The sequence below is a fragment of the Vidua macroura genome, chromosome 5 (genome assembly GCF_024509145.1).
Source record: "Vidua macroura isolate BioBank_ID:100142 chromosome 5, ASM2450914v1, whole genome shotgun sequence".
NCBI lineage: Eukaryota > Metazoa > Chordata > Aves > Passeriformes > Viduidae > Vidua > Vidua macroura.
The window spans coordinates 59,261,879-59,404,761 of record NC_071575.1 but is presented as its reverse complement, the minus strand read 5'-3'; the positions used below and the strand labels follow the sequence as shown (position 1 = coordinate 59,404,761).

At 42.5% G+C, this 142,883-nt stretch overlaps 4 protein-coding genes and 1 long non-coding RNA gene across 6 annotated transcripts in view; 3 read left to right on the top strand and 2 right to left on the bottom strand.

Annotated features, from left to right (window-relative positions):
- DLD (dihydrolipoamide dehydrogenase) overlaps nt 1-10,240 on the top strand; it is a 14,262-nt gene extending 4,022 nt beyond the window's left edge. The window contains exons 4-14 of the mRNA XM_053978098.1: nt 1,457-1,525; nt 2,560-2,629; nt 2,985-3,085; nt 3,419-3,562; nt 3,718-3,819; nt 4,899-5,089; nt 6,472-6,642; nt 7,021-7,210; nt 7,588-7,725; nt 9,039-9,128; nt 9,230-10,240. Coding sequence (XP_053834073.1) covers nt 1,457-1,525; nt 2,560-2,629; nt 2,985-3,085; nt 3,419-3,562; nt 3,718-3,819; nt 4,899-5,089; nt 6,472-6,642; nt 7,021-7,210; nt 7,588-7,725; nt 9,039-9,128; nt 9,230-9,295 — 1,332 coding nt within the window. The 3' untranslated portion in view covers nt 9,296-10,240. The remainder of the gene's footprint in view (nt 1-1,456; nt 1,526-2,559; nt 2,630-2,984; nt 3,086-3,418; nt 3,563-3,717; nt 3,820-4,898; nt 5,090-6,471; nt 6,643-7,020; nt 7,211-7,587; nt 7,726-9,038; nt 9,129-9,229) is intronic.
- Nucleotides 10,241-14,910: 4,670 nt separating this feature from the next.
- On the bottom strand, nt 14,911-57,889 carry LAMB1 (laminin subunit beta 1). The gene is made up of 33 exons (XM_053977958.1): nt 57,805-57,889; nt 57,475-57,644; nt 55,055-55,190; nt 53,072-53,145; nt 51,044-51,232; nt 50,873-50,936; nt 49,172-49,374; nt 47,781-47,901; nt 47,430-47,618; nt 46,981-47,160; nt 46,459-46,571; nt 45,556-45,635; nt 42,906-43,041; nt 40,693-40,851; nt 39,834-39,961; nt 39,257-39,380; nt 38,521-38,725; nt 38,218-38,361; nt 37,890-38,121; nt 37,206-37,369; nt 36,525-36,749; nt 35,467-35,684; nt 35,263-35,359; nt 25,368-25,737; nt 23,519-23,703; nt 22,113-22,354; nt 20,448-20,651; nt 19,921-20,065; nt 18,970-19,177; nt 18,662-18,803; nt 17,554-17,730; nt 16,154-16,313; nt 14,911-15,266 (listed from the first exon to the last, which is right to left on the bottom strand). Exons 1-33 carry the CDS (start codon nt 57,839-57,841, stop codon nt 15,130-15,132), a joined length of 5,358 nt encoding a protein of 1,785 aa, XP_053833933.1. The 5' UTR covers nt 57,842-57,889; the 3' UTR covers nt 14,911-15,129.
- Nucleotides 57,890-59,035: 1,146 nt separating this feature from the next.
- On the top strand, nt 59,036-60,128 carry LOC128807503 (uncharacterized). The gene is made up of 2 exons (XR_008437174.1): nt 59,036-59,126; nt 59,600-60,128. It is a non-coding gene; the product is annotated as an uncharacterized LOC128807503 (long non-coding RNA).
- A 2,301-nt stretch (nt 60,129-62,429) lies between these two features.
- LAMB4 (laminin subunit beta 4) lies at nt 62,430-102,609 on the bottom strand. Its single transcript, XM_053977775.1, has 34 exons — nt 102,576-102,609; nt 101,183-101,340; nt 97,923-98,058; nt 96,227-96,300; nt 95,410-95,598; nt 95,198-95,261; nt 94,443-94,657; nt 93,258-93,378; nt 92,366-92,554; nt 91,582-91,761; nt 90,782-90,891; nt 90,246-90,325; nt 89,129-89,279; nt 88,068-88,199; nt 87,198-87,383; nt 85,888-86,009; nt 85,065-85,185; nt 83,963-84,140; nt 82,472-82,615; nt 82,058-82,289; nt 80,299-80,456; nt 78,547-78,771; nt 77,229-77,449; nt 75,961-76,057; nt 75,252-75,627; nt 74,726-74,886; nt 71,297-71,502; nt 70,187-70,390; nt 68,477-68,621; nt 66,463-66,667; nt 65,707-65,845; nt 65,295-65,471; nt 64,094-64,247; nt 62,430-62,739 (listed from the first exon to the last, which is right to left on the bottom strand). The coding sequence occupies exons 1-34, from the start codon at nt 102,607-102,609 to the stop codon at nt 62,600-62,602; spliced, it is 5,424 nt and encodes a 1,807-aa protein (XP_053833750.1). The 3' UTR covers nt 62,430-62,599.
- A 14,585-nt stretch (nt 102,610-117,194) lies between these two features.
- On the top strand, nt 117,195-138,353 carry ERGIC2 (ERGIC and golgi 2). Of its 2 annotated transcripts, none has more exons than XM_053977899.1 (14): nt 117,195-117,348; nt 119,462-119,607; nt 122,376-122,484; nt 123,948-123,994; nt 124,987-125,057; nt 125,611-125,651; nt 126,365-126,466; nt 127,912-128,007; nt 128,758-128,813; nt 129,753-129,851; nt 130,994-131,091; nt 134,496-134,658; nt 135,511-135,590; nt 136,377-138,353. In XM_053977899.1, the coding sequence occupies exons 2-14, from the start codon at nt 119,502-119,504 to the stop codon at nt 136,440-136,442; spliced, it is 1,134 nt and encodes a 377-aa protein (XP_053833874.1). In that variant the 5' UTR covers nt 117,195-117,348; nt 119,462-119,501; the 3' UTR covers nt 136,443-138,353. The 2 variants fall into 2 exon arrangements, with proteins under 2 accessions (XP_053833874.1, XP_053833875.1); XM_053977900.1 differs by lacking the exon at nt 117,195-117,348 and adding an exon at nt 117,547-117,644.
- The last annotated feature ends 4,530 nt before the right edge of the window (nt 138,354-142,883 follow it).

Here is a 142,883-nt window from a genome sequence, read left to right as displayed (position 1 = left end):
AGGGGAAAATGCTTGGACATACTTGTGTATGTCACTATTATTATTGAATAAACATGTAGAATATTTTTGGTGTCCTTGAGGAGTCCAAGGAGATGTTTTAATTGACTGGCAAAAAGATTGTGTAGTTACACCATCCATGGAAGAACCTGATTCTGCTCTACTGAATTACTTAAATTTCAGTTTTAGTGCTATTTCTACTAGCACAAGCTAGTCCTTGTATCAGCACTACAGCATCCCATGTTACTGCCAGTAGCTCTCTGGGTATTGGCTTTCCAAAAGGCTTTGCTTGGCCTTGTCAGTGAAGTTTATGTAAAATGGATGAGGCAGAACATTCTTATTGGGTAAAGTTAGTATCAGTCTGGTGCTGTTTGATCCATGGTGCAGCTTTTAAAGCCCTTGTGTTGTTTCATATGTGCTTAAAACAAGAGGAAGGAGAGGTAGGGTATAAGCATGTCTCCGAGTGTTCCTGTGATTTGATTTGGTGAATTCTGCTCTTCATGTTACCATCACCTAACGTAGCACAAAAACAGCAATTTAAAGAAATTATGACTTTCACCTAGGTAGTTGCCTCTCAGTGGACTGGAACTCTCAAGAGTGTAAACCAAAGTTACAATTATATTGAATATGTGTGTGCCTTCCAAAGAAGGAGATGCCAATTCCTTTGCTTCTACAAAAATGTTTTAGGATACTCTCTCCTTCATTCTCTCTCCCAGTGATCTGTTTTTAAATGAAGTTTGACAGTTGTTTTTGTCCTTTGCACACTTTGATGTTGTCAGCTTAATGAGAAGGAGATGAAATATTTTCTATCCCTGTTGTTATTGACCTTATTCTTGATTGGTTTTGCTGAACTTCATTTTTGCTTTTTCTTTCTTTATAGGCATTGGTACAACTTTATAGCAGTGGGAGGAAATGTTGTTTGTGGCTTGGGGGTTTTGTTCTGTTTTTTCTTTGAAGAAAAGATTGCTTCATGGGATTTTAATCTGTACCAGTTCATTTACCAGTTGTTCTCTTGTTTTTATGAATCTTCACATGATTTACATGTTTTGCTTTTAGCAGTTTTTTCTGTAATTGTTAGGGGGGCATCTTTCACTGGACTGAGTCTTGTATTTATTATTTATTTCGTCGATTTTTGTAGTAGGACTGCAAAAATACATACAAGTAGCACTTATATGAATGGTGCAGTGGCTGTCGTTTGCAGACAGTAAACTGGTGGAGTTTGGTACAGAATTTGGTTACAAAGAGCTATTTTGTGGGTTTTAAGTTAACCAAAAATGAGGGAAGGGAAACATGAGCCATAAAATAAATCTAGGAATTAAATTTATGGGACACTTGTAGAGGTAGAATTACTAGACAAGTAGACAAATGTCTTTGTCATCAGTTCTAAATTGTGAGATAGCCTATAAGGAAATGGTGGCAGAGTATTACTAAAAAATCCTTTTGTTTTTTTTTTCCTCAGACTGTCTGTGTAGAAAAAAATGCAACGTTAGGGGGAACCTGTTTGAATGTTGGATGTATTCCATCCAAGGTAAGTGTGCATGTTTGTCACAGCTTCATTAAAAACAGCTGACATGATGTGCTTCACTTGGAAGGAGATTAATTAGGAAGGAGTTTCTCAAGATGGATATACATGTAAGAATGGCCTGGAGGGTGAGGCTGGTGGTGCTTCTGTGGAGTAATACAGATGTGGGGAGAAAGAGCTGAGTCCAACACATGCACTCTGAAGGAAAGGAGAAGCATGAAGAAATAAATAAGAACTTCATATTTGACACTGCCAATCTAGTTTAAAGTAATTTCAGACCTCGGCCTTTGTAAGAGCAGTGCTGTTGCTGGGGAATCTGCCTCAATAGCACTGTTGTCCTTGCAAAGATACAGATAATTTTATATTTGGGGTGGCTATAACAAAATAATCTATTTTCTTAGTAAGATCCTGCTTTAATTATATTGTTATTTCTAATCAAAATACAATTATCAAGCTTCTGAATTTGAAACTACTAATTTATTGCCATCCATATAAAAACTATTCTGATTTTACCAGTGAATTTGGAAGATCCATGTACCTAAGCTAGCTCCAAGCCATCCAGCTTCAGCTTGGCTGGCTATGCAGTTGTAGAAACTTCAGCACAAAATCTCAAAATTTAACACATATATGTCTACACAGGATAAAATCCTAACAGGCATTTTAGTGTAGATTTTCCTCATCCAATTTTTCTCTATCTTCTCTTTGGCCATCAGTCACAATTATCTTTCTCTTCCTCTACTTCCTCTGTTCCTTTTTTTTTTTTAATCTCTGTGGAGTAATTATCAGTTTCTATGGTGAAATGAGCAAAAAGGATAGGTGTTGATTTAACTGTTTTTTATTTCTATGTAAAGTATGTAACTTTACTGAGTGTTCCAGTAGGAGCTACTGTGTACAATTTCTGTGATTGAAATACACCTTTCCAAATATGTGTGTGTCAAACAATAGTGAGAACATTTTGCAAATAGTATAATTATTTTTCCTTATAATAAATATTCTTGTGAATGTATGTCCAAATTCACGTTTTTGTATGTCTGTTTTAGGCCTTGCTGAACAACTCACATCTGTATCACTTGGCCCATGGAAAAGATTTCGCTAATAGAGGAATTGAAAGTGAGTGAAGAGCTCTCAGTGCCTGTTACATAAGTGGTTTCCACCAAGAAGTAAATTTAATCTTTCAAATCTGATTAGTATGGTTTTCTGGTCAGAAAATTTTCAGAGTTATAAATAATACCCTTTATCTGTCATTTGGAGGCTTAGGAATGTGTCTGCTCTTTGAATTCTGACTAATGGATAGATAAAGTTGAAAAGTGCAATACTGATTTTCAGCATAGCAGTTGTTGAATGTAACCTTTAGCATTTAGTAGGGCCATTCAACACATCTTTCTGTGCCAGCTGTTAACTGTGTTGAGGTGAGCTCCTTTAGCATTAACACACTGCCACACTTGTTGTTTTGCTTTAACTTTAGTTACAGGAATCCGTTTGAATCTAGAGAAGATGATGGAACAGAAGAGTAGTGCAGTGAAGGCCTTAACAGGTGGAATTGCTCATTTATTTAAACAAAACAAGGTTAGTTTGGATTATATACTGAGGTATATCCATTTTTCTGATGTAACTTCTTAGTTTTTACATTTTCAAATTGCCACATAAATTAGAGTGACTGATATGACGAGGGCAGAATTTGGATGCTTCTCTTCCAGAAAACTTTTAAATGCCCAGTGCCTTCATTCTTAATCTGTTTAAAGGAATAGTATACTATTCCTGTTCCTACTAGTATACAGTTACTTTGTGATTTGTACCAGGTAGCGATGCAGAAAGATGTTTAGCATTTGTGAGATTCAGGTGAAATGCAGCCTGACTTACATATTTGAACCTGACTTCACTGTATTCTGATTACTAAAGGTTGTACATGTATCTGGGTTTGGAAAAATAACTGGCAAAAACCAAGTCACTGCAACTAAAGAAGATGGCAGCACACAAGTTATCAATACAAAGAACATACTCATAGCCACAGGCTCAGAAGTTGCTCCCTTCCCTGGAATTACTGTACGTATTTGAACTTAATTGTACTTCCTTTTCAGTGTCTCATAGCCACACAATTTAATGTGTAATCATGGTTTGCACCTGATTGCACGTTCTGTTCTGTATATAATATGTAAAAGAGATTGTAAACCTCCCTCTGTGCATTTCTTTGTCATTAGATTGATGAAGATAACATTGTGTCATCCACTGGTGCGCTGTCACTGAAAAAAGTTCCTGAAAAGATGGTTGTCATTGGTGCAGGAGTCATTGGTGTGGAACTGGTGAGAGGATATTTAAACCACTTGACCTTTAATTTGTAAAGGAAAAAGGTGGTGTTTTTTTGTTGTATTTGATGGTTTTGCTGTGATTTAACAGTTCAGTGAGTTGTAGTGGATCTGTTCAGACTTCATAGCCTGCTAGCTCCATTTTTTACCAGAAAAGCTGGGATAAGTGTTTGTTGGGTCAGTGCTTCTGCAACTGGTTAGATAAGCAAAGAAATTAGAGAGGAGGATCCAGGGCCTTGCATATTATTTTTCTCTTTTGGAGGAGTAGGGATGTGAGGGAATACCAGGTTAGTCAGGATGAATTCTTTTTTTTAGTAGTTAATCATAAGAGATGTTTAATGTGATCTGGTAGTACATATTCTATCAGCCAAAAGCATGGAGACTTTGTAGTTCATCGTGATCTGAGTCCTTTTACCTCACACCTACACGTTTCAAAAAGAATTTATATTTGCTGGTCTTGCAGCTGCTTGAAGCTGTGCCCATCTGCCAAGTAACCTGCTTAACCTGCTGACCATTAAGCTGGGAAAGAGTAAGCAAAGTGAAATTCTGTATTGGGTGGATGTGGGTAACTGTAAGCAAACAGGGTGTACATGGGTTTTGTTGGTGAGGCTGATGATCATGGTTAAGGTTATAAATACAGACAGGACCAGCAGAGGCTCCATTTTGTTGTGTAAAATTTCCTTAATGTGGTATTGTTTTGATTAATTAGTAGTGGTATTAGGGCACCACAAGCAATTCCCTTTGGGTTTTCCTTTCAGATTCTTTGATTCCTCTATACGTATAGTATAAAACATACTTGAGTTATATTTAGTTATCTCGTTAGCTATTTCTTTAAAAGCCTAATTCCTTGGATTTGATCATGGAAGTTTTGAGTCTATAAATAAACAATGATAAATCTTTTCCTGGAAAGGCTGGGAGAAGTTGAACTTGTTTTATTTTATGTCATGTTTGTAGAAACTGATCAGTTTGCTATTACATATTATCCTGCTTTAGAAGAGCTGTTGTAAATATTAGACTAAAAGTATCTGAAGTTTGCTTTTCAAAAACTCTTTTTACCTGTATTGTTGTAACTGCAGGGTTCAGTTTGGCAGCGCCTCGGTGCAGATGTGACAGCTGTTGAGTTCATGGGCCATGTTGGGGGAATGGGAATTGACATGGAGATCTCTAAAAACTTCCAACGTATTCTTCAGAAGCAGGGATTCAAGTTTAAACTGAACACCAAAGTTACTGGTGCTACCAAGAGACCAGATGGAAAAATAGATGTAGCGTAAGTATTTAACATAAAACTAAAGCAATGCAAAATATATTCTTCCTTCCAATCCATCAAACCTATTTAAAAATACAGTCTTGACAGTATTTTTTAAACAGGAATGAAAATTAATTCTTTAGTGCAATTAAATGTTTATCCTTCTTTAACAACTTAGAGAGTTCGTAATTTTAGGTTTTATTAAGTCCTGAGTTGCTTATACAGGAGAGGTTCCATTGACTTGAGTTGAGGGCTTTCTGGCATTAAACCACTGTTATAATGAGATCATAATAAAAGCAGAACTCTAAATCACTATTTTCATGGAAGATATTTGCTTCTGGTATAACTAGCATAAATACCATGATTGTTCATACATTCCATGCCATTAATTCTTGACTACATAGGAAGGTCATCTTGTCTTAGGGTAAGCCTGGCAGAGATATTAGTGTTCTTGAATGGAAATAAATGAAACTACCTGAAGAATTTATTTTGATGGTCTTACTCAAGACCTTTGAAGTTGTATACATGAACAGTTAATATAGAAACATGTAAAGCAAATTTGCTTTGTAAAAGTCCATAAGTATGCACTACTTCTGTTTGTGTTAATGGATTCTCTATTCAGAAACTGTAGTTTAAAAAAATGCTTGATGTTACTTCACAAAAACAAGCTTAAATGTATTTTCTGGGGACTTACTATGGTGACTTTTACTTGCTGTATCACTGTAGCTTGGGACAGTCTGTCATCCATCACTCTAAAGGTCCAGGATTTGGGCTTCTTTGCACGCCATGCCGATTGAATCTCTCATGTAGTCTGTTTCTACTTTTAGGTTATCATTTTGGTTCAGAGTGTTCTTTTGAAACACACTTCCACTTATCCTCACTTCCCATGCTTTGGTTCTTGTGCTCTTAGAGTATGTGAACTGAACTTGTTCTGTGTGCAGTTAAAGACAAGATGCACTTGAGGGATGCATGGGATGCATGGCAGCTGCTAACAGGTGTTTGGTTCCTGGGCAAGAAGAAAGCTTGCTTAGAATACAGGGCCCTACCCCACCCCAAAGTATATATACTATATACAAAGTGTATATACTTTGGGTGGCAAGTACTCAGCAGCAATGACTTTGCTGTACAGATTTGATCCTACCAGATCATGCTATTTGCTATTGAAAATACACCCTGATTTTCTCTCTGACAATTGTTAAGAAATGTAGTAAGAGGTGTTGCCCCTTCCTCCCTCTTCACTGCTGAACTCTTGCAAGGAGGAAGCACAAGGCAGGCGGAATGAAGTGCTTTGGGTGCCAGACCCAGCCAGGAGATCACCATCTTGGGTCGTATTAGTTACTAGCCAGAGAAAGATAAGGCTACAAGTTTACATTTTAGCATTTTTGCTTCTTGTTTTGCTGTAGTGTTGAAGCTGCTGCTGGTGGCAAGGCAGAAGTAATAACTTGTGATGTGCTCCTAGTTTGCATCGGTAGGCGTCCTTTTACAAAAAATCTAGGTCTTGAGGAAATTGGAATAGAACTTGATAAGAGAGGGAGAATTCCAGTCAACAACAGATTCCAAACCAAGATTCCAAAGTAAGTAAGACTAATTTTTTTCTTTTTTTTAATGCAGAACACTTATTTTTAAAGTTTAATTTAATAAAGCACTTCTGTTTTTTAATAACAGAACATATTTTCCTTTTCTGAAAAGAAAACTCAATATATCCTGTCATTTCAGTAGCTAAAAATTTTAGTCACCCTTTGAAGTTTTGTGATTTAAAAGTCACTGTCTGCTTCATGTCACTAAATACCTCTTGAAGTGTGGTCATTCTGTGGAAAATGCTAAAATGAAGTATTTTAATCTGTTTTGATTAAGAGTTTTCAGTAACATGTTTAAACAGACTTATGTAAGATAGCCCAGGTGTGCTAGGATGTTTTTAAACACTGTCTTATTCTGTTTCATTGGTCTGATAGCATCTATGCTATTGGTGATGTAGTTGCTGGACCTATGCTGGCCCACAAAGCTGAGGATGAAGGCATTCTTTGTGTAGAAGGCATGGCTGGGGGAGCAGTTCACATTGACTATAACTGCGTTCCCTCTGTGATCTACACTCACCCTGAAGTGGCCTGGGTGGGCAAGTCAGAAGAACAGCTGAAAGAAGAGGTACTGTTTGTTTTCTTTTCTGACAAAAACTGTTTTTCCACCTTGAGCTTGGTTTCACTCTCTAGTTGTTTATCTAGCTACTTTATCCAAATTTCTGCATTTGACTTTATTGCTTAGGGGGTGTAAGTGAAAGATGCTCTTCTGTATGCCACTCTCCCAAGAACCACAATTTTCTTTAATAACTTGCATTCTGTGACATTAATATTGTTTGTTTGCAAATTAATCTTTTTTTGTACACTCTTACACCATTTATGGTGATAGTTCATGTACATTCCTGTGTCTCCTGTTTTAGTTCTGTATTGCTTCTCCTCATGTATGTAACAGCTGGTTGCATTGTTCTTTTTGGTCATTAACTCAGTAACACATCTGTTTTGCAGGGTGTAGAATACAAAATTGGGAAATTTCCATTTGCTGCGAACAGTAGAGCAAAGACAAATGCTGACACCGATGGCATGGTGAAGATACTTAGTCAAAAGTCGACAGACAGGATGTTGGGTGCTCACATTTTAGGCTCAGTAAGTGTCATCAATTGTGCTTTCTTGGACTTGTAATGTTCTTTTTATTTCGTGTTGTTGCGTAGTTGTTGAGTTAGAAGTGTCGTTTGTAAACAGGAAGGTTTGCGTTCGCCATACTTTTTTTTTTTTTACAGTTCTGTTCTGCACCCTTGCCCTCCTTCCTGCTTTTTAGTTACTTTGGTGTAACTAAAAAAAAAAAAAAAAAACCAACAGCTTTTTTTTTTCCCCCTCTTGAATTGCTATGGTTATTTATTTAGTTTCTTTGACAAGTTTTGTGTGGTGAAGTTTTTGGTGATGGTGTTTGTTGTTGTTTCTTTTTCTTGTTTTGTTTTTATGAATACAGCCAAATACTTGAGAGAACAGCAGGAATTGTTGATTCAACTTTTGGAAGTTGAGGGAGCTGAAAAGACTGTGACTTTTTCATTGGCTTTTTCTTTTTTCCCCTTCTCTCTAACTAAAGACTTCAGCAGAGGTGGTAATCTTATGCTGCAGTCACCAAATCTGGGGTTAGTAATTTATGGAACTTAGAGTAAAAAAAACTTGGGACTTCCCCTGTTTAGGGTTTTGGTGTTTAAAACAAAGTTAGACCCTAATCTTTCTCTGTTTTGTTTCTTAGCTGTAAATATTTTTTTTTTTCAAAATAATGTTTGCAGAAACACTTCCATACATTTTTGTGTACAGCTTTCTTTAAGAGAAACACCAAACTGTTTTCAATAAGATTCTATGCTACTTAATTTCTCTTGCAATTGTAGTAATTTAGAAACCAACATGCCTTAAAGGAAGCACAACTTTATTTGTCTCATAAAAAACCTGATTTTCTTCATTGGGAAAGGACTGGGGGAAAAATCTTACGGTTGTGGATCTGAGTGTTAAAAATGTAAGAGGAGATTTAACTATTTTTGACACCTCAAAGATACAGTCTCTTAGTAAATATGCATAAATACAGCAAAGAAAAATGAGGGTGTAGGTGTAGTAACATGTTTTTTTAAAATCTAGCTATCTATTTAACTTTTCAGGGAAGCATTGAAGTTTTGGTTAAGTTTCCTTTCATGGAAAAATGCCTAGCTTTTGCACAACTCTCAGGTATGGGAGAACAAATACACAAATACTCTCATTAATGTTTAGATTTATGCTAGGTTTGAGCACAATCACCAAATAGATTACATTACTTACATTAGAACACAAAGTGCTGGTTAAAACATAACTTTTCATTTTTTAGCAGAAAATGCGTATTTATAAGCTGTTACTGATTCAGCAGAACCTGGACAACTGTGTAAGAATTTGTGCTAATTGCAAGTACCATTAAATTACAGGGTGCTGGTGAAATGGTGAATGAAGCTGCCCTTGCTATGGAATATGGAGCGTCATGTGAAGATGTAGCCAGAGTTTGCCATGCCCATCCAGTAAGTGTTTTCTAGAGGGGCTGTTGAACACCATTACACAACGTGCTGTTACTCCAGGTAGCTATTAATGACTTGTAACTTTTTGTGTTTGCTCCCTACAGACGGTGTCAGAAGCCTTCAGGGAAGCAAACCTAGCAGCATCCTTTGGCAAAGCTATCAACTTCTAAAATGAAAGAGCAGATCTTTGTACATACATAGTGCATCTCTGAAAATGGACTGTGGGCCCTTATGGAAGGCTGAGTCTGAGGATTTTAGGACTGACTTAAGTGAATATCTTAATTTTAAACATCAGATATTTAAACAAGTAGAGTTTGGAACAAGTGGAATGATTCAGTCTCTCTAAATTAAATACTTTAAATTACATGTTTATTTACACAATGAATGTTGCAGAAAAGCAGCCTGACAGAACTCTTTTCTTTTTGGAAACCAAACATTTTGCTGCTGCATGGGATTATCAGGTGTGCTGGTCAGAACTCTGGATGATTGTCCAGCATACCTTGTATTTTCTTATTTGAAGTAGTGTTACAATAAACCAGTTGAATACGGGCACTTAAAATGCCACTGGCACTTAAAATGCCACTGTCACTTCCGCACAAAAATGTGTTTCCTTCTGAAGGGATTAACTTTGGTATTTAACCTACTTCTTACATATGAGTACCAAAACTCGTTTTGACCTCGTAGTGTTGGGATGTTGGGAGAAGAGGGGCTCATGTAGATCAATTAAAACTATATTCACTTTTTAAAGAGAAAATAACTGTCTGTGTGATTCTCCACGTCAGGTTTTCATATTGAAAACTCTTAAGGGGAAAAACTGAGTGCTGATTGAGAAATGAAAGATTGAAGACAAATTCATTGTAGTGCTACCTAATCCTTTTTGGTTTAAAGCTTCCATTGTCCAGCTCTCTTAAACTTGAAATACTAAAACTAGGTAGTGAAGCAGTGTTTGCTGTTAAATGCTATGGCATGAGGGTTATTCTGCACCTTCCACACATAAGGGCTGCAGTGTCAGCTCTCTACACAATTAAGACGTACTTTCTTCTCTTCTGTTTTCTATTTTGTTCTCTCTTTCTGTCTCTTCTGTAGTAAGAGAGCTTAATAAATACTTGACATGGCTGGAGGGTCTTCTTGGATTTTGTTTGCTGATTGGATCCTTGTAGTGTCTAGGTTGTTGATTATGTGAGCAAACTCACAAAGATGGCATCATTGGAAGATCTTTAACATGTATATGGAGCATGCCCAAATCCAGTAGTTAAAATTAATTTATTTTCCAAGGTGCCATTTCTTCTTTTTTTTGCCAGGCTCTTCTGCCTTGAAGAAAACTTTCATACCTGCTGGTATTGTGCATGTCCTTTTTCATTGTGCCAGTGGAATGAGAAATGCACATTCAGAAGGTGGTGCTACAGCTATTTGGTTTTTTGTATAGACAAGATGGTTATATCTATCTAGCTTGCTTTATAGCTTCTTATTCAAGTACTGATCCATTATCCATAGTGAAGTGATAGAGATGGATGGATGAGATGGATTACCATATCAGTTAATCAGCAAAACACCAGTGATACTCTTCTGCATTGTGATTTATTTTCTTAACTCCTACTTTAAATGTAGATGGGGTTAGACCATACCACCTCATTAAGCTCATCATCTGATTCATGGGAATGCTGGGTTTGTGAATTAATGTGGATCTGCTTTCAGGTGTTAGTAGGAAGCTGCTGAATGGAAAGTAAAGGTGAGACATGGAGCAGAAAAGCTTGATTCTTCCAATAGATCTTGCCATTTCAGAATCACTTCTAGCTTAACAAAGTTAAATGTTAAGTTTTAATCATGTGATTTGCAAGTTCTTCCCAGAAGCCTTGCTCTTTCAGAAGGAGTTTTGTGTCTACTCCCTCCACCTTCTGAATACCTGTAGCAGTCTTACTGCAGCTAATTCTTGAAGTTAATCAGTTACAAAAGTTTGTATCTCATTTTATGTTAAATGAAGTTTGAAAAGCCAGGGAAACTTACAACCAATAATACTTCTAAGTTTGTACTGGACACTAAGAGTTTTCCAGACACTTATAAATAAAAATCAAGACCTTAAAATTATTTTTGTTACTTCTCTTGCTGTCATTCCCATTCTAGTTAAGCGTACAAAAAAGTGTAAAAGTAAAATGAGCTGCTGAGCCACCTGTCAATGTTCTCATGGCAGTTAGGCTTGAGTGCTGCCAAATTAGCACTTACTAGCAGCTGCTGACTGTACTGGCAGTGAACAGTGCACGATACTGCTGTGATGATCAATTCCTTCAAAGGATTTTTTTTGTTGTGCTGTTTGTAACCTCTGGAGATCAAGGGTAATTATTTATTTAGCCATAATGCACTTCAGTTTGCTTAGGCGGTGCTGTATCCTGCTGTAGTTGTCCTGATTTTGATGATGTTAGTCAAGGTTAGGTAAGGTGTCAATCAGAGAACATATGGACAGATAGAATCCTGGGGTCAGAGTGAGCAGTCAGGATGTGCAAACACATTGCAGCTTTGTGTGCTGACTTGTAGCTGATGGATGTTTGAAGCTGTAAATCAGTTTGTGCCATGCTGTACAGCTCTCTGAAGGTGCACTGTAGTACACATAACTTTGAGCTGAAGTTACAGTGAACTGGATGCTACTCTTGCACATCATTTTTGTCTTAGAGCTGTCTGTGTACAGCTCCTTAACTGATTCCCATTATGTGCCCTTCTGAACTTTTATAGTCCTTTCCCAAAAAGGCTTCATCTTCCTGAAATGCTTCTACACTAATGCATGCTGCATGAGGAACCAACAAGAGGAACTTGAGGCTTTGTCCTAGTCCCATAGATTTGACATCTTTGCTATAAGCGAAAGCTGGTGGGATAAGTTCTGTGAGTGGCATGCCTATTGGATGGTCAGGAGGGATAGGCAAAGCAGAAGAAGCAGAATGCTGGCACTGAATGCAATAGAATGTTAGAATGCTGGCAGTGGCACCATTAAGAGCCACTGGGTAAAGAATCAAGGGGCAAAATAATGCAGATGTCATTGTGGGAGCCTACTATAAACTTCTCAGCCAGGATGCTGATGAATTGTTCTTTGAGAACTTTCAGATCAACTTTGAGAACTTTCAGATGCTTTCAGATCAACTCTCCTTGGCATTATAGGGAACTTCAACTTGCCAGAAATTAACTGGGAGCATCACACTTGGGCCAGAAGATTCCTAAAAACCTGGATGACAGCTTTATAGGACAGGTTCTAAAGGAGATGACTTGGAAAAATGCCCTCCTTGGTCTACTGTGTATCAACAGAGTGGAGCTCATAAGTGAAGTTGAGAATGGTGGCCATCCTGGCCACAGCAACTACAAAGGGATGGAGTTTAAAATCCCTGGTGACAGGAGGCAAAGTGCCAGCAAAACCTCAGCCCTGGACGTGAGGAGAGCAGAACTTCAGGCTGCTCAGGGAATTAGTAAGGTACCCTCGGAAAATGCTTTCTGAGGTGCTGAGGTCTGTCAGTGCTGGTCACTTTTTAAACATCACCTCCTAAGGTCACAGGAACGGGCAATTCCCAAGTGTTGGAAGTCAAGCAGGTGAGGCAGAAGGCTAGCTTGGCTGAACAGGAATCTTCTCTTGGAAAAAAGGTAAAAAAGGAAGGTGTATGTCCAGTGGAAGCATGGTCAGGTGCCAGAGGAAGAATAGAGATGCTGCTGGCCACTGTAGGGAGAAAATTCCAGTGGCCAGAGCTCAACTGGAGTTGAAGTTGCCAGAACAGTGGGGTACAATGAAAAGAGTTTTTTCAAATACATTAGTAGCAATGGGCAGTGTAAAAATAATATTGTCCCATTACAGGATGAGGATGGTCATATTACAAATAGGGTCAGGGACAAGGCAGAGGTGTTTAACACAATCTTTGCCAGTCTTCAAGACAGATGATGGAGCAAGGGGGTCTCAGTGCCCTGAGCTGGAGGACTATGAATTGTGCAGGATGTGCTCCAGCTGGATCCCTACAAAATCTATGGGGCTTGATGGGATTCAGCCAGGAATCCTCAAATCCTCAGGGAGCTGCTGATGTCATCAGAAAATGCCTGTTGATTTTTTTTTTTTTTTTTAAGCAATCTTGGGGAATGGAGAGGTCTCAGCTGACTGGAATCCTGGAAACTGCTGAAAGTTGTCCCTGATTTTCAAGAAGGGCAAGGGGGATCCTGGAAACTGGCAGTCAGAGGCCTGTCAGTCTCACTTCCGTGCCTGATAGAGTTGTGGAGAAAATTAATGTGGGAGTTAATGAGATGTCAAAAAACATCTGAAAGACAACTCAGCCATTGGTCACAACCACATGGCTTCATGAGAGGGAAGTCCTGCTTATCAAACTGGATTTATCACCACACAGCTGGTCAGGGAAGCCACTTGATGTATCCTTTTTGGATTTCAGCAAAGCTTTTAATGTTGTCTCTCATAGGATCCTTCTGGACAGAATGTCCAGCACACGGCTGGATCACTGAGTCACAGGTTGGGCACAAAGGGTTACAGTAAATGGGGTGTCACTAGTGGGATTCCACAGAGTTCCATCTTCAGTCCTGTGCTCTTCATTATTATATATCATGACTTGGAGACAGGACAGGAAGGGCTACTAAGCAAGTTTGCAGGTGATACCAAACAGGGAGGAGCTACTGACTTCCTCAAAGGCAGAGAGGCCTTGCACAGAGACCTTGACAAATTATAAAACTGGGTAATCACCAACCATTTAAAGTTCAGCAAGGGAAAGTGCCAGATTCTGCACCTGGATGTATGGACAGACTGGGGAATGAGAAGCTGAAAAGCAACACTGTAGAAAAGGACCTGGGGGTCCTGGTCAATGAAAAGTTGAATATGAGTCAGCAGTGCCCTGGCAGCCAGGAGGGCCACTCTTGTCCTGGGGGTATCAGGCACAGCATCACCAGCTGGGCAAGGGAGGGGATTGTCCTGCTCTGCTCTGCACTGGGGTGGCTTCGTCTCAAGTGCTGGGGGCAGTTTTGGGCACTACAATATAAAAATGATGTTAAACTATTAGAGAGTGCCCAAAGATGATGAAGGACCTTGAGAAGCTGTATAAGGAGTGGCTGAGTCTGTTCAGCCTGAAGGAGACCGAGAGGAGACCTCACTGCGGTTACAACTTCCTCATGAGGGGAAGAGGAGGGACAGACATGGATCTCTCTGGGGACCAGTGCTGAGGGAATGGCCCGAAGTTGTGTCAGGGGAGGTTGATGTTGGGTATTAGAAAAAGGTTCTTCACCCAGAGGGGTGGTCAGGCACTGGAACAGGCTCCCCAGGGAAGTGGTCACAGCACCAAACCTGACAGAGTTCAAGGAGTCTTTGGACAGTGCTCTCGGGAACATGGCGTGACTCTTGGGGTATCCTGTGCAGGGGCAGTTGAACTCAATAGCCCTTGTGGGGCCCTTCCAACTCTGCTTATTTTGTGAGTCCAAGCTTGGATTATGATATAAATTTGGTGCATTCATACTTTCAGTGCTGACCTCTCTGTTTTCACTCTACATATCAAGTGTTTCATAATCAGTGACATGAAAGTAGTCTTAGGCCTAAATGGGTATCATACAGGGGGTACACAATCCTTTTTGAATGCTGTGCCATAACTGACTACACGTGGATGGTATTTCTTCATTCACTGGTAATTTGTTCTGAGTCACCATATTATGTTTTATAGCAATAGTAACCCTTCTTTAGAATTACACAGTTCAAGCCAAGATTTTATTAGATCTCTAACCAGTGTAAGAACAAGACTTGCTAAAGGATTAATTGATGTACCATTGCAGCTACTGAAAATAGGCAGGAATTTAATGAGTCATACTAGGTACATACAGTGATACAAAAGTACTGTTTATTTTCAACATCAAAAAGTTACTTTTCTTTGGTTCTGTGGCTTTAAAGTCAATATAAAACCTGTTCACCTTATCAGGTCTTAGTGTAATGTCAAAAAGAGCTAGTATAATACTTGTAAAGCCCACCCTGAACACAAGCACTTCCTGCTCCTGTTTATAAGCAAGTGCTATAAACAGCAACCTTCTGGCTGATTGTCTGTAAGAGGGAGCGAACTGTCTCTTCCAGCTCCACCAACTGCTTGGCTTTGTCTTCCAGAACTTTTTGATTGTTTTCATATGTATTTTCCAAGTCTGCAGGGAAAGGAAGGCGAAAAAACCAGCTTAATTGGTGATGTTTTAATGCATGTAAATCATTATAGTTATGGAAAAACTACTATTAAAATTTATTTCTATTGTGAAAGATATTCTGACTGGGGAAAAAACCAAAAAACAAACAAAACCCCCACAAATCAACAAAGGCTGTAATGGCATCTTTTTGTTTCCTTAACATAGGGATGTAAAGGAACAAAGAAGTTATTTTCCAAAGGTGAAAATCCAAAAGCATATTTTAAAATTGAAAAGCGTATTTTAAAATAATTGCCATTCTTTGCTCTATGGTGTCTTTTACAGAACAGTGAAATGTTTTGGCTTGTGATGATTAGACTACTCAGCAAGTCACAGTAACTGTGCAGGAGTAGCAAAGAGGGGAAGAATGAATTCCTGGCCTGGCAAAACCAGAAGGAAAATTTAATACTGTCTCTGGTAGCAAGGGGCAGATTGCTGTGTTCTGGCTCAATCAACTTTGTCAACAGTAAATGTTAAATTAATCTGTGAACTGAAACTCCTGTGTCCTGATTTAGCTTTTGTTTTAAGAGCTTTCCAGGGTGGAGTGAGGGGAGTACTGTTTGGAGATGGAGGTCTTGCTGGAACAGACAAGTAGTTTTGTTCCTTCCCTGGGGTGGTTCTGTGGACAGTGAGAGGTGCCACACCAGAAGTCTGTGTCTCACCTGTAAGTTTCAGTTTATTCTATAGAAATCTTTGCTTCAGAAGACTGTATTACGTCCATAAGAATAAGGAAAGCAGATCAAAAAAGTAACAAAAAAGTACCTTTTCCCCTTCTGCTGATGAATAGCTGGTTTAACAGCATGAAATTGCTTCATGTTCTAAGGTGCCAAATTACCTCCTCAGAACAGCCTTACCTTTGAGCAGCTGGAGTTTGCTGTTTGCTTGAGCCAACAAGGCTTTAGCTTCGTCTTGCAACACGCCTGCTTTCCTCCTGGCCTCGGCCGACTCCTCTGTCTTCTTGGCAATGAGCTCTTCCACGGTTCTGTACTTGCCGCTCAGCTCGTTGTTGAGGACCTGTTCCGAATTCAAGCACAAGATGGAGCTCATGCGAAGCCAATACAGCGGGAGGTGGCATTTACTAACCCGGCTGCGAGGAGAGACTACGCTGGGAGCTCACTTAACAAAAGCAGAAACGGTGTCAGGATATTTCCTACTTTCTGTCCAAGACTAAGAGCTGTGGGAAGACTCATCAGTTGCTCTTTTGCAGATCTGTGGCTGTTTTACAGCTTCAATACTGGCACTTGGCAGAGATTTATGGGGTTCAGTTGCAGGGTTCTGTAACTAATGGAAGCCATGGCGTCTAGAACCGCTGGAAAGATACATCTGGCACTGCTCCTGGCTGAGTGGTTGCATCTGGGGAGAAATACCCTTGCTACCCTTTCAGCAACAAGAACTGAACTGGCTGCCCAGTTGGTGTTAGTGAAGGTGCTGGAAAAGTAGTGAGGTTGGTTTCTCAGCTGTGCTTTTTGTTGTGGGGTTAAGATTAAGAAGTCCTATGGCCCAGCTAAATTCAACCATTGAGCAAGATAACAAACCATAGCAGCTCTGGAATTCTCTTGTGTTTACTTGACAGCACCTGAAATACTACTTAGTGCTTGGATATTGTTGAATTGATGGATAATGCAGCTCTCCTGTCACAAAATGGCTCTCTGGAGACTGGTAGGCTAACTACAGACAAGAGATGGGAGCAATGAAACTTCCTTCAGCAGACTGGTCGATTGTTTTGTTAATGAACATTTTTTTGCTATTACAAAAGTGTGTAGCAAACATTGGGAGTAATGCTATATGTTCACAGAGAAAAATCTTGAATCTCTGATATTTAGCAATTACTTCAGTTTTGTTAAGATAATTATTTTTCCTGGTGCTTGAGTCTATATATGCCAAATTCTGGTTTGTTTGTCCTGAACCTATCATTGTCATATAACCATAAATACTCTCAAGTAGAAAAAAAAAAAAAATTCCAGTTCTCCTATGACATATAGTAAAGCTGAGGAACAGAAACCCATCTGTGAAAGGCTGACAGGTTTCCTGCAGCTATTTCAGAACCTGAAAACTTCCCAATACCTCTCTCTCAGGATCTGATACCAAAGTAAAAAGTTGCTATCTTTGGTAAGAGCCTAAATGTTGGAGTATTTTCTACCCCTAGAATATGAACAATAAATGTGATGGATCCCATGTATTCATTGATCTCCCTTTAGCCAAACCTGGAGGAGTTTTGCTGGCTTCTCTTTAGGATTGTTCCTGAGCTTCTCACCTTTTTAACTTCTTCAGCATTTTGTTTTGCACTAATAATTTTGTCTTCTATATTTCCCACATTCCCTGAATTTGTAGTAGCCTTTTGCCTAAGGTCTTCAACACTCTTCTCTAGCTCAAACAGGCGTAAGGTAGCATTGTTCAGCGTTTCTGCAGATGCTGCATTTTCAGATTCAATCTAACATAAAGAAGAATGAGAGTTAGATTTTCAAAATACAATGGATATAATACTAAACTTTCTCCATAAACCCTGCTCAACTAACTCGTGTCCACATATCTGAGTTAAAAACAGTGGTTTAGTTTTACTAAAAATGGCCCATTGCAGTCAGGGTGAAAAAGCTCAGTGCTTGAGAATGGTATATATGAGGCTGCACAAGCATTAAGGAACATGGTCATAAAGTATTTGATTGCATTATACACACAGGAGTTGACTAATCCGTTGACAAAACTTCAGACATTTGACTCCATCATATGATAATGGGCTGGTGAAGCTTCTACACTGGCCAAGCTTCGTAAGTATAGATAGCACAGTGGTCTCATGAGGGCTTTGAGATGAAGTCTGCAAATACTGTATCTGACAAGATTGCAGAACTTGGCACTTCAATCCAGCATTTGTTTATTTTAATCTGGTGCTGCAGTGCTGGATGACACTAAGCACACCAATACACAAACAGAGTGGCTGGCAGGTATGGCTTGCCAGGGATATTGTCAGACCTGCTGGTTTAGAGGGCTACAGTCCTGCTCATTTGACTTCGCTGGTGCAGGATACAGGGTGAGAAAAGCCTTTTGGGGTTTGGTTTGTTTTTTGGTTTTTTTTTTTTTTTTTTTTTTTTTGGTTTTTTTTTTTGGTTTTTTTTTTTGGTTTTTTTTTGTGGTTGTTGTTGTTGTTGTCTGGTTTGGTTTGTTTATGAGAAAATAGACCCCTAGCATCTGTCCCACTCACTCAGAAGTTGATGTGAAGGCAGGAATGATGCAGTTTAGATGCATTTTAACTGCAGCCTTTGCTTTGCAGTACCCAAGACCTTTCCCTACACAGGCTTACATCAGTTTCTAAGCATCAGACTTCGTGCTGTTTCTATTATCTTAAGAAATACTCATAAAGAACTCACCGAAGTCAGCAGGTCTTGAGTTCCTTTAATATCTTCATCAGCTTGTTTGATGGCTTTTTCAGCTGCATTTTGAGCTTTTTCAGCTTCTTCCAGTGCTGCTTTCACCATGTCTGCAGTGACTTTAACATCCGTTGCACCTTTGCTGTGGAGCGAGATTGTTAATGCTAAAGATGCTCTTACTTTGGAACTGGACAAAGAACATATGCTGCAACGGGCTGCTTTTGCCCCTTACTGAAGGAATGAGAATTTACATCAGGGAAAGTTAAACTACATTTCCTGATGCAATGAGATGAAACAGGGCTGCATACCTCGCTCTTTTAGCTTCCTCCAGTAGCATTTCTGCTCTGGCAATGTCTCCAGCGCTCTGCTGCAAAATGACCTCAACATCAGAAAGGCTTTCTACACGCTCACGAATATCTTCTGTCAGAGCCTGCAGCTGCTGGGGAGTGCTTGGCATCTCCATGTTCAGCACTTCATTAGCCACTGCCTCAATGCTATCCAGGTCAGCGCTGTCTTCTAGCAGATGGACACAAATGACAAAGATGTGAGTGAAAGCTTCTCTCTGTCATGCCTCAGCACTCAAATTCTTGTTCAGCTGCTTCCTTAAGAAGGAAAATCATGGGAAAACTTCCTCCCCCAGATTTATGGAAAATCAAGGCGTTAAAACTACTTTCCTAGGCAAAACTTGCCTCTCAGGAGAGGCCCAGCAGGTGTATAGGCCCTGCTGGCACAGCTCTCTTGTAAGCCATTTGAAGATCTTGGTGCTCAGCTGCACCACTCTGCGGAGGACCCGAGCCCACAGGAAACAAAACCAACAGCTGCATGTAGATGTATTTGTGCTCCCAGCATAGTCAGCCCTGAGCAAACAGGCAAGGAACAGGCTGCTGGCAAACAAGGCTCTCATTTAACCTTTACTTGCTCTTTTACAGAGAGAGAAATGCAGTTTCTGACTTGCTTCCCCTTTAATACTACTTTGTCTTTCTAGCCAGAACTTACAGACATACTTGGCAAAGTACAGCAGTACAACAGCTTCAGCTGAAATGCACACAAGAACATGTCACAGTTAGCTCTCACTTTCTTATTATCTTGATTTTCTCTTAGTTTTTCTCAGTTTCCAGATTTCATCATACACACTGTCTGTCTAGGGGAGGTGGGGGAATGATGACAACTGTTGCACTAACTCTTGGAAGACAATACAGATGTAAAGCTACTTTTCACAAACCCAGAATTAAAATATGATTAAAATGTAACATTCTTACGCATTAGGAAGTCTCTAATCTGTTTAATAAGATTTCTCAGATCTTCATTGCTTCTGTCCACTTGTTCTTTTGTAGCATTGGTTTTAAGCAAGACTGCTTGTGCATTTTGTTTTGCTTCATCTGCTCTCTGTTTTGCCTCAGAAACCTAAAGGAAGGAAAATGGAAGGTTTGCTTGCTTATCTTCTTATGCTTTAGGGCTTATTTTAAAACAATTCATCTGGAGTCAGATGTAATAGTAACAAGGAATGCTTTTTCTCATAAAACTCAGAGAACACTTGGGAGCTGGCCCTGATCCATACCACCAGTGCTAGTTTAAACAACTCAGGCTGATGTTTAGTTATCCATGAAGCTTCACTCTAGCAAGCTCCCTTTCTGAAGATATTTACAAGCATGATGAAGTTACACAACCCAAAAGAAGTATTTTCTGCAGAAAACCAGCACATACTTTGTCAATTAGTATCTGTGCTACAACAGACAGATTTTCCTTTTTCTTTTTTACTATCTTAACAATTGATTTGGCCTATTACCATTCTGGAGAGTTGCTCAACTTCTGCTAATGCACTGAGGATGTCTCTGTCAAAATCCATAGCCTTCTGCCAGGCATTGTGAGCTACAGTCACCAGCCCGTCACAGCCGGGGCCTCCACACTTCTTCTTGCCCTCGTCTGTCCGACAGCTCAGCCCCCCGCACTCGGACTCGGCACAGGAGGCTCCCGGAGCAGTGCCACACGTCTGCAGGGACACAAGGGAAGCAGTCACAGCCTGATTTCCATTCATTTGCATGGGCACTGGAGTAGGACACTATTCTACCACAAAATTTCAGAGTAAGCTTTTTTTTCAAGAAGCTAATTTCTATCAGCAACATTGCACTGAGAATTATCCACTCCTTGGTCAATTGTTTGGTAATGAAATAACACAGGAGTTGGTTTAACCAGAGAGAAAATTAGAAAATTCCCCGTTCTTGTGAGGCTCTTTTACCTTTTCACGCCTGTCCCTTCCCCCCTACTCTCTTTTTGCCAAATGATAGTCACTAACTCAGGTTTTGCTGCCAAAAAACCTCCCTGGGAAAACCTAGGGGCTGAGCCAAGTTAGCTGCAGCTGTCTCCTGTGAAGTGTAAATGAGTCCCTCTTACCTGTTTGGCACGTAACCCAGCAGTAGCTAGAAAGCAGAAAGGTGTGTGGGGGTGTGTGTGTGTCTCATGATTACACCTCCAAGCAACTCAGTATTTACTGCCTCGATAAACATCTACCCAAGATTTCAGTTCTTGGGCAGGAATGTAGGGGAACGAACAGTCAGGGCAGGAATGTAGGGGAAGGGAAACTAAACAGAAAGATGTCTCTTTCTTCCCTTCAAAGAAAAAAGGAGGGCTGAGGGGGTGGGAGGGATGACTGGTTGTAAAGGACAAGGGACAATCAGTGTGTGAAGAACTCACTCTCTACCACAGGCCTGGCCTGCCCGGGGTGCCCTGCAGCCTGTCTTCACCCAGGGTTGTTCAGGGATTGTTCACTGAATGCAGCTGGCCAACTTCAAAGAGAAACTGAGGGAACACCCAGCCTCTCCCAAGAGAAAGCCGTCCTTAATCATATTTACAGATGAGCAGGCACCTTCAACAGAGAAAATGCCCTTTTGACTCCAGCTCCCTGTAGATTCTGCTTTGTCTCGAGCAGGAGGATGAGCCTGGGGGGATGCTGAGGCCCATGGGTGTGAGCAGAAGCATAGCCTGGCTGGGCACTGTACAGGCACAGAGTGTACCCGATGGAGCTGCAGAAGGGAAGAGGGGAGCCTAGGGAAAGCAAAGCACTGAACTCGGGATGGGCTGAAGAGGATGGCTCTCAGCCCAGCAGATTTGCCACACTTTTCTACACATGGGAACTCTGTCCCTAGCAAAGAACATTGGATTAGAAGAGGGGTGATGCAAAAACAGGTGCTCTGTTGGGGCTGGGAAGAGTGGGAGGAAGACCAACATGAAAGGCTGGTCTTTGAAAGCCAGTAGTGTCAGAGCCCACCAGTTAACAACCCAGTTCCAGCCCACAAAACCGAGGGGCTGCTCAACCAAGCAAGGTGCATTTTTCATGAACCAACCGCACATCTCACACTGTCACGCCCTACAGCTCCTCCCTGCCCGTTGCTTCATCACAAACCTGACTCTATTTCTGCCATGGGTTTTATCCCAGTGATTCTCAGCTGTGTACCTTCTCAGCCACCTCAGAGAGATCCAGGCTCTGCAGCTTTCCAGCGAGTTCATCCAGAAGGCGCGACTGCTCCTCTTGTTTAGCCTTGAACTGGGCCTCCTTCTCATTGATTAAGTCTTCCACTTCCTGCCGCGTTTGCGCCGACAGCTCCACGGCGCTATCGGGATGAACAGTGGAGGCGTTGACCCTCTCCTCTGCCTCCAGGGACATCTGGAAATACTTGGTGATACTATCCAAGGCTCCTGCAGAAATCAGAGGGAGCTGATGAGAACTCTGTTAAGTAACCCAAAGTAATGTATATTACAGATGTTAGCAGATGACACATGAGGGTTAGTGATATATCACATTAAATGAAATGCTGGCCTTGGCAGCTGTGCCATTGCAAGGTTGACAGAATTTGGCCCTTGTAGAAAAAAAAGTTTGCTCTTTGCTTGGTGGAGAGTGTCAAGCTGGTCTTTGAAGTTAAGTCTTTCTCTGTCCCTAGTGACTGGATTCTGCTTGTCCTAAGGGCAAAAGGAGATACGGCCTTTGAAGGTTTTTGGGGAACAGTCTGTTTTCTAAGTATTCCCTTATCCCATTAGTTCTTATTGCTTGCCCTGGGATGTCTGGCTTATGGAGTCACTGCTTGGAAACTAGTCAGAGCTTTCCTAAGAAACAACTGCTTGATGAAAGATGCTGATTTATGGAACTGTTGATTTTGGACAACTCCTGGAGAGGCCTTGTGTGGGTGTTAGGGACCCTATGGGGGTGGCTATACTCTGTAACTTGGGGAAGGTTTCCTTTGCAGAATGCCAAAAGTCAGGGACTCCCCTGTTCCACATGCTACTCGCCTCAGTCTGAAATCTCCCATGTTCACTGGAAACAGGAAAACCAGGAAATATATAAGAAAAAATATAAATACTTTCTTTGAAGTCAGCTTTCCAAATTTCCAAATAATTTGGTGACATTCCTCTTCCTCCAGCAAATTTTGATTCTTGGCCCATTTCAGTGTGCCAATGGACATGCAAGGCTTCGGTAGCTCAATTCGATCCTTTACCATGAGCTCTTTTTTTTCACCCAGAAATAGCAATTTAACAGACTGAAGGGAGCAAGGGGAATGCAGATCTTGAAATCTGTGGTGCACTTTCTTCTGTTGTGTCTCATCTTCAATGTGTTCAGCATGATACCTTAAGACGATTCTGTGCCCCAAGAATTTGAGCCAGCTTTACAATGTGCAGAGGAAGAAAGACAGGATTGGGGGGCAAAAATTCCTGCTGCATCAGCAACTCTGCTAATGCACAGAAAGAATCTGTCCTGGAAGAACTGTGTTTTATTACAAATTAGAAGATTAATCTGGTACTTAAACCCATGCACTAATTACATCTTTGGCCACCCTGCTGCTTTCTCCCCCTCCCTGTGACACTTACCCCGAACATCAGAGATCTTGATGAACTCTAGCTGCTCTGCGAGTTCTTTCACAACGTGGTCAAGACTTTTGGCATCTGTCTCCAGTGCACTCAGGTCTGTGTCTGTGCTATTGCTCTTTGCTGATAAGGCTGAAAGGTTTTCTTCTATGTCAGCTATCTTAACTGTAACATCTGCTGTCAGCTTTCTGTAAAACAGGCACAGGACTTAACATGGGAAGGAATAAGGGTCACACGCCTCATACTTCACTGGAGCGTGCTGGCTAGAGATGTACCCAGCTTCTCCCATGGCAGGACCTGTCCTCCCTTAGTGGAGCTCCAAGTGATTTGTAACAATATGCCTACCTAGAATACTGTTTTGTTTCCTTTACTATACAAACCTACTTTTTAATCTACAGCACATACATAAACCCAAAGCACCAAATTGTTCAGAAACAGCTGCGTTGTGTAAGATTAACTGGAGGGAGATTCCAGAGGACTGAAGTAATGCTCTTGTATCATGGCAACTGCATAGGTCAGAGTTGACTACTATGATCCATACATAATTTGCTTCCCATCCCACACAGCTCAAATGTAGTTTTGATTACTACGAGCTCATCGGGCAGAATTGAACTTCAGAAAGCAAGGAGGGGGGAGCCTTAGTTTTAACACAATGGATTCTTTAAACTCTTCTGTAGAGATCCCTCCTCACCAGAGTTTTGAAGGAAAACCTCCTGCTCTAAGCATTCACTCAGTGAGCCATGGAGCAGGCTTTAGCTAGTAGGATAACCCTAAAAGGAAAAGCAAGTGACTATTACATGTCAAGGCTGCTGTGGAACTGAAGTGGGCATAGGAAGCTATTCCCATCCATGGTGATCCCATCAAGCCAAGCATTTCCTCATTCTGAAAGAATCGAGGCAGTATTTAAGATCTAAGATCAATTTACAGCTCTCTCAATAGCCCAACAGCCTGCTGCTTTCCAGGACTCCTCCAAAGCCCAGTACTTTCCATACAGCCAGAGAGGAGCAAGAACAGATATACATAACGTATGTCAGGGAAAAGCAGCTCCTCAGCTGCTCTGATCTCCCTCAATACACACAGAGTCCAGAAGCAGCAGCAATCCCCAGCTCTCCAGCAGGAGGGAGGGGAGCTGTAGGACACAAACTATTCCTAATTGAGACATTTGTGCTTTAATCCTCGCCCCTTCGCTTTGTGCAGTTCCCTTCACAATGCACAAGCAAGTTGGAGCAGTTGCAGACAGGGCTAGAAAGCCTCTGTAATCCTACTTAATGTTAGACTGCCCCATCTCCAGACTACCATCTTTTGTATGCTTATCCCTAAAAGAAAATACAAGGCTGCTACTCTGAGAAAAATGGAAACAATCCTTGTTATAAACGTGGTGCTTCCCCCAGCACGTGCTCAGAGTGCAGAAAGAAGCCCAAGTTTCCAACTCATCAGCTACAAGGGAAATCCAGGAATTTAATCTCTCCCCCTCTTCATTCTCTCACATAATAGCAGTGTTTGTCCTTTGCCCTGGGGCAGCACAAGGCAAGCATGAGTGACTCCATCGTAATTAGCTGCCTGGAGAGCAGTGGAAGCAGGACAACCCAGCCCAGCACTGGCAGCTGCACTGTTCCTGCCTGTCCCACCAAGTTTCTGCTCCCTGGTTTCTGCCCAGTGGGATGGGCACTCACTGCCAGTGCTGAGCATGGCAAGGTGCTCCAGCAGCCCAGGAACCACAGCACCCAGCCAGAGGAGCCAGAGTGCCCTCAGCCCAGGATGGGGACATCAGTCACTCAAGTAAATCCCAGCTCACTGGAACTCCCACTTCTTCCCACGACAGACTCATCCATGTAACTATAACTGTACTCACTCTGCTTCCTCGAAGAGATTCCCAATGTTCTTCAGGGGCTCGGCTGCTGGATTTTGAGCGATGATGGTTTTAATTTCAGTGAGTTTCTCCTCCAGTGTGTTGAGCGTCTGCTGGTATGGACCAGTGACTCCAGTGATTTTGAGGGTATTAGCCCTGTCCAAGAACAGCTGGGTCCTATTAGCCAGCTCGCTGATGATCACATCCCAGAGGGCAAAGCACTGGTGGCATGGCACGCAGTCAGGGAAGAAGCCTGAGTAGCCCCGAGAGCACTTGTCACAGTGCAGCCCTTCCACCCCTTCATTGCAGATGCACTGCCCAGTGGCACGGTCACACTGTGGGGTCTGGATGCCACGAGGGTTGCAGTCACATGCTGAGAGGAGAAAAAGGCACATGTGAAGGCCATGGAGAGGGAAATGACTGTGATGTTGGCAGGGTGGGAAAAAAAATTAGTTATAATAAAGTGGTGAAATGAATACAGATGTGGGCAGTGTCTCAATTATAAAAAGTTAATTATGGATGTATCACTTATGTATGGAGCAAGTGTGAGTGAGACAGGGGAGAGAGATGGGGAAATAACTCAAGGTGAGATCAGGATTTGCACATCTTAGAAACAATAGGAACAATAATGGAGCAAGGATGGACACCACTTGTTGCAATGTTCATGTCAGCTAGATAGCAACTGAAAACAAAGATCCTAGTTTCTCTCCTGCAACGAAGAGTGAGTAGAGCAAGGCTCTTGGGACAGGAAAAGAAGTGGCAGGCAGGTGCATAGCAGAGGGTTTAAGAGCAAACCAAGAGAGAAAAAGGAAAATTGAACTAGGAACAGCCATTTACTGTCTCCTCCAGCAGAGGAGTAACACTCAGGTGAGGAATCCTGGAGATCAAAACCCAGCCACCTTCTGCTGCACCTCCCACAAACAGGACACTAAAAGGAGATAACTGATTACACAGCACATGGTTAAGTGGAAGAGCTCTCTTCCATAAGGCGCTGTGGGTGCTAAAAGTGGAATTGGCTTCCAAGAACAGAATAAATCTATGGAGCAAAAGCCCTTGTGAGATCTTCTAGGCAGAGGTACAGGGACTGGCTCAGATCATGCTCCTGCCATGGATAGTGAGAAAATATTCACAACACATACTGAGGAGCTTGGCACTGGGTTGACATTTTGGGTATACAAAAAATCAGAAAAAAATCTGGCAGTGAAAAGTAGAATAGAACAAAGAATGTGGTCATGGGCCGCCCTGTAGTGTTTGAGGTGTTAAGGACCAAGAGCCTACACGCTGTTTGTCACCCTCAATGTCACCCTCAGTGGAAATGAGGACACTTAACAGATTTATAAATTTTTAAAAAATTATTTCACACCGAGCACAGACTTCAGTTAGTATTCCACCTTCATGAAATGCATTTCTTTGGCACTAATGCATCACAGAGAGAAGTTACTCACTTAACTTAGTGAAGCACTGTCACTGCTGAAAGCACGGACACGCTCTGTTCACAATAATGCTATCAGGAGAAGCTGTACATAATGATGCTATCAGGAGAAGCGTTTCCATGCAGCGAGGCTGCCACTTGACCTCCTTAACCACACAGGAGGCGGCAGCAGCAGAGGACATCACCAACATGCAAAGCTTTTAATAAAGAGACGGCAGCAAGCAACAAAAAGAGAGGCTTTGAAAATATGCACATCATCCACCTATCATCATGGCAGAGTGCACTCGAAACAGGTCAAGCACATGTTCCTTAAACAGGAAAAGGACTGGCATACCTGATAAAACCCCTCACTTACGCATCCATTTACCAGGCATTCTCGATGAGGTTAAATGGCTCAAAAGGGCCCATAAATCAATTCACACACCCAAAGCAAATGCCCCCTTGAAAATAGGGCAAAACACAAAGCTGTTTTCAAGACTGCACATTGTTTGCTTCAATGCCAGAACACAGTGGTGGTCTTCAGTTCAAAAATTACACAAAGAGCCCCAGCAGAACAAATCGCTCCTCAACAAAATGACTTTCTTGTACAATGTGAATATGATAGGCAAGAGACAAAAATAACTTCTGCTGCCTGCACAATTGAGCAAAATGGTCTTTTGTTCTTTGAACTATACCCTGACACAAGAGATTGTTTTTACTTTACATTGAAAGTGCTTAAGTAGTCAACTCACCATGGAATATGCTCCCTGCAGGCAAACTGTTGAGTTCCTGTTTGAAGGTCAGTTAACCCTTCTGTCAACTAATAAGGCCCTTGGTATAATGATGAATTGTCCGAATTCCTCTGTATAGAAAGAGGCTAAATGGCATGTGGTTTTTCTCAAAGATCCTGAGGTCTGATCAAGTTACATGAATACTTGCTGCTGGCAAATCAGATCACTATATTTACTTGCAGATTTAAAAGGCTTAATGTGAAAAAAACCCGTAACTCCATATTGGTAATTCTACTCCTGAATACCTGCATGTTCAGGAAATGCAGATGACATGGCTTTAGTAGCATTTACATGGTAGAGTGGATTCCAAAATCTCTGGAACCAGAAAATACTAGGGAAGAAGAGAAAATAATTTAGGTACTAACATACTGTTTGCTAAGCAAAAACCCAAACTCCATAGCTGTCTGTTGGGGGATGATAAAAGCAAAGAAGCATTTAATTTATTCTCAACACAGAACAACAGTTGGAAGAATCCAGTCCTACAAAACTCCCAAACTGAGCTTTGCAGGACCATGAGAAAATTGTACAAGGCAGCTAGAAACATTACTGTGTCTTATTTCTCCGTTTTAAGACTTTTTTATCAAGCCCACAAGCAGGCAATCTTGGCTCTGAATTACTTCAGTCCCCTGAATGAAAGGTATATAGAATGGTTTTCAAAAGTGCTGGTTTCATATTGCTCTTCCTCTTCTCCATTATCTTCTCCCAAGATATTAATCATATACAGGACCATGCCAGATTTCACCCCTAGCCATTTCCAGTGGATGAGTCCTCTACTTTCTGCCCTGGACACCACCACCAGGCATTTTACACCCAGCAAGGATCACGTTCAAGGCCACTGAAGAAAAACACCTTCACTTTATGCCATGGTTGTGGATCAAACCCTCTACTCACTTCATTGTGGCCAGTTCTCAAGAGAAGGAAAGCAAGCCCAGACCAAGATCATGTAAAGCCTTCTTGGTAGTGAGGAGCACCTTGAACACTGCACTCCACCTGCAAATAGCTTAGTGCCAGCTTTCACCTCTGCCTCAGGCAATGCCTGCCTACCAAGAACCGTGTGGCTTCAGTCTCTTTGACTGAAGGGCATGATTTCATCACAAAGGAACAAAAGCATAGTGACAGTGGCAGGATGTTTGTGAAAGGAAAGGAGGCCCTCTGAGCTGACACAGACTGGAAAAGACTGGCACAGGATTAGCAAATAGCTCATGGAAGAACAACTGAGTCACACATCTATCATTCAAGATGGTGGGTGCACTGAAAAATTCCTGTGGCATTCAACTATCACTGCCAATGAACTGGGATGTGAATACCAGAGATGCCTTGATTCCTATCACCCGCTAGAAACAGAGCAAACACCATGTCAGAATGATCCAGCACATCATGCCCAGTGTTTGACCAAAGTACCCACCATCACTTCTAGCTACAGCAGAGTTCTTGTTCCTCCAACACCTCCTTTGTTATGTCCAACTACTCCTATGGTCACTGTGCAATTCAGAAGCAGTCCTGTACCCAACAGGCTAACTCAAACACGACCTTCAAAGTATTGCTTTGCTAGGAGATTTTGGCTCCAACCAGCACATTCCTAAATCTGATGTAAGACCTGAGTAATACAACACATCCAGTGTTAGCATATATCTGGTTAATCTGAACTTTTTCAAGGACAAGAAACACACAGGCACATCTAGGGATGCAGATGTGCCTGCAGATGTTTCAGATGTGGCTTAGTAGCTACCAACAGCTTTATACTCTACTTATATGTGGTATAGAGAAAGACAAAGTCCTGTAAACTCCTTTTATGTGGCTTCCCTATGCTTATATGACAAGAAACTGGAAAAATAGTTCATTTTGCACTGCAAAATCAAACAGATGTTGAGTTTATTTCAAGATACTTGGATGCCTTCACCACTTCAAGTTGGAAACGTCTTCAAGACAAATGGTTGATTACTCTCCCTTCAAGCAGACTGATGGCCCAAAGCCAAGGTGAAGGGCTGAAAGTTAATGCAGACACGCTGCTTGCATTGAAGATCAGCATTAGACAGTGCTCAAATCTGTAAGCAGAGCAGGACATAGCAGTACCTCCCATGGAAAACACAGTGAAGGAAAAGAAGTCTTTTGAAATCATTGGCCCAAGATTTAAGAGTTTTCAAAGGAGCATTTACTAAATTAAACAATAGGTTTCTGTTTTGAAATGTCATTTTGGAACTGGGTGCATTGTTTTCTTTAATTGAGTGTGTAACTCAATCAGCGATTCTTCTGTGGCATACTTCAACGTGAGGGAAACCATATTTTTGGAAAAGTTTTAGCCAAATTCTTCAGTAAGGATCTGTTGATTAGCAGATTATGAGTATAAAGGATTGTAGCTGTATCTGTTTACAAATGCACGTGCATGTATGTGCATGCACACACTGAATATCCATGGGTAATTTTGTATCACCTTCATCAGTGCATTTCTCCTCCTCCTTTTTCCTGATCCTAAAGATAGAAATAACACTCAAACATGTATACCAAATGCAGTCATGTAAAAACATAAGAGGAGAAATCCAAAAGAAGCAAGTAACTAGCTTGAGAGGCTTGCTTTAAGATCAAAAGGATCTGTGAATTGCTTTATCTTTTACCTACTCTGACAGCTCTATCTTTTCCTCTGATTTTAAATATTTAAAACTCACTTCCATTTAAACTACTGTAATTCAATATACAGTATATTTGCACATCACTTAATTTAAACTCAGCTGTGTCAAACACTTGATACTACAGCAGAGGTGATAGAATGGATACTGAATGGGCTGTATGAAGACCAGTATCAGTGCTCAATTCTTTACTGAGGGATGCCAGGAACAAACAAGTGTTGTACATCATCCTACACTGAATAGAAATAATTTTTCCAGAAATATTTTTTTTTACTGCTTGAGACTGAGGGCGGCGAGCATCAAATGTTTAACTCCTCCACAGAAAAAACACAAAGGTTTTGTTCAAACATGTTTTCCTGGCATAATTTCCCAGTGGTAGTGAGGCACTTTGATAAGAAAACCATTCAACAATTTGTAAGGTTGAAAGTTTTGCAGAGCTAGCAAATTTCTTCTGAATAATCAGCTATTGATTCAAGTTACCCTGCAAGCATAGTGCAAACTTCTCAGCATTATGATTTTCAGTAGGGATGTTAAGATAAGATCCCAGCCTAAAATTACTGGAGTTGTGCTACATCTTAACATGTTAGACCATGCCAAAAGGATAGTTTTCTGGAAACAATCAATATACATTGCAATATTTTATGACCCTAGGTCAATTAAAATTATGAAAGTTGAAGTGAAAATGATATTTTCTTTAGCATAGAATTTGTCTGACTTCCTTTAGGCACTTCTCACAGAAGGAAATAAGACATCTCTGAACACCAAAAACATCTCCTATAAAAGCAGCCTATGTGACTAGTTTAAGAACCAGGTGTTAAATTTTAAGACTATAAAACTTTTTCTTAAATGGCAATAGAGTAATTTTTACTGAACACTTTTTCCTGCACCAGCCACATAACAAAGACTAAAAACTGAAAAAAAACAACGTTCTTGTCAATGTATGCAGTATGTATTTGACAAAAAACATGACTTTTTTTTTCATTGTAGTTCAATTAAATTCTGTGATTTTACAGTAAGCCTTGATACTCATGTCCAACACAGGACATGCTTCTTGTGAAGGGGCTATAGCAACACCACCTAACTTCCAATCTCACACAGTACCTCCTACTAACTGCACTCTAGTCTGCTTGCTCAACTTATTACAACAGTAATGACAGTAAAATTGTCATCTCCTTCATATTAGATGAAACATAAACTCTAAGTATCTACTGTGCAAAGGCATTGTTTGAGCTGCATCTGCAGCTACTCCACATCTCAGGCTTCCCAGGAGCCTGGAGCCTTCTGCTGGAGATGTGCTTTGTGGGTTGAAGCTGGTGCAGTACTCAGCATGCCAAGTCCTGCACTTTAGTTGCCAGGCTTTGGAAATGCTCCAAATGCAGAATGCCTGGGAGACCTGAATCTGATGAACTCTGTAGTTTTATTATTTACTACCTTAGGTAGGATTTTTTATGCACACACACACGTTCACACGCAGGCTCATGTGGAGCTGCAGCCAGCTCGAGGCTGAAGCAATGCCGGAAGAGTCCTGCCAAGGGGCTGGCACTGCCTCCAGAGCAGGCAATGCTCACAGCACAGCTCCTGCCCACTGTAATCCTCCCAGGGACCTGCATGAGGCCAAGAGAGAAATGCTGGGCTCTTCCCCATCCTCTCTGCCTCTGCTGTGTTTGTTTTAGGCATTATGTTGAATTCAGTAAGAGAACGTTGTGCTTTTTCAAAGCACAGGGAGTAAGCAGTCTCTGAAGACCCAGCCACAGGCTCTCTGTGGTGTGTAATCCCCAGTGGACATTTGTGGGTGCTGAAGTGCAGCCAGTGCTGTGGGTTCACGATGCTGTCCAAATACAGGCACCCACCTCAGCTGGCCCCAGTGGTGTGGTACCAGTGTGATCTCTGTGCACATGAAGAGAGGAGACATCAGATGCCACTTTCTCTCCACAGCAGGGGACACAGACTGTAGTACCCAGACCAGGTACAAAAACTTGCCTTCCCTGGCTTCTGCTTCACCATGTCTGATCTTACCAAGGTTTCTGAAAGAGACGTCACAGGCAGCAGCTGGCAATGGGGATGCCAGGGAAAAGTGCCCTAGAGCCTGGTATCCCATGGAGTGTACTGAGACCCTGGGCCACATCCACAACTCACTGCTGCAAGTGCCTGAGAACCCATGGAGAGCTGCAGTCCCAGCCTGTCCTAAGTGGGCCATATTGCACATCTCCACACAGCTACGCCCAGAGCTTATTTGCAGACACTTGGGATTTTTTTAGTATTGTAAAGCTTTTCAAAGCAACATGAGCAGTATGGTCCCCATTGCTCAGCAGGAGCTTGTGGTTCTTGATGCCAACAACCTAAAGACCTTCCCTGAAGAGATCACACATCACTGTCCTTGGAGTAATTGATTCACCCAAGGTTGGTGGTTTCCAACCTTGAGCAGAACCCACTTGCCCTAGAGAGTGGAGGATCCCGTGCCGAAGTCCTTGGGAGCAATGGCCATACCTCTGCATCAGCTTGAAGACTGTGTCCACACTCACATGGTTCAGAGTTTTTGCTCTTCCCCATCCAGATTGGTTTCTGTTTTGCTCCTGAATGCAGCACAAAATGTGGCCATACTGGCTGCTTGGGCCAGCAAGAACATGCCAGGTGGCAAGTGCCATGGCAGGAGTCCACATGTTCCCTGCAACTGGAGCAGACATCTTTGTGACAAAGCCTAGTCTCAGTTCCAGCTTCACTGGCTGCAGGCCAGATCTCCACTGTTTTCCAGGGACACTGCTCAGCAGCTCCATAAACAGCATGGTTTTCCAGTTCACTTGCAACCCACTTATCCCTGAGAACTGCTACCTGCCCACGCAGCAGCTGCAGGTCTGCCAGCCTGAACATCACCACTCACTCCCTGGGACTAAATGAGGGCTGAGAAATAAGCTGTCTTCTTGCCAAGGAAAGATAGGAGACAGGCAGGAGGCACTGACCCCAGCACATCGGGGAGAGCCTGCAGCACCACCCGGCTGGATGTGTTCCACAAGCCAGCACACGCTTGGAGCCTGTCCAGAGCATCACGCTGCAGGCTGCCACTGCTCAGCCCTGGGCAGCAGCTCTCTCCACCTGCCACAGAGACCTCCTGTTGGATGTAATCATGAAGGAAAATCTGCCTTTCCACCCAAAGGAGTCACCTCTGTCACTAGGGCACAGAAGGCATGGTGGACTAGAAGGGAGTGTAGATTTCACACGGTAAAAACAGGCTCTGAAGAATATATTATATCTTTACTTCAGAAAAATTAAAACAGGCTTTCACAGGTTCAAAAGACAGCAGAAACTCCAGGAGAGATCAGAAACGATGCTATGCTGCAAAATCCTGCCGCTAAGGTATGCAGACGGATTCCATCAATAAACCCCGATGGAGACAACTGATAGCAAAAGACAATCCCTGCCCTGGAGCCAGCAGGGTCAGCACACCCCTTACCATGTCAGAACACACACAGCCTCTCCAAAGGCATCCTTTCCTCCAAGAAACCCAATATGTACTCAGGAGCTGGGACAACTCCCCAGTCCTTTCATCTGCTGCAGTAACCAAGTAGCTGTGACCTGCCTATCTACCAAGACAATGGGCTCTAAGGTATCTCTATTGTAAGGGATTTATTAAAGACAACAGCAAGCACATTCCTCCCTGCAGGAAAAAAATACCTTAATCTATTGCAAACCCTCCTGGCAAAGGCTCCTATTTGAACAGATCAGGGATACAAGTTTGTTCTGGTCTGGACAATGTTTGAAGTTTGTTTTCCAGCTAACGAACAGACTTGTTTATAATGAAAAGACAGAGGCCATCCAGTTTTCTAAACAACCTACTTCATGCTGCTCTGTTTTGCAGCATGTAGCTATGCATAGTCTCTGCTTTCTCCTCTATTTTTACCTGAAATATAAAAGAAGTCTCCTAGTAAATAAAAATCCTCCAGTCTCTGTAAGACACAAGAGACAGTGGTCTTCAGCTGTCGGAACCCAAGGTGTCCCTCAGACACTCTTGGATGTTCCGGGCCCAGGGCAGAAGCCTCTGAGACCCTGGCAGGCGGCCAGGAACCCCTGTGGTCTTGAGTCTGACCCATGGAACAATTTACCAACCTTGCAGGAAGAACAAGAAATCACAAAAGTTTAGATATTATAATAGAAGTAGTCACAAAGTGAAAGGTAGGATTTTTGAGTGCTGTACAGGGGGGTTTTAGGCCTTGTACAGAGGGGTCTGAGTTTTGTACATGGGGGTCAGAGGTTCTAAGATGGAGGGATTTGGGCGTGCCCTGTCCTCCTTCTTTCTTCTTCCTATTCCCCATGTTCTTGGTGGTGTTGGCACTCACAGATTGGTTTAGAGTAGAAAGTCACTGTTCAACATAGGTAATAGGCATTGGGGAAAAACTATAAACACCTAATACGTAATGTGTGATATAAAAGATGGCACCAGCCCCTCGAGAGACAGGGACAGAGACGGAGACAGGGACAGAGACAGAGACAGAGAAGAAGACGAAGAGAGACGCGGAGGGAGAAGAAATCAGGGACAATGTCAGGGAGTCTGTGTGCCTTGAGATAACATGCAATAAACTGCCTTGAGACCAGACGACTGAAGACTACTGAGTCTTTCTTTGAAGGCACGGGTTGGAGGAGAAACTTTACCACCATCCGGAGTCACCCCAATCTGGGGGAAGGCTCCGGCATTCAGCTACATACAATTGAAAGGCAAAGGAAACTGGTTTCCAGAACACTTCTCAAACTCAAATGCTTGTAATATGTTTTGTTATCATGCTGGCTTACCTGACAGCATTGCAACCTTATCCTTAAGGAAGAGTTGCTTCTAAACAGTTTTGTTTCTAAATAAAGGTCAGACAAGAAAAACACAGACAAGCACAGGCCCAGGCTCCTGCCACATGTCCCATCCTGCAAGGTACCAAAACCCCAGGACAGATCCTACCATGCCTTTTTCCCTCTGTTCCAAGGCTCGAGTGGGCTGGTCCTGGCAGGGGTGTCCCAGTGAACCAGGATGTGATGGTGTGCCCAGCCACACAGACATTTCCAAAAGGAGCAGGTACCAGGCTTGGACTCACCTAAGCACTCCACGCCTGGGTCACCCCAGAAGAGCTCCTGGCACTCCCGGCAGGTCCGGCCTCCGAAACCTGGCATGCAGTGGCACTGCCCCGTGAACTGTCAAAGCCAAAAAGCAAACCCATCAGGAGATGTGAGCCCCTCAGCAGCTGAACCCTGCAGCAGAGCAGGGGCCGAGCCTTGGGCACACGCCCGCGCTCCCTCACCTCGTTGCAGGCAGGGCCGAGGGAGCGCGCGGGGTCGCAGTCGCACTGCTCGCAGCCGGTGCCGCTGGCCAGCCGCCACGTGTGGGGGGCACAGCGGTCACAGGTCTGTCCCACCACGTTCGGGAGGCACCGGCACTGCCCCGTGGCCGCCTCGCAGCGGCAGCTCTCCGAGCCCTCGCAGTCCTCCCGGACAGTGCCCAGGTAGTTGCAGACGCACTCTGTGAGGGAAAGAGCACGGCACCTCCACGTCAACCTGCTCCCCACTACCAGACTGCCCTGACTTCACACCTAGTTTATTCTGAGTCCACAGAGGTGTGGGCAGATGCTGGCATGTCCCAGTGCCAGTGGCCAGGCCTGGCTGACCCAACACTGAATGACACCCAGCGCTGCTCAAAAGCCCTCCTCATGTCCCACGGCTGGCCACCTCTACAGTTTCTGCCCCAGCACACAGAAGGCCACAGGAGTCCCTCATTCAACCAGCCCGATCCTCCCTACTCTTCTCCATTCCTCCCCTCTGTACAACCAAAGCCCACTCTGCCCAGCTCTCCTTAGTCAGCTATGGTGGCAGATCCACTTGAAGTGGTGAACTGGCCAACAGTGAGCTCACCTGCTCAGTGACCCACCTGTCCTGCTGGGCTGTGCCTGATGTCAGAGAAGAGGTGGGTCTGTCTCCCCACCACCCATTTCAGCTTCCTATCACGGCCTTCATTCCCACTGCCCAACCACACCTGCTGGGACCTGGTGTAAACAAAAGCCAAATGCTCCCCCACCACCTTATCTCTGGAGAAGATATAAACAGAGACCAGTATCAAGAGGGTAAGAAGCCCTCCTCCTGCAAAATCCTCCCTCCTTTCAGCAAATGTAAATGCTGCCTCTGTCCTCCCTCTCACATGGGGGCCAGGAGCCCCACCCAGCTGCAGGGCAGCTGCAGGCAACTCCAGCTGGAAGTAATAAGGTTTTTCCTTCACCCCAAATGCTCCCAGGTAAAAAGCACATAGGTGCTCGCTGCTGCCCCTGACAAGGCTGGTGCTGGGGCTGCCGCCGTGTCTCCCACTCACTTCTGCAGTCCTGCTGCAGGGCGCTCCCGTAGTAGCCCTCTCTGCAGAGGTGGCAGTTTTCACCCTCGGTGTGGTACAGGCACTTCACGCACGCTCCGGTCCTCTTGTCGCAGGCCTCTGGGTCAGTGGTGTCGATGTTGTTGTTGCACTGGCACGGCTGGCAGGCGCCACCAACCTCATCGGGGCTCCCAAAGAAGCCAGACGCACATTCATCACATCGACTGCCTGTTTGAACAAACAGGCACAGTGGGAATGGCTATCACAGCTCCCTAGTGCGCAGCCCCGTAATCGGCAAGGCAATAAAGACCATTACTGGGGGGGCATTAACTGGGTTATGTTTAAAGAAACAGAGACAGCACGTGGTGAGACCATGGCAACTTGGTGCAGAGCATGGATAGTACCACCCAGGGCACCAAGGCATGCTGCTCATCCCCTCGGTTCCAGTGCTGTCCTGTCAACCCTTTGCTCAGCACCAGTCATCCCTCACTGCTGCAAATGAGGTTCATGGTCATGCTAGCACCACCCACACAAACCACTCTGCCCTGGCACCTTCCAAGTGAGGCAAACCCCTGCAACAACCCACTGATGCTGGTGCTGTGGTCACATCTAACCCATAGGAACATATCTTCTCCCTGAGAGGTTCAACCCAACCAGCCACCCCTCCATAGTCCCACCAAGTACCTATGTATCCCACGCTACAGACACACACGACTTGCAGTGTGACTGGATCCTGGTAACAGCCACTGGCAAACTGGCGTCCACTCTCGGGGCCATCAGGGCAAGGGCAGGGGCGGCAGTGGTCACCTGATCCCAGGATGGGGTCTCCATAGTAGCCAGCCTGGCACCTGCACAACAGAGTACACAGCATGCAGGGACTACAGGCAAACACACTGCAGCCTTGCTGTAAATAAGCTCAGATTTTCTACCACTGTGAAGAAGCAAAGGGCAGAAACATCCTTAGGGCTTTCCCTTACCACTCACACTCCTAGCAGCTGTGTCCACAGACACAAATTTGCCTGGTTTACACCAGCACAGGAGCAGGAGACCCAAGGCTGGACATCAGCTCTGCCACTGCAAGTCCTCTCAGAAGGCTTGCAATGGCTCACTAAAGGCCTGGGGTCCTGCAGCGTGCTCTTGGTCGCTTATATAGGCACTGCTATGATGTGCAAGGCTGTGGGCAGGAAAGTGGGGATCCCCACTCCCATCAATCTCCAGGATCACAAGTGCTTCTCTCACTCCCTGGGCCCAGGGACTTTTGCTGTTGCTTAACATCTGCCTGAGCACCAGCACCAGAGAGGAACAGCTGCTGCACCCACCCTGCTGTGGGGAAGGAGAGGGGCCAGGGAAAGGGTACACGTGCCATACCTCTCACAGTTGTGTCCGGCTGTGTGGTCCCGGCAGCTCAGGCACTCCCCAGTGTAGGGATTGCAGTCGTCGGCGTGGCCATTGCAGTGGCAGGGCTGGCAGCTGGGGAAGCCCCAGAAGCTGGGCAGGCAGCGGTCGCACTGCCGCCCGTATACCCCAGGGAAGCAGTGGCACTGACCCGTCTCCACGTCGCAGAAGGCGTTGTAAGAGCCTCGGACATGGCACTCGCACGCTGCAGGGAGAGCAGAAGAAGGGCTGAGTTTCCAAGACAAGCCATAAGTTCAGGGCCCCAGCCACAGCACAGCCCAGAGCCAAAAGTTTAACATACGTCGGCATCCACTTGGCCCAAAGCCAAAGGTGCCAGGGGCACATCTGTCGCACTGTCTTCCAACAACGTTGGGACGACACTGGCACTGTCCTCCATTGGGGTCACACACCGAACTCAGGGAGCCTTGAGGGTCACACTGGCATGCTGAGCAGAGAAAAACATTGGAGAAAGTGAGCACTGTGGCACAGGACATGAATTCCCTGCCTCATCCCACATACACGCCTTCCCCATGCAAACTGCTCTGCCTGCAAGCGCCATCCGGCTCCCAGGCAGAGTTTGCCCTACAAGTAGATGGTTACGTACATAATGCAGTCTCATGCAGTAGTGCAGAAATGCTGAATATTATGTTCTTGCAGACATCTGTCATGGGAGTTTTCACAACACTCCTGCTGTTTTCCAAACACCGGTATCTTTGGAAAGTTTCCCAAGCACTGTTCGTGACCACGTCTTCGCCCGAGCCTCCCACTGTGAATATGTCCAGTGATTTGCAGTATGGCATGAGAACAAGCTACAAAAGAATTTTACAATGACAAAGTGTTGCTACTTATAAATAGCCTCCCTATAAAAGCCTCCACCAAAATTGTGAAAATTTAGTATTATCCCAGTTTCTAACCTTTTTTTGGCAAAAAAGCAAACAGACAGAATTTGGAATGACAGTATTTCTCTAGTTTTGGTGGAATACTTTTGGTATTTGACAAATTCTTGCCAAACCTATCCATTCTAAAGAAGAAGATTAACACTGACATTGATTTTCATGACCTACATGACACACATTAGCTCCCCAAAGAAACTATAGGTCTGTGAACTAGCTGTAGTACTGCAAAATACCTCAAAAAAGCCTTTTAGCAGGAAAAAACCTCACATACTTTGAGGAACTTCTGAAGAAACCTATTGCTGCATTACATGGTTCAGCAGAAATCTGACTTCAGCTGTAAGGAACAACGCTGCAAAATACTACTTTGAATTTACACAGACACATGCCAGGGGAGATGCAAACTTCCAGGCTTTTAAGAGCATCCCTGAAATAAATTCTGCTCACAGAGTCAATGAGTGTGTACGGGTTCTCAGTCTCTGTATCCACCGAGGAGTACTGGGGCAGCTCCAGGCGGATGGTGTAATTCAGCCCCTTCTCGAAGCACACGGGCCGCGGGAGAACAACGTATCTGAACAAGGAACAGGAAACAGTCCTTACTTCAAACGTACCGCACCATAAAGCATTTCAGGTGCCCCTAGAGAGCAATCAAGATAACAGAAAGCAGCCAAGACCCGACAGAACAAAAGCTGCGATGTGAGAGAGGCAGTTTGGAGGCTTGTGAAAGTCAGAACTGGAAAAGGTTATCAGCAAGGTAAAGAGTCAAACCAGTGTTCACTCATAGGCTGTGCAAACACCTCCCCTTCCCTTTACTCAGTGAACAAACCATATCAGAATATGAGAATAAACTTAAAAGCTTTGAGTCTACAGGCACACTACTAAATGTGGTTTTAATAACCCACTGGAAATTAATTTTCACCTATGTTCATAGAGGTTACAGCAAACTGAAAACATTACATTATTGCACTTCAATTTTTAAATGTTTTATTTTTTTCTCTCCTTTTGCCCATCCAGTTATACCAACCTGGATCCAGGTGACAGTGAGACCACTTGATTATCATCATCAGGAACTGTGTTGCCACACCGGCTACCTGTAGGAATCTTGCCTGGCCGTGAGACACTGATCACAGCTTTTTCCCACTGATCAGGCAACTAGGGAAAAAAAAGGCTCATCAGTATCAAGTAATAATCATGAACTCCTGGAAGCATCCAAAGCTCAGGCTAGGAAAAGCATGAGCACAGACAGGATGGTCACGGTGCTTCAGGGAGGATGGGGATACAGCTGCAGCATCAATGGGGCATCTACCAGCTGCAGGTGTGGGCTGAGAACAAGGAGCAGGTGGCCAGCAGCCCCATCTGCATCATGGCATCACCAGGGGGTTTGGTGACCTCCTCTCCCCTCACCTCTGGGTCCTGTATCTGAGTATTCACTGCAGTTAGTTACTGCCAACTGGCAAGGAGATGGAGGGATTTTTCTCTTTCCCTTCACTCTGCAAATTATCAAAGCCAACTGCTTGCAAAATTCTTGGCTACAGGCATTCAATGTCCAAGAAGGGCAATTTGCTTCCTAAGGCACACAATGCCCATCTGATCCGGCCAATAACAAATTTATAGTCTAATCTGCCCTCATGGGACTTGTTGCTTTTTAATTTGCTCATTAAACAGGTGCTGAAACAATGCAATAGTGAAACAAACTCTAAAGCAAATAGTACTAGAAATAGTCAACATCATTTTGGATTTTCACACATTTCATACATTTAACTAAGCACCTATCCTTGTCTTTGAGCCCTGATGACTCCCTAAAGTGCCAGGCTCATGTCAGTTGTGCACCAGGACAGCCAGCACCTGCTGGGAGGCAGCAATGACCACACTCACAGACCCACCTGTGGCTCGTAGCGGATCAGAACATCATACTCCATGGAGTAGGGGATGTTGTCAATGTGGAATTCCAGGTACGCCCCCTCAGGGACTCTCACAAATCCTATGCCTGTCCATGATGGTGTGCGGTCTGGCATGGACTGGCGCTCTATTATGTTCACTCCCTACAAAACAGGGAACAGGTATTTCAATACTGATACATTAAATTTGGAAGTCCCATGGGAGTACATGAAGTGCAGGGCTCTGCTGATGGATGACTTCTGGATTGCAGTATCCACTGTTTGCATCCCAGACAACACAAATTCTCTTTTAAATCCATACATGTGCACACCATTGCCCTTTCACTTAACAACATCACAAACGCAAGAGAGATAAAGCAAAACAAGAGTGCACAACTCTTCATTAATTTCTCTGCTATGGTGCAGAATTAAATGTAAAAACTTGCTATGAACAATTCACCAGCTATGACATCTCATTCACCATACAGATTTCCACATTGTAATTGTAGCAGTAGGATTTACTGCAGTGGCACATCACTGTTCCATTAACCACCCAAGCCTGAGTGCTAATTGCTCCCTGACTACACCAAGCTGTTTCAAACCAATACACTGCTCAAAGTAACACTGGAAAAGCATATCATGGCTTTAATGAGCCAGGTGTCACTAAAGAACAGAGATCCTAATCATTGACACATATTTCCTAGCTAAATCAACACATGGTCACCCTTTTCAGTCTGAGGTGTCAGGTTTTTTATGTTTTTTATATAAAGCAAAGAAGAGGAAAAAGGTAACAAAATAGAAACATGGTGCTCAAATTTCCTGTTTCAAATGTATCTGTAGCCACAAATAGTTCTCTCCGTAGAACAACATCCTGTGCATTCCCAAGGAAGCTGCTTCAGTTGAAAGGGATAAAATGCAAGGAAATGTCTACATATATACGTATCACTTCAGGATGTCCCCTCATGTATTCTCACACTCCTTGAATAGAGCCTGGCTGTAAGTTATTAGCCTTTGGCTTTGCACAAAGATCAGAGCTCCCCAGAAAAGATGGCAGGCAGGATGTGAGCAAGGGCATGCAGCTGTACGAGCACAGGGGCTTGGCACTGCCTGTCACTCCCTACAACTCTGTGCCACTGCATTTTGTCTTGTGTTGAGTCCCTGTCTGGGAATTTGGAGAATATAATCAGATTTGTGAGAAAGCTTTTCAATATTGGTGTTTTTAAAAATTGTTTGTTCTCAAGGTTTCAAAAGGCAAACCAGCAGCACATCCCCTTGCTCTGTTTGGTAGGGTGGATTTTTGTGCTGGGCTTCTCCATCCCTGAGCCTTGGAAGGGCCTCAGGTACCACCTCTCCAGTTGGGTGGACACAAATGCACCAAAAACCCTGTGCCAGCTCATGTGCCCTCTGATGTGGTACAACTTCTGCTCTGTGTTGCCTTCTCTTTCTGCAGTTACATGAGAGCAAAAAATCCTCTGCCTTGGCTGAAACTGCAATGTGGCTGCATTTTGCTCAAAATAAATAAATTAGGGCACCAAGTGCCCTGACTGTAGGCAGACAAGGATCTGCTGCTTTAGAGAAATTATTATTTCCATCTCCCTGTCTCCTTGCTGGAGGCAAAAGTGATTGATATAATCACCTAGCTGCTGTTAATGAGTTGAAAGCAAAGCTGTGTGATGAGCAACAGAAAAAGCTAGAGACCCTGTTGTACCATGCTAGCAGGCAAAACAAGCTAGAGGCAACCTCACTTACAAAAACAGTTTTTTGCACAACCAATATTTTTTTAGTCATTAATAAAATATATTACTGATGAACAGAAACTAAAAAAACTGTGGCAATGTGCTTAAACATGTGCTTTGTTCACTCCCAGTGAAGTGCCACCAAAGAGAAGAGCCAGTGTCTGTGTTCCACCTCTCTTGAGATAAGAGGAGAAGTGGATGTGGTGGGGTACAGAGAGGGATGGTAACAGAAAACTAACTGTATAGTCATGATCAAAAAAACAAGTTTAAAAAGAAAAATTACAATTCCTCCCCCCTCAATTACTCCATTATTTATTGATACTAAGATTGAAAAGCTACAGGTTAATGGTTTTCTGATACATTTCAGTTTTGTGTTTTCCACATTTTAATTGCAAAACATGTGCAGTATAAAAGACACTTCCAAGAGCCAACTGGTGAAACGACTTTCCCACAGCTCTCCAGACCACTAAAACTGCTACTCACAGGACCCAAGTTGGCTTCCTCCGCCTCGTAGATGTAATGATCAAGTGAAATGAAGTAATAGCCAGGCTCCACCTGGTTGCACTGACGTCCAAACATGTGGGGCCGGCATTCACATTGGCCAGATTCACTTGAGCAGCTAAAATGGAAGAGCAATGAATTTACAACAGATCTTGGCTATGCTGAGACAGTGATGGAGCGATGACATTTTAAATGACACAGGAGGAGAAAGCACTTCTGAACACAGCAGACAGGAGAGGCTCTTGGGCTCTGCAGCTGGGCCACCGGCACTACTGACATGGCAGCAAAGTCACAGGTACAGACCTGGCTCAACACAACTATCACTCTCCAAAACAACATCCAAGCTCAGGCTGGAAGCAAGCATGGACCAGGAACATTTCCAGTAGGCAGTCTGCAAGTAGTTTCCTCTGTTTGGATGGCAAGAGGGTTTCATGGTATGGATACAGCGATTCCCTGGGACACAGGAGCTCTGGGAGCTTTACTTGCTACCAGACCTAGCCAACAGGCACATCTGCCCTGAAGCTGAGGCCAGCATTTGGCTCCAAGCTTGCAAGCCACACAGGCAGCATATCTGTTTGTATGGTCTCAGGCAGAGCAAGAATATGCATGACCCTACATGCCCCAGGATGCTGAGCTGCTCTCACTTGCTGCAAAGCATCCAGACAGGTCACCATCAGCAGCTACATGGGAGGGAAAACCATCCTTGGGAGCTTTAGAGTAGGACAGACACAACCAGTGACATAGGGCAGTCAGGGCCATCACCAGAAGGCCTGTCCAGAGTGACACACAGATTTCCCCTTCTTTCATAATGAGCCATTGTCTTTACTCAGTACAGCTCTATCCCCCAACTGCCTTTGGCTGTTTTATTGTCCCGAGAGTGTCTGCCCTGCATCATAAAGAACCCTTGAGTACATTGCAATTTTGCACACACCAAATCACACTTCTTGAAAGGAAGATTTTTTTGGTCCACCAAAATGCACTTCTTTCTTTAAATTTGAGTGGGACTTAGAAACATTTTCTAAAGGTAAATGCCTCTGGTTTCCATGAACATTCTCCAGACTCCTCAAGCCTCCAGACAAAGAGTAATTTTTAACTTAAACTGTTTTTGAAGTTGCAGAGATTCACTTAAATGTTCACTTTGAGATGCCAGAAGGGCCTTAGCTGTCCCAGAAGAGGAGCAGGAAAGCTTCCCCTTCGGAGAGCCAATAACTCCACCACCTGGGTTACACCACAGGGATGAATTTTGGGTGAGGCACAGCATCCCACATCCTGAGCAGGGGCCAGAAAGCAGCAATTCAGCAGCTGAGGAGAGGAGCCTGGAGGACAGCAAAGCTCCCCCTTCCCGTTGACGTGAGAGAGCAAAGTCAGGAGCCAGAGCTGGGCTTTGCGGTCCTCCTGTGGCTGAAGGAAAGCACAGCTGCTGCCTGCCCGTGCCAGGATGCTGCACGTCCCCTCCCCACATGGTTTTGCAATCACCGGGCTCAGTGCATGGGAAACAGGCTGGGCCATGGCTGGGCTGTTACCCCAAAGCCCTGGAAGCAGCTGCGCTGGGGGAGCTGTTATGAGCTGTGTGGTGTAACCCATCTGTGTGCAGGGAGCAAGCACGGGGGAGTAAATAATCCCTAACATCCACACTGCTGTCTGCCAAGGGCTAATAATTCACTCGGGAGCAGACAGGAGAGACAGCCCGTGGGACATTCCCACGGCAATCCCTGATGCAGATGGGGTGTCCGTAGGCTGTGTCCTATGGGAGTCACACTAAGACGAGTCCCACACTCCCCCAGTGTGGTCCCATGGGCTTCAGTGGGGAACAGCTCTCTGACCCCCTTGGGAAACTTCTGTGACTTTAGACAAAAGCTGACATTTCAAAGGGTTTGTGGAAGGAAGGGGAGAGGGAAAAAAAAAAGCAAAAGAACATGCTGCTGTTGACAAGCCAGGGGATGGACACACACCTAGCACACAGAGAACTGCTCTGGTCAGAGGAGCAGGCTGGCTACCCAGCACCCCACTGACAGGGCAACTAAGCCACGACTTTCCATGCCGATACTGATGGATGCATATTCAAAACCTACAATTTTCTCTAAAAAATGTCCGTTTCCCCAGTGGGCACTTCCAGGTCCACATCCTACTCCATGCAGCACCACTGGGGCAACAGAGCAGTACTGTGCAGCTAGTGTGCTTCCCTTAGCACCAGTGGGCAGACAGATTGGCCAAAGGGCGATTTGGGAGCAAAGCAAGACCAGCCTGTCCATGTCAGTGTCCATGTCCATGTCATGCCTGATTCCTGCTTTCATCCTGTAAGAGCAAAGCTTTGACATGGACCATACCCTGGGTTACAGTCAAGGCAGAGCTTAATCCACATCTGGTTCTACCCTGGCTGACAAAGGCAGAGCTACACTAAAAACAGTTTTACATGTTCACTTGTACCAGTGGCACAAACAGAGGTTGCTCAGCACAGAAAAGACATGGATGTCCCTGTCACCCTTGCTGCAACCAAGATCTACCACCTTCTGAAGCAGAAAGATGGATATCAAACATCTTCCCACAGAGCACAGTGAGCCCTGCATGCTGGGGTTACAAAAACATGAAGCTGTGTGAACGATTACAGGAGAGCAACTGGGCTGAGACTCACTTGTTGCTCAACGCTCCTCCCTGGTCGCAGTCGCACGGCCGACATCCATCCATGTCATTGCTCAGGCCCCAGTGCTCGGCCTGCAGGAGAAATCACCAGCACTGTAACCTGCTGCAGACTTACTTCCATCTAACCCAAAGGCATATTTTTAAGCACAAGCTGTCCCAGACTGCCCCACAACCCATGGATCCTGCTCCCCTAGTTGTGGGTCTACCCCCACAAGCACCAACAGCACTTCCCTACCTGCTCTCCTCCCACCTTGTTGACCATTTCAAGGACGAGAGAGCCACACATGGGGCAGTGGGTGTAGGGCACTGCACTTGCAGGGCTGCTACTCTGTAAGTTGCTTGCTGGATAGACAGACAGACAGACTTGTTTGGTTTTTCCATGCAGTTCACTGCTAGATAAGAGCTTCTCAGTGTTTGCACAAACACATCCAGTTGTCTGACAGTGTGTTTCTATAACACTCCAGCAAGCACAAACACTACATGGAAATGTATGTGTGTGAAATAATCCCTGCCTAAAATAATGGGCTGTTTAGAAAGCAATTTTTTTGGTAACACTGTTTCCCTGACCATTTTGTCTTTCACCCCAGCAAGGACTTCAGCAGAACTGCCTCAGATCCCTTATTTTCAGAGCAACCACAGGTACCCCAATGTCTCACTCGTTATGGTCCCAGGAATTAGACTGGATGCTCCTGTCTGCCTTGACATGCATCCCAGGTCCCCAAAACACAGCACACTTCATGGCTCCTGACGTATCAAGGTGCCCTTTACAGCCTGAATGTCAGGCATGGGCTAGTAGACCGTCAGAGACAATGGGCAGCACCTTGCTCCATGCTTCCCACACTCCAACCTCCCTCACACCAGTGTATCCTAGTTTATTTTATGGTGAACTACTTGCCAGACATTGATTGCACTGCTTTCCTGTCACCAGACGCTTACAATAGCAGTTTCCTGTCTCCGAATCACAAGGATTCCCCCCGGGGTGGGTACCCAGAGGATTACACGCACAAGCTAGATTGGGAAATACAAACAGGCAGGTCAAAAGAAGGACTGGAGTCATATTTTAGATAGTGTTCAACTTAAATATATACATTAAATTTTCCCCTGAATTCCCCATTACAGAAATTAATTTCATTCTTTGCCCACCACCCATTCCAGTAAAATTTCTCTGGCCTAGAGACTAATAATTGAAAAGAAGTAAGAAGGATTATGCTATTTCCACTGAATACACTAGAAGGATCAAATGGCAAACTGCATTTTAAGGGCTGGTGGACTCCAAGCTACATCAAATCCACAGTAATGTTTTTCCTTTAACCAAGACATGAAAAAAAGGAAAAAACATCCATCCCACAAACCAACTTCTCCTGGCACTAACAGTTCCTCAAAGATCACACATAAAGGAACATATGTTTTTACTCACACTGACAGCCCGCTGGGTCATCGGCACTCAGGCCATAGAAACCTTCTTTGCAGAGGTCACAACGCTCCCCCTCGACAAATAATTTACAACGGCACTGTCCGGCAATGAGGCCGGTGGAGAAATCAGTGTAGCGGTCGCAGATCCCACCATTCTGGGAGCCAGCTGGGTCACAGTTGCAAGCTAAGAAGGAAGCATCACACGTGTTTTATTAACTGCTACAAAATTAAAGGCCAAGTCTCACACTGAATTACTGAAACTCAGCTGCTGTGTAGAAAGACTGTCACTCCTGCATGACATGGTGTGGGTTGGACACACAAGGACCAGGTAAATTCCCAGATTCTCAAAGAGAAAACAAAACCCAGCCAGGCTCACTCAAGACCTCCAAGACAGCCACCTTTCCTCAGGGATCCCAAGGCCTTTCCCACCCTGTGGAGTGGGGCTGCACTTACGCTCACAGACGTCGGGGTCCCGCAGGTCTCTCTCCGGGTGCTGGAAGTAGAAGGGCTTGCACTGCTCGCAGTTGCGTCCCACAGTGTTGTGCTGGCAGTCGTCGCACACTCCCCCACTGGTGTTCCCCGTCGTCATGTACACAGCCATGTCGAAGTGGCACTGGCTGGAGTGGCCATTGCAGTTGCACTCTGTGACAAAGACAGAAAGCAGAGTAAGAGTCCTGGGGGAAGTGCAGCTCTGCAGAAAAGACACACTGGTGTCAACCAAAGAACATGAAGGCTTTACACACAAGCCCAAGTAACGGCATGTAACGGTCATGGCACCCAGTTCTGCATTTTAGTCCAACTCACTTTTGCATGCGTTACTATTGCGACCTTCAGCGGGGCGCCAGGGTAAGTCATGGTAGAAATCCAAACACTGCTCACAGTTTAATCCTTTGGTATTATGTCTGCACATGCAGTGACCATGAACCTATAATTCAAAAAAAAAAAAGGAGGAAAAAAAGAGTTGGTTATAAACGAAAAAGGAAAAAAACCCAAACCATTCTACCATGAATGTAAAATAAATCTAGCACATAATGGACATATACTTTTGGAGACTTTAATCCATGTAACTGCATTTAGAAAAGGCATAAAGGGCCATAGGAATGTCCTTCACCTGCCCAGGTGTCCTCATACAAATTTGTCCTTCTTTCTTTACTGGAATTAGTGCCTGAATAAATGCTTTCAGAAATAAACAAGGAGAGCACAGTTCTGCCCCAATAATCACAGAAACCTCTTGGAACTAAAAGTTAGCTGTTTATTAGCTGTTAATTAGCTATTAACATGCATCTATTTATATCAGCAGGTCACTAGCCCAGTGCCTTCTTTCCAACCCTGCCTTGGTTCCCAGAGCAAAGATAACAGCCAGTTTAGATGGCATTTATCCATCAGCCCCAGGCTTTGCCTTTGCCTTGTGTACAGAACAAACATCAAGCAGACCAAGAGTTGTTGTGTGACAGCTGCTGCTACAGACCACTGGCACTACCAGCACTGTAGCCACGATGCTAAAGGCAAAGCTTGGGTGGAGACACTGACAAAACACAGGCAATGGAGCATACCCAGCTCGACAGCATCCTGCAGCCCTGGACACCCCACACAACCGTCGCACATGCTTCCACATCGCCAACCGGTTAATAACTCACCCATTAACAGGGTGCTAGTATGGCTTGTCATGCAAAAACCATGGGAAAAAGCAGACCCCAGAAGGGATGTGGCACTTGAGCAGCAGCACACCATGGAGGCAATCACGGTTTTCCTTCAGGGCTTGTGTTTATTAGGACTACAACCTCGACTTCTCAGCTGGTAACGACTAATAAACACAGGTTATGTTTGATTCACAGGTGTTTCAGCCTTTGATGCCTCTATTCCACTTCAATTTTAAGGCAAGTAAGTCAACTTACACATTGGTCTCTGACCTAACAAGGCTACACTCCCTTTCTTCATTCCTACCTTTCAATTTCATCAGCTCTTTAACATAATCAGAAAAGGAATTTTAAAACAATTATCACCTAATCTGAGATATGTGTTTGATTAATACTAGTAATGACAAATGTGTTTGCCAAGAAGGTATAACAGTTTTGTTGTTTGAAAATCAAGCGTGCAGAGGTAAGGGACAGAGTGTCATCTATACATTTGTGCTCAAATCACTTAAAAGAAGCACAGACAAGAAGAGTTTTATGCAGAAAAGTGTGAATATTTACCATTCCTTCCACTTCCTCATCCAAGCCCTCCACCGGCGCACACTCACTGGCGTGTCCGTAGCAGAAACAGTTCCCACGAACCACCATGTCGTAGATGGCATAGTAGTACTTCTCTCGGATCTCCATCCTGGAGTCCAAGAGGTTATCTCCCAGCGTGTGCAGCTTGACGAATTTGACTCTCAGATTTGTGATCTTTAATAGGTCTGCAGGGGACACACATAAAATACCTAACCAGCAAGCCTATTTTGGAATTATTTACTAGATAATTTTTTGAATGGGAGGAAGCCAGGAGTGACTTCCTAAGCATGCTTCCTATGGGCAGATTAGATCAGATTTAATTTCAGCACCTACACATCACTCCCCAAATTAAAAAAAAAAAAAAAAAAAAGAAATTACATTATTTTACTACAAATTGATAACTGTGTAAGTAAGTTTAAGCATAATTTTAAATAAGGGTCTATTTTATTATAGACATGCACAGGCACATACACAAACGTTAAAGGCAAGGAGAAAAGCACTATCTAAAAGACACTGGTTCTTTGGGGTTTTAAAATATAAGATGGGTAAGAACTTGATATCAAGAAACTGCTGCCAAGTGGACCAGGAGCCATTAGAGTTATGAGACTTTTGGAAAAAGTCTTAGCTGGAAACAAAGACAAATAATTCTTCTTTTGTACACGCCCAACTTTCCTAGCAAATGTAATTAGTCACATTTTGTGGTATGAAGTAACACCCCATCACTGACCAAATATAAAGAATTTCTTGAGGGATAATTCATGGGAATACAATATTGCAGTAATTAATACCAGCCACATGTCTACTTTGATATTGTGAGTCCTATGGAATTTATCTTAGAGTCTTGAACTAGGGTTGACAAAGCACTTCAAGCCCATGAAAGCAGTTTCTCCTTTAAAATGTTGAGTAAAGAAAAAAAAAAAAAAACAACCCAGCATTAAACTCATAGCAACGAGCTGACACTCCTCTACTTTACATATTTCCTTTTGCTCCAGGTAACTTTACACTGAGGGACATGAACCCGACCTGAGAATGCATATTAAATCAGAGGTCAGGTTAAGGCCAAGCACTGCAGTTCCCTCAGGCCAAATGCCCCACAAGGTTTTTCTTTAAGCCAGAGAACATAACTCTCTGAGCAAGAGATCCCTCTACCTCTGCACTCATGGACTGCCATGACCATGCACAAACACTACAGCAAGTTGTGGTTTACGACCACATCTGAGTGGTCCAGCCACTCAGTGCTACCATGGCCAATTGTTCCAAAGCCATGACTGTGTTCTGAAAAATAAAACACGACCCCATTGATTTTAGCTGGAAATGCACAATGAAGTAAGTACCTTTGTAGCTCTCTTCATTTGCTTTCTGAATACTGTACAATTACAGGGTCACATTCCAAGGTTTCTCTTGGCAACTGCATGTATTTTGGAGAAAGGGAGTTTTTAATGAAAATATATTCCTGATCAATTAAGAAAAGGACCAAATTCAAAGAAGTGTGCAATGGCAATCCCTTGAGTTCACAACACTGATCTTTATTTCCCATCACATCATGATACACAAAGGTATTCATATGACTTCAAAACTGCTATCAGGGCTAATGCATGACTTTGTTAGTGGATTACTGGTTTTTGTAAGCAAGTAAGTGCTGAAATGTTCTCAAATCAGCCTGAAAGGTAACTGCATACATACTCTGAATCCTTGGACTGTATGGATCTTCAATTCGAAAAGCAGGATCTAGAACACGATATATTACCTGGAGGAAAAATCAAACAACAAAAGATTCAGCTTCAAAAATAAGAGAATCTGAATTTGTAAGGAAAAAGTCTACACAATAAACATATTAGAAAAATTGTCTCTGACCTCTCCCTCTGTTGAAGGTTCAATGTCAGAGTATCGGGAATCACAGATTATATCATCCACTTTCTTCATGGGTCCAGTTGAAATCCCAGGAAATGAGCTCTCACAGTCATAAGCAAAATACCTGTAAACGTGCCAAGTCTGTCCAAAGTCAGATGATCTTTCAATCAACATTGCAGCAGGACGGAATGTCTAACAGTAAGAAGAACAAGAGATTTCATTTGGTTAATTATTATTTGCATTTACATTAAATCTTACTAGTGTGAGCAATCCACATGTCTAGATTTTAATCTCTCTCCCTGCACCGACTATTTCCAATATGTGGAAATATTGGAAATACTTTTCTGATGATATTCCACTTTCTTCTCAGAGGCAGAGTGTTGAAATAATACTCATCAAACCATAGACTACCCATCTTCAAAAGATGGCACCCAGTGGCCAAGTGCTTAAACACACTTAAACAAGAAAACTTATAAGTTTTTTTTATTCCAAACCCTTTCTGAAAAGTGGGGGTTAAAGTAGGGCTTTGCAAAGACAAAAAAATTTTTTTCCCACAGCTTGTGGAAAGCAGCAGAGCCTTCTTCCTTGCTATACCTCTTTGCCTGATCTTTTACAAAGGACCTAATGGGCCCCCTCTCCTACTGTAAGGAGCAGGAGGCCACTGCAGTGCTTCCCATCCAGCTCTGACGCCCAGAAGTTACTGCTGAGCAGGTACCTCTGATGCTCAGAGAAGCCCCAGCATTTCCTCTCTTTGTCTGACCACCTGACCTTTTGCAGCATCTCTGACGTTCAGTGCCAGCTGTCCTCTGTGCTGCCTTAAGAAAACCTTCTTTATGGAGATTGAGAGGCTCAGCTTCATCCACTCATGCCGCATTTGACTGCCCCAGTCCCCAGTGACCCTCCTCCAGCTGGCCTTGCCCAGACTCTGGCAGGCTGCATTTACTTCACACAAACCAGTGTCCTTCTTACCTACATGTACTCAACTCTAGAACAACGAACTAATAAAGTTTTGAAAAGATTTTTAATCCCTCTGACCTAAATAAAATCATGTTTTCATTTTTGTGCTGCCTTTCAAAAACCAGATATTTATTTAACCCTAGCTTGTACCTATCAAGAAATGCCAACAATCTCTTCCTTAGTTTTAGGTATTCAGAGGAGGTCCTCCTCCCAGAGCCAAGCACAAGCATTCCAGTCACAGCTGGAAAGAAATTTTCTCTCTGCTTCCTGGCTGAAAATATCACCCAACTTAGAAACTAGTATCTCACCCAACAAAAAAATTTAGCAACCCAGAAGTAAGGCAGCTCAACTGTCTACCACACAAAGGCCACAAAGCATCTTTAAAACTATCTTTTCCCTGCAGTCTTCCTCCTGACAGCAGACCAAGCCCCAGCACTGGCGTACAATGGCTGCAGTGTCAGGGGTCTTTTGGGGGTCCCTTGCTGCTGGCTTTAGCAGAAATGACCATCTTCCACTTCAGCCACCACCTTAAGGCACAGGGAGGAACCCTAGTTGATGCCACAGGAAAGAGGAACCAGCTGTCCTAGAAAGCTGAGGCGTAAAAATAAAGAGATTAATTTGTCCACATGGGAAGAGCATTTAGAATGTACAGGACATAAGCTACCATTCCAAGACATCTGTTTGTGAAAAAACAAAGACACTTTGTGTACAGATGTTCCTTCTTCCTGAAGACCTTTCCATTTGCCAAAGGAAAACTGATACCATGGCCAACTTTTTTCAGGAAAAAACCGCCTTGCTACTATATGACTTAGCTAACAATCTTCTAGACTACAACCACCAGAGACACACCAACACAAAACCCAGCTTCAGCATGACTCCTTCTGCAGCCTCACTGGAGTTCAAAGACAAATCAGAACTCAGCCTTTCTGCATGACTTCAGCACTGGTTAATGGCTGGCAGCTCTGAAAAATTCAGGCCAAACAGCTCAGACAAAGCCCAAATATCAAATAGATGTGAAAGACTATGAGACCTCTCATTTCCTCATGTTTTAGGGTTCGGGGGTGGCTTCCTTACCTTGAATGTCATAATGAGATGAGTGAAATGAAACTCAGCCTCCAGGTCCAGCTGGATAGTTACGTTTTCCAAACCTGTAGGGGCAGAGAAAAGAAGGTGTTCAGCAAACAAGGACACCTGCCAGTCTCTACATCTAAATTTTGCCAAAGCTCTTCACTCTGTTGGCATGAGATTATTTTCTTTACCACACTGCTCTGTTGTGGAAAAGGAATATGATGGTTTAGTGCATGCCTGAGGTAGAGGGGGAGACACCAAGAATCTGCTGAAGAGTATCGCGCACGGGATTCCTGATCAGCGCCAAACGCGCTACACCCAGAGCGTGAGCCTGCAGTGCTGTTTGAGACAGAGCCGTGGATGGGACCACCACAAGCTGGGTCCTGGCACCAAAGCCCCCAGTCCAGCTGGGGTTGCTGAGCCCAGATCTGTGTGGTGGCTGCAGGCTGTTCTCCCCACACCCCAGCCTCTCTGGCAGCAGCAGCACAAGCTTCTGCAGCCTTAATACCCCCGGTCTCACTGATGTCTGGGGAGGGCCATTCCCCACCACTTTTCACTCACTCTGGACTCTCCTGTCCACAAGAACAGTTCCTCTATAACCTGGTTTTGAAACACTCCTAAAGCAACTATCACAGCCTTGCTTTGCAGTCCCAAGGGTTAAGAAAATGGTAAGAGGAAAAAGGTTTTCCAAACTGCTGTAACCAAACCTGTGGTCAAGGACTCTACACAGAAAGGAAGAAAAACAGCTAGAAATATTATTTTGCCTTCTGAAAAGAGCTCTCAAAACAGCTGGATACTAATTATACCATAGTTAGAAATAAAAAATAAAATCAAGATTTACAGAGAGGAGAAGGGGTAAGAAATGAAAATAATAAAACAATAAGGCACTTAAATTTTTGACCAGCTGTAACCTTCTGTGAAGCATGCAGCAATAGTCCCTTATGCTGTATGCCTGAAAACATGAATTGGACAGAAAGAATCATTTGTTTTTTATTGTTGAAGGACATTTTCATGACCTTATGAGCTAAGAAACTTTTCTGTGTGAATGCTGCCAAGCCTGTTGCAAAAAACATGAATTATCTGGAATGCTGGAAGAGAACTGCTGGCAGCAAGCAGTTGATCTAAATGGTTAAAAAGGATTTAGTGAAAATCTTTCTTTAACAGGCAGCAAAACTGTTACAAATATTACCTCTTTTTTTTTTTTATATATATATACAATAAGGCAGCTACTGCCAATACATTTGCAGAAATCCCACCCTGTCCAGCTGGCTTTAAGTCTTCAGGACTGCTGTTTGAGAAACCCTCACTGCCTTTGTGTATGAAGGCATGCCAAAAGCATAACCAGAAAAGTAAAACAGGCAGAGGAAGGATTAAAAGAAAAAAACAAAAACCCTACCAAACTAATACGCAATTTTTGTTTTTAACGAGCTGGCTTGTTTCTGCAACAAACATTTTATTGTTTGGCAAATGGTACAGAAATTCAGGGAGCTCAGGAGGGAGAAGGCAACTTGTAGGGTAAGAGATATCCCTGGCTTTACTGTCCTGGGGTAGGAAAAGGAAATTGGAGGTCTGCAGGCAGGGCAAGAGCCAGCTCTGCGCCCAAACCCCTCCTTCCACAGCCTCCAGCCCGCAGCGTGGGGAAGCCCTGGGATATTTACTCCTGGAAGGCTGCTCTGCTCTTGCTGCCCAAATATGAAGGAGATCTGAGGCCAGTGTGGGAAACTCCTCTCTTTAGGAAAGGATTTTTGCAGAGTGCTTGGACTGCAGTTTCCAGCACTCCCCGAGGACTCGAGGGGTTTTGTTACAGATTAAGGACCGCTCCAGGGCACATAAAAGCAGCCAGTTTTACTCAGGGCTCCTCACACAGCATGATCCTTCACAGGGCAGTAATCACCAGGCCAGAGATAAGAGCAAACCCACAGGTACCCTTAAACAAAAGGAGGGAAAACAGCTCTCAGCCCCGGAAATTGCTCTGGACAAACCGCATACCATTTTCTGACTGCCACCAGAGCTTCAGGCGATTTGGAGCGAACGTGGTGACGACATTTTCAATGCGATGACTGTCAGGATTGAGAGTATCGTGGAAGGGATCCTCCGAATCACATATGAAACATTTTTTGTCCTCCTGAAACAACACGATAATCAGCGTTACTGATTTTATCCATGGGGCAATAGTTGCTTCCTGCAGATAAGAGTATTTTCCATCCATATCACATTCCACTCATTTTGCCTGCAGGAGTCTTCAAAGATTTTTTTTTGTTGAAATGCTAAGTGTTTTTACCTCTATGAATTAATGCAAATTACCAAATGGAAAATATGCCAGGAATTCCATAAACTCCATTTTTAGGGGAAGCATGTTTTCAATGAAAATTGCACTTTCAGGAAATCTCTTTCCAGTGCACGTATTCTCCAGCAAAATTCAAAACCAATGGCAGCATCTACAGAAAAATGCTGAATTGCTTCTGTAAAAATGCACGCATGCAACTTGTGTGAAATAATTCTTTTGGAATAAGGCTTTTGGAAGCTGGCTTGGAAATGCAAGTTGCCTGCATTAGTGATACCTCGCATGAGGCTCAGTGTACATCAAGGGGCCCTCTGTGATTTAGCCCTTTTCTCTGAATTCAGCGTGTCAAACTCCTACCCAAACCTTGCGTCTTCAGCTGGTACTGCAACCCCAAACTGTGTACCTAAGGTCCATTTGCACACATTACAAGGTCTGGCCAAGCAATACCAGCTCAGAACAAGTCTGGGATGTGCTGCTTGGGAAAGCCAGAAGCTTCTTCACCAGGGGACAAAACCCCATCATGGCTATTACTACAAACAGTGCTATTTTTGCACTGTCCTTCTGCCTAAAATCACCACTTTCTGACTGCAAGGTAGGGTGCAAACTGAACCAAAAGGGAGGGTTCCTGCCCAGACCAACAGAAGGGAGCAGATGAGGGAGTGGAGCTCATTGGATGGCAGTGAAGGAGCCCCAGCACACCCACAACCCATCCCTGCCGAAAGCTACACAGGCATCATTCCTCCAGCACGTTTATGGAGACAAATGCTACTCTTTATCAGCCAAGAATGTGACAGCTGTCAGGTCTGCACCACAGAGGCTTTCCATTTCACCAGTTCTGGCTTCAGTGGCTCCTCCCAAGCTCAGGGCTTCACCTCCCATGAGCCCTTGAACACTCCTGCAGCAGAAAGAATGGCAAGGACAGGGGTCCCAGGGAAGACGTTCCCTACTGCCTGCTCCAGGCTTCTCTCCCCCCGCACTTCATGCTGCAGCTTGCTCCTTCTCTGACCAAAACTGAATCCTACAAGACCTAATTCTGCCAAGCACTCAGTGCAGCCAGGCCCATGGTACTAAGAGGTTACTGGCAACTTCCACGATTTCTTTAATACCACACACTATGGTTCACAATATCCAGGGACATCGCAAATGCTGAACCAGGGCCGGGAGATCAGGAATCTGGGCACATGAGAACTTCTGAAGTGATGCTTTTTACAACAGTACTTCAACATTTTTTGAGACAAGAAAATGTAACAAAGCACCTTTGTTATTTTGTTCTACCAGAGATGCTTATGTTGTTAAAGTCAATCTCAACATATACTGAAAATGTTCAGTGAAGCTAAATCCCACATCAAATAAAGTATTAACTCTATTAGACAGAACTTATACAGTAAAACTAAAGGTGGGGAAAGGATGAAGGGAGACTTGGTAACTTCAGGGCACAAATGAGTCAAGTGCTACAGCCTCTCCTGTCTGCTTCCTGTGGTTTTCCTTCCAAGTGCCAGAATCCGGCCCTATTGTCTCCACAGTAATTGGTCCGGAGATTATCCCTTTACTTTCAGTTCAACAGAGGTCCACGTATAACTGGTAGTTAATTCTTCTCCACCATCCCTTCTCTCTCAGAGATTTTAAGTTTTGTGAGCTGCTTCTGGCTTTAAAAGCAACAGCTCACCAGATGTGCTGAGACAACCTCATTTGCATCCTTTCACTCCAGGACCATACGCATGTAATTACATTACGGGGATTGTGGAAAAAATATTGCCGAGCCCTATAGCCCATTCTCCTTTAGGAAACTGTCTAGACGGCTCCGAACGAGCCGGAAAATAAAGCATTAATTGAACTTACTGCGGCACATTCTTCTTTATTGGCCTCGATCGGGAAAGGGGGGTCGGAGCCGAAAGCCGCGGGGGATTCCCTGGACCCAAGGTGTGGGGTCCCGCACGGGACACGATGCTGCCCCACCGGGCACCGCTGCCCGCGCCTCCCACCCGCGGGCGGCGGCTTGTCCCGCAGCCCCGGCCCGGGCGCTGCCCGCGGGCGCGCACCCCGCGCAGCCCCGCGCAGGAGGCGATGCCCGCCCGCCGGCCGGCGCGGTGCCCGGGAGCGCTGCCCGCCCGCGCCCGGCGCTCACCTGGAGGTGGCTGACGATGCAGTAGGGCTCGGGCTGGCGGAGGCCGCAGGTGGAGGAGGCGGAGAGGCGGGCGGCGCGGCCGATGAGCAGGTCGCCGGTGGCGGGGTAGCAGCTGCCCTCGGCGCAGCCATAGCTGTACTCGGGCTCCTGTGCCGCCGCGGGCCACAGCGCTGCGCGGCCGCGGAGGGAGAGAGTGGGACAGAGGGTGAGAGAGGGAAGCGGGAGCGCGGCCGGGCTGGGCGCCCCGAGCCGCCCCGGCGGGCGCTGCAGAGGCGCGCCCAGCCCGCCGTACCCCGACGGCGGCCGGAGCGGAGCGGGAGCGGGAGTTACCGAGGCAGCAGCAGAGGTACAGCGGGAAGCGCCCCATGGCAGGCGGCAGGACGGGACGGGACGGGACAGGATGGGACAGGACACGACGGGACGGGACGGGACGGGACGCGGCTGCCCCTCCACGCGCCGCCGAAAGCCGCGGCTCCGGCCGCTCCACGCAGGCGCCGCCGTTCCCCACTGCGGCCCCGCGCCGCCGGGTGCCCCCGGCCCTCCTCCTCCGCCCCTCCGCATCCGCGGGGCTGGGCCGAGCCCCTCCCACCCGGCCCACCGCCCTGGGGCAGTCCGGCTCTTAGCCGGGGCAGGGAGCGCAGCCGTCCAGGAAGGGCAGCTCAGTCGGGGTGGGAGACAAGGGGAGGTCCTGTCCCGCTGTAGCCAGGGAGCCCCGAGCGGGGGACCGGGGACTCCAGCCCCCCGGCCCGCAGACTATGCTCTTTCAAGCGTCGGGAATGGGCTCTGGACAGGGTGTGATAATCCGAACGGGGTGGCAGATAGGTGGGGGGAATCACCAATCGGGTGCACCCCCTCCCTGCCCCTGTCGGTGGAGAAACAATGAAGGAATGGGGTTATTGACTTAATCCTGCCTTCTGCCGGTAGTGTGGATGGAGCCGGGCCCCTGCAAGGAAAGGAAGGATGGGTGGATGGACAGACGGACAGATGGATGGATGGATGGATGGACGGATGGACAGACAGTGGTGCATACTTGTGTGGTAAGGCCCAAAACCCAGCAAAGAACCAGGGGATTAGTAACTGTTACACGCAAGGCTGGGTGTAACAGTTACTCTGCCTGGTGCTGTGGTGCCAGCACATGTGGCTCAGGAATGCCATTCCTGGGGATGGTGGCTGCCATACATGGCCAGGTCTGGCCCAGGCAGAGAGGCCCAGCAAGGCTAGACCAGCCACTGCCAGGTTGTGTCGCATTTGCTGGGAGCACATGGCGCTGTTGCCTTCCCAGGGGCACTGGGGCAGCTGCAAGGAATGAATGACTGTGCTGGAGCTGCCCCTGCGCCCCAGCCTCTCACGTCAGTGCCCTGGCCTCTGCTGGGGAACATGAAGGCTTCATTGGCTGGTAGTGGAGTCCCCTCAGCATCCAGGGAAAATGTTTAGCGTTAAATAAATGCCTAGGAGTCTGTATGAAGGATGGATGTGGCTGGGACAAATGTCTGGGTTTATATACCCAGGTTTTGCTTGTGCATGTGTAACACGTGTACTTGTGTAAATCTTTACTAGGTACCAGTGTCCCCCAAGAACACTTTGCCCTCACTATTTGCAGTGCCAGAATGAAAACACGCTGTGGTCTGTCTGGCCCAGCAAACCCTGCCGAGGTAGGTAAATATGTTCATTCTCATTTTACAGATGGATAAGCAGAAACAGAGAGATACCAAGTGACTTGCCCTAAAGGTTAAACACCAGGTTTGAAACATAACCCAAGACTCTGGATTAAAGAACTTGTGGAGCTGTTTCATTAAAGAGATACATAAAATTAAATCATTCTAAACTGACAGGGCAGGAATTGTAATATTCTAAACTTCTTCTGCAATGTGGTCTTCTAAATTCACAAAACAAATTTAGTTTAATAACCTTGTTATATTTTTTAAGCTTCAGTATAGCAAACATTTTTGTCCCCCCACTAACAGAAAATGTTTTACTTTGCTGCTGGTAGAGCCTCCTCTGGCCCATGGCAGATGGGCAGCAGCATCACCCCATGTGCAACTGTTTCATTGCCACTGGACTTTTTTCTAGTTTTTCCAACTTTGATTGAAGTTTTCTCCTTTTGTTTTTTTTTCCTGTTTTATAGCCTTGTAGAAGTCCTGTCCTTCCCTATAGGCTCCTTTGTGCCTTGGCACAGAGAGCATGAAAACGCACTTTGTTCCAGCCTGGGGGTGACCCTGCCGTGCAACATCAGGGATTGAGCTGGAGCTTTGGCCACAGCCTGGGGTGGCCACCATCGCCCATAACTGTGGTATTCTTTCAGACGTAACGGAAACCACCACACTCAGTGTGTGAGTAATTAGGAACAGGGAACTTGTGTCCCTCCCTCTCTGCAGTGCTCATGACAAATAGTGAGGGGGAGTATTTTAATTTGATTCTTCAAATGATAAAAATTCAGTTTCGTGTTGTGCCCTATCCTTGTGGTTGGTGAACCACCTTTACCGCCCTGGAGTGTCCATTTTTGTGCATGGTTGGAAGTCTCAAAGAACAAAATTTCAGAATTTGACCCCAGTGGGACCCACTTGATCACCCACGTTCTTAAAACACTGCAGTGGTGGAATGCCTGGTAGACAGAGCTGATTATATGATTTTCATTAAATATATCTTTGATTATATGTCAGTTTGTGTTGTTTGCATTTTGATTAATTCTATTGAAGTAAAAATGCTCTACAGCAGGAAATTTATTTCAATTATTTTTCAAGAAACAGTTTTCTGAACCATTTCTGCCCACAAGGAGGTGGTCCAGGGGGAACTACAAATAGGTATTGTTTTATCTAGAGACAGCATTTTCCCCACAAATTAACTTTGAAAAAATACTTTGAAAGTTTTTGCGTCACTTCCAATGGGAAATGCTGCGCAGTTGTAAACTTCTGAAGCTGCCACAGGATGGATTTGGAGTTCTGTGGCCACTGGTCCCATCAGATCTGCTTTCTTTGTGTGTCTGAGCATGCTTGGAGGCAGGGAGGGGAGGTTAGACTTTGTGCTGAATTTCTTCTTCCTGCTTCCGCTTTCCTTTCAGTGATTTCTGTTTCCCCCCATGGATACATCTCCTCTCCAGGCCTGTTTGACTGCTTTGTGTTTACAGATTTCTTATCCGTGCAGCTTGTGGAAAGCCATACAGCAATTCTCATAGTCAACAGTGGATTTTAGGAGGAAGTTCTCTTTCAACTTTTTGCTTGTGAATTCAGATTTTTAAAGCCTATTTTCATATGAATGAAATAATTTTGGTTTATATGCAATTGGGAATTTCTGTCAAAGAGCTTCAGTTTGCCTCTTCCAGCTGCAGTTCAGCAGAGATACATCGAAGCCTGCAGGAAATCCTTCCTTACCTGGAGACCTGCATTTGAACAGCTTGATGTATGCTCCGAGTAAAATAGAGATGTTTGATTTCATTATGTCAGAGTCAGCCTAAATACAATCATCTGATTACAGCCTAGTAACTTAGAAAGAAGCCTCACACCTCACAGATGATTTTTCTAAAGTGCTAAAATTCAGAAAATGCTAACCCACAAATTCCATGCATTCCTGTATTCAGGTGGCTTTGTTAGATTATATCAAAATTATAATTTGATTCCATTATTTTCACAATAGAATATGTTACAGCGTAATGCATGTTGCACATTGCCCTGGAGTACAGCTGGTTTGAGTTAGAGTATCTCTGAAATCTCATCTGCCAGCAATTCCCACCCAAGCCCCCAGCACATACCAACACTACTTTAGCTCTTGTAAACACAGGGTGATAACTATGCAGTGTTTATCTCCGTTGGATCGATAAGGATTGTTTCATGGGTGCTGCTGGCATGGGTAAATTGTTAAGAGCCGTGTGTTCCCGCAGAGCATTCCTGAGTTTTACAGATGTGGTCTGGGCTGCATCCAAGCTCTGAAGCAGCACCGTGCTGAATGAAGTCCCTCGCTGTGGGACAGTCCAGCCAGGAATGACACAACTGGTTTTGACTGAGGAAGACCCATAATTAGTCTGCTCTGTGACCTGCAGGAGTATGTATACCAAGGGTGGGAGTTTGAAACTGAGGCATAGCTCTTCAGTCTAACTCTGGCACGTCTATAACAGTTGCTTAACCACAGATTCCTTCTTTATTAATCTATTAAAAAATAATTACAGCCTAAAATTTAGGCCAATTCGTGTGTTCCTGATGGCTAAAAGAAATTGCTGAGTGAGCCCTGACTTTTGTGAAGTGCTGCATTGTGGGAGAAGAGCTGGAGAAACTGATTTTCAACATTTCTGGCCCTTTAGACTCACAGCTTAAACCTAAGAGCTGAAGTTGTTCTCACGTTGCTGGTTACATTAATGAAAACTGTGTGAAACCCCTCATAAGCGTAAGAAGAACAGGCACTGCAGGAGCGCCATAGCCAGAGAAAAGATTTTAGGGTTGCTTTCGGCGTTAAGCATCTGAGCACTGCCATCCAGTGGGCACCGGGGAATCGGCTCTGTCGCCCAGCGCCGCCGGCCCGGCGCTGCATGGAGCTGCTGCCCGCCGCATTTCCAGCGAGCACGGCGGGACCCTCTCATCGTCAGGGCTCCTGGTGAGGGAACCCTGCTCTGCCCCAGTGAGGAGATGCGGTTGGAGCAGCGACAGCGCCTGCGTACGCTGCTGGTTGCCAGCAAGGGTGGCTGCAGGAGCCTGCAGGGTTTCATCTGCATCGCCCCATCCGAGTCTGGGCAGCCCCTTGCGGGGTCATGGCACAACCATGGTTTTTAGGGGTTGGCAGAAGACACAGGGTGATGGGAGTCTGTCTTTGAGACAGCTACTAGCAGCTCTCTGAGCAATCCTCTTTTTGCATTTCCAACCCCCCCACCACAAGAAGCCATAGACTGCACAGGAGTATATTGTAGAGCTCCCTCAAAGACTACACCTGATTACTAAATCAGATGGTTTATTACAAGGTATTTCCTATTTCCATATAAACTCAACTGGACAAAAGAAGAAAAATAAGAAAAGATAAAATTACATTATTCACTAGACCACTTCAGATGTATTTCCAGAGGAGAGTGGCCTATGCCAGGATTCTCAGGACATGGTAATCATGGTGATTTCAGCTTCATTTTACCTGATAGTCTGTTCAGACTCTAACTCTTGCATGTTGCATACTTGCTTTCCTGCTCCATAATTTCATCTTTAATGGCTATCACTTGTTCCTCTAGTTGTCTCAGTTGCTCTGCCTTATCTTGTTTGGTTTGATTCAGTTCCTGAAGCTTCTTCTCCAAATCTAGAAGAGCAGGGACATGCAACGATGCTCACATTTGTTGTGTAAGTAAAATCCAGGGATTATCAGCATTTTTTTCCCATAAGCTTTAGAGGCAATAAGCCCATTTTGAATGGGGAATGTTACATATGCAACTGGAGGGAAAAGTCTGGCTTCTGGATAATGAGAGGAGCATGACAGCCTTGAAGAAATTAATTTCTCAGCATGAGCTTTTGTCCATCAGCTAGGATGGGATAGGACACAGAGCCCTTAAAGGACGTGGTTTAAAGGGAAACACAGAGGAAAAGTGTGTCCACTGATGTGTGTAAAGCCTAGACAATTTGGATGTGATGGGCTTAGGTCTCCCTCACTCGTGTAATTGTTTTCTGATGGTTCCTATGAAGCTACACCAATGTAAACATATTGGTAATGAGTTAAACCCACAGGATTCACTGCCTGTTTCTAATGTCCTTATCGTCCAGGCATTTGGAGTGACTTGGATGATCTTAACACCTTTCCTCAAGGCAGGTGCTCAAAATATTTATTTGGATCTTGTCCTGAAGAGTCTTCTCCTGGGATGGAGTTTCTGCTTCAGTTTTGCTGATGTTACATGGTATTTTCTGATATTGAGCTGGGAGGATCCTAGGCCTAAGGGCTCCCAGTTGGAATGCCCAGACCTTGACTATAAGGGGAATTGGGTTCCCTGTGTGCAGGGACATGAGATGTGCTCTTCCTTTTTGGTAACCCTCTGAGCCTGTGTGAGCAGTGGTGCTGGTACAGCCACAGCAGCTACGGTCTCCAGTGCCCGTGACCCCTCTGCCTGACAGGCATGGCCCCACACATTCAGGGCACCTCAGCTTCGGTCTCCACAAGCTGGTAGTTGTAGCTGGTTTGTTCTGCCATTGCTCAGAGATAATGCCTGAAGGGGAACAAGTATGGACTGATGGAAAACAGCTGCCCTACAGCTCTGTCACACAAGGCCTCACCTGGGTGATGTGGGGAAAGGCAGAGTGTAGAGGAAGGATCGAATGTCCACGTGCCCAAAGCAAAGGCATAAGTCAGGGCCTCCAGCTAAATCTGCAAGCAGCTTTTATACAGGTTTTGCACTTGCCCTGTTTTTAAACTGAAGAAAATCTCTGCAAGTCCCTGTGTGGACAGTTCTTAACCTTTGCTTATAGCAATGTATTTAAATCAGGAAAAGTACATAAGCCAATCAATTCAACTACTTTTAAAATTAGTAGCTTCAGGCAGGGATTTTGACCAGGTAAATTGTTTTAAACCTAATTTTGGGTGAACTTAGTGTGTTAGTGTCTGTGGGCAAGGACTTCAGCCATGAATACACAGTGCTTACCACTCACTGTGGAAGTGAGAACATCACCTGTTATTCTTTTTATCTTCTTTTCAGTCTCTTCAGCCAGCTTTTCTGCTTCTTCTTTCAACTGCTTCACTTTTTCTAGTGTTACTTTTGGAGGTCCTTGGCTTTTTAGCTTTTCTTGAAGAATGGTATACTTTCTTTTAACGTCAGTAAATTCCTGTAACAAAATGCCATTACTTAGTTTAAGAGCATCTCATAATTAATCTGGTGTACAGCAGGAAGTTTTAATTCTTTTTTTAATATCCTCTTTGAACCAAAGTTTAGATTTCTCATTCTCTTAAATATTAAAAAATAGATCCTTAATTTGTAGACATTGAAAAATGCTTTGCAAAACATGATAGAAAACAATTAAAACAAACTGCCAGTGGAGTAATCTAAAGAAGAGGGAGGGGCAAGGATATAAAGAAAATATTATTTAAGATATTTAAGTTTATGCTGGTTTTGCTTCTGTCTATAGGGCTTTTATGTAAATTTCATTTTGCCGTAAGGCTTAATTCAAATTTAATGAATTAAATTTAATTAATTTAATGAAACAAAAACAGTTACTACACTGTTGCTACCCAGTGTAGCAACACTGGGGTTTTTACATTTTCAATTGTAGAAATATTTACTGGCTAATCTGTTCCCTGCTCATCTAGGTTGCTGTTGAGGCTGCAGTTTAGATTTTCCCTATGGTTCTTGTAACTTGGAAGTATGGCCATGTTCCAAGCTTGTGCTAAGGGTACTTGGTTCTTGCCATTTTAGCAAATTTCTAGCTGCATTTTCAAAAAACTGAACTATTGGAAAGCACCAAGCCAATCAAAAACTCCAAGTAACTCCCACAGCAATTATCTCTGAAGGAGAATGGCACAGGATGAATTGTCAGGGTGCTTCCATCACTCAGGTATTTTAATATCTGATTTTGTGATTTGTTCTGTTGTGTTTATTGGTGCCCATGGTGACTACAAGTCTTATACACAGTGCAAGAAAAAAATGTCATGAAGTAGCCAGAGAAATGTGTATGTTTTCTGTCATTCAAGCAAACAGAAGTGTATGCCAGAAACCTTAAAATAAAACACAAATTCTTCTTAACCATGGCATTTTACACTGCATGGCATAAGGAAAATGTTACGTTTTGATGACAGCACGGCAATGCTTCTGAAGCAAAAATACTATTAAACATGGAGGAGGTTTTTTTCCCTTAACATGTGACCGAAGGGCTTACATTATCAATTTTCTGGGCTTGCTTGTGGGCTGCTTCTGCCTCTGCTCTTGCCTTTGTAGCTTGATTGTTGTTCATCAGCATTTTTGCCTGCCATGTGGCACTTTCATCTTCCATCTCAGTCTGTTTGGCTGACAAGTCATTTAGTTTATCATTTGTCGTGTTCACTTGGTTCTCAGCCTAAAACAGAGCAATTGAAGGCTGTGATTTCTTATGCAATGTCCATCTAGCTTGTGGGGCGTGGTAATGAGGGAATGTCCATGGATTAAGAGACAGTTAAGCAGTATGGAATTGGTGTCATATCTGTGCCACATTCTGGTTTTGCTTATTTAAGTTTATCTTAAGGAAACTTCAGAATGAAGTATCTCTTTCTAATAAATCTAGCAAATAAATTAAAATATTTGCAGCAAGATACCTGAGAGATTTGTGTTCTGATGCCTCGTATCTCTTCATTTAACTTTATGATGGTGCTTTTGGAGTGCCCTTGGGACTTCACAACATTTTTTAGTTTATTATTAATTTCACCCACTGGCAGAAGAGCTTTAGCTGCTTTGCTAAAATGGAAAAAAGGAAGTGTATGTAGTATCGTGGTGTGGTGAGCAAAGCAAGAACAAGTTTCAAATGCACCCATGCTGACAAACAGGAATGTTTCCTCAAGTCCAACAACAACCATTAAAACTGTGGTAAATTGGTAAAGCAAAACCTCAGAAAAGGACTTTGTGGGGGAGCAACTGAGTTGCTGTACTCAGGGTGGGGTGGGATGCTGCTGGCTGCCTGGTGGTGCACAGCTAGTAGGGAAGACTCATGGGTGAACATGTTTTTTCTCTTGTTGGGTCTTTCTCACCCTTATTCAAACCACCTAGTGAGCCAGATGCAATGCTCCACCAGGTCCAAGGTGGAATTAAGTAGCTGCTTTGGCCTCTCTGACTTGGCAGGCAGAGGAGCCAAGAGCTGTCAGGAGCTGCTTCCTTTCAGCATGTGAGCTCCTGCAGCCCGGGTGGCGATGGCTCCTTCCTGCTGGAGAGGCCCTGTGGAAAAGGCAAGGTGAAATCTCCATCTGAACTCCCCTTCCAGTGTTACAGGGATACTGCCAGGGGTATGGAGCAGTCCTGCTGTGCACAGTGCCACCCCAGCTGGAGCTGGTACACCAGTATGAGAATACTCTACTTACTCAGCTTCTTGTGCCTCCACCAGCAGTGTCTGAGCATCCTCCCTTTTTATGTTTCTCTTATTATTCAGTTTGTACTTCTCACAGTGGTTCATAATGCTTTGGAGTTTGCCAAGCATGCCTGTGAGCTCTTGTGGAGTCAGGGGAAGGTTTATTTGCAGAACGTAATTTGCCACCTTCTCAATGTCTTCTGGAGGTGCACTCTCATCTGCAACAGAAATGGAGCTGAGAGTATCCTGAAGTAGCTCCTTCCTCCCAGTAAATGGTCATTATGGCTGCCTACCCTTTGAATTATGTGGGAGAATAAAGCTGACAGGCACAGCGAGGGGGTAAGAGAATTATCTCCAACATTTTGTAATTTAATATTATGCTTCCAGATACTGCTGTTAGTGTTGTCAGAACTGGCTGAAATGAGGATTTGAACCCACTTTGAACTGAGTTATTAAAATTCTGATGTAGGACAGAGCCCGTGGAGGGCTTTAAATCAGTGCCCAGCACAGCTAGATGTGTCAGAACCCATTTCTCCCTTGGCCCACAGATCAAAGAGGTGCTGGTGAGGCTGGGGTGTGAATGGAGATTTCCAAGCTGGCCAGTGGGTGTAATCCCTTCCCTGGAGTTGCCACAATATTGAGAAAGTGGTTCTTTTGCTTGTTAATGAGAAAGGCTAAGCTACAGAAGGAACTTGGATCAGACTTGCATAGAATGGGAATTTACAATAGAAAAAACCCATATTTTGATAATTCCCACTACAAATGAGCTTGTCCTAGCTCTTTGCTAAGAGGCAGAGGCACACACAGAGTAGTCAATGTCTTGAGAAGTCACATCATCAGTTTTGTCTTCTGCTCATTTCCATTTATAGATAAGACTTTGTATGATAAAGCAGTTGAGATATATTAAATGGTTGTGTTAATCTCCAGAATAAGTCAGCAAGAATTAAATAGAAGACATTAAGTGTGCAAACAGTAGTATATTCCTGAGAGCTATTTTCTGTAGAAATATATTAATCCAGAATCACCATTCACATCCATGTTGAGTACAGCATATTTAATGTAACTGTATGCTTCTCAGCTATTCCTGTTCTTAAACTTCAATTGACAAAACAAAGATTTGAAAAAAATTATTTTATAATTGTTAATAAATGTTGTATATCTACTAAGGAACATAAAAGAAGAGTGAAAGATGGAATTTTCAGTGGCTATCAATAAAAAAATCTGAGACTCATAAGGAGTTAAATGAAACTAAATCTTCCAATTCAATAAAATAATGTAAATTTTTCTGAACAAAAGAAGCCCTCTGTCCTTTACCCTTGCTCCCATTTGGACGTAGAGGTATGAATGCCAAAAGACTACAATCCATAGAAATTCATGAGATCAGCTACATTGAAGAGATTAAAGAAAATCTTGCCATATTTGAACCCTTTGATATGCATCTGGTAAAAAAAAAATTGCATCTGTTTCCTACAGCATTTTTTCTGCAATCCCAAGAGTGGAAATTTTTTAGGGTATATACAGTTGTTTTGTTATTTTTTTTTATGAGAGCTGTGAAGTTCTACCAGAATCCTTTGATTCCTCAATTTACAACTTTATGGAGACGATGGAGTGGGATGTGTCCTAATTCCCACGCTCCCTACCGAGAGCCTCTACTTATGGGCCTGGAAGAAGGGAGTGGAATAACAATATGAGGATGCATTGGACGTGCCTGGCCATTATATATTGTATGAAATTATCTTAGTAGTCCTTTACTCAGATAAACCAGGAACACAGTTACTTGAAATTAAGCACAGTAATAAAAGACGGTAATCAGAATGTAACAGATATATTGTAAAATTGATACAAAATATTGTCGCCTGGGAGAAAGAAGCACTAGAAAAAAGGGATTGAAATAGTTCGCACAGCTCAGGATGTAGATGAGAAATTTCATGCATACACAGCTAGATCATCTTCTGGCTGTCCATTATGCTGTATTATATTGCAATACATTTATGAAAAATTAGTCAAAAAGAACATTGCATATTTACCTAACAAGAAGTCTTTCGCTTTTTGGATGAACTCCTTAGCGATCTCTCCATCAACTTCAATTTGATTCCTAGCCGTCTCCAGTTGCCCATTAAATTGTGAGCCTTTCAGTTTGCTGTCTTCTGCCATTTTCCTAATGCTTTTAACCTGTAAATATTAGAAACAGCAGTGCCATTTTCTGGAGGTTATCTGTCACTGCTTTGCAAGTTGGGCTCTGACACAAAGGTAATTTTGATCCAAGCCTCAGCTGGAATCACTTGGTGTGGCTTTGAAAAGTAGCAGGAGACCTCTTTGGGGAACTCCAGAAGCTGCTACATCCTGGTCTTCATCTGGCCTCAGAAAAAGCCTAAATCAAGCATTTTTTTTTCTCTCTGCAACCACTGCTAAACCACAGCCCCATTCTGTTTCTAAAAAAGAGTACCGACAGTTATTGCAGTACTGTAGCTTGTCAGTGATCAGATTCAGATCTAAGCAGATCTTATCAGATTCCAATCTGATTAGAGAAAATGTAATTTCATTTGTCATTTCATATTGGACTTGCTGTTTAAAAAAACAGTTAAAGAGGACACAAGGAAGGTAGAGTTCAAGGCTTGTCTTTAAAAGTTACATTTCACCACTAAATTAATATTCTTGATAATTTAGACGAGAACTTTAGATTAATTACCAAATTCCAACAGTATTTTACTTTGGTAGGGGATTTGCTTTCAAGAATGGCCCAGGTACATCTGTGGTCTGCAGAGGGAAGAGATTTGGTCTCTTCCCATGCAACGAGAAAAAATGCTGATGTTTTTATTTCTGAAATGTCTCAAAGTAGTTCACTCATATTATCACGGAGGTGCCTGAGGCTTGTGCGCACTGAAGGCGATGTCCCGGCAGCCTGGCTGGCGGTCCCCGGCTCGGCGGATGCCTTTGGCTGCCGCTGCCTCTCCGTGTCCTGGGGCCGCAGGGCGGTGCCCCAGTTGCTCATTTCCAAGCCGGCTGGCTGGGATGCAGCGTCGAGTGCATTTTAAAAAGAGGAAATGGATGCCCAGGCATCCTGCAGGGACAGGACAAAGCCACAGCAGAATGTAATTTCTGCTGGAAAATGTGCTTTGCCTATAACTGTAACAGGCATCATCTCTGACTCTTAATAAGAGCAAACTCCTTGCTGGTGCTTTGGGATTTGTCTGTTTTGTTTCCTTGGCATATGTTTCATTGGCCACACTTTGCTTGAATTATTTTCCACTGCTGCTGTGCAGTATAGTCGGCTAATTGATGCCCTCCTAAATATTACTGAGGGCTGAAAAGCTTCATCTTGAAATTATTTTCAAAAGTAATTTATTGGCAAACACAAGAGTAGCATGCAGTTGTATAAATAGAGTTTAACACCATGCGCAGCAGTAATCCCATTGCAATAAGCATGTCAGGCTACTGACAAATGGTGCCATTTGAATCTTTCCCAGTAAAAATTCAGACAATTCTAGTCTGAAACATAGACACAGGGCACCATGACTTTTGAAATCTTAGAAGCTGTGAGGAAGAAGATCTAGATGAAGCCAATCCTTGGTGGGGCTGGCACCTGGTACTGAATCATAATAGGTCTATGATGCTGGGACAGAGTCCATTACTATGTCACTGCTCTTTGTCCAAAGAGCAGGTGAGTTTTTGTAGATTTGTGACCTCCCAAATCTCCATCCATTTCACTGAACAAATGTAGGTTTGATATACAGCACCTGATTCCCAGGTTCCTGTAGCTGAGTAGTCAAGTTATTTAGCAACACAGCAGTCTCCTCAGCTTTCCTAAAGGCCTCAGAGGAGAGAGGAAGAGCTCCAGTGCAGTCTGGGCCACCACATTTCCTTAGTCCGTGACTGTCCTGGCACAAAGCTCCCCCACAGGCTGCTGTGGCACATGGCTGGTCTCCTGGAACACCACAGATCTGCAATAGGGAAGACGCTTATGTCAGGACTCCTCTGAGGGCCTGAGATACACTCCTAAGGGAAGGAAGATGTTTGGCATCATATGAACGTTGAATATAGGATAGGATAGGATATTCCCTAAGACACAGCATCTGGTCTTTGTAAAGATGGGTATCACTGCCAGTTACAGGTCCCTCTCCCCTGATTTGAACAACGCAGTGGCAGCCCATGGCTCTGAGCATCCTTGCAGGAGCCATTTGTTAGGCTCCATGTGTTGCACTAAGACCCTTGCTTCACTCTTCTTTAGCAAAAGGGCTGAAACCATTTCCTAATTACATCAGCCCATGGGTCAATGGCTTCTTCTAAAGGATCCAGGTAACTTCTAACAGAACAAGGTGCCATGTCTAGTCCTCCATGTATTTTGACACAGATATGGAACCTATAGGCTTAGGTGGATGATCTCTTCCAGATCTGTCATGAATTGGTACTATCAGGTATTTACTGCTGCCCTGCAGAAGAACAGAAATCCTCTTCTTTCCCAGAGGTAACACAAAAGATATGTCCCCACCCACTCCAGGACAAAGTCACTCTGGTTAGTTTAACTTACTCATGGAGGAGGTTTGCCTTAATCTTTCTGAAATTACTTTGATGACCTCTTGAGACTAGAGAGTGCTTAAACGGTTCCTTGTGCTGGGAACAATGGCTTCCAGAAGGTTGGAAATAACTACAGCTGAGAAGTGTAGTTGTTTTTGATGTGATTGGCTGTGGCAAGGAAGTGCAATTTTCCAATGCATGCATGTAAAATGCTTAAAAATGCATGAAAACACCTTTTTAAAATAAAACCTACTACAACATCAAAAAAAGGGGGTTTTTTGTTTTTGTTTTTGTTTTTTTTTTAGCTTTCATTCAAAATCCACAGCACCTACCTTTTCATTTAAGTTTTGGATGCCAGGGCTTTTGATCATTCTGAGCTGTTGTAGCACACTGCTTGAGTTTAAGACCTGATGGTCCAATATGGCGAGTGTGTCATTCCTGGTGTACTCTGAGTGTCTTACAATAGGGATTGTCCCCCTGGTCTTCTGTTCTGCCAGCAATGATACTTCAGAGTGTTTCCTAATGTTGCTGATGGCCTCTGTACCAACAGAAATAGGGTTTAGTACAAACTGCATTTTGTTGCGTTCAGTTTGTGCATTTACTTGAATTCTGGACAATTGCTGAGTGACAGGTGATTCACTGGGTTTGATTTGGGAAGCAGGGAAGGGCAGGAACTGTCTTTTCCTCAGCCAAGCTTTTTAATCCTTTACTTATCCAGTTTCCAAATAGAAATAGTTATCGATGCACATAAAACCTGCTAAACTAGATGAAAATATGGTGGCTCCTACGGATGTCAAGGTGTTTGAGAAGGCAACAGAATAGACAGAAGTATGAAGGACATCCCATTATTGACACTAACTGCTACTGATCTGTATTCATCTGTAGCTCATGCATTGCTGCCATTGTTGATTATATAAAAGCTCTTGATATTTATTATGTTTTAGGCAGGAAAACTGTTTCTGCCAGTGGTCATGAAATGATCTGCTGCCTGATTGTGAGTCAGGAAAGCAACTGTCCTTTCCGTTCAGCATAGCACCCAAGAATTAAGTAGTTTGCTAGAGTGAGACCAAAATTTATATTACAAATGGGACTATATGAGGGCTTTTTTGTCTCTTGAAAATCGAGTTTCAGGACTGATGAATTAAAAAAAAAAGCGCTTCTGTGATAAGCCATTAGGCCAGGCTAAAAATGCTTTCCGGCAAGAGTCATGTTTGGTTAGTGAAAGCTTTTCCTTAGGAAGGCTCAAAAGGGTTGGAGAATATTACATTTTTTGCAGATTAATAGCCTGAGAAAAGGATTCAGGCTCTTTGCAACACACATAATTTAAAGCTGTTACTGCTGCTGTCGAGGTTTCCCAGATCTCCGGAGAGCTGAGATTTGTGCCCACATTCCTAGGCAGAAATATGTCCAGAGCCAGAATTGATGTGTTAGCTGTGAAAAAGCATTAGGGGTGTTTGATTAACATCTCTCTTTGTGCTGGTAACTTACTCAGTTACTAGTTGAAGTCAAAGACAAGGCACTCAAGTCCTGTGTGCTTTGATTCAGGCTCTAAAGTCCTTGTCTGTGCTTTGACTGAAGCTGAACAATGTTTAGTTATCATGTGGAATCAGGGCTATTTATTTATCTTGTAATTCTTGGAAACAATATACAGTTTAAAGTTAGCTCTTAATACAAAATACCTGGCAAGAGACTGCTATAACTCCTCATCTAAGCCAGAGACTTTTTCTGTGCAACAATTCCATTGCAGGAATATTTCACAGTGGTTCAGCTCTCTATTAAGTGGCCTAAATGCATTTTCCACGTTTGGTTTTTGATGCAGCTGTAGAGATTCCAAGTTCCTTTTTATTAAACACAGTGTCTTAGCACAGGCTTGATTTACAGCCTAGGAAGCTTCTCTCCACTGCATTACTGCACCTCAGTGGCTGCAAAGCCAGGGGCCAATGCTGGGAAGCCATAATTTAATGAGATCTCATAGACCGCAAACCTTCTTTTAAGGGCATTTGCACCTTGGTTTTTCCAGTGGTTTTAATTTATCATTAGATATTGATGTTTCCAGGTCATCCAGCTGAATGTATGCCTGTGAGGAAGACTCCAACTCCGGATTCTCTGCACAGAGATATAGGCAGGAGCTCATTCTCTGTGTGTGTCTAGGGCACAAGTGCCAGACGTGCCCAGATGTTGTATCTACCCCAGCAAAAAGGAGAGGAAAAAGCAGACAAAGCCATATATAGGATACACTGCTGGTCCAAAATGGGGATGGACTGAGGAGCCAGTCTCTCCCTGGGTATCAGAAAAGCTGTTTATCTTGAGGGAAATGTTATTTTTGTGCTATTATATGCTTGGTAGCAGAACCAATGAATATTTGTGGCCTTGATAGGAAATTCATCTTAAATTCAAGGTCTTCCCCTCCCCACACTCCCATGTGCTTTTTATAGGGCTGTTTATCTGTCTCCAGAGGCCAAAAGATGAAGTGGGTTTGGAATGTGACCAGAGAGCACCATGGATGCTTCAACTTTGTGTCCACTGACCTCCCTGGGATTTATTGTTTCTTTGCCTTTCTGCCTTTCTGTCTGTGCAAGGCTCAGCTGAATTGAGAAGTGGAGCCTGGGAGAGTTGTGCTGGCTGCTTGCAGAAGGACCAGAGCCGAGGAGCTGCCCCAGGGGGCTGCCAAGTAAAACAGGGCACAGGAGCCCTAAATCTTAGTTAATCCTTCTTTTCCTCTCTCCCATTTGCCCCACTTTGCATTTTATTGACTTTTCCTTCTTTTTCTTTTTTTCTTTGGTTTAAAAAAAAAAAGAAACACCAAAAAAAAAAAAAAAAACAAACCCAACAACAACAACAGAAAAAACAAAACAAAACAAAACAACCCACAACAAACCCCCCAAGAAAACAAACAAACAAACAAAAAACCCAACTTGCCTAGGCCAAGTTTTTCTTGCCTGAATGAAACACAGAGGAACTGTAAGTGGGAGTGCATTGCTTGTAGCTTGTGTCTTCTGTGGTGAGCACCCTATCTTCTGGGGGTTCATATCTTGGCAGCCATCTCTTTGGAGAGGAGTCTGCTGACCATCTCCTGCCATTGTTAGGCTGTAGCATCTGTTCAAGATCCCTGCCTGATACATCCCCATTTTTCTCCAGAAACCAGTGTGGGACATCATCATTACAGCTATTAGCAGCTGATGGAGACTATACTTAGCTCAAGCACAGAGGGTGTAATTCTTTCAAAAATGCCAAGGAGCTCAGTTCTGCTTTCACATTTTTTGAGGATGGAGAGCTACTTCTGTCCCACATAAAGTCAAGTATTTTCCCATGGGAACACTAAGAAGCTGCACTAGGACAGTATGTTTTAATTAAATAAACAGTTCCTGTACAAGATCCTTTAAGTATTCCTATGAGCAAGAGGAGTCAAACGTGGTGGGGGAATCCTTTGCTGTTTTACTGCATGTGAGTCTGTACTGTGAAACTGGGTTTCTTTTATATCCTGATATAAGCATTTGGATTTATGAGACTTCTGACTGATGTGACCCTGGCACATGCATCTGAAATTTGGGATGCTAGAAATCACAGCATTTTAAGATAAAAGGGAATTTGGAAAGTCAGTATAAAATGTTGTTAGTGTCAACATTTTTGTGCTACCATAGCAAGCTAAAATCTATTTCAAAGATCTAGGGATCTTTGAAATATTGTATGGTTCAATGATGAGAAAGCATTCCAAAATTTCAGGAAAAATGTCAACCCATTTTAATTCATTGTTGACTTACCTTTGAAGTTGAAGTACTGAAAACTTTGATGCAGATGTATTTTTTGTTGTAGAAGTTCAAACACTAGGTTGGCTTCTTCTACAATATCTTCTATGCTCTTGTTAAGGTCAGGAAACTCAAAGGGCAAACTGTGAAGGGGATCCATCTGTGCAACTTTTTGTCTGAAGGGGATAAGACAGTTATGCAAAAGTCAGACCAGATTGTTCTTAAACTATAACTGAGTTACACAATATTTTAGAGGGCAAGAGATACATTCATAAATAAACAGAAACATTTAATTTTATTGCTCATTTAGAAAACCCTTAGTATGAACTGGAAAATTCCAGCATTTAGGTATATGTCTGTATGGGTTAGGCATATATTAAGGATTATTTTGTTTGTAGATCTATTGGAAACAATGACTTAATAGCCCAGTGTCTGTGTGCTAATCAGAAGTGGGACTTTGATATGTAGGGATGGCTGGTGGAGTCTGGGGGAAGACAGTTTCTCAGCTAAGGGACTTTTCCAAGAGCAATCTAACCCTTACTGAAGGTAGCCCTGAAAATCCCTGATGCCTGAAAGGGCCTCCAGTGAAAGGACAGGATGTCTCAAAATGCGTTCCGTTTCAGAAATGGCATCTTCAAAGGCTTTGAAGCGCATGTCACAGCTGGGCATTCGTCCTCCTTTATCTTCCAGCTTTGCTGCAAACCTCATTAACCCCTGCACACTCTGAGCAAGAGCAGCAATTTCAGTGTCCCACTGATCAAAACAAAGATGACACCGAGGGCAGGAGGGAAAGTCCTTCTCAAAGCCGCGGCTGCACTGGTCGCAGAGCCGGCCGGTGACACCAACACGGCAGTTACACGCGCCGGTGGCTTTGTCACACGTGGGCTGGCGGGTCCCCTCCAGGTTACACTCACATGCTGCAAGAAAGGAACAGTAGGTTACATCCAGTTGTTCCTTTTCTGTGGGATTAATGCATGAAAAAGGCGCATTTCAAGATAATAAAAGCAAACCAGTGTTTGAGTTAGAGCAAGGTGGACTGCACAGTAGTGGCTCTTCTTCATCTCTGACTTCCATCTTAACCATTGAAATAACAATATAGATAAATAATATGAATTCTTGTCCATCTCATACACACAAACATATGAAAGGCTGTTTCTCTGCACGTATGCCGTGTCTCCCCTGTGAATATAAAAGGTAAGCATTTATGTTGAGGCAGTTCCTAATCCAGTGTCCCACGTAATAATACTTACAAACGCAATGCATCTGGGGATTGCCAAAGTAGTTTTCCTCACATTCATTACAGCATCTTCCACTGTAACCTGGCTTACATGGACACTGGCCTGTAAGCTGTAAAGACAGATAGGGTTAAATAACTTCCAGCAGAGCCGTAGGGCTGGATATACATTATTTCAGCTCTACAAGAGCTGCAGCAACACTGCTTGCCCACAGTCTTTGAATACCATGGTTTACACAGTATTGGCCCATCTTTCCTATCTTCCTCCTGAAGGTCCTGAAAACAAAATGCACTCTGAGAAATTGCTTTACTTTACTAATGTCAGAGATTTTATATGATCCAATCTGTTTGAGAACTCATCCTTTGACAATGATCTGAGAGGATTCTTTTCCTTTGCAAAACAGAATTATTTTTTATTTTTGCTAGATCTAAGAACTCATCTTAACATTTCAACTTAAACTACACAATATATCAATTGTAACTGAAAACCTTGAGGGTATATTATGCGCATTGCCCTAGAAAAAATATTTTGTAATTCAGCTATTAAATTTATCTCCAGGAAATTACAACTTTAATAACTGCTAGTAGTTCTTTGAAGTCAAGAACGAAATTTGCTATAAAAATAATAACTCTACTGAATAAACTGGAACAAACAGAGAGCATATTGAAAGAAAAATGCGCAAACACATCAGCAAGATTTGAGGATAAGCTCCTGGTGCTCTGAAGTCAATGGCAAAATTGCTGTTGACTCCATGGGACCACAATTTCACCTCTCTATTCTGAAATGCTGTTTAATTTTTTCTACATTCTAGCCCTAACATGTGCACAGGAATTAAAGATGAGAAAAGGTACTCTAGTAGTATAGATAGATGAGGCTTGATTAATATAATGGCCACAGCTGCTACTTTATGAAAATAAACACTTAAAAAATACTCATCAGAGTATCAGGGTCCAAGCTTGGATTTCCTTCTTCCCTATATGCATATTTATGAGGCAGCTTTTTCCTGTGACATCTTTTTATAATGTATTTCTAAGATCCACTTGACAAAGAAACAACACACAAAGAGAAATTGCTGACCAAACTGCAAAGCCACATTATCAGAACAACACTTCTGATGGATTTAATGACTCACAGTGTGATTGCACCAACTACAAACTTCCAAAGTATTTTTTTGTTTTCAGGGAATATGACAAAAAAGCAATCTTTATTTGTAAGAGGGTCCCCACTTTGCCATGTCAAAACACCAGCACCCTGGTTTCTGGAAAACAGAGTAATTTTCTTGCCTGGTTGCACTGGTTGCTTTGGGAGTTTTTTGGATCACAGTCACAGGTCTGACATCCTTTTCCACTAGCCAGGTCCCAGTAGCCAGAGGCACACTGGTCACACGTGGCACCCAGCACATTGGGCAGGCAAGGACAAGCTCCTGTGGCTGGGTCACACAGGCAGGCTGTGTCCCCCCCCGGGCACAGGGCAGGGTGAACACCTGCCATATTGCACATGCAGCCTGGAAAAAGAAGGACAATTACTGCAGACAGCAATACAGACAGCTGATGGACAATCAGAGCTGGATATAAAGCCCACACTGTAGGTTTACTTTTAGTGACCTTGAACATACACATCTCATACACATTACCAGTCTTTCTGTAATAACTTATATATGGCTTTGAGAAAACTTACTGTGAATATTCAACACTTTTAATACAGACACAGAAAATGAAGGCTCAGTGAATTTTGAATCTTATTAGAATGCAATGTTAAATATGTTGGGTAAGGATAAGTTGATTTACAGTAGGCATTATCCAGCGTGGGAATCCCCAGTAAGCCAAGTAAGATAAGAAGCCTTCCTTGTGAGGAGCCAAAAGTTCTTGCTTAACAATTTCTAACAGACATCTTCCAAGAATGAATTAGGGATGGGCTTGGACTGTATTTTAGAGATTCCCAGAAAAAATAGTTTCTTAACGATACTTATCTTGCCCATAAAAATTAAATCCTCAACCAGGCATATCTGTGAAAATGAGTTTAGAGAAAAATTGGGAAGAAGCTTGTGCCCTGCTTTTCCTTACACTCCTACTCTTCTGTTCAAAGTGCTGAGTTACTGACATGTCCTCATGGAATGTATTAAATTGCCTGAACATTCTCACTCTAGCCACTTAATGAAAACAACTGGTAAGGAAGGAAGTTCAGCAAGGGATCATCTGGTTAACTGAGCTCTAACTGAGCTTAGCTGGCATCAGCCAGCAACATGGATAAACAATTATCACTGATTCCTTTACTTTTGATTCCTTCCTGAATAAGCTGAATGTACATTTATTTTTCTAACAGAGAGTACTGCTTTCATTTCACAAATGAATATTTCCTAGGAGTGATATTCAGTATGAGATTTAGCGAGACTTGGATGACAATTTAATAGATGCCATATTAAGTTATTTTTATCATTGATATATTTATATTTAGTAAATAGAGAAATATATTTATGATTCTTATATTTTGCTCTATTTGTCTGCTTTAGTTTTGTCCTCACTCCAAGGTCTAGCTTTTCCTTATAGCCTATTTTTTAAAAACATCTTGGTAGTAAAACACAGTTGCAGTGCTGTTACTTACTTTGACAGCTTTGATTGAGGGCTGAGCCAAAATAACCTGGTTTGCAGAACTGGCAGTTTGCTCCATGGGTGTTGTGTAAACACTTGGTGCATTCCCCAGTGACACTGTTACAGGACTCTGGGTCTGTCAAATCAATGTTGTTATTGCAGGGACATGGTGCACAGTCAAGCCCAGGACTGCTGGGGTTTTTGTAGAACCCACTAGGACACTTGTCACACTGATTGCCTGTAAGAGAAAGGTAAGAATATTGCTGGCTGATAGGAATTCAAGTGAAACATGTAATTTCTAGTAATATTATGAAAATATTCAGACTGTCTGTTCAAATGCATATTTCAATGGAAAATATCCACCTGTTTGAGACTGTTGCCCTTTAATCCTCTGAACAGTTTAAATTATATCTTCCCCACTGAAATCTGATGGAAAGACACCCTCCTCATCCCAAGCTGTTTATACCAAGGAAGTCTTTTCAGTAAGAGCAATTAGGTGCCCTATCATAGAACACCTCCAAACACCTTTTTCCATTGAAGTCCATTCATTAGCAGTAGTCAGGGTTAGACATATTTGCAGGATTTTCCTTGGCCCTTCACTCCAACAGCAGTATTGGAGGGTAAGGGGTACCCAGGAGTTCAGATGAACTCTGATGCTCTGTCCTTGCTTGCTGGCATTACAACTAGTACTGCATTTCATCTCAATGCCTGCCTTGATTTGAGTGCTACCTCTGCATCTCAGAAACCATTCTGGGCAGACTGGTGTTTCTGGAACCACATCCACTGGTCATCCTCAGCCAAGGACTCTTCCTTCACTGTGCTCCTCAGGACCCAGAGCCTTTCTCAATCTCTGAGAAAATGAGACCACTGCTACAAAGGTGACCAAAAGTCTTGCTGGAAAGGAGCAGGAGCAATAAAGTCCAAAACTGAGGAGTGCAGTGATTTGTGAGGACAGAAGTCCCCTGAGTGAACACCAACATGAGTAATTTTGACCCTACAGCAATTACTCAAGCAAAACCACTCTTGACTTATAAAGGAACCTTGCCTAAGTAAAGATGATGATTGATGTAATGATGCATTGGTTTAATTTTCAGCAGTGATTCCCATTAAGCTTTACTTCCACCAGAGGAGCTCTTTCTAATGCCCAAGGGAAGGGAAATATCTTCAGCTTTCCCTTGAGGAATTCAACCTAAGTCAACAAGATCTTAGGAAATGAGGAATCAGTTTGTTGCAAAAAGATCTGCATTTTAGACAGCTGAGAGTAGAAACCCCATTTCTAAAGTTTGAACCATGAAGCAGTCACTTTAAGGCTTAATGTCAAAGAGTTTCCTCTATATGGAGAAAGACTTTCTCTGATTAGGAAATCTTATCAGCTCTTTTTGATGCCCTAATCATTCCCATTTGGGCTTGCAATGCTTCTTTTTCAGAGGTAACAAGCAAATGCAGTTCTCCCCCCCTCTCCCCACCAGATTAATGTAATACCTCTAGAAAGGAGATTTCCAGAGAGTGACATCAGAATAATTAATTACTTCACTGCATCTGCATAGGTGAATCCCTTTTTAAAACACTAACTGCACAATTCCCATTCTTCCTAGTCAGAACTTAGGCACATAATTTCAGTAAACTTGAGTGCTAGCTCTTCTTAGCTGTTTATTAGTATTATCTCATTGTTATTTCTGAACACATGACAGGCGGAGGATGATAGGTTTTTTTCTCTTATATTAATTTAAGTAGTATCAAAACCAGTCCTTATTTTGCTTCATACCTGAATATCCCTCGAGACAATTACAGACAAGCTGTGCAAATTGGGAGTCCTTGTAACAGGAACGTGCAAAATACCTATTGCTTGTAGGTGCCCCTGGGCACATGCATGGGTGGCAGGGATCTCCATCCAGAGGGTTTCCATAATAACCATCCATGCACCTACCAAAGCAGTCAACACAAAGCAGGACAAATTGTCAAGTGCTTCATGCAGGTGAATCTATTTACATGTATATATTGAAATTAGTATTCCAGATCATTGTAATGCTATTTCCATCAATTGGTAGAGATAGATCAAGCTTCAAACATGTTCTAAAATGGAAAATCACAGCTGCATTCTCAAAATCAGAAGCAAAAAGAAAAATACATATGTTTTCCTTTCAAGAAATGTTTGTGAAGACTTTTGCCTATTCTGGAACAATTTTAATCTGAATGATTATCATACGGCATATCACACATGCTATGCATAGGCAGCTAAAAGCTACCATATAAAAATTCTGTATATTTACCTGTCAGCACATATACTAATCTATTTCCATCTAGACACACACACAGATTGGTTGGCATGACAATAAAAAGTGCTGGCACAGGAAAAAAAAGCAATGATTCCTCAAGAGTACTCAGAGAATACTGCATATTTTAGATGCAACATAGGTGTTGAGCCATGTTCTGTCTGACATGTTCTGCAAACTTGGGGTAATGGCTCTTTCATGGTTCTGGTGGCTGTGCTGTTACCCGAACTGGTGGGGGCTTTCGGGGCTCCCTGGGGGCTCAATCACCCTGCACACCACTGCTGCCTCCACATCCCAACCTCCCACAGTCCTGCAGCTGTAGCAACAGCAACGCAGAGGCTTCTGGAGCATCCTCAGTCTTTTATCTGTTTTACTATGACAAATGGGAGCACAGCTCTCCATATGTATTCAGGCAAGGCTAAAAGACTTGGCTATCTGATTATCCTCCCCCCGGGGTCTGGAGATCCTGCAAAGCCAGAGGGCAAAAAGTGCTTCAGTCTCCCATTTTTAATCTGTTTGCCATCTACAAGTAGAACAGCCAAAGACTGTATTGTCTAAAAGCACTGCAGGAAAAGCTCAGCAGGTTTCATGAGGAAAACCTCTTAAAAATTAATGACAAACTAAAGCTAAACCAAACTAAACAAAATTAATTTTGATGTCCATGTTGAACTGTGATACTGCTGCCAGTGTATAAAATAAAAAAGAGGAGCAGTGCTCTGAATGGAGATGGAAGATGTGGGAAAAGTCATATGCTGGTTACACAGAACTAGTATGACCAGCAAAGAGGGCACATTTACTTAAAATCCTTGAAGGTAATTGCAGGTATTAAAATGAGTATTCAGCACAATATTCAGCCTCTTGGCTAGCCTCGTGCTGAATTTTAAATTTGAAAGCTGGCAATTTGGAACGTAGCAGGAGTCGTTTTATCCCACCCACAGTGCTTTGTGCCTGTCTCTAAGTACATAGTGCCATGGCATCCATGTCTCAAATGCCTTCTTGCAGGAAGCCCGCTGCAATGCTGGGTGCATGCCCTGCCTGCAGTCCACCCACAGGCATTGCATGCATGTTCCCACATGCAATAGGTAATAGAAATGAAATAGGTACTTGACATTCAGCAGCCAGGCCCAGTTTCATGTCAACATGTCAATGACCTGTTAAGGTCATTGACGCATTTGTAGGCCCCCAGCTACACAGGCATTTTGGAGACCACCAATGTCTGGCGGAGCTTTGCAGCACTGCCCGTGAACTGACCTCTCACAGCGGCTCCCAGCAGTAAACCCGCGGCAGTTGAGGCACTCTCCGGTCAGAGGGTCGCACAGCTCCGCGTGGCCATTACAAAGGCAGGGACGGCAGTGGGGAAACCCAAAGTACCCAGCCAGGCAGCGGCTGCAGCGCTGGCCACCCACGTCCCGGCGGCAGGAGCACTGCCCCGTCACCTGGTCACACAGCGTGCTCAGCGAGCCTTGCGGGTGGCACTCACACGCTGGAAAACACCAAAAGCAAAGCTGTGTCCTTAAAGAACTCCTGCCAACCCATCTCATCCCTGACACTGCTCAAAGGCATCAAGGATGATTTGTTTTTCATGGGAACATTTTTTATATTGCTTGACACATAATATGGGTATGCTAGTGGTACTGGTAGTGGTGCTGGCTGCAAAGCACTCACCGTAGCAGCCATGGAAGCCAAAGCCATAGCTGCCTGCAGAGCAGGTGTCACAGCAGCGTCCCACGACGTTGGCTTTGCACTGACACTGGCCCCCCAGTTTACTACAGTTGGCATTCAGCGACCCCTGGGGATTGCACTTGCATGCTGGCAAGGGGAAAGGAAATCAAAACAGGTTTGGTTGTCAAGGAGTGCTACTGCTCTCATCAGCTTGCAGGTTTCACAATTTAAAATAGGTAGGAAAGAGCTTGATTATTCTTCTCAGGGGTTCACTAACATGACGAGGGCCATAGTTTAGATCATTTGATGGTGTAGCATATACAGTGATGGTATATCAGGCACTAGCACAAGTCTTGGTGTTGCAGTTGCCACATTCAAGGCACTGCCTTCAGCACACATTTGAGGTAGAACAGAAAGGGAGTAGCAAAGTATAGATCCAAATAGAGACATCCTGAAGTGTAGAAAGATTTACTATAAATCTCCATCTAGCTGAAGCACTGGACATAACGTGCAAGCTGTATTTAGTCTGTGTCTGTGTACTGATTGTTTCTTTCTGGACACCTTGGACTAACTCTGCTAACCCACAGAGGATGTTTGCCCAGGATGCTCTGGAAAGCACTAGAAAACCAAAGTGCTGCACTTCATTGGGAGAATCTCATCACTTTAGGAACCAGGCCAATGGGGACTTAGCACAGCCCAAGCCTAAATTAGAGGTTCACTGGTTGCACACTGTGAGCTCATCCCCTGATATTAGAGTGAGGCATCAATCCTTCTAAAAATTGCCCAATCCAAGCAGATGCTATCATTTTGGAGGCATTGCTGCTAGGCTCCCTGAAAGAAGCTGGCCACCAAAGTTGCCCAGAAAGGCCCCTCCTGTTACTGGAAGTGCAGAGAAGTTCCATTTCTCTGGGCCAAATATTTGGGAAATTCCCTGAGCTACTGAGCCCAGCTAATGGTGGGTCCAGGAGGCTGCCTAGGAATTTCAAACCCCACCTGCCACTGCCTTCTTGCTGGAATATCATCAAGGTTTTCTTGGTGAATCTCTTCCAGTACACTAACTTATGTACCATCATGTCTGGAACCTTACCAAGGCATTCAGCTGGCCTACAGCATCTAGAGAGAGGGCTTAGAAACTTCTCTGTCATTTAACAGCATCCAGAAAAAAAGGAAAGTTACTGCCTTGGCCATATGGTAAAAGCATCTGATTCAAATGCTTTTCAGAAGACACAAAATCACTGCCATGGTCCCTCTCATGCTGCTCCATGAAGCCCATCAGGAGTGATGAACTCTGAGATTCATGCCACCAAGAGGTGTTTGTAGCACCCTGTTTGCAGGGTTCAGCGGGATATACCCTGCACATCCATGGATATCACATGCTGACCAGCTTCACTTCTACATCACTGCAGGCTGGGAGCTCTACAGTCAACATATCCTACAAACACAAGGGAAAAGCAGCAACTGCCCAGGAGAGCTGCCTGTGCAGCTGGTCCTTACCGACGGCGCCGTTGTGAATTCGGGCTGACAAGCTCACTATGAGCCGTGCGCACGCTTCGGGCAGGACGTGAGGCCCAACTTCGGATGCAATTTCAATACAGTGGTACTTCTGGTACTCATCTAAATCCTTTTCACTGCATAAGTTCTCCACAGAGCCGATTCTGGGAATAAGTCCAAGCTTTGTTGTTAAGAGAGAAAAGAAAATATTTTTGCTTAGATATATTGAAAACCAGAGTTTTCCACATTCTCTTAATGTACTTTCCATTGCAATGACAGAGGCCTGGAGCACTGGGTTTCCAAATCTGCAGTTGTGCCATTCTGTCATCTATATTCACATTCATTCTGAAGGTCTAAACATTCCCTGAGTTCTTCAAATAAGAGAGACTGTGTTTAAAAAAATAAAATCATAATAAGAGCTCTGATATACACTCAGAACTGGTCTTGCTGTGCTGTGTTAGTGACTCCAAAAGCAGTGTCTGGCCAAAATTTTTACTTGTATTACTGTGATAGAGAAAAATCAGCTGAAGGTGCTATATCCAAGTATAGCCAGCCCTTGCTAGGTCCAGTAATACAGGAATAATTAAAGAAATAGACCTAAAAATATTTTTCTCAAGAGAAGGACCCAAAACTAACACCCAGTTCCTAACTTGATGGAATCTTTGAAAATATCTGGACCTGATTCCCAGGAAGTATGCGACTAATTTTACTTTTCCAATATTATCATTAAAAATATCCATGATCTCAACAAATTAGAAATATTTAAAAAAACCTAAGTGATGAGGACCTGTACAAATTTATATTCATAGCCACAGCATCTTATTAGCATATCTATATGGACTGTGTTCATAATCAATGAGCAAGAGATAGAGATACATGCAATATATGCAACAAGTATGACTTGCATTGCTCCATGAAAATGTAACCAGATACAATTCTGCCTTTCCATACAAAAATATGCAAACAATGCCAATGGAGAAAAACAGAAGCTGAATTTCTTTTAAAACACACTATACATTATTTAAAATATTTCTAGTAAGTCTGTAAAAAAAAAAATCACTGTGTATAAATACAACCTCAAGGGACTTGTGACAGAACTACTCACTGAGTCAATCAAGATGAATGATTTTGCCTTTTTGTCAGAAGCAGAGAGCTGAGAAAAATACACATCCACAAAATATTCTGTTCCCGGCTCCAGACAGACTGGAGTTTGCAGAATTGCAATCCTGTTTAGCAGAAATGAAGCACAGTTATAGCCAGGAGTCAGGACATCAGGACAAGGCCAGTTTACTGGATGTTATGAGCTCTCCCTTCCCTCTGTGCCTGCAAACTGACGCCTGCAGCCTGGAGCAAGCCCTGCTGCTCTGAGGAGCACACCCAGCCCCATGCTTGTGGACTTCGGGAAAGCTGCAGGACTTCCTCCAGATGATTCTCTAAGTGCAATATAATTTTGGGGAGATTAAACTGAAAATGGCAGGTTTTAATACTTCTAGCAAGAGATTATGCAACTCACTGTTCATATTCATCCTTTCCTGTCCCTATTTGATCAAGACATTGGTCACATCCTCTTAGCTTCTCTCCATTCTTTACACAGGTGCAAGCTGAAAAGCTGGTTTTGAAATAGACTAGGACAGTGAATTTAAGGCAATATTTCCTTTCTATACTGAAGCAGTTGCAGTTGGATCTTCACCAGAGCAACCAATCTCAGCTGGATCTCAGGCTGCTCTCCTGGATTTGGCAAACCTTTGCCAGATTAAGGACTGCGGCATCTTCCTTCGACCCTATGTAGTATTGTGGTGTGCCAGCAACAGAAAAAGCCACACATGTTTCTGATATTCCCACTATCCACACATGTGTTGCTCTGCATTGTTTCAGTAAATGATTTGTACACAGAAGATCTACAGGCAAAAAGACAGCAACAGCCAGACCTCTTTGTAGCTGGGAGAGGCAACTCATGTGGCTCCTGTGAAAGGACCTTGTTTTTGCAGTGTTGACCTGACAAGATACCAGCAGGCTGGATGGCAACACTTGCAAGCCAGTCTTCCAAGAGCTATAAACAAAAGACAAAAATTATGGCTATATTTTGTATCGGAAAAACCTGCTTTCTCTTTGCAAGTGTTAATGAAAGCCATCTGAATCACTGCACACTGCAGTGACAAGACAGACTTTCTCTTTATTCTTTACAGCACTGAAAAACAATGCTATTTGTGAAAAATTCTTTGTATTTGCAATAGCTAATGAAAAGCAGAGACGGAAATGGGACCTCAGCTGGTTCAAATGGAAACAGCTCTGTTAGAGTCATTGGAGTTGTTTCTTTTCTTAGCACAGTGTTATTCTGGAGATATCTGTCATTAGCTGCCTTCTCACACATATAATAAGAAATAGTAAACATAAAAGGCTTTGTAACAAATGTATTTAAAACCCAACTTTTCAATCCTTAGACAGAAATGCTACCTCAAACTAGCCCACTGAAAAATTGTTCCCATGTTTTAAGACACTGGGAGATTGTTTTGCCTCAGAATGCCAGTCAGAGAGCAGAACACAACAGACAGCAGGAAAATCTTGAGTTGTGGGACTGTCCCAGAGAATTAAAAGAGTAAGGAGTATACAAAAGCTGGTACCAATAAAACACTTGCATGTGTTTTTGAAGACATGGGTAAGGACCTGAGTTTAACCAGATTTGGATTAACAGATTTCTCTAGACATGTCATCATCATTAAGAAATCTTCTCCAGGCAAAAAATAGTAATTTGGCTATTTTCCTACAATTTTCACACATCTCAAAATCCAGCTGGAACAAATGGGAAGCGGGATGCCTGCAAAACGCCTGGATAAGTATCTACGCAGATCACTCCTGCCTGTACACATTTTCCTGCCCAAAAAAACCCAGCTAGGAGTACAGGATGCTTGTCTAAAAGGAACTGCATTTTCCATGTGTTTGATTTTTGAGTAAAAAAGTCCAGTCCAAGTAAAGATGCCAAAAGAGAAACATTCAGAAGATGAAATCTTGGCCAATGCTTAGAAAACACTTTTAGTGATGATTTTTCATATTTGAGTGGAAAGGGTTAGGGGAGTCAGTGGAGAACATATTGGTTGGTAAGGCAACTTGTAACTGGGTAAAAAGCCAAGCAATTTTAATTTTAGATATAAAGAATAGGACAAGTTGCTCATCTTATTATTCACAAAATAGACCCTGCACCTATCACAACATCACAAGACTCACAAGACATCACAAGTACCTCAGGCTCATAACGAACTGTGATATCAAAGTCCATAGCAAAGGGAACATTGCTGATGGCAAAACTCAGCCCAGCTCCGCTGGGGACGCGGGCGAAGCCATGTCCTGTCCACGTGACCGCCCGACCAGCTCTGGGCTGCCGGAATACCACCGCCAAATCCGAGTCCTGTCCAAACTGCATCACACCCTGCAAACACACATTGACATTTTCAACAACACACACAGTCAAATTACAACAAAAACAAACTTGGAAAAAAGAAAGGAAATATTTTTGCTACATTGTTTACTTATTTTAGCCATCAGTCTCATTTTCTGAACAAGCTCGAGATTGACAATCTAAGAATTCTCTCAAAGGTAGGATATTTAGGGGCACGTGTAAAGGAAAGCTTCCTATAACTTTGCAGCAACAGCAATAAGAGTGACTACAGTAATCCACTCACCTCTGAATATTTGGCTTCTCCAAACATTCACATTGCAAACCTTAAACAGAGTAAGCCTGATTTCATACATGGCTGGACCATTCCATTATAAGCGGGATACATAAATATCAGTACTTACAATGGCTGCATTTAAGTGCAGAAGGTACCATGCTAATGTCTTGGTAAACTTGTTGAAAATTATCTTTCATAAGGACTTTTCCAAAAATTCATGGAACTTGTGTCTACAAAAGCCCTGGACATATCAGATCAAGCCTGTCAGCGTGAATAATAAAATGTCTAACCCAACTGTGTACCAAAAAATTGATTTGTGTCAGGATTGTAATGTCTAAGACTGCAAATCCCATGTACTCAGGCATTTGCTTGCCTTTTGTTACAAAATAAATTTTTATTATTTAGTGTAAACTTAAGTAAGTACTCAAGTACTAATTTACCTGTTCCAGTCCAGATTTTCTTGCAGTTCGTTTCTTGTTCCTGTGTAACACAATCTTTCCATTTTCAATCACGAACTCATAGCCTTTCTTCTGGAAGTAAATGTCACATCTTGGAAGAGTGCTTGGCTGAACCTATGAAGTAATAAAAGAGGAGCAGCACTGTCTCAACAATGTTGAAGGATGGTAAGCAAGTAAATGAAAATCCACATTCTTAAAACAAGATCTATTCTCGCTGGGAGAAACTCTAAACTGTGGCCCAGCAGCTGCTGGAAACCTTTTTCCCTTACTCCCTTAAAATTAACTTGCACTTTTCCCTCATAAGCTTTGTCTCAGACATCTGTTTTCCATTTAATTATTGGACTGTAGTATAATTACTAATTGTGATTATAGCTAGATATTTGTGGATGTGACCTGCAAATAAACAGTTTTTAAATTATTCTTTATCTATAGTTTCTGTATAACATGCCAGAGAAAAAATGTTAGCAAAAGCATAGACAGAGGAAGGGATGTATTCCAGGCTTGCACTCAGCATGGGGAATAACTACCCCCATGCTGAAGGGGGGGGGAAAAATTAGTTTTTCTAAAAACATTACAGATAGATGCCAAATTCTTGAGGAAATTAGGCTACAATCAATGCCATTATATAAGGCAGCAGAATTAGTCCAATGGAGCAGAGAGTAATTTGATTCTTCCCTTGTTGGCGATTCCCAGAAATAAAACATTTTATGAGAGCTATTGGCAACTCAAATACTTTCCTCTAATTTAAATAATTAAATTTATTTCTCTAATTCACACTAGACCAGCCTGCACTTGAGAAGCAGCAAGGGCAGCATTGCAGGCCATACCACACTGTAGTGACTGTCCCTTTTTAATAGCCACAGTTACAGAATAGTCATGTCCATGAAAAGCAAAGGCAAACTGATGATGGTCAAGGGACTTGCTTTGCATTTTCCTGCTAAAGAACAAGCCCCAAACAAGGGCTCTCCTCCTCATCCTTAGCTCCTGTGTCACCACCGCAGTGATCCCCTCTCAATACAATACCTAAAAAGCCAAATATCTACCAAGGGTGCAGAGCCAGAAAGGGGCTTTGCATGCTCAGCTTCATAAATGTAATAGTCCAGGGGTAGAAAGAAGTATCCTGGAGCTGGCTCGTTGCACTGGCGGCTCACGATGTTGGGCAGACACTCGCACTGACCATCCTTCAGCGAGCACCTACGGGAGGAATTGGAAAAGGGAGGATATCAGAGTGGCACAGCTGGGTCCTCACAGCATGAGGGCAGCTCACACCCACCCTCATTCCACTTTTGCTTAATTTCTTCCATTGCTGGATTACCTCCATTACTAAACTTCTTCCTATCACCCATCTCCTCTGTTTCTGATGCTGGATTTATTCAATGCTACCTTTCCACGACTTCAGAGTTCACAACCTCCTTTGTCTTTGTCTGTTCCATACCTGAAGCACTGACCCTTTTGTTACCTGAGCATCTGTTACTGTCTATTCCTGTATCATTTCTTGTATCTTTTTCTATAAGAATCACTATATCACAATTCTTAACATTCTGTCACCCACAATTATGGAGGCAGGACATGAGATCAGAAGGACCTTTGAAGTGATATTGAATGTTTTCATATGTTTACACATATATTTTACACACCAGGTGATTTACCTGCTCACAAGGAGCTGCTCTACAGCATGGAACTGTGTGCTCCTCTGTCTGAAGCCTAACAGCAGAAGTGAAGACCCCTGCCCAACAGATTTTTGGAGGAGCCCAACTGAAACCAACCTTGCTCCTAAAATTTTACATTTTAAATAGGACACAGAAAAAAAGAATTCTAGCATTTAAGGTAGGAAGCTAAGTTAAAAATCTCACCTCTAATAGTCTAATTTCTAATAATATTAGGGCCTCTGGTTCTCTCAAGGTATATGTTTTATATTTCATATTAAATACATCAAGGCTCAACCTGATTTAAGGTTGGCTTCAAAGGAAATAGGTAAATCTCCTTACCACAAATAAATTTCCAAGATCTCCACCCAACTTTACACTGTTTGTATATGATGAAATTCCATCTACATTCTATTTTCCTATTTGTACTGTGACTGTATTAACCTAACCAGAAAATCTAGCCTAGTTTATAAAAATTAAAACCAAGAAAGAACTTGAAGAACTTTTAACTTACAAGTTATTCTGGGATCCACCAATATCACAGTCACATGGAAAACAGCCATACAAGCTGCTGCCAAGACCCCAGTATCCTGCCTGGTATAAAAAGAAAGGTTCTTTTATGGCAAATGTTTAAGTATGCAAAGCAAAACAAAACTCGTTCTGCTGGATGAACAATAGAGCACTACTGTGCTTGGCCATGGGAAATTGCTTCTCTTACCAGATAGCAGGGGTGCTCCGCCACTGCAAGAGCCAGATATTTACCCACTTGTACAAGCAAATTGCTCTGTAAACAGCTAAGATGGATCAAGGACATAATTTTGTATTTCCTTTCTTTCCTGGGACTGTTCCTCCCCATGCAATTTGATTACACAAATATTTGGGAGCAGTGAAAGAAAAGCAGACATGTCAAGGCAAATTGGGAGCATACAGCTACAAAATTATTTTGATTTTTGACTAATTGTTTACTTTTCTGGCAATTAAAAAGTGTGGGATGGATGAAGAGACTTCCAAAACCACACGCAGAAGTGAACCCAAAAACTGAGTACGTACAAGGCATTTTTCACAGCGCTGTCCTGTGGTGAACCTCTGGCAGAGGCACTCTCCCGTGGCAGGATCACAGACAGAGAAGGGCAAGCTGCCCAAGGGATCACAGTTGCAGGCTGCAGGGACAGAAAAGTGCAGTTACCTCTGCAGGCCCCAGTGACAGCTCAGGACTGGCATTTACATTAGATGTGGCATCAGCATGACAGGCAGTCTCCATCCCCCACCCAAACACTCTGCAGATGAATGTGCCCTGGCACCCTCCAGCCCTCAGACAGCCCTTGGAAATGGACAATTTCCTCCGTGGGTCCCTGTCTGGGGGAGCAGAGGCACTTGGCAGTGGTTTGCCAAGTGCTGTGTGCTGGTCTGCACTTTAGTCCTTGTGTGTGGCTGAGCACCTGGTGTGGGCATAACATGCTCACAAAACCACAGTGCACCTGGGCAGGGGTAGGATGTGTTTTCACTAAGCCTTTCTCAGAGGAATGGTTGGCTGGAAGTTCTTTTGGCAAGGCAGCAGCTCCTGTCATCTCAATATCCCTTTTCAATTAAGTTGCATGTTTAATAACCCTTCTATTAACAATAGCCTGATCTGTTATATTATACTATGCACTCTGAAAGTGATTTTGCATTGTTTCAATCTTGGATGCTGCACCAGAAACCCTGAATTTTGTTGACATTAAATTACAGTAGGCAACTGTGTATTTTGTGACACAAGTCACAAGAGCATTAGTGTGTGGATCTGTGCATTCAACTACGTCCATGCTTTAAAAACGCTTTGGAAAGGAGACTAGAAGGGGTGGTTTACTTACGCTGGCAGCCCAGGGGGTCGCTGCTGCTCAGCCCGTAGTAGTTTGCCTTGCACTTGTCGCAGCGAGCGCCCTCCACGTTCTCCTTGCAAGGGCACCGGCCCGCGACCGTCCCCAGCGTGGGGTCCGTGCGGCTCTCGCACACGCCCTCGTGCAAGGTACCCTCGGGGTCACAGTTGCATGCTGCAGGCAGGGTCAGGGAGACACACAAAAACAGCACATGTAGAAGTAAGCATGAAAATGTAATTACAGAGCTGCTGGTAATCTGCCCTTGGCTCCTTAAGGACTTTTCATGCCAATCAATTGCTACAATTAAATAACACTCAGAGCATTTTCTCTATCTTATGTTAATGAATTTACGCCATCTTTCAGAAGAAGAGCTTTCATGTCTGAATGATTATTTTCTTGGATATGGCAGGTATCTGGCAAAAGTTATTTACTCCTCCCATCATTTTGGAGCCTCTTCCGTAATTGCTGAAGGTCACAGAAGCAACATCACTACTGCTATTCATATTTATATTGACCTTGTTCAAGAAAAATTATAGCTTTGCTGGATTTCTAAGCTCTATTTAGCAAGGATTTGGAATATGCAGCTCTTTTCACAATGCTGGTTGGAGGATACTGTCATGCACTACTTAGTAGGGCAGTTTGGATGTTACAGGTTTGGTAACATTTTTACAACCATGTGGACATTTAAGCAGCGGGATGGCCATAGGGCTCAGAGCAAAGGGAACCCGAACAACCTTGTTTTGAGTCATTCTTACAAAAGTTAAAAAGGGAAGCTTACGGAGGCACGGCTGAGGATCTGAGATGACTTTGAGTGGATCCTGGTAAAAGGAAGGTTTGCACCTGTCGCAGTGTTGGCCGGTGGTGTTGTCCTGACAGTCCTCACAAACGCCACCGCTGATGCCACCGCTGGCCTGGTACACGGCCATGTCAAAGTGGCATCTGCTGGAGTGTCTGTTGCAGTTACAACCTGAAACCAAAGCAAACAGTGGGGTATTTCACACCATGTAAATGCTACATTGTTGTTGTCTACATTTGACACAGGGTTACTGGTTACTTGTATGATTTCAGCGCCCAGCAAGATTATTCCCAGGCCTTGTGTCTTACAGCTGGGGGAAAAAAATTGGAGTCTTCGGCCAAAACGATGTCCTAAACTTGGAAATGCAGGTGAGTGTGCCTGATATGCAGTGGGGAACACTACTCTGCTGAAGAAATCTCTAGCTGAATATCTGTTACGGATCCTAATATATTATTCTTGTGTATACTGCATTACTCATTATTATGGAAATCAATAATTTAGCCTTGTCTAAATTCTTTCACTCACATGAAAAACACTGTATAAACCAATCAATGATATTTTTTGCATTAGCTGCTTTTTGCCCTCTTTATTGTGTTTTTTTTGGGGGGGTTGTTTTTGTTTGTTTGTTTGTTTTGGTATTTTTTGTTGTTTTTTGTTTTTTTTTTTCCCTCTGTATGAAAAATAAGACCATGAAACAGTTTTTCTTCTTGTAGAATAACACAGCACCTGTGGATGCAGGAATCTGTTTTTCTGGATGAGGCATGAAAAAGTCTCCCTTCCAGAAACCTGGCCATGCCATTATGAATTGAATGGACTAGGATTGTGCCATACCCACTCCTGGCTATTAAAAAGGAAAATATCATGCTTGAGTTACGTTTGCAAGCATTATCTTGTGTCCCTTCAGCTGGCCTCCAGGGAGCATCATTGTAGAAATCTTTACATCTTTCACAAGAGAAACCTTCAGTGTTATGGTGGCAGACACATCTCCCATGGACCTGTAATGTGGTGAGAACAGAGAGAAGATAAGGTGAGGAGAGGAGAGGAGAGGAGAGGAGAGGAGAGGAGAGGAGAGGAGAGGAGAGGAGAGGAGAGGAGAGGAGAGGAGAGGAGAGGAGAGGAGAGGAGAGGAGAGGAGAGGAGAGGAGAGGAGAGGAGAGGAGAGGAGAGGAGAGGAGAGGAGAGGAGAGGAGAGGAGAGGAGAGGAGAGGAGAGGAGAGGAGAGGAGAGGAGAGGAGAGGAGAGGAGAGGAGAGGAGAGGAGAGGAGAGGAGAGGAGAAATATTTGCTTAAGATATGTCAGCAAGATCAGGAAAATTTGAAGCTCTTTGGCTCCCTCAGCTGACATAATTTTCAAATATTTGAGTAAAAGAGCTGGAGAATACTTCCAAATATTGGCCAAATAGTTTTAAAGCCACTGAGCAACATTTAGAAAAAAATTACTTATAGAGATGTCAAAGGAGACATCAACATTTTAAATTATCTCTCTCTCACCCTACATGTCTTCATATTGTGATACATATTTTCCAGAAGAAAAAAACTCTTGTTCCCAGAGGGAAAGAACTTGCAATCGTATTCCTGGAATTTTTAATAATCCATTTTTCATGGGTTAGCTTTGCATTATCAACTAATAACAATTAGTTATTAGTTCATCTATCAACTATTCTTTGTGCCAATGCCTCCTCTCCCACTGCAGAGCCTCCAAGCCCAGCTGGAGTGTGGAATGCACCCAACAAGTGGCCATTCAAGTCTGCACATGCCAGAGGATACTTACTGCATTACATTTGCACCATTACAGCTGTGGAATTTTGCTGCTATTACCAACACATCTTGTCCCAGTTGCTTTTGAGACACCACACTAGTGCCAACAAAGACAGCTTCTGTGCATTCCAACCCCAGGTTTTAAAGGAAGAGTATGCATTGAAGCATTTAACAGCTAGCAGTTGCAAATGGTCAATCCAAAGATTATCAGATATCTTCCTTCAGCTCCCTCCCTCCATCTCTTCCTTCTCACAAAATACCAATCGAGACTCCCCTTTTTGTAGACAGCATTAAGGACGCACCATCCCAGACTGATGGAAAACATCTCCCCGTAAGTTCTGCATGGAATCACACTGGCTGGCATGGCCATTGCAAAAGCAGCTGCCCTGCACAACCATCTCATAGATGGCATAGTAGTACTTCTCAAGGGGATCACTGTGCCTCCTCCCAAGCAGAGCGTCTCCAAGGGTGTGGAGTTTAGTAAAATTGATTCTTAGGTTTGTCAATGTAATGAGATCTGTAAGGAAGGAAAGAAGAGAGATAAGGAGACTGAGTTCAGTCTAAAATGAACAGTATGAAATCTTCAGCTTGAATCAGTCATCCAAGAATTTTCCCATAGTGAAGAAATAATGAAAATGATCCAATACTGGCCAAGATCAGTAATGCCTACAGTGGCAGTGCAGGAACCCACTCCAGACACAGCTGCATAAGTGTTAGCATCCTATTTGGTATGGCTCTGCATTTTCCCAGCCACTGTCTTCATGGGTTCATGTGTACCTCTGGGACTGCTCTCAAAAAGCAGTGTGGATTGGGCTTGAATCCAGAGGGAAAGACAGTTTAGCTTCATGGATGTGCTCTGCAGAGCTTTGCTGTTTGCCCCCAGGGCTAGTGAACAAGACTGGCCCATTCAATTGATTAATACAATGTGCCGCTAAGGTCTTTAGGTACCTAATTTTCAACATCATTGACTTACACCAGCTGAGCTGTTGACCCTTTCAGTGTACAAAACAAAAAATACCAGCAAAGTGTCTCTGGACAAAACATGTGGTGTCCATACCTTGGATATATGGCACATATGGATTTTCTATTTCAAAGCTGGGATCCAAAGCTTTTAAAACAACCTGCAAAACATATCAATAAAGCTCTAGAGATGAGATGAGCAGCCACCAAAGGGATCAAAGGACAGGTCTCTGCTTTTAGCAGACACAGACAAGAGACCTTTAGTTTCACAAATGATTTGAACTCATACAAACAGACACTTGACAGTACCTCGCCTTCAGTGGAGGGCTCGATGTCTGAATATCTTGAATCACAAACAACATCTCCAACACTTTTTGCTGGACCAGAAGAGATGTTGGGGAAAGAAGCTGCACAATCATGTGCAAAATATCTAAACACTTTCCAGGTCTGACCAAAATCGGTAGAGCGCTCAACCAGCATTGCTGCAGGCCGAAATGTCTGCAAGAAACATTTCAAGAACTCCCTAAGTCGGCATTAACAAGACACTTCAGGGGTTGTTACATTGGTATTCCTCTTTGGAGGATGCTAATTTTTTTTATTTGAGAGTTTATAGGCTCGTTAAGGTACTGTGATGGATACAGGGGTCTCTGAAAAAGCTCATTAGAACTGCTCTCTAGCAAAAGGGAAAGGTAACATTTCATACAGATGTGTGATTACTTTCTATGTAAGGAACTTTACCATAACAATATAGGAATTTAGTACAAAAAGAAATTGTAATCATCTGGATCAGAATAGATATGCATGAACTGAACTAAATTGAAAGAGCAACTGCAGTTCAGATATGTCCTATATTTTTGGAGTTTAATTTTGCAAAGTATTTTTTCAGTTTTAATTCCTGGATTTATAGAAAATAGGACCAAAAGGCATAGGAATAGGAAGCTATTCAGTCTATCCTCCGCCCCTAAGGCAGGATCAACTATAATTTAACCATACTTGACAGGTGTTTATCTAATCTGTTCTTACAAACCTGTAAAGATGGAACTTTCATTGCCTCTCCAAGCAATTTATTCCTGTGGTTAAGTAATTCGTGTACGACATTACATAAAAGCTCTGCTAAAAGATGTACCTTAAAGGTCAGGATAAGATGGCTGAATTGGAATAAAGTTTCTAGGTCCAATCTAATGCTGACATGGTCAATGCCTGAAAAGAGAATGAAAATGAAGTGCACAATGTGTACATTGAAGGGGTTGCTTCAAAACTTTTAAGTTTCCCATGGGAGATTTAAAGATGCCTTTTCCAGCAGAACAGCTAGACCCTTTAGGGCATCCCCTGTGCACAAACCCGTGCAGCTGGACCTCTCTCTCTGGGGCAATATGATGTGCTGCCTTCCTGGCACTGTCACCAGCAATGCTGGTGACTGAGACTGCAGGAGATGGCTGAAGGTCCTGCTCACATAATTCAGACTGTAAATGATGGTCATGGTAGTATTCTGGGTTTGTGTGTTCCAGTTAGGTTTTTTTTTTTTTTAATCCATTCAAATAATTTACTTATTGCAAAGAAAGAAAAAGAGAACTAATAAAATGAGATGTTTTCTTTATGCTAAACAGAACTGTTAAACCCTTCTATACTTCCAGATGTGAAATTTGTCATGAGCAGAACTACTGCACTAGGCATCTTCCAAAACTGCAACAAATATGGAAAAAAACTCCAGAAGTCACACTCTCAGTAGAGAATTCCAGGAGCTCAGCTGATATCCCCATTGTTCACATCTGCATGCACCATCTCAGGACTCCTGCTGACCAGGCTGTACATGAGACCTCACCCCAGAAGAAAGATAGAGGGAACAAGGAAAGCTCCTCTTATAGTTGGCCTGCAGCTTTATTGGCAGTGGTGTCCAAAGCCAGTCACAAATCCTTGCTAAACTCCATGAAAAAACAAGGCTTATGGATTTTCAGTTGGATACTCAAAATAGAGGTAACATATTATCTTATTTTTCTATGCCTTAATTTCCAACCAGTCAAATGCTTTTTGCATAATCACTGTATGTCAAATAAGACAGAGTAAATGTTATTCCTCCTAGCATGTCTTCCCAGAGAAGCTGTATGGATACTATCTTCATCAATTCTGGAATTGCATACATCCTCAGCAAGTTGCAGAGGACACCAAGCCTAGTGGTGCTGTTGACACATGTGAAGGATCAGTGACCATCCAGAGGGACCTGGAAAAGCTTGAGTTGTGGGCCCCTGGGAGTGTGATGAGATTTGTCAAGTGCAAGGTGCTACACCTGGGTTAGGACAATCCCCAGAAAAAATACAAGCTGGGGGATGAATGGATCAAGAACAGCCCTGCAGAAAAGGAACTTGGGAATATCAGAATAAGGGAGCTGATAGCCAGACTTTTTTTTTTTTCCCCTAAACTATTAGTTCTTTAAAAATAATTTTTTAAAAAATGGATATTTGTGTTTTACAGACTGTCTTTACATTACATCTGTAGACAAATGTATATTTTGCCCCAAATGAAAATTCTCTGTCAGGGCAGACACCCTGTGGAAAATATATGGCTTTCATGTATAACCCAGCTTTGCCACACATCCTCTGGTCAGCTCTTGGAAGTGCTGAGTTTAAAACTTGTCCATAGAAACACAGACTTCCTAAATTCTTATCTTGCCACACAAAAATGGGTTTAAATCTCTCAGTATTACCTAATCAAAGAACAGATGCAGGTTTTTTTCATCTCTTCGTGAAGGCAACTTTGTGAAAGCAAATTATGTAAAGCAATCCCGCAGTAACATTTTGCAATAATATTTTCTCTAAGGAACTTACCATTTTCTGACTGCCACCACTTCTTTTTCCTTTTGGGCTCAAACGTTGTGATAACATTTTCGATCATGTGACTGTTGTGCTGGGTATAGAGATTATATGGGTATCTGGAATCACAGAGAAAGCACTTCTCTTCAGCCTAGAAAACAAAATGAGCAGAATAAAAGCTTAATTTGGATTCTTCACTAAAAATTAGGTGGATGTACATATATTTCTGCCATTGCAAGGCTTGAACCTATCTTGTTGCTTTGGATGCCTGTGCTTTTAATCACTCAGGCTTTTCATAGACAAGCCCAAGAGAACCTTTGTACGTACGAAGCATGGTACGTACATGCTTCATATACGGTCATGGTCTTCCCCAGGTACTTTATAAAAATTACACTTTTGCAGTTGTGGAGAAAGGATCTCAGTAAGACCAAGTACCAGGTAAGTAGTTGGTTTGGGATGACACCACCACTCTGCCCACTGTCAGTGTCTTTTCTAGCGTAGGGGAACTGGGAAACTTTAAAACCAATGCAAAGGAGGAAAATCAGGATACCAACAGGATACAAGGGTCTTATTTGAAAATGTTACAAGCAGAAGATGAAGGTAGTAATGATTATCTGATATCTCAGTTCTGAATGAGAGGCTGTGATAGTGAGGGCAAGGAGTTCCTGTTTAAGGTGATAAGATGGGGATTGAGCGGGAGAGCAGGAAGAGGTGACAAGGTTAACATGCTGGGCTGGGAGATGGCCTGTGCTGGGCCATGTGGAAAGCCTGAGCAGCTATCACAGCCAGCAGGGTCCCAGGGAAGTGCTCAGCAGGGTGGGCAGGGGTGGACTGCTCAGACTGACTCCAGGAGATTTGGGCAGAGTGTAGTATGAGGATGCAGGAATAAGCCCCAGCAGAAGGTGATGCCCAAGCTGTGTGCCTGGCTGGTGGGGACAGTGGCAGGAGGAAGAGGGGATGACACAGCACCCCAGAGGGAACTGAAGGAGGAGGCAAGAGTTCAGTGTCCATGGCTGGGAGGCTGGAAATTACCTAGAAGGAGATGGTTGGAGAGGCACCCCACTTAGCACACTAGGATCCACAAAGAATTGGGAATGGTTTTAACATCTTTGCATTCTGAAATCACCTGGGAATTACTTGCATTTAAATAAATTAAGATATATAGATTTACAGGTATAACTAATGTATTTTAAACATGGTAATTATGTCTTATATTCAGTCATTCTGTACTACACTTGACAAATGTATGAATGCGTATTTTAGAAGATCAGAGAGAAAGTAAAAAACAATACTCTGTCATCTCATTTCACAAAGATCTCTTAAGGAGAGCTCAAGTTGTTGAAGCAGTTGGAAGACCACGCACACTCACACTCTGGTTTATATAGATATACAATATGACACTGGGGCAATTTATGTTTAAGGTTGCTCCATAAAAATCTGCTCCAAAGGACAAGCATGCGCCTGTCCATGTCTGGCAGATCTCATTTGGTTCTGAATTGTGCAGCTTTATACTCTCCTGTTTTTTCCTTTCAAAACATGTGTATGTAGTAAATCCAATCATTGAGCTAAAACACATTTAAGCTACATTTTAAAAGCAATAAGACATATTAAAGACTAAAAATTATTTGTAGTGCTTCTTTCCAAACACAAGGCAGTTGAATTCTACTTTTTTCCCATCTGAATCCCAGCTAAATCTTGGCTTTTGGTAGTTTGCCACGTTGACTAATACCCACTTTCATGAATAAGGTTTGCTTTTATGAAATCTGACAAAGGTCACCAGGAGGGGAACAGGTAGAGAAAGAACTTTGGTTTACAAGATGCAAAACTTCCTGGTCTGCCTCCAGCAAAGAATTCAAAATGTGCTGGTGAGAAAGCAAATTGAAAGTGAAGTGGCATTCTGATGCACTGTAGGTGACAACACATTTAAGGCAAGATGATGGAAAAGAACACATTGCCAAAGCGTCTCTCTCTCTCTCAAGCTCTGCAAAGCAGCAGTTTGTAGTTTTCACCCGCTTCAGGAGACAGCCACCAGGGGTCAAGATATGTTGAAGCAGCTTTAAATCACAGGGATTATTGCAGAACAGCTGCTCCTTTTCACGAGTCTGTATTTACATGATTTAAAGGATAAGTACAGGCAAGTGAAAATATTAATTTTTTTATTGCTCTTTGATCTCCTCCTAAAAAGCAAGAATAAAAGGCAATCGTCCAGCTTTAGGGCCAGAAAAATGATTCAGGCTATTTTAGCAAAGGAAAGAGATATTTCTATTTTGCAGAAAACTGTGGATACAATGTCCAATTTGGAGCAGTGCTTTGTTCCATGTCCATACTTTACTCTGCAAATGTGTCACAACATTAAGCTAGAAGGTCATAAACTGTAATTCTTTTCAATTGCTTATAAATTAAGCTGTATTTTAACTTCCTCTTCAGCCTAGGCTGTTATTTAATGACAATTTTTTTTATTTGTGACAATTTATTAGCTAAGTGGGGCCAAGTCCACCAGGATGTAAACAAGGGAATCCTCATTTCTGCACATCTTTCATACACCCAGTGGTTCTTCCTCATCACTGCAGCCAGGGAATAAGAGGCATCCATCTGGTCAGACACATTTTGGATCTGCTGACCCACATGGCCAAGGCCTGGACCACAGCATTGGCCCTACCACCTGCTCCACCTGGACCACACCACATGGCCCTACACACCCACATGGCCAAAGCCTGGACAGCATTAGGTCTTCCCTTTGCAGAGGCAGTTTTCTGCTTTCAGCAACATTGGCCTAATTTCAGATCAAAAGAGAGGAGAGTGTATGGTGTGAATCTCTTAACAGGCTGCCTCAGGTCTCAACACCATATGGGCATGTCCTCTGGAGAAGGCCCTGCAGCCTGTGGGACCCCTGCACTCACACACACAGACCATGGGCTTCACCTCTGGGGCCTGAGTGGGAAGAGGACTTGCAGAGCAAAGCTCCTTCAGAAATCCCTGTGCTCAATCCCTGTGCATCTCAGGGATGTTTCTCCCCCTTGAGAGGATACGCATCACTGTGGAGGCTGTTTGCTGCCAAACCCTCCATATGTGCAGCGAGGCACAGCCTTCCACCAGACTTAATGTCACACTGTCTGATAATTATTCAGATAACTCCCACAGGAACTTCCTAGTCTGGGCAAATTCCCTATACAGATGAGAGTAAGGTTAGTAGGAAGAGTGAGAATATGGTTAGTAAGAGGAGTTCATTTTAAAAGTTTATTAAAAGTTTATTAAAAAAGAAAGAGCAAACCAACCTCTAGGTAGCCTATAATGCAGTACTTCTGAGGGCTGTTCATCCCACAGGTTGAGGAGGCTGTCAGTTGCTTGCTGCGGCCCTGGAGAAGGTCCCCAAGGGCTGGGTGGCAGGACCCAGCATCACAGTCATGCTGTGTATGCTGGGGTCTTATCAGCACTGAGCATATAAGAAGATCAAAGAAAGATTAAATTGTTTTGTATAGACAGCAGTATTCTCCAGACAAAATCAGTTAAATCCCAACACAAGCAGAAAACTTAATTATCCTTTGCCTGTACCCCTTTTGTCCTTGGTTACACATTTTTAAAAGAACTTCAGTAATGAACATACTGCAAAATAATAATAAAATATATAGCTAGCATATTGCAAATCTATGATAAAACTTAAATTTTCAGCACATTACTTTTTAGTAAAAATGCCAGTCTGCCATGAGCAATAATTTATTATGCTTTCTGCCCTGACATACCCATTGCCAGCAATCCTATAAAAGAACATTAAGCATTTCTATTGGCTATGTGGACAGAGACAGAATTGAATGAATTCCACTTATTTCTGTTGAAATAAGTGTTCCAAGTTACAATGGTGGAAATTAGATCAGGATTGAGACCAGGATTGAGATTAGGGGTCCCTTAGATTTTCTTTTAATTTGCAGTGAATCCTTAGTCCAGTGTCAGAACCCTCTCAGACCCCATGGAGTGGCCATTAATAAATAAAAAGAGTAATTCTTAATTCTCTGATTAATTGCAGGACTTCTTCTTTGTTTTTCCTGAAACAACTTTCAATATCTTCCCCATTATATTAAGACTTCCCTTACAGGGTTTTTTCTTATAAACAAGTTCTGTCCTGAAACTCTGCAAAGGAATGGGTACCTTGGAGGCTATATCCATTCAGCTTTACTTGGCTCAACTTGTTAGAAAAGGTGCAGTAAAAAACCCAAACAACTGATACTTGAAAATCCCACAGAATACTAGAAATCCAACTACAACAGTAAAAATACAGCATTTTATAGTCAAATTTCAGTCTATGGCTCAAGCTATAATTCAGATGATAAGTGACACTTGACTCTTTAGATGTAAAGCAGTGCCAATGTTTAGTTAGCCTGCTCTTTTTAGTTATACAAATCCATGCTCATTATTCATTAGCAGATGCTGACTGCCCCTTTCAGGACCTGAATCAGACTCAATTACAACGTGTATGTTTTCTTTGTACTTGAAGATTTCATATCTCATTTGTCCCTCATTGGCAGGAGAATGGGGAATAAGGATTCACTGTCAAGTGTTTCTCAATAGCATTTTCTTAAAAGAAGTGCTTTAACAAAATCTTGGAAATATTATCACATGATAATATTTTAAAACTGGTCTGAGTCACTGAGTCACTGTTTAATCTGTACTTACTGAGGTGTAACAGGATGGCCAGCCCCAGCCTCATGCCTCCCCATCAAACTCTGACTGGTACTGCTGCAAGAGAAAAACTGATCCATCACTTGGTGCTCTCACTCACCAGAGCACACAGGTATACCCAGAACCAGCCTTTAGTAAAGTGACAGAGATGTAATAAAAATATAAAGACTAAAAGGAAACCCTGGCTTTCATTTTGTTGTAGAAAAAACAAATCTCATTATGGAAATTTTGGCACTGAAACTGTGATGAAAGCAGAGGAGCACTTCACAAAGGCTTTCAGAGAAGACCGTGGAAACATATTCACACTTAATGTAAAATATAACCAGAATGCTACCAGCTGAAATACTGTAGTATTCAAATAAAAACCACCTAAATTCTAAGTGGATTCAGCAGAGCTCTAGCTCTTTCTCTGGAGGTTCTGGTTTGTTTTCATTAACTTAAAAGATAGTCAGAAGTCCTAATGAAGATGCCAGTGAGAAATGCCTGATGTCAGGTGCTATGAATTTTGTCAGAGATCCAATATAAGTGCATCTTAACGTGTAGTGAAGAAAAACAGGTAATGTCAGCATCTGTGCAAAAAACTTGCACAGGGGAAACTCAGCATGAGTCCAAGAGAGGTTGATCGTGTCATTATGGCATCCTTCATCTTCTTATTTACCTGGAGCAAAGTAAGACTTGCCAACACAAAACTGTTGGAAAAACAAAAGACAGCTATGGGTATAAAAGACAATCCAGCATCCTGCTGTGGGAATCCAGGGCATCCCTCTCTGGTTGCTCAGGAAGGTCTGGGACCCTGGCAGGGGGTCAGAAACCCCCCTGTACAGAGCCCCAAGAGACACTGTCTCTGATCTCTATCCATGGACAAGAGTTTTCAATCTTACAGGATGAATTACAAGCTCTGAGTGTTTGATATAAGTAGTAATTAGTGTGCCATGGGTGCAAAAGTAGAATTTCAGGATTCTAGATAAGGGGTTCAAAGGAGGCAAGACGGAGGAAACTTGTCCTTTTTCTTCTTCTTCATGCCCTCCATGTTTCATTGTGGTGTTGGCATTTTTCTATTGGTTTAGGCTGGGGACACAGTATTCAACATGGGTGATAGATATTGGCACGTTATTGTAAATATAGCACACGTAATTTCTAGTATATAATGTTTGTAACATCCCACTGAGGGGCAGAGCCCTGCACACTGTCCTGAGAGACAGACCTTCTGCAGGTCAGAGAGAAAATATTTTAGATAAGAAGAAATAAACAACTTTGAAAACCAGCACAGACGAATTACGACTCCTTCTTTGGCAGCGGGGCTGAAAGACAGAGACTTTCTACAATCTTGAGAGCATTTAAATATCACAGATCCTGACATCTTGCCACCAGGTAGAACTCTCAAACCAAATCTGCCCCCATCTTTGTATCTTCCACCTCTTTCTCCACCTGTGGGAACCAGTGAGGCTGGTGCACCCTGAAACAGCTGCTGGGGTATCCCTGTATGAGCATGCCCCAAGCACCACTTCCCAGCTGTGTTCTTGTTCCTCACCTTCACACAGCCGTCACTGTACTGAGTGAGCTTAAATGAAATACACCCCCAGAGTAGTGGGAACATAAACAAAAACACTTCAGATGTTACAGGCTCCATGTGGGTTTGGTGCACCCAGCTCTATACAGGATAAGACACAACAGCTGTACCTAGATGAGTACTTCAGCAACCACAGGCAGGGAAAGCTAGCAAGGGTCACCAGGCTTTCATGCTACTGCAGCTGCTCTCACCTGCCACAACCACAACGAGCCTGGCATGTGACAGGGAGATGACGCTGGTGAGCATCCATGCAGCTGTGCCTGGCTACAGAGAGACCTGGCCACAGATCCATTATCCGGGGCAAAATTGAGCAAATATTTTCCTCCTGTGTTGGACTTTAAATTTTATACTCTGTCAGAATAATGGACAGACTCAGAGATTATTTAAGCTGCAACCACTGCAACAGCACTGTAGTGAAATGGTGAGAGATCTTGGCAGGTACACATCCAATTCCTACCCTAACACTGTGACATGTAATATCAGTGATACTCTCTAAACTTCACTCCCTTTAATGGAGAAACAAGGACTAGAAAAACCCCAACATACTTTGGTTCCATGCTTAACATGAAAATTAAATTCTGAAGAGGTCTTACCTGGGCTCCAGGCAGCCAAGTGTCGCAGCTGGGAATGAACAGAGCTGAGTGAGGGAAGCAAGCAAAGGCATACCTGTGCACTTCAGCTGGAGAAGACAGCACGTCCCCCGAGGCACCAAGGTGTAGGTGAGAATGAGACCCAGCCTGCAACCTGTCAAAAGCTTGATTTGTGAACTCCTTCTGCTTCTGGCATCAGCAAATATATTCACTGAAAGACAATTGTGACAGGTTAAGTTCATGGCAGAAAAAGTTCATGCAACTGAAAACAGAAGGCTGGGATTCTTAAAGTGCTAGCAAACAACACCTTGTCTGTTGTTTAATTAAACATCTGTTCAGTTGGTCTGGTTTGAAATCAAACATCAAAATCTTTATAACTAGTTAGCATCAGAAGTCTAGTGGCTCTGGATTAACTGAGCATGGGCTAAAAAGGATAACTCCTCACAGCAGGCATGTGAATGCTCTGGAGGGCTGTTTGGGGTTCTGAGGTGACTGTAAACAAGCCTGCCAGACAGCTGTGATTGCACTTGTGTGGACATATTGAGCCAAACCTGAAATAGTTCAAACTCTGGATCATCAGTGTGAGCACTAGGTATTTCTCAATTTAAAGCTGAAGACAACAAGGTCAACTTAAGTCATGGCTTTGCATTTCAGCACAAGTTTTGCCTGTAACTGTCCCCAGCAGCAAGCACAGGACAGGGACTGATGTGTGGGGTACAGCACAGTCACGGGCAACACGGTGATGGAGCAGCTCTGAAATAGTGCTCAACAGCTCATGTACAGAACTGGCCTCTGTTTTCTGGTGTCTTTGTTGAAATGCGTGGCACTGTGATTCCAGTTTTCACAATGGCAGGTTGCATTGATACACAATTTTAGAGATGACATATTTGTTACCAGTTCTTCTCTGACTGTTTATAAGGCTTAATTCATGACAGTCTGTCAAGTATGATCACACATCCTTAAACAGAAGGTTTTCTATATGAGCAAAATATGTTTTATAATTTTATCACTGCCTTTTCTTTTGGTCATTTATATTCTTTTGGAAAAAAAGAAAGAAAAGTGTGTTCTTTAATCCTATTGCAATGCTCAGTACTAAGTGTCCTCTGCCATTGTTATAATTATTAACTCTAGCAGAAATAATTCTTATACTTAATTTTTTGAAATTATTTTCCTCAAATGCATGTGGAAATTACTTGTGAGAGACTTTTTTCAGGCTGACTTAATCTGCATTTGGTTTGCACTCATGCATGATTAATTATTGTACAGATGGTTTATACTTAGTGGGTTTTGGTATTAGGAAAAAGAGTAAATGATATATTACGGTATTAATTTCACTTTTTATGTGCAAGCAGTATGTCAAATGCTGCCTTAAAGAGACACATATAACTGAAGAAAGTATTATTACTATGATGCTACTAAATTATAAAATGGTTGACATTTTATTAACATATTTCATGGAGAATTCAGAATTTGTTACAGAGAAGTTACGTGAGAAGTAAATATCAAGGAAGATTTATTTGCAGAATATACCCAGTCCTCTGTTCTGATTTATGTAGGACCCCAAGCAAGAAGGAGGTTTTAAACTGCTTGAGGCAGGGATTAAGAAATTTCTTTCTTGCTTCTTTAATCTCTGCACTGGTAAAGGATCTGTATTTATAATGCATCACTCGTCCCATGCTGGCTGGAGGGTAGATAGCACTGGTGTGTGATTTTTCAAGTCATCACAGGTCTGAAGGTTGTCATTGCTTAGGCCTAAGGCATATCCTCAGTACACATAAAGGCTGGGAATTGCTAGCACTGCAGCATGTATTCCCTTCACAGACACCAACCAGCAGTGAGGGAAGGGGCAGGAGTAGAGTTACCACTTTAAGATTTCAATACATTTTTCAAGAAATGAAATTATTTGAGTCTAGGATTATTCTTGCTGTGTGAAAAGTATTTAATCTAAACAAATCACTTGGGCTTCCTTCATGTCAATGGGGAAAGACAGGGAACCCTACAGAGTTTATCACACCACCTTCTTTAGACACTTTAAAGGGATAAATCCCCTTTTGGAGGTATCGGCTGCTTTCCTTTGGTTATGAGCAGCCCAGCTCCTTAGTTTAGGACAGATGCTTGTATTTTAAGCAAATAAAATGTACTGAGATTAATACCATCAATGACCAAAATCTTGAATTAAATCTAATGGTCTGAAAATCAAAATGATCTTTCAGCATTCTCTCTCCTCTCTTTTGTTTCTGCCCTCATTTCTTGAAGACTATCTTATGCCTAAAGTACAATTTGTCAAAAGCAAATTTTTTGTGGTTTTACCTTTTTTTGGAGACTGTAGTACTGAATAATAAAACCAGAATGAATTGTAAGTTTACAATCAGGTAAGAGAAGGGTGTTTCTTTGATAAATCTGATCAGGAGAGAGCTAAGGACAGCAGAGGGATAGGCTACAGAACTCAGACGTGACAGGACAGAAAGGCTATCCTACCCCTCAGCCTCTTCATCTCCACATCCCACTGGCAGGCTGCTCCTGCATATTGAGCACCCTGAAGGAAACAGCTACTTTTAAACTTGTACTTAATAAATATTTTAAAAGAGCTTTTTCACAATTCAAAAGGATGCCAAGTCTATTTGTAATTGATGAGAAGTTTCCTCCTTTTCTTACAGTCACAGCACCCCACAGCGCCCTTCACCTTTGGTGTGCAAGTTTGAAATCTTTGATTTTTCCATCACAAACAAGAAACGTAGCTTCAACTTGCATATTATCTCCCTGTCAGGCACAGCATTGATGATAGTAATCAGCACTAAAGACTGTCCTGGTTTCAGCCAGGACAGGTTAATTTTTTGCAGTACAGGGGAGGGGACGTGCAGTAGATGGGATGGGACCCTGACACTATTCAATACCAGCTCAGGTCGTTGCCAGAGGCAGGAAGTGGGGACTCTCCTTCCTTCAGTGGAGTAAGAATGGCAGGGGGAATCCCTTCAGCATTGTTTATTTGTCAAGGGGTCCGTGGTGAGCATTTTGCAGGTGAAACACTCCCTCTTTTGTATACCTCTGTTGTTACTATTGTTGCTCTTACTGTTGTTTTTCTTATCTCATTGCTGTTTCCAGTAAATTGTTCTTATCTCAACCTATGAGCCTTGCCTTTTGTGTCTCCAGTTGGAGGAGTGGGGAGGGGGAAGTAGCAGTGTGGTTTTAGCAGGAGTACTAAACTGGAGAATAACATTCCTGAAGCACAACAAAGAAAAAGACAGTGTATTTATTTTAAAATACCAGTGTGATGTAAAAAGTGCTATATAGTCAAGCTATATACATTCAAGATACAATGTTTCATGTTATTTCCTAAAGTCCTGACATTTCCCTGGTGGCAGTAGGACTGGGAGGATGAGAAATCTGTCACATACCTTGTTGCAGTCTCATGTTAAGTTTTCTCAGTGAGTTCATGCAGTACAACTGGACAAGACTCTTTCTAAGAACCTTCTCATATCAATAAACAAGGGCTTGAAATTTTTAATTTTTCATTGCTTTGTTGACCTATTAATCAGAAATAGTTATTCTCCCTAAATTTTAGAGGAAAAAAAATGGATTATTGCACATGAAAGCATAGCAGAGAGAACTAGAAAGAAAAAAGAAAAGGAATATGTTACTGCAACCTTAAACATGAAGCTTCTCACTGGAAAGTTTTTTGCACCACAGTATCTGTTAATAGGGCATAACAGTGCTCTTATTCTGCTAATGGTCTCTGTACTGCTGAAAATGCTAAGAAAAGATTGTCCTATTTTTATTTGTCCAAATTTGTGGCCATGTCCTGTTTTATGTCCCTATTCTTAGATTTTCCATACATATCAGCCTAAATTGTCCTAAGTCTTTTTCTCTAGGTAAAAGTAAATTCTTTTGCAAAGGTTGAATTGATGTTGTTTAGAAATTATCTTGAGCTCAGAAAATCTCACTAGCCCCTGAGGAACCCCTGGCCCACTAACATAGAAACATTTTCTTACTAATGCAGAAAACTTTCATACTATGGTCTGTTTGGGAAGTCAGATGTATGTTTGAGGGGTTTTATTGGTGGGGGTGGGGGAAAAGTGAATAAACAAAAATCAGAAGCCAAAAGACTACAATTTAAAAATTAATCAAAGGAAAAACAGTCAATTCCACAAGCTCCCCAAAAAACCCTAGGAAACTGAGATCATCAGGTGGAGAACCTGACAGACAGATGACAGCTTCAGTTTGAGAAGTGCAAACAGTAGAGAGATCATGTCCACTGGAGGACAGCAGCAGTGACAGCAGCAGCAAAAGCATTCACTGCAGAGCTACCAGAGCTCAGTGGTTAAGAGCTCCCCTGGAAGCCACTGGCTCTAGTCCTTCAGTCAGAAGCACAAAGTGAAATCACCTTGTCCACCCTCCTGGGAAGCACCTGAACTACTGGTCTCTGAAATGAAAGAAATCTGCCCTCATAATTTCTCTTTATTTTTTTACAAGGACTTTAAAATTAAATATTATGTTTCAGATTGACATAGAATACAACAATTTTGGTTCATTTACATTCATTTTGGTTAGTAAAAGTGAGATGGACTGAAATCACTTTTCTTTCTCCTTACTTCATTGGCTGGAAGAAATGGTTTCTTTCTCATATAATTGGAAAAATAAAAGTAGCATATATCACTAGAAGACAGAAAAAGCACATTTAGGCTGAAATGCATAAATCTTCAGAAAGATGCAGTAGCTTCAGAAAGATCTGCCTGCATGGAGAAATAACCGATAATTCTGATGTTACTAACACCTGTGACAGGCATGGTGTCTGGCTGGGCAGCACTACAGCATTCTCACACAGCCCCTCTCCTGTGGTCACCCACGAGGTTCCTGGATGTAGAAAACAGAGTGAGAAGAGAGCAGACAGGAGTCAGATGATCCTGAGCTCTTGCAATATAAACAGCTAAACAGACATTTTGGAGATCCTTCATTTTCAGTCCCAAATGAACTTTGATACAAAGGCTTCCAGAGGTATCAGTTGGTCGGAGCACGATGTTGGTAATGCCAAGGTTCTGGGTTCATATATTCTCCATATAGGCCATCCACTTAAAAGCTAGACTTTATGATTCTTCTGGGTCCCTTCCAACTCAGACTATTCTGAGATTCTGTGAAATCTCCCAACATATGCATGCTAATTACCTAAAAGCATGACAGAATGATAGCTGGCTATCAGCTGTTTAGTTTTAATTGTGTCTATCCTGTAACATCCAGTATCTGTACAAACACAGGAAGCATCACACAGAAGTCACACGTAAGTGAGAAGAATAATAAGATTTTATCATGGACTCCAACCATATAACCAACATAACAGCAGCACAGCCAGAACATTGCATGCTAGTAACTTGGGAACTGGTGGACAGATTCATGTATCTTCCCTGGGATCAAGAATATATAAGCTCTGCTTTCTCTCAAGTATTTAATTATACCAGATGGAAGAAAGCAGAAAAAAAATTGTCTTACTTCCCTTTGATGATCTTCTTGCCAAATGGAAGGAAAGTGTTGTCACGAACAGGAAGGAGCAGCTGGGTATGATGGAAACCCAGCCAAGCACAGAAAATGCCAGCAGCAAAGCTGGAGCAGAAAATGCCTCTTGCTTTCAAAAGGCATTATTGAGGCAGTTCCCTTTCCTCAGAAGAAGGCAGGATGCAATCTTTCCCCTGCTGACCACCTATGTGGAGGACATTTCAACAACAATTGGTTTGCTCATGCTTCCTGTGCTTTCTCACCAGGTAGTTTGTGACCATTACCCCAAGGTCCTGGCAGCAGGGTCAAGGGAGTACGTGTCTGTGAACCCTGAGCCAGAAGGCACTTCAGGGTCTCTGCTATATCTCACAGGGTAAGTAGCCTGAAACAGAAAACAGGAAAGGACCAGAGCTCTGGGGAAGTGAGGATTAATTTAAAGTTGGGTAGAGGGAAGACAAGCAGCTGATTCAGGTACCCTGGCAGCAAAAAGATTTAATGTTTTGAAAAGGTCCACAGGTAATCATAGAGACATAGACTGGGCAAGGAAGATGTGAAGAGAGCTGGGCAGGAGATTACAGAAAATATGTTCAAAGTTGGAGCTGAAAGTTGTGGTTTAGACAGATGGGCATGAAAGAAGTGCTATGTGCTAGCAGTTCATAAAAGAGTATTGCCATGCAGGAACAGAGGCTAAAAATGCAGCAGAGCAATCCACATCCATGGGTACAGGGTCCCAGAGTGGGCAAGTCAGAAATACAGTGGCTGTTTGAAGAGTTAGAATGCATTGGACCTACTGAGGTCCAAAATGAAGTGCTCACTTAAGAGTATCCTGACCTTCAGATTGCTTTCCAGAAGTGTCCCAAAAATTAATTGAAACCCTGGTGATTGCCAGATTATGCTTTGGCTAGATAAAGCTTAATAACCAGTTCTTGTTTTTGCAAGGTTCAGCTCTCACCAATCATATTCAAATTGTTACAGAAAGCAACAAGCATGATAAAATAAATTTTAAAATCCTTCAGCAATATATGGAGTTCATGTTCTTTATTATTAATATTAAAATCATATCCTTATAAAGTAAAACCTTCATACCAATTTGTCAAGAGTTCCTTATAACCAGTTTGGCCTGCTGGAATATCATGGGAAAAACTTACAAGAAAACTCAAAAGTCTGATTTCTTATATGTTGGAATAAATCAGCCAAGACTCCATTTTCTTCATGCAGAAAGCCAATTCTTTATTCACAAAGCTCATATTTATAGGAAATATCAGAAGGCACTGTGTTCAACCTAATTGGTCAGCAATACAGTGACTCAGTTCATTGGTCACTAAGGGCTATTATATATGTCTATCAAATTTTCTCTCTAGATATGCTTACATTTTTCCTTTGTGGGTTCCCATGGGACAAATCTTATTGTTTACACAGGTGCATTTGTTTTTCACTCTCAGAATAGATTGTTGTGTTAAACGAACTTCTCATTCTCAACATAGCTTCACATGAGAACTTGCATATTGCTTGTTAGGTGCACTTAGAAGAAATGACAGGCCAGCTTCAGCAATTTTAGCAGAGTGGGGCCTGATTTCATAAAGCCTTTCTTTTATAATCCTAGCTGTCTGGGACACTTACAGAGCCCAAACAAATAAATGCGCATACTACACAGAGTTTACAATAACTTTTGGAAAAATATGCTGATTTCTGCTGACTAAGCATCACCTTATATGCATACTACTAGTATATAATTCTGACACCACAAGTGACACAACAACTTGAACTTTTGGAGTAAAGTACTAGTAAGACTATGTCATACTATTTATGAATATCCTAGTATCACCATCACCTCACATATGGCTTATCCAGACCTCTCCCAAATCCTGAGAAAGACTTTAGTGTCTTTAATGCAGTTAACAAATAGCAATGTCTTTCCGCTATCAAGGCAAGTGGTTCTTGTCCCTCCACTATGCCAGCTAACACCATTCTCAACCAGCTAACCCTGCAGAAGGACAAATATCTCCTACCATCCATGTTTTTAATACTAGTGATATTTTTCAAGAATAAGTTTTATACTGGGACTGAGCAAGCTTGTAGCAAAGGAGTAAAATATAGTATATTTGTGAATATAGCTTCAAAGAAATTTTTGGAAACCTGTTTATTAATGGTCATGTGTTTCTTTCAGGAAAACTGTGTTCCAAAGAACAGAAAATAGAACATTAAAATAAAAAAAATACTGAAGGTCACAACATATGCTAGTGTGTCTTTATCTCCTCATGACCTTGTGCTATATTTAGACAATTCAAGAACATTATGTGGAAGGATTAGCGTTTTTATGTAACTTGATCAATTATCAAAATATTTCTGTTTTGTAATCATGATCTAATTACTAAAAATAGCCAAGCAGTGAAAGATCAGGCTTTATTACAAACCTGACATTTGTAATCTGGACAGGGATTCAATTGAGTGAGTGGTGCTCTTTCCCTCCCCATAGATACCATACAATCTATCAACAGCATACAGCAAATCTCTGCTGAATGAAAGACACAACTTCGAGTCGCTTATCTGTCTGCACCAAACAATTTAAACTCTTAGGAAAAGGACAAAAAACCCACTGTAACATTTTTCAACCACAACACAGTGGTTGAACTGTGCAACAGTTGCAACACATCACAGTCCTTACCTCAGCTGCCTTGTGAGCTCCCCATGAGTTTCATGAAACGTCTGTATAAATTGCATCTTAAACGTTAGTCACAGAAATATTCAATATAAGAATTAGGATTAATTTATCTTTAAAAATTTTGTAGTGGTTAGTAATTATGTATGAAAACAGTGGCAACTATGTAGAACAAAGCCATTCTGTTTACACGATGAATTTATGGGAAATGGGATTGCTTCAGATTGCCTCAGTAGTTTTAACATTGTCCTCCTTTCAGTGAGCAGAACTTTTCTTTTTCTGAGACCCTATGACAAGAAATCTTCCCTAGATAACTTAAGAAAGGATCTTTCAGAAGACCAGAAGTCGGGTTGAGTTGGAAAACTGATGTTAAAGATTAGAGAGACCAAGTCTTTCATCAACAGCTTGTTTTTATTGAGAGCATCTAGACAGACCAAGAAAATGGCAGCCCGTGAGTAAACCCGCGGCAGGGACCACCCGCGGTACCGCACGGCGCCCCCCACTGCACGGCCGCTCCTTCCCACTCCGGGCCGGCGCCCGGCGCCTCCAGCGGCGGGGAGCGGGCGTGCCCCGGGCCGTCCCGGGCGGGGCCGCGGGCGGCCGGAGCTCCCGGCCGCCTCCTCCCGGTTCCTGAGGCGTGGATCCTCCTCATTGGCCGAGGGCGCTCCCGTCCCGTCCCGTCCCGTCCCGTCCCGTCCCGCTCCAAGGCGCCGGGGCCCGCGCCCCTCACGGCCGCCCCCACAGACGCTGCGGCCTCATCGTCCTTTCGTTGCCCCTCCCTCATGCCACATCCTTTAAATCTTCCCAGCCCTCACCTCTCAACCTCCAGGACTTTCTTCTCCTCCACCCCCTTTCCAGCCACTCCCACCGTTCGTCTCCATATTCGCTCTTTTGCACCTGTTTCCTCTGCCCCTCCTTCTCCTTCATAAACGCCACCTCGGTGCCTCCACGTTGCGGTAAAGCGGCTGTTCTCTTCCCTGAATCCCTGCCTCGCCTCACCCCCTGCAGGCGCTCTGGCCGATCCCGCTCGTGCTATCCAGCCTTTCCCTCGCCCTTTCGCGCTAACAAAATGCTTTTTCAGCTATCATGAGCCACCTGTGCAGGCGACTGTAGCAGCAGTAAACGATGGGGGCTTGTGTTTAGTCTCGACATGCTTTATTCAGGGTTTTATTTTAGTTTGTATATCTGCACACGGTTTCCAGCTTTTTAACTAATGCTGAAGTGTGTTGAAGCGCAGGTATCTGTGCATGTTTACATTTGTTTCACTTGTTTGGTCTCCTAGGGTCCTCTTTGTTACTGTCTTTGATACCAATGTTCTTCATAGCCCATACTCCTGGGAACTTTTTTTCTGTCCTACATAATTTGTGGTTTGCTAAAGCATATGGATATGAGACGTAGTTTCCTCTCTTTGCACACATTAAGGGACTTAATAAATCACTAGTGTTATGAAGTGCTGGGGTTTTTGGGAACAGTTGTATTTTTGCATATGTGGCTGCATTTAAGTCTGGGGGTACTTTGGGATCTTGTTAAATACTGAACTGAAACAAACGTGTAAAAAACAAACGTGTAAAACAAACAGCTGAGGGGCAGCCTGTTGGCTTACCTGCATGGTTTGCTCTTGGCAGCTGGATTTCTTCCTCCTCATCACGCTCCCTGAGGTTATTTGGCAGATACAGATAGACTGCCACGACTTAGGTGTGATCAGGAGAGCAGAAAACACACGAGTGAGGAAAGGAGCATGGTTTAAATTGGAGGAGTCTGGTACTTGTTGGGTGCAGTGCAATTACTGTTGTGTCTCTTTAGCACAGTGCAGTCAAGTACATAGTGTTAGTGCAATGGACAGTGTTATCACTATATAATTTTTCTCTGATTTTCCTAAATTCTGATTTTTTTTCCCCTGTGTTTTCCCTCATAAAATCTCATGGAGACGTCTGTAGTTATGAATAAGACTGCAGTGGTGCAAAGCTGCAAGCAGTTTTGTCCCATGCCACTTCTCTGTAAGAGGTTATCTCAGTGTGATGAGCACTAAGGCTGAGCCCATGTTTGTCTGTGAGTAGATGAGATTATTTGCCTGTGAAAACATCTGTTGAGCGTCTCTGCTGCACAGCTAATAACCAAAATCTATCCGTTTCTCCTTCCAAGCCTCAGTGTTGAGAACATTTCAAGGGAAAATAGGGCTTAGCCAGAAAAATCCCTGGCTGCTGAATCCCTAGGACCTAGCCATGTCAAAGTAAGAGTTTTATGTGCCTAAAGCTGCTTGCTCTTTCTGAGATGAGGGAACAAATGTACAATAAACATATTTTTAGCCTGGTTATTTATCTCTTGTAATATCATACTTCCCCCCTCCACTTTTTTTCTTTTTGACTGTCTGAACCAATTGTTATTATAGTTCCTAAAATGATGGAAACAGACTAATCACAATTCAGTGAGAACACTGGCATGTTGCTGCATGTTTGTTTCCTTCCTGCCTATCCCTAAAAAGCAAAAAAATGGTCTGAATCTGTTCACAGTCCTTTCTTATTTCAGGCTTCTTTGATTCTGAAATGCTGTAGATACCCAAAGAGTTGTTTAATTCAAATTGTGTATACTTTGGCATGCTATTGAAACTCTTTTGTTACTGATCTACTTTTTCCTCTAAACCATTAAAAAGAGCAAATCTGAATCAATGCTGCAAAATTCACTACTATCTGTGTTTCTAGGGTGTGGGTTTTATCTGCTTGTCTCATTATCATAAACACTGGAGTCTTCAGTCTCTATTTTTTTCAGATGTATGAAAATAAATGTCTGGTATAATTTCTTTTTCTTTAAAACCTTATATTGAGTAACTTCTAAAAATCATTTTGATATCACCTAAGATCTTATTACTCCCTGAAAGATACTGGGAGAGCTCCCTTTTTGGCTTTTGTGGAAACACAGAGCACTGGGAATATTTCTCTGTCTGCTCTGGGGTGTCCTGACCCCCAGGGGAGCATTGACTTTGACCCTCATTCAAACTTCCAAATCCTCAAGGTAAACTAGAAACCACAAAAGTGTGAAATAGATTGTAGAGAGTAGTGTAGTATGTCACACGGGTGAAAAATCTAGGTTTTAAGATTTTTAGTATGTTATAGATGGGTTCAAGATGGAGGGTATAGGGTGTTGTCTTGAGTTCTCTTCTTCTTTCTTCTTGGGTTTAGGTGGTATCTTGTGATTGGGTAGAAAAACCTACATTGCGGGTCTTTAGGGGTCAGTTATTGGGTTAGAAAGGAAAATAATTTCGGTGTCACTTCTCAATTGGGTAGCTTAGTTTTTGATTAGACTTAAAAGGCCTTGTAACAAGACATTGTTAGCCATTTTTTGTGCTGTTTTTCCTGCATGCAGAGTCTGGTGCAGACAGCGTGCTGAAGTTCTCATAAGATAACAATAAACAGAAGCTGAAGACCGAAAAAGTCCAATGCATCTTTCATTCCTGACACAGAACTGCTCCAGGAGGGTCTCCCCTGCCAGGGGAGCCCCCATGGAGTTGCCCAACTTGGGGCCCACAAACTCACAGGCTGTGTCTAGGTTGGGTCAGCTAGTCGTGGGCAGGGTGGCAGTAGCATGATGAGACTTAGAATTGTAAGGAAAAATCTGGAGATAAACTAATGTTGCAGTTACTAAGGCATAAAGCTTGTGGAGAGGCAGTGCCTCTTAATTAATTCCACTAGCACAGGGAAAAGGACTGAGATTTTGGATATACGTGACATGCCCTTTTAATTTTTTCATTTCAAGTCTGAAGACTGGCTTGTGAGCTTAAAATCTTTCCTTCCCCGCTATTATAGACCACTGTCTTAAAGCCCTTTCCTTCACAGTTATTCCAAGATGCTGCCTCTTTTCAAACGCTGCCTGCTTCTATACCCATAGTGGCCAAACCAGTATTAACACTGCAAGCCGCGTGACAGCCCTTAATCAGTTTGCTTTGGAGGGTACTTGACATCCATCGCTTTAAAAGATCACTAAATACCTCGCACGGTCACAGATTCTCCGGAGCGGCACGTCGGGGTGGCACTGCCATGCCCGGGAGCCCACGCGCCTGCGGGACCGGCTGCGAGGCTGTGCAGAGAGCCCCGCGAGCGGCGTGGGGCCGCACTCCCTGCGGCTCCGGAGGCCCAGCCCGCGGCTGCTCCCGGCTCCGCTCCCGGCAGGGCCCGGCAGCGCGGCGCCCCTGCGGGCACGGCCCCCGCCGTGTCCATGCGCGCCTGCCCCAGCTCGTCCCGGGCTGCGGCCGGCGCATGCCCGAGGGGCCGCGAGCATGCGCGCAGGGGCGGGCGGGGCGCTCCGCCGCTCCCGTCGGCCCGCGGCTCCCGCCGGGCGTCGGCGGCGGAGCGAGCCCGCCCCGGCCGGCGGTGCCATGCTCAGCGGGGCGGGCGCCGGGCAGCGCGTTGCGGCTCGTCTCCCCCGTGTGGCCTCGCTCGCGGCGCTGGGCAGCGGCGACAGAAGCGAGAGGTAGGGGAGAGCGGGGGCGCGGCCTGTCCCGTCTCGCGGCTGCCCGGTGCGTGGCGGCGGCGGGGAGCGCCCGCGGCCCGCACAGGTGTTCGGGCTGCGAGCTGACGGCCGTGGGCCTCCCTTGTGCCGTGCCCGAGCCCCCGGCAGGGGGTTCACGTGTGGGTCCGCTGCGCGCCCGTGGGAGCGAGTCTTGGGACGCGCCGGTAGCGGCTTCGCTGCCAAGTTGTCTGGAGAAGAGAAAACTGCCCGAGCCCCTCCGCTGGGTCTGAGTTGCCGTGGCTTCGAACGGGCCTCTGGTCTTGAGTGACATTTCTGCTGTGCTTTACCCCTTATTTATCGTGAATAATAATGTTTCTTAACGCAATTGGCTCTTGGATTCATAATACCTTACTTTCATTGCAATGGACTTCATATTTTTTTGTGTGTGTAGTACATGTGTGGAGATGGGCAAGGGGAAGGGATCAGGTCTCCACCTGGGTTTGTAGCTGAAAGTGAGTCTGTGTGGGATTAAAGAAACCAATGAACAGATTGCATATTTCTAGCTGGATTACAAAAAATCCACATACTTACTGATGCAAGGTGATTTAGAAAGTTTTTTAGTAAAGTGCTCTCAAATTCCCTGTGTTTATCTTGTGACTCTTTACGATGTGCTCTTACACATGCGATAAGCAGGGAAGATATGCATGAAAATGAAAAGCTATGTTGGCTTCATTGCTGTATGTGTAGGATAACAGGCAAGCCCCACTGCTGTTGCCTCTGTGCTAACTATTGTTATGACTTCAGTTGTGTCTAAGCAGTTGCTTTGCCATATCTGTGCTTCCTGAATGCTGTATAACAGAAAGCCTGTTCCAGCACTTATCTTCTCTGCCCACTCCAACTGGGGTTTCTTTGAATCCTGTGCAAAATACACGGTACCATTTTATTGATCTCTGCACCCTGACCAAGTGCAGAGTCTGTGTCTGAAGTCAATTTGTGTAATGAGAACGTTGCAGGCATAGATGATTTTTCTTGTGTGAACTTTGATTTCTAGTAGAGCCTATTGCTTTGTTATTACATGGTACAAAGCCTGCTCAGCACCAGGAAGGGGCAGAGCAGGGAATAGATCTTAAGTCATTTCACTAGGACATGCCAGAGACTTAATGTTCTCTTGAAACAGGATAGATGAGTTCACAGGTTTTTCTACAAGATGATGATGAGAGCTGTCTCATGTGTTGGCAGTGTAGGTTAGCTTGCCCACCTTAGTGTTTAAATAAGGAACAATAAGATAGCATATTCTCAGAATAAAGTAAATGCATGATGGTTTTCATAGTTTCAGAAATTCAGGGTGAAGTTCAGCAGTTCCCTAGAAGAAAAACAAGAGTGTCAACTTGTTAAAACTTGCAGTGTATTGGCAGGACCAGGCTGTGAGCATATTTGCATGATTTGGAAATGGTTTTAGACAGTATTTCCAGGGCAAGCTGCTTTTCTCAGTATCCTGCTGCTTCACATGACTCCAAGCAGAGATCATATCGTTTATAGAAATGATTCTGAAGGATGGACTTAGGATTTGATCCATGACTTGCTTTGGGAAGTATTTTTATAGAGGAAAAGAATGGTCATTTTATGATCATAATATTTTACACCTGTAAAAATGCAAAATGCACCTTTTTTTTCCTTTAAGATAGAGTTTCTGCTCACATTGGCTGAATGTAGGAGCCCAGAGCAGTCTGACATCCTCTGAAGTTTATGCAGCCTATTAGATAATTCCTCCTAAGTCAGTGACTTCTGTGCACTGTCAGGTCTGTTTAGCAAATTTACATCAGGACTGAGTTTGATTTTTTTTTTTTTTAAATTTAAAATGTGATATATTCACTACCAGTAAGAACTTAATTGAGAAAGAAATTAATAATAATGAAATGATGAATGTGCTGGATGTGGCTGGACTGTAAGCAGCAGTGTCCAGGCCAATTTTAACAGTTTTCTTGAAGTAAGAGTGACCATCCAGTTATCTAGCATGTGTTTCTTGAAAACATATTTCTGGGGTTTGAATGGCCTTATTATTGATTTATGTTAAAGCCAGTCAGTTTGAGCAATATTGCTTATGTCTTTTAATCACAATTTATTCTCACATTAGAGGAAATATATGAAGGAGGAGGTGGAGGAGTGTGCTGAAGATGAGGCGACTGAATCGGAAGAAGACATTGAATTTGATGAAAGAATTGGATGCCTTTCCAAAGGTTCCTGAAAGCTATGTGGAGACTTCAGCGAGCGGAGGCACAGGTAGGCCTTGTTGAGATGCTGATATTGATAGAAACGTCAGCATGAGGAAGACAGGCATCTGTGTTCATTTGAAACGAGCCAAAATTGGTTTCTTGAATTCTTTGGTGGACTGACTGAGCTCATCCCCTTCAAGACATAGTATCTTGTGGAAACAGATGCATCCATCACTCATCTGAAGGGAGATGTTTGTATAAAGCTGGTGAGACTGAGCCCAATGTAAAGGTTAGAAATAAAAACTTCTAACCAGTTGCAACTGGAAGTACACTGTGCCAAGGCTGTAATAAAACTTTCTCATTTGTTGTCTCACCAAGCTCTTTTCTTGGTGTCAGGTTTCTGGATGAGACTGAGTGAGCATGACCTGAAATGATGGTGGGAATCAACACTATGCTTTTGCAAAAGTAGAGAAATATTCTCCAGAGACAGATAAGTTGAGCATCAGGAAGAGCAGTTTTCTAAAGCTTTTCTCTTGAAGGTGTACTAGATTTTAAGAGTAAGGAAAGCCCTTTGAAGAGCTAAACACTTTCATCCAGGATGTGTGCTTGTACTGTCCCTATTAGTCACTTCTCTGAAAAAGCTGGAGCTGTAAAAAAGACCATTCTTTATGTATCTGATCATAAAATTGTGTCTTTAAGTTGAGCTGAGTTAGAGGTAGCCTGATTTGAAAATAGTGACTTCATCCCTTGGACTATTGGAATTATATGCAGATAGAAAACTGCTAACACTTAGAAGTGGAGGACAAAAATCTCTCATTTGTGCTTATGCCTGAAACTCAGTTGAATAAAAAGTTGAGGAAGCAATTGCAACCTACAGATAAGCCTTTGAAGTTGTTGTGCCACTTATAGTGTAGAAGTAAATATCAGAAGGTTCTATATTACTTTGCTGTATTCTCAAGTGCACTGTTAATAATTAAAGGATTATTGTATATTAAAAAATCTCGAAGAAGTGTTTAAATAATTCTTAATGTTAGTCCCAGTTCCTGAGGAAACAAGTGTATTGTTTCTATGTTGTAATTTGCATAAAACCACCAAATGCTTAAAGAATCCTTTTGTGTAGTATAGCACCATCCTTCATGAGACCTTTGCTTTTTGGTGAATGATGCCTTAAGGATTTCTCAACACCAGAAGTTACTTTAACATTCTTTGGTTTTATCCCAGTAACCTTATAAATGATGATACAGGATCATCATCTTCTGTGCCATTGTGAAATCTGAATATAGGATTCCTGTTTCATTCAGGATTAAAGTGCCAGGCTTACTTACTGATGTGATAGGGATCTAAAACATGCCAAGACACTATTCTCAGACTTTCACGGCCTTCAAACCCATTGCAGAAGAAGTATGGGTCTCTAAAACAGGCTGAGATTCCAGCTGTGGGACTGGGACACCCTTCAGGAAAGAAAATTCTGCCAGACTTTATTTTCCTGTTCAGATCCACACATACATTTGCTCAGAATTATCCCGAAAGCAGCTGTGGCTCTTGCTGTGTGTCTGTGGCTCTGGATAGCTGATATGGCTCCAGCTGTCCTGTTGTTGCATAGCAAGGGTGAGTCTGGCCTACTGGTTCCAGAAGGAAATTGAGGACCAGAATAATTAACTGATTAGTGCAGTTGACATTAAGGATTTCATATGTGTGAAGAAATCCTATTGTCTTCAGCTGACACTATTGTTGCATAGTGTCAGCTGAAAGCTAGAACTGGAAACATTGCTGATCCATGCGACAGTCAATAGCTTCTTTCCTGATCCCCAAGGACAGTGCCTTTATTCTCTGCTCCCACCTCTGGCTTGTGGACCACTGTGTAGTGATTTGAAGCCTATCAACAATGAGCTTGTTTTTTCTCAAGTTGCCCTTCACGGATTCCACAGAGATATTCCACAGAACGTAAATGAAACCTACAGTGCCAATAAGCTGTACAAATTGCCGCTATGCTCCATAATTGAAGTGTTTTCAAGCTTATAAAAGCCATGATTTAATTAAAGGGGTGCTTCTGTGCATCTATTACTGTGTTTCTGACCGTGCAGCAGGGTGATCTTCCCCTTGCACTGTACAACTTTGCAAGTGTGATGAGTAGGCTGCCTTGGAGATAAGTGAAGCACATGTACCACTAAAATGCACCAATTAGTTTTCATCCTAAAAATAATTGCAAGTTCTTCACTTATTGGTAGAATGGATAGCTGCGTGTTGCTTGTTGCCAGAGGGAGACTTGTTTGAAATACCAAGGTGGGAGTAATGACTATGTAGCTACACACAAGTAATATAATGCGTCTTATTTCTGTTGTCTGCTAGCTTATTGAGTCTAAAGCTTGATATAAAAGAGTAGTTATAAAAAATTAACTTGTAGACAAGTGCAGGCTTGAAGGGACTTCAAGGTGCACTACCTTCTTCTTTCATGTTGGAAGTTAGTATTGAGTCTTCCTAGACCATCTCTGCCAGTGATCTGTGTGTGCTTTTTATGTGGAGAGCAATCTAGCCTGTTCTTAGATTTTCCATACAGGGATTTCACAACCTTCTAATAATTCCTGTATTTGACTGGACTTAAAAAGTACTTTCTTGATGCAAAGGTAGGACTTACTCTTTTCCACTCCTGTCTGAAAACAAATACTATCAGTATGAAAACAACTCTCTAAGAGCACGTTTTGGGTTTTTAAATCAAAGATACCAGTGTTGTACTGGTAATGCTCAACTTCTAGAATTATTAGAATTTTGTTCTGCGTATGTTTCTGAATAATATTTCTCACAATCTGAATTTCTACTATTTTTTCCTCTGACCAGTTTCTTTGATAGCATTTACAACAATAGCTTTCCTGACTGTAATGGAGTTCATGGTGTACCGGGACACATGGATGAAATATGAATATGAAGTAGACAAGGATTTTACTAGGTAACGTTATTTGTTATAATTATTTTTAAAATATTAATTGCCTGCATTTCAGGAAAGAATAGATTTAAAATGTTCATGTGACTTGAAAGCAATTTATAATTGAAATTGTAAATTAAGTACTACAGATTTTTCATCTGTTGATTGTTTTGGGGCTTTTTCTTCTATGTAATCTGTGAATAAAATAAACTTAGATTTCTGCAATGAAGAAGTCAAAATAGTATAGGTTTGTTATTGAAGAACTCCCTTAGGAATTACTTAGTAACAATTCAGAGAACATTGGTAAGGTGTAACTCCCCATCAGGTAGGTAAACCTGCCTGCTTTGGCTCAGGGCTTTCTTCAGTTCATGTGGTTACTATGTCGCCATTGTACTTTGTGCTGCTGGAGGTGAGCCTGAAGCACTCAGAATTTGAGGGCATTATCTAGAGGTTGCTACCAGTTTTGTCTTCAGATACATCCCCCCTGAGGATGTGTTTGCTCTTGGTTTAATGTGCCTGTCAGGACTTGTTTGCCTTTCTTCCAGAGCTGGTCAGGCACCCATGAGTCCCTGTGAGGTTAATGCAGATTTCGTGCCCTGAACACCTTTAAATGTTACGTGTCTGTGTCATGGCTTGACACTGGCACTCAGGAACTGCACTAACTGAAACTGAGCTGAAATAACTTTTAAGAGCTGTTTGGGTAGTTGCTGTGGTAACAGGCTAAAGATATGTATATTAATTGGATGCCTTGTACATCAGAAATAAAGAAGGTTTCTGTAATGGAAAATAAAACTGGTAAAAATTTAAAGGAGATGCATCAAAAACTCAAATGATAGTAAATCCATTCAGACAGCTGGGATTTCACATTTAGGTCTTTGCTAAAGTAGGTTATATCCCAAGTGAAGCTATCACACAGGAAGGGTAGTCTATTAGTTAAGAGACTGTTATGGGATTTGGGCTATGTCCTACTACAGATTCCCCAGTTTGATTGTGGGCTAATCACTCCGCCTGTGGTTCTTCACAGTTTGAACCAATGGAGACTGGGATAATTTTAACTGCTTTTCTCCTTTCTACTGACCCTGTCTGACCCAAGTTGAGCCAGTGTTGAATCCCTTGCTTATGTGATTTGCTTGAGGTCAGCTAAGTCCCAGAGGAAGCTCCCTGAGAACAGAACCCTGTGATTATAGTGAAGGGGTTTATTCCTTATAGTTCAAATTACTTTTGTGAAACTAACATAAAAACCAATAAGAAATGCCCAAAATATTAGAGAATGCCACACAATAAGACTTTTGGTATGATAGAGGTTATCTCTTAAGTTACAAGTGTTTTAACATGCTCTAAAAATCCATGTTGCTTCACCCAAATTTTATACAGCTTTATATTTGTTAATATAAATTTGGTACTTGACTGTATTTCTGCAAGTAGTCTGAGATTTTTTTCTTGATACTTGTTACTTAATGGATTTTTGCCTTTTTTTTTCTTTCCAGTAAATTAAGGATCAATATTGATATTACAGTTGCCATGAGGTGTCAATGTAAGTATTCCATCAATGAAGGTCTTTAAACACTTTAAAGCCTCTGCAGAGAGCACACTTGCTCACAATGTAGTTGGATATTGTTCAGAATATTTTACCAGTGTCATTTCTTCTGATGTTAATGGCATGTAGTGATCTTGATGACATATGACTCACTGAAGGAATTAGTAAGAAATGTAAAGAAGAATATCTGTGCCATCTCATTCTCATCTTGCAGAACCTTGCTTGCAGGAACACGAACTGTTGTTCAGTCTCTCATTTGCTGAAATATTCTAAAAGCTCATTGTGAGACACGATTCAGCAGCAGGAATTTATAACAATTTCTATTTATTTATGAACTTGGGATATATTAAGCTGGTCTGCTGTGTAACAGTGCTGAAACCATCACGTAATTTCATCCTCCTTGTGAACATAAGAGGGATGCCTTCCTTATTGAAGGCAATACTTAATATTATTTTGACATAGTTTAGGTAATGAACTTTTATTGTGTTCAGTATGGCTTGTCCTGGACTGAGAGAAGAGAGAATTCTACTTCTACCAGGAATGCAAGCAAATTTTCAGGATGCACTTTTGTTGCCTAGCTTAAACCTTGCATTAATTGTAATTAGTGTTAGTGTAAATAGCATTAATTGTACATCAGTGGGTTTTTTGTTGTTTTTTACAAATAAACAAACTTTTATCCTCTGATTTGACTAGTCTTGGTCTCTGTTCAGTGTTTGTAAAACAGGAGAAAATATTTATGCATAGCAGATCCTAGAAAGCTTGTATATGTGGTTCATACAACTTCTCTGAAGGTGTTAAATCAGTGAGAAAATAATGCAAATCTGAAGAATTTTTGGTCAGTGTCCATCAGCTGATAGTGAAGGTGAAATAGGTTGAAGGAACAATAACATATACTGAAGTTTATCACTGTGAAACTTAATTTCAACTTGAACTTTTTTTCTTGTCCGTGATCGTCTGTGTGACTTAATATTTCTCCCTGTTTAAAATAGATGTGGGGGCTGATGTTCTGGATTTAGCAGAAACAATGGTTGCCTCTGCAGACGGGTTAATCTATGAACCAGTAAGTTGATTCTGACATTTTTATTTAAAAATTGAATTCCTCTTGGTGCAAAGCACTTCTGGGCTGGTTTGCTTGCTTGTGGTTTTTTTCTCCACCAACCTCTGAGAGGAACATTCTGTAGTTGATCTCTTTTGGTGATAGCATCCGGGTACATTTGAGCATTAATTGCAATTGAATTTACTGAGTACGTTTGTGTTAACCCGTATTTAGGTTTGAACTTGGTGAACAGAAGTTACTAGTGATCCCGTAATGCTGATGAAGCCTAGCAGGTCTGGTAGCTTGTCTTTAGTGCTTCATGTGGGATGAACCTAGAAATATGCAATCTACACCTAGACCCTTGTCTTTCAAAGGCTCCTTTGCAATTCTGGGGACAGAAATATTTATACTTGAGCACAAAATGTATTATTTAAACTGCAAAGTCCTTTCATAAACTACTCTGTGGTACCAAGTGTGAAGTTGATTATAGCTCTATACGCACACCCCAATTCTCTTCCGGGTTTCATAGAAAGGATGCATTTTCTGTGTTTTATTAGATGTGTTATTTTTGTTTCAGGTACCATTTGAGCTCACCCCACAACAAAAAGAATTGCAAAGGTAAAGCACTGAGAGGCATGCTTATGGTTTGTATTATTTGTATTGGAAGTGACTTTGAAGTACACCAGAGGTACATGACACAACTATATCTTGAGTCTAATAGCTCCTGCTTGTAATTTAAGAATGCAAACCTGCAAAAAGATACTTTGCTTTTCTCATGATTTGAGATCTCTGTTATGGAAAAAAAAAAAATTGGCTTTGGACTTAACTGTTCAATTGGGTCATGCCGTTGCAACCCAAGATGTATGGACTCGCTCAGCTTCTGTTTCCAAATGAATAGTTGATAGCACAAGTTAAAATCACGGAATCAAATTTGTAAAATAGGTATCTAAATGTCAAAGCTGAGCCATTGTAACAAATTGGCACATTCTTGCAAAAACAAATTAATTATTTCCTATAACTTAATTGACACAGTGTTTATCACTTTAATAGCTTGGTGTTTTGTGTGCCCACTATAGTGATAATCTTGTAATAGTACTGAAGCTTACTTGGGGGTCTGGCTAGTTTTAGTGTTTTGGTAACACACTGCTGTGAACACCTGAGCTTTAAATTCTGTATAAAGTATTATTCCCAAAGTTTAATGTAATACTTTATTACTGTCATCAACTTTGAGAAGTTCCTGAGTTGCAACCTGCAATTGAAGCCAATAATGAATTGTGAAGCTAGATTTTGTTTTACTGTTGCATGCTTTCACACTTGTCTCTAATCTTTAGGATGCTGCAACTAATTCAGAGTAGGCTGCAGGAAGAACACTCTCTTCAAGATGTGATATTCAAAAGTGCATTTAAAAGTGCTTCTACAGCACTGCCACCACGGTAAGAAAAACTGGGATTTTGTGTCATTATTCCCCTTTCCTCCAACCCTGTGAATTAGACTTAACATTTTATTGTGGTTATGATTCCAGAAGACTAGTTTGTAAGAAAAGATCTCACTACTTTTTAATGAATTTTAAAAATAGTGTACTTGATACTTGTTTTGAGGAGCTGTTGTTTTATGAAAACCTCTGGGGTTTCCAAACTGGAGAAAGTTTCCAGGTTTTGTGTGTGTGCTTACATGTACATAAAAAGACATGATAAATGTATGCACATACCTTTTTATTCCATGTAGTTTGATGCCTCCTTCTTAATGGGAGTTAGTAATGCCAGAGCAATACCAAACAAGAGTAATTTTTTAAAACTACCTTTCTGTCCACAGCTTTTCAAAGCAGTGCTGCTATTACCTGTGTCATAATGCTTCATAATTTTAAAAGAATCAACCTTTGAATACAAATGTGTTTTGTTACTAAATTCTTGTGTCTAAGATAACACTGTTTTAAGTTTGTGTGGAGAAAGCTTGCTATTTTCACTTAATTCCAGCTACTCAGAAATGTTAAGAGATTAGTGCATAGAATGTTTGGTCTGCTGAATCTAGGTGCTGTGTGATTTTATTTTTCCCCCAAGGGAGAACACTTTCTACATGAAAGCTGAAATCCTCTCCAATTAGAAACACCACTAAACAAAAAAATACTGAATAAAACAAAGCAAACACCAAAGCTGCCATACACACTTTTTGTGTTGTAATCTCCCTTCTGAGACTCAAATATGTTCCTCATTCCTAAGGCAAGCCTGAAGATGGCTCAAAAAATCTTTTTTTCTCATTTGCTTGATGTCTTCAGATTAATTAAATCCTTCTGTGCCTCTGCGTTGCTTGTTAGTGCAGTATTTGAAATGGTATTTATGCTTGAGATGTGTTTAAAAAAAACATTGGTTTCTATCTCCCTCTAAAGAGCAGATTTGGAAATAGATTTTGTGTTGTGGACATCATAAGATGAGTGAGGAGTGGAGGCTTTTGTAAAGAATAAAGTTATTCTTGCTACAGTGCTATTTGTGTGACCAAAATGTACTTGGTTCTGTTCATTGTAGCATTAAAATTTTCCCAAGGAGCCATTTTTGGTAAAAGGAAGTGGGAAAACATAAATCCCTGGGGCAGACATACTTATGGTCTAATGTTCTTCGTTTGTGTGTTCAGATATCATAAGCCAGTCTTGTAGGCCAGATCTCCTAATACAAGTATGAATAAAAGCTTATTGGTTTCATCAGCCTGACCTTTACTAGTTTCCCTCCCACCATCTCTGCTATAATTCCAGAAGAATACAATAAGGACAGGTAGATGATAGTGCTGTGTCTTTATGCTAGGAAAAAGAGGTCTAACTGTACTGCTGTTATTTCTGCTAGACAGTGAATATTCTCAAGTACTTTCAATGTTGTTTTTATTTAAACAGGGGAGATAATTCATTACAGTCTCCAGATGCATGCAGAATTCATGGTCATCTCTATGTCAATAAAGTGGCAGGGAACTTTCACATAACTGTGGGCAAGTATGTTCTGTCCAATTCCTGGAAATAAAAAATCCCTTGACTTCTACATTCTATATAGTGCATGTGTGTATATGTGTGTGTTCTTTTGTGCTTCAGTTAATGACTGGGTTTTATTTACCTTCCTGTACTCATGCTTGGTATTTTTTCCATGTAATACCTATTCTTGCACTGTTAATTTTCTTCATAAATTACCAAAACTGTGCAGTGCATTGTTGCATGTAATGTAGTCATTATGAATTTCAGTGTTTTATAGGATGGAAACTCTTGAAAGTTGCTTTGTCAGAGAGCAAATGCAGAGTGCAGTTAACTTGCTTACTCGTAGAACAAATATGGTCAAACTTTTGTTAGTCACTTGAGCAGTTCTGCAGATTTTTATATCGTAGGACTTGGTGACTCTTCCAAAGTGCAGTGACTTGATAAGTTCTTGATATTTCTAAAAATGCCAGACACTAGTTTTGTGTAAGAAGGTTTTTGTGAGTCCAAGACTCCTGACCTTACTGTTCAGTCTGTCTGTACTTGACAGTAATAAAAATGTCATATTTAGGCTTTATATAGATATACACAATAGATATCAGTCTTTAAAACAAATATATATATATGTATGTTAAATATACTTAAGCATATATATGTTATGTTATACATATTAGGTTATGTAAGTATTTTATAAAGTATTTATTGAAATAAAGGAGGAAAAGTAATTTTTCTACGTAGTCCTCTCTGGATTCATAAAACATTTGTTGCTTTCTTCAGGGCAATACCACACCCTCGAGGCCATGCACACTTGGCAGCGCTTGTAAGCCATGAGTGTAAGTTCCTTCTGTCATCTCCATACCAACATGGTTAATTTCAGAGTGCTGTCTCCTAGTTCATGTTAGGTTGCTCTTTTAAAGATGTTCTAGCTGTGCAATTGCATTGCAAAAAAAAGTGAAGAATATTCTTTGCAATGATCTGACTCCTTAACAATTTGCTTTCGTACATTTAGCATTATTAGGATTATCTTTAGGTTGCTTCTATATTAATGATAACACTGGAATCTCAGATGTACTTTGGTGTAACATAGATAGCATATGAAATTCCTGTATTTCACTCCAAACTACCTCTTTCCTTGAAGATCTTTTTAGAATGTAAAAAATTTCTGACTTTTTTCCTTAGAAACATAATTTTTGGATTTTGAGTCTAGATATTAAATGTGTGTTGCTGCCTTAATGTGAAGTGAAGGTGACATACTGTGAAAAATTAACTTGATTAAACCAGTTACAGTTGGTTAAGCCTCCAAATACCCATGAATTTATGTTAACACAACTTTAATAATTTTATACATCTTAAGTACCTGCCAAATAGGCAGTGTAGTGACTTGGCAGCTGCCTTATACTTCCTCTGTACATTTAATTTACTAAATTTTCATCTTTTTAATGCAATTGCTTAGAAGAATGTGAACTGTAGAATAATAGGAGTATTTGGGCAACTAGAAATTCTCTGTTATAAAATTATAACTCTGTTTAGCTCCATCATTGATTCAAATATAGTTATGATCTGGTTTAGAAGTTCTTTTCTAGAAAAAAATAACTTTTTTGTTAAATATTTTGGATTTGAGTTTTCTTTGAAGTGTGGGTAGATTCAGTGATGTGTACAATGGTGTTTGGTAAATGCATTAATTAGAATATTTCAGTGTCAGAAATGGGTGCATCTTTAAGTACAGAATCTCATAGTTTTAAAATGCTTTATTTCTCTATATTGTCTTTCAGCCTATAACTTTTCCCATAGAATAGATCATTTGTCATTTGGAGAGCTTATTCCAGGAATTATTAATCCATTGGATGGAACAGAAAAAATTGCATCAGATCGTAAGTGTTGTGCGTTAAAAAAAAAACAAACTTGTTTTGTTGAGTTTCCCAATAGTTACATTTAAAGTATTATCATTTCTCATAAATGTTGTTATTGAGAAGCAGCATGTCAGGCTAAAATTGGTAGTGAGCAATGCCCCGTTCAGTTATCTACATGACATCTTAAATGGGCATTTCTTTCTAATATCTGCATGGCTGTTCTGTACTGTTTCCTTGAAGGTGATTTGCAGTTTTTTCCAGGTTTATGTTGAAGTTACACTATGTCTGACCATATTGCAGCAGTATGTCACAGTGGAGAATCACAGATCTGATTGTTGTCATGATGGGGAAAAATAAGCTTGATTTGGTTTAAAAAATAGCACCAGAGTCTTGGATTTCATTCCTGCATTTGGTTTGTCCCTTCCACAGTGTGTTTTGTGATGAAACGGGATGGGTTTGTGTAGCACTTTGTTTCCTCATGTATAAATAAAAGAGAGTAGTAACCTGCCTCATCTCACCAGTGGCATTCCATGTGAAAGTGAACCCCAGAACCTTCTACAGCCACTGTTGTCTCAAAGCCAGTCAGTTCCTTGGCTGTTACAGCCAGAATGGTTTAGTGTAGCTGAAATAAATTGCTTCAGTCTATTAGTGTTTGTTCCCTTAGGGAATTGCACAAAGAGCAAATGCATGAGCATGCTGATGGCTCTAGAAGAATTCTCTAGAAGTGTAATCGAGAGAAATCTGTAACCAGTTCAGAAGGGCTTCCAGCCCTGTAGATACAATTCAATGGCCAAAATCTATTCAGATCACTTTGAGATTTGTATACATCATGAAACATGTGACAGTGTGAAATTTGTTCTAGTGCCATGGAAAACATTACCTGTGTGTTTCATTTGAAGCTTTGAGTGGCCTAGCCTTAGTGAGTCTTTTAATTATATGGGAAAAATGTAAATTTCTATAAATGGGATATATGTCTTTTCCATGGAAACTAACTTTGTGGAGATGGTGCTGAAGTAGTTTTGGCAGTGCTGGCATTCTTTGAAGAATGTCCTTAGTGCAAATGGCACAGCTGATTTATTATTTCTTTGATTTATTTGTGAATATCTCAGATGGCCTTTGACTCTGTTCCTGATTCAACAGTCTAAGATTTTTTTTTCTTCTAGACAATCAGATGTTCCAATATTTTATCACAGTTGTGCCAACCAAACTTCATACATATAAAATTTCAGCAGAAACTCATCAATTTTCAGTGACAGAAAGGGTAAGTAGAGGAAAGAAAAAAACCCATAAAGAGATGAAAAAAGCTAAAAAGTGACTGGTCATAACAAAAGTTCAAATGTGAAAATAGTACCATGGTTTTGAAAAGCACTGTAGCATCAAGAGACTCTTTGTAGAACATTCTAGTACACTAGATTTATCTGTAAATCATACAGCAGTGATAGTTATATATATGTGTGTGTATATATATATGTGTATATATATATGTATATATATATGTGTGTGTGTGTGTGTGCTTGGTGCCTATGAAAACTTCTTCTATTAATGTTTCACATCTCTAGATCTGGAGTCTGATATTAGAATTAATGATAGACAGTAATTTCCACTTCACTGGATGCTAATAGTGGTGGTGGTGAAATCCTCCAAATTTTAGGTCTCGTGTGTAGCTTTACAAATAGTTAATTCACCTTCAGCTTTTTAGCCATGTGGAAAGCAAACAAACATGCAGCTTGCTTGAATGTCCTGAACTTCTTGGTTGTGGAGTGTAAGAAATGGAAACGAGTAGTTTGTATGAAAAACTGATCACAAGTTGTGTCTTGTAAGTGTCTCAGCTGTCTTGTTTAACCTTTGTTGAACCACCAAATCTAATTACCCTCAAGACTAGAGAGCTTCCACTTCTGGGTTTTGAGAGGCTTTTAATTCTGAATCCATCACAAGGGTAGTTAATGCAGCATAGTATCTATCATAAAGTACTAATTTAAAGACTGCTGTGAATAGGGAAAAAGCCTTGCATGTACTGGCTAGATATCTTATTTTCAGATACTGAGCTCTGTTTTCATCTTTTATTCAAAAGCCAAAGAAAAAAAAAAAACCTTTGTGAAAAGTTTAATTAAAAATGACAGATAAAGTGAGAGGTGAGAAGAGATCCTTGGGTTGAAAGTAAATGTGGGTATTAGTAGGATGGCAGCTGTATTACAGCTTGTGATGTTCTCCAAGGGAGAATTTTTTATTTCCTCACAATTCCATGTGAATTCTGAAAAATACTGAGGTAGGGGAAGTAGGATAGAGGTGATGTCCTGATGTTCAACTTCGGACATGCAGGCCACTGAAGGGAATGGTTTGCTCCAGAACTCATGAAAGCTGGACTAAGGAGAGAATGAAGAGGAATTTCATAATGCAGTATACACCCACCTCCTGCTGGTTTATCAATCTGCTTTGTGTTTACTCTGCACAATCTGCAACAACTAAGGCATTCCTTAGACTTCTGTATGCCAGTCAACAGCTTATCTTATGGTTCCTTTTTTTTTTTCATCTTGTATTCAGTTTTTCTGTTTTCCTGTGTAACAGTGGTTCTTTCAATTAACTGTCCAGTCTAAGTTAGCTCTTCAATTTTTAGTGGGGATGTATTTTTAGAAGAATTGCTACAACCACAGGTTGCTTTGGAGAAGATCCTGTAAATAATGGAGATAAAGTGTCCATTATGTACTTGTTTGCTCTTGCTGCCTCAGTAGGCAACCCTGTTGCTTCCAAAACTTATTTGTGTTTACTCTTAGGGAAGCAAATACTTCTATTAGATGAGCTGAGAAAGGTTACTAAGAACAACAATTCACTGAGCACCTTAGTGAACTTATTTTGAAAGAGGAGGCACATATGCAGACATGGAAAAAGGTGGTCAGACCGCCATAGCTCGAACTTAAATGGAGTGAGGTTTAATTGCCAGTGTTGAGCACATGGGGAAGCAGAGTTTGAGAGACGTGGGCCGAATCTTCTCCACTATTTTTGATGATTAAGTTACTGTAGTTATTTATATTAAAACAATTTAATTCTAGCAAGGCTTCACTGAGCTATCTGATGCAAGGTTAGTAATTTTTAGCAGATTTTAGCGAGATTTTTAAAAGTTTAATCTTCTGCAGCTGTAGAAGCTGGAAGCAGATTAAAATGGTTTGCAGAAGAATTCTTTTAAGGGTAGAGTTTTGTGTGTTCTATTTAACTTCATATTCTTTTTCCACCATTTGACCTCAAAAGACCAGTAAGGCTTAGGGAAATAACAGAGGAAAAGCAAACAGAAGTAGAGTTTTGTCCTTTGCCAGTGGCAAGGTTCTGTTTAACTACTTTTAGTCTTCTCTTCCTTTTTAATATGACTGACAGTTGTCACGCTTTGAAATACAGAAAACATTTCCTACTGGTTTGTTTTATTTAACCATTGCAAAGGTTTTGGGACCTGTTATCATTACCAATACATTATTTTGGCATCCTTTTAATTTTGGTGTGGTAGCATAAAAAGCAGTATGGTTTTTGACAGTGTTAGCTAACTGAAGAAGTTGCTTAACCTCCATTTACCAAAGTGGTATTCTGCTTTTTATTTTGTACCATATTCTGCATGGTTTTTGAGCACAAAGTGTTAAATATACAGAGAAATGGAGCTGTGATATATTGCTTTTCTGTTCAGTCCTGTTTATCTTGTCTTTTTGGTTCTTACTCGCTTAGTTTGTCTTCAGTCACTGAGTTTGTCTTCAGTCTGTTATGTTCTTTTCTGCTGTCCTTACGTATTTTCAGTCAGACTTACCTGGCAGTGCGTTTATCAATACCTTTCACAAACAAGAAAATGACAGCAGACTTTCGAAAGAAGCTTGTGTTGAGGTGTGTTCTGTCCTGAAACTGTTTTTAAAAAGTAGGTATTTAGAGCAGCCACACTCTCCTCTTTGGTGTCTTTTGGTTTGAGAATTTGGCAGATGAAAAGAAACTAGAAATTTCTCAGATTAGGACTGAGGTGCTGGATAGTCATAGCGAGTTTGGCGTGTTTGTTTATTTATTTGTTGATGTGTATTTCTTGCTGTGTGACTGTTGTCTGATATGATGTGACTGACAAAAAGTTTGAAAAGAGGCTTTTGCCAAGAAAGGTTGGACCAGGTGTTCCTCAAGGTGCCTTCCAAGCTGGTATTCTATGATTTATATAAATCCTTTGGGGATTCTGCCATTGCTAAGGCTGTTGAACAATGTAAATCTCATTAAGGTCTCACACTGAGTTAAGTGATTCATAGTGGCCGATAAAGTAGGAAGAGCTGTGGCAAGTATTACACCAGTGCACTCCCCTGAGTTCATAGGCGAGGCCAAGACTGTGGCATTATCCTCATAGGTACCAACACCAATCCAGTTGTAAAAATCCTGTTTAAAGGACCATGTGAGCAAGTCTTGACAGAATAGTACTAAAGCACAATAGTGAATATTGATATACAGCACAGCAGACCAGTGACCAGGAAAGTAGATTTTTTAGTTTATAATGTTTGACTTTTAGAAGGTATTGATTAAAGTGGCCTTGATACTCCCCGGTCTTCTGTTCATTCCTAACTCTGATTAAATAACTCTTTGTCATCCCATCTTGCAACACTGATTTTCTTGTGACTAATAACGAGTGTGACTAACAAGTATTTCTGTCTTTTCTTTCAGGAAAGAGTAATTAACCATGCAGCTGGCAGCCATGGGGTGTCAGGAATATTCATGAAATACGACATCAGTTCACTTATGGTGACAGTGACAGAAGAACACATGCCTTTCTGGCAGTTCTTAGTGAGGCTCTGTGGCATTATTGGTGGAATTTTTTCAACTACAGGTGATTATCAGTGCCTTCCTTCTTAAGTTCTCTCATTTTTTTTTTTAAATCATGGTGATTGCTATGGATAAGTTATAGGGAATCCTCTTAAGAGGTTTAAGACAAAGTGCTCATTTGTGTGCATTGAAATGTGCCACAAAGTGCTGCTACTCAGTTTTGGTGTCCCAGTATGGCATTTCTGGTGTTCTGAGGGCCGGTTGTTTCCTTTCTGGTAATGATAGCAAAGTTAATTTACTTCTGGAAGAGCAAGGCTATATCTGTCTATAGATATGTAGATATCTATGCATATGTGTGTGCACACACATACTGATATTCTGTGTATATCCTGTTGTTGGGATCCTGTAGTTAAATCAGTGACAAAAGTTGAGATATAACTTCCATCTGAAGTAATTGGGAAGATTTTCCTTGTCAATGTACTGCTGGATTTGCTTCATCAAAGACAGTAAATTAAGTTGAAAAGGCACAATTCACTTACTGGTCAAGACATAATAGGGTATCTGGATTACAAGTTATTTCTTTCCTTGGCTCTCATTGAAAGAGAGCTCAGTAAAGAGGCTTCAAACTAAGAGCTGCTTTTCAAAGTAGATATTTCTGTCCCACACAATGTATTTTCATCCATGAAAGTAGGCAGAGGGAATTACATTTATTTGGTAGCTTTGCTTTCTTGATGCATTTCGAATTCTCCCCTGCCCTGGCCTTGCATCTGTTCTTCATGTTAATTTCTCAGTGTTTTATGTATGGGTTTACTGCACTGTGTCCTGTCTAAGTATGGTACATAGCTTTGTTGCAATGCTTCCATAAATAATATATTTTTACTGCTGGTGACAATTTAAATCTTGTTTGATGTTGCAGGAATTTTACATGGCTTTGGAAGATTTGTAGCAGAAATTATTTTTTGCCGTTTCAGACTGGGCTCTTACAGATCCACATCGGTAAGGAAAACTTCCTCAAAGTATTTCTCTAAGTGTACAGCTAAGGATGGATGATAAGGACAACTTTGGGACTTGATCCCAGGGGAATTTAAGATATTTGCAATAAACCCTTCCCTTGACATGCATACTAGCAGAGATTCAACAGCTTTTAAAAATAGTTGGAAAACCTAAAATGTAAGGAAGTAGAGTTCTCAAACAATCTGAATTAATGCAGCTGAGTCTCTTAGATGTCCTACATTCCCTTCACTGTCCTTACTATATTATTTTTTTTTTCACATTGCTCCAAAAATTACATGTTTCCCAGGCCTGGTCGGTCTCCCTGTCCTAGTTTTAGTTTCACATATCCTTTTGCTTGGCCTGCACACTGAAGAAGAGGCACTGTGTGCTGCAGGGGTTCAGTGCTGCTCCTTATTGCTCTGCAGGCTACTGCCAAGCAGCGTGAAAGAGCTGAGCCTTCTCCTTTCCCTTCTTTAGGCAATAAGAGAATTGCTTCTCTAGCAACTACTTGATTTTATATTACTTTTATTTTTCCCATTTAAGCCTGTAGATACCTTTGAGACCTCTGCCTTTCTCTCAAATTTGGTTGAAGTTTGCCAGCTGGCAAGGTTATGTGAGTGGGGAGAGAGGAAAGAAGACAACCAAATTTGTATAATATTTCTATGAGAGGCTGGGTAAAAGGCATCCAGGAAATGCGCAAGGATAAAAAAATGTGTGCTTTTGAGGAGGGAGGGTGGAGATTCTGTTTCTGGTCAAGCCATTAATAACACCTTGTTTTTCTTTCACCAGGTTCCGCTTCCTGATGGCCACACAAGCAACCACTTACCTCTAATTACAGACAATAGTACACATTAGCCTCCTGAGAAATTTTTTTTCTTCCTGCCTGATACAGACTTTTTTATAATAAAGAAAACATTGTGCAATATCCTGAGACAATGCTGATGGGCAGCAAAAAATTGAAGCCTTTACAAAAAAAAAAACCTCCAACAAAACAATTTGTGTAATTTTTTGTGTTTGAGTGCACATGGAGACATAGGAAATTGTGAGATCAGTGAGGTGGATGATCTTCTGGAGAGCAAAGGAATGTCGCTGCCAATACAGTATTTGTGGTCGAGCTGAACATCTTTGTGGTGGCTGCCTGTGACCACTGAAGCATATTAGTAATGCCTGGGAAGGCTGCAGGCCCCAAGGAGAAAAGAGTACAAGTGGGATGTGTGGAAGGGCTGGCAGCAGCCACAGAGAGACAGTAACAGAGCTGGAGTTTCTCTTAAGTGTGCAAATGGGGGATTGGCTTTTCTTGGTTTTTTTTAATAATGCTGGGGCTGAGGGCTAAGATGTCTTTCATACAGCTGGGGAGCAATCCTAGAAAATTCTGAAGAAGATGGGAAACAAGAGAGTAAGGTGGAGCCCAAGCCGTGATGTTGGTCACAACCACTGCCTTTGTACAGCCCCACCATTCCTTAGTGGAAGAAACATGGAGCAGAGGAGTTCCTCTGTTTCCACACAGCCACTGTGCCAGCAGTGAGAGTGTCACTTCTGGCACTGGTGCAGGAGCGCCCAAGGATGCCAAGAATGCACTCCAGCCTGGACAGCTTTTGGACTTGGAATAAGAAGCCCTTTAAGTAAGGCATTTGACTGTGGTCTTGATAGAAGGCAAGACTCACTAGTAAAAATGTCAGGAAATCTTTGTATGCCTCTTTCTTGGTAAAGAAATTGCTCTGATTGAATCTTTGTTGTGGCTGTGCTGCTATGTGGGAGCTATGGGAGCATCCACATCCTGGAAATGGGGAGGGGAAGGGAGAATGGGGCAAAAAGCTGCCAGTTCAGGCTGGTTGGGAGGTCTGCTAGGCCAGGCACAGAGTGTGGAGCTGGTAGTAGGTGACTTCAGGGAATCTGAATCGTATTGCTGCAGACAGGTGATGAGACAGGATCTGCAGAACTAATCCTTGCTGTTCATTAAGGTTTTTGTAAATTAAATGAAGAGAGCAATATTGTATTGTAAATAGGCTACTGAGAAAGAATGTCATTAATGCAAATGGTGCTTTGAGAAATGGAGCATCATGTTACTGCTGAACTACTGGTGTACACCTGTGGTTGAACAGTTACTCCACCAGTGTAAAAAATTAATATGATTACTTCTCAGCAAAACTGATTTAATAATATGTTAGAAGATTATGCTGATCCTGGCCTTACTCACCATGGAATTAATATTTTAATTAAGAGGACTAATTACAGAAAAATAAAAATCTCTGTGGCATTGTCAGATTTTGCTGACTTTCATTAATGTACTTTCTATGACACATGGACTTTGTTGATGAGCATAGTGTTAATAACATGGCTGATTTGCTATGCAAAGTGAAGGACTTCCTAAAAAGAAATGAAATAGTAAATAAAATGTGGGAAATAAGGAAAGACTTTTGTTGAATTTGGCTATTGAGAAAAAAGTTCAAGGAAGCTGGGTCCTTGGGGATTACAGCCAGGTTTGGGGTTTTCTCTTCTGTGCTTTGTTTTTTAACATTGATTAATCAAACTCCAGCAGCTTGAGAAACTCTTTGGTTCCCATTTGTCTTTGACATTTCCTTCTGAGGTTTCTTTCCTACTTCTGCTCAGACTGGTTCTGCTTTGGGCTTTTCCTAACACTTGTTTCTTATCTGCCTGGAACAGACTGTACTGGTGGGAGAGACTGATCTCAGTTGACTTTCTGTAGCAGAACTTGAAATGTTTTCTATTCTCACATAAAAGAGCCAAGTGGCTTGATGTCTTAAATCCTTGTGTGGCATATTCTTTTTTTTTTAATCTAAAAAGAGCTTATGTGAGGGCTGGTTGCTAATGGAAGAAAATTTATGATCAATTGTGAGGTGCTGCATTACAAAGTGAATGCAGGATCAGTTTGACCCTGTTTGCTTTCTCTCCACAGCGAGTTTGGTAATTGGAGCAGTACTGCTGACCCTGTGCCATGTTTTGTCAGCACCTTAAACCAGCATGTTCAAGGAAGTCCTGGAGAAAATAATAGTTTATTGCAGGGACTTCTTTTGGGTAACATTTACTTGCATTCTGCGAGAGTGAATGTAGGATGAAAAAAATGGGAGGAATGGGTGTCCCAAGGGAAACAGAAGCCCAGATGTTAATGTGATGTGTATTTTCTGAAAGGGGGATTGCAGATGAAAATAGCTTTTTTCGGGTTAGGAAAGATTGTCAAAATGATGTGTTTTTATCCTTTGCTCTTACACAATGGTGAAGAGAGAGAGCCCAGGGGAAGACAGTTTTAACCTTTATAAGGTGTGTTCACAGCACACCGTTTGCACACCAGTGTCTGTCTGGCCAACAACCCTTCCCCACTCCCAGGCAGCATGGGCTGGGCTGTGTGCTGCTGCTGCCCTGCTCCCCCAGGGAGAGGCTGTGTTAGCAGAGCCCTGTCACCGTGCCTGCCTCTGAGACCTGGAGTGCTGTGCCTGGGTGGGGGTGTCCCCTGGGGCCCTTGAGCCTCACCCCAGTGTTGTGGGAAGCCAGTGCCAGACCCAAGGGTTGGGGAGGGGATGGGAACAGATACTGCTCCAGTGACAGTTTTATGGCTCAAGGGGGAAGCACCAATCTAGGTTTTTAACAGAACAGACCATCTTTGGCCATGTCACCTGCGAGCCAGCACCACACAGCATTGACAAGAAGTTGCTATAAAATCTCTGAGTTACGATGGCACTTGACTAGTGTGTTCCTGGGAGTATTTCACAAAAGATTTCTGATTAGAGAAAGGAAAAGGCAAGACTACAGCCATCCCTGGTACTGCAGGAGTCCCTCAGTAAGGGGCTGTTGCTTTATGGTACAGCAGAAGGTGGGATGAGATTTCAGTGTGCAGGGAGGCTGTCGGGACAGGTACCTGCTCTGTGGACAAGGCAGCCAAAGCAAACTGGCAGGGCAGAAACAAGCAGTGATCAAAACCTGTGGCTGTGATAGAGAACACCAGGGGGAAAATCGATTGTGAGAGAAGGGGTAGATTAATGTAACTTATAATAATAATAGTGCTTCTAGGTGAGTGTGCTGTGCTCTTGAGATGTGTATATGCTGTGCTGCAGTGCATGTGGGTGGGCAGTGTGATGGGGAGGCTGTGGGAGTCAGGCTGGCATGGATGCCACTGTACTTTATGGCTGCCGTCTTTCTTACCACCTCTGTTTTGTGCATTGGTGCCTACTGCAGGACACACCACAAGAACACAGTGAAGTGGGCATAGGAATGGAAATTACTCTATTTCGGGTCCTTTTCATTCTTTTCCCTGACTTTTCTAGCAGATGTTCTGGAACTCTTGCTAGTAGAGAGATGGGGAGGAAATGAATGTCTGTCTGTAGCTGGAAAGGGATTAGGTTAAGAGATGTAGCAGGCATTTTTTAAAAAAGCAAACCCAAGCTGCTTTCCTCTGAAATTCTCATCCTAGAAATAGGTAAGTAATTTGAAAGAAAATTCACCTCTTTCCCTCTCAAAAGGTCTGTAGTGGGGACCTGTACTGCAGGTATGGGGCTCGACCTTTCTCTGCAGCTGCTGGCTCTGGCTGGGGTGGCTGTTTGGGGTGGTCCATGGCAGTACAGGGACATGTGCTGATGGAATCAGTCCTGCATGGAACTGAGCGACGACTTTCCTTCCTGCCCTGTGCGGGATCTTTTAAAGCTTTTCAGGGACTGATTTGACAAAGCAAGGCCTAAGTAGAGGATGTAGTTGCTTAGGAAGGGTCAGAGGCAGGTTATATTTGATGCATAAATGCAGGTGTGATTAACTGAACAGACAAAAGCAAGGTCAGGGAGGCAGCTGTTGCCTTGTCCTTTTGCTATTGAGTTCTCTATGAGAGGATCTGCTGCTAAGGATGTCTTGTGTAATGTGCAGTGAAACTGAAGCAGGAGGATGTGATCACCTTGTCACATCTCCGGTGGCATTGATGATACTAAAGCTCTTTGCTCCCCATTTCTTCAGAGGCTGCCAAGTGCTGCAGCTTTCTTCTGAGAAAATGGGAAAGGAGAACAGCTTGTTTGGGGATACTTGCTAAGACCTCTCTTTTTAAAAGGCACCCCAGAAGTTGGGGTTTATTTACGACTTCCTTACTCAGATTGGTGCAAAAATACTTCTTGTAAAGACATTTTTTTTTTTTCTGCCAATGCTCAGTGACTGCAAATTGTGTCTGATATTTGGCCTTGGCAGTGGACCTGCTGGTTAGAGAAAGTTCCATGCTTGCAATATGAAGTTAATGTTTAGCAATGCATGCTTCAAGAAGCCTTAAGGGACTTTACCTACTGCCTTTTGCGCACTGGCAAGGGTTTGATGTTGCAGCTCTGTCCACCATCTGCCTTTGCACACCTTGCTAGAGCACTGGCAGACATCTGAGCTGACTTAGTTAAAAGCATGTGAAATACTTAATCTTTTCCTTCTGCCGTAGCTTAGAATCATTTCCAAAGTATTTCTGGTTACTGCTGGCCCAAGAGAAAGGCAGTGTCACCTTCCCCTGCCTTCCAGAGGAGTTTTGTAAGAGCTGATCCATTAATTAATCAAAACATGAACCTTCGAGGCTGGGTAGTGCAGCCTCCCCTGGGTGAGAGCTGAAGGCATGCTCTGAAATCTTGTGTCTCCACAGGCCTCCCACTTAGCAAAATTCAAGCCAAATCTCTTTGTAGCTTGGTTTCGTTGTGGTTTTTTTGTTGTTTTGCTTTGCGTATATACATAGAAATATTCAGAGTTGCAGGATGAGTAATTTGATTTGTGAAAAATGAAACAGAAAGCCAGACTGGTTTGGGGTCAGGAGGACCCTGGTGTGGTCTGGGGACAAGAGGCCATGGCAAACAGCTGCTGGCCATGCTGGCCAGCAAAGCAGATTTCAGCCTCTTTCAGCAGGACCAGTTGCTCTGCAGCAGCTGCTTCCGAGTCCCTGCAGAGCCCAGGTGTTTGTGTCTTGCTGGGTTTAGCTGTAATAGCCATAAAAATGGAACTGAAAGGGTTTGGGGTTGTTAGGTTTTACCCCTTGAAAATTTTCCTGTAAGTACAAGGTGAGAGTGTATTTTGCCATGAGATTGTCTAGTTGTAGAGTGCTCAGCACATAGGAGTATTTTGAAAAAGAAAAAAAAAAAGCAGGGGGAGCTGAGTTTTGACTCATGGATAACATTTGAAAATTAGTGTTTACCAAAGCTTAATTCCCTGGCTGGTGGTTGGTTATTAAATGTGACTTTGAACAACAGTGGCATTTAAACTGAGCAGGGCCACTGCACAGGGCAGGGTGGCCCCAGCCTTGGGTTCTGCATGCATCAGCTGCTGCTGTTGCTGTGCTTCAGCTGGTAGTGTGGGCTCTAGTGGGCATGTTCCTTGAAGTTTAGAAATTCACTTTGCAAATTTTGAACTTCATTGGAATAATAGGAAGCTCATTAAACCTTTACTTATGCATATGCAGTTTAACAGCATCCTTTGAGTTTCACTTGAACCTGATGGTGCTTGACTAATGCGAAGGAATGGTCACTGTAGCAGTCTCTGGAGGCTTGTGGAGAGAGAAAATACTTTTTATATGGCCAACATCACCTCGGGGGAATGGACTGGCTTTCAGTCCTCCACCAGCAGCACCTGAACCCACCCTCTGCATGGCAAACTGCAGCCTCTGCTGCTGCTCATCCAAGGGCTTATAGGTTTGAGAGCAGTTCTGCAGCTTTTAAAAAGTATTTATTTATTGTGATCTCTGAGGATACTGGTATGAAGTTTGCCATTTCTGGGCCTCAGCCTTAGTTGATTTAAAGTCAAAATCCTGGCAGAGCCCAGGAGCCTGGCAGATGATGGTGGGGGTGGATGTTTCTTGTAACTCCACAGAAAACAGATGTTTTCAAGGAAACTGCAGAGGTGTCATGGCAACAAAAAGCAGAAGTGAGACTCACCGACCTTACGCTGGTGTCTTAACAGTGAAAAGCACCAGGTGTTTCTGTCGCCGCTACATGGGTCACTCTCCATGGCCTGTCGCACCTCGCTGTGTCCTCACGGCACGATGGTGCTGTGCAGGCTGGGCTCTGCCGGGACCCCGAGCAGGGGAGGCGGCGGCGATGCTGGAGCTGTGTGACCCTGTGGGCTGAGGCACTGCTCCCCGGTCACTGCGTGGGGCTGACCCGGGGCCTCTTCCTTCCTGCTGTGACTGCTTGTGGCTCATCCTTCACTTAAAAAGGGAGCTTGTCGTGAAGGGCTGCGTCCCCTTTGCAGCCCCGTTACACAGCTCTGCAGAGGCGAGGTGGTGCAGGGCCAGCGCGGCCGGGGGTGCCCCAGAGAGGGGCCGGGGCCGGGGCAGGCCGG

What these genes read in the sequence shown, in the direction of transcription:
- LAMB1 (XM_053977958.1), bottom strand. Translation starts at nt 57,841, where the DNA reads ATGGGGCGCTTCCCGCTGTACCTCTGCTGCTGCCTCG. An exon ending in ACTGCATGAGACTGCATTAT is followed by an intron (nt 38,362 to 38,520) that starts GTACGTAACCAT and finishes TTCTCTGCTCAG; the next exon opens with CATGCCAGTGTGACCCTCAA. An exon ending in GCCGGACACAACTGTGAGAG is followed by an intron (nt 37,370 to 37,889) that starts GTATGGCACGTG and finishes TCTGTTGTGCAG; the next exon opens with GTGCCAGGCTGGCTACTATG.
- LAMB4 (XM_053977775.1), bottom strand. Translation starts at nt 102,609, where the DNA reads ATGAGGCTGGGGCTGGCCATCCTGTTACACCTCA. An exon ending in GGTGGATCCCAGAATAACTT is followed by an intron (nt 89,280 to 90,245) that starts GTAAGTTAAAAG and finishes TTCCTCCCGTAG; the next exon opens with GTGCTCGCTGAAGGATGGTC. An exon ending in AAGCCCAGAAAATTGATAAT is followed by an intron (nt 64,248 to 65,294) that starts GTAAGCCCTTCG and finishes ATTTTGTTACAG; the next exon opens with GAATTTACTGACGTTAAAAG.
- ERGIC2 (XM_053977899.1), top strand. Translation starts at nt 119,502, where the DNA reads ATGAGGCGACTGAATCGGAAGAAGACATTGAATTTGATGAAAGAATTG. An exon ending in GTAGACAAGGATTTTACTAG is followed by an intron (nt 122,485 to 123,947) that starts GTAACGTTATTT and finishes TTTTCTTTCCAG; the next exon opens with TAAATTAAGGATCAATATTG. An exon ending in TCTACAGCACTGCCACCACG is followed by an intron (nt 126,467 to 127,911) that starts GTAAGAAAAACT and finishes TTATTTAAACAG; the next exon opens with GGGAGATAATTCATTACAGT.